This window comes from Phyllobates terribilis, unplaced genomic scaffold (genome assembly GCF_046119375.1).
Source record: "Phyllobates terribilis strain yellow unplaced genomic scaffold, ASM4611937v1 Scaffold_272__1_contigs__length_2551015, whole genome shotgun sequence".
Taxonomy (NCBI): Eukaryota; Metazoa; Chordata; class Amphibia; order Anura; family Dendrobatidae; genus Phyllobates; species Phyllobates terribilis.
This window is the reverse complement of record NW_027363032.1, coordinates 2,206,388-2,349,913: the sequence shown is the minus strand read 5'-3', so window position 1 is coordinate 2,349,913 and position 143,526 is coordinate 2,206,388. Positions and strand designations below refer to the sequence as shown.

At 50.7% G+C, this 143,526-nt stretch overlaps 1 protein-coding gene across 1 annotated transcript; it reads right to left on the bottom strand.

Annotated features, from left to right (window-relative positions):
* Positions 1–57,923: 57,923 nt before the first annotated feature.
* LOC141219424 (ragulator complex protein LAMTOR3-like) lies at positions 57,924–103,739 on the bottom strand. The gene is made up of 7 exons (XM_073666138.1): positions 103,727–103,739; positions 85,547–85,611; positions 65,776–65,810; positions 65,457–65,515; positions 64,047–64,180; positions 63,050–63,113; positions 57,924–58,129 (listed from the first exon to the last, which is right to left on the bottom strand). Exons 1-7 carry the CDS (start codon positions 103,737–103,739, stop codon positions 57,924–57,926), a joined length of 576 nt encoding a protein of 191 aa, XP_073522239.1.
* Positions 103,740–143,526: the final 39,787 nt, after the last annotated feature.

Genomic DNA, 143,526 nt, shown 5'->3' with positions numbered 1-143,526 from the left:
GCTGTATTGCCTTTAGATCTGTGCTTCTGTAGTTCTCCTGCTCTGGTCCATCATGCAGAGTGCAGGGTCTCTCAGCTGGTTTTCTTCCATCATAGCTCTGTGGTGCCTCCAGGCTGTATTGCCTTTAGATCTGTGCTTCTGTAGTTCTCCTGCTCTGGTCAATCATGCAGAGTGCAGGGTCTCTCAGCTGGTTTCTTCTATCATAGCTCTGCGGTGCCTCCAGGCTGTATTGCCTTTAGATCTGTGCTTCTGTAGTTCTCCTGCTGTGGTCAATCATGCAGAGTGCAGGGTCTCTCAGCTGGTTTTCTTCTATCATAGCTCTGCGGTGCCTGCAGGCTGTATTGCATTTAGATCTGTGCTTCTGTAGTTCTCCTGCTGTGGTGAATCATGCAGAGTGCAGGGTCTCTCAGCTGGTTTCTTCTATCATAGCTCTGCGGTGCCTGCAGGCTGTATTGCATTTAGATCTGTGCTTCTGTAGTTCTCCTGCTCTGGTCAATCATGCAGAGTGCAGGGTGTCTCAGCTGGTTTTCTTCTATCATCGCTCTGCGGTGCCTCCAGGCTGTATTGCATTTAGATCTGTGCTTCTGTAGTTCTCCTGCTGTGGTCCATCATGCAGAGTGCAGGGTCTCTCAGCTGGTTTCTTCTATCATAGCTCTGCGGTGCCTGCAGGCTGTATTGCCTTTAGATCTGTGCTTCTGTAGTTCTCCTGCTGTGGTCAATCATGCAGAGTGCAGGGTCTCTCAGCTGGTTTCTTCTATCATAGCTCTGCGGTGCCTGCAGGCTGTATTGCATTTAGATCTGTGCTTCTGTAGTTCTCCTGCTGTGGTCAATCATGCAGAGTGCAGGGTCTCTCAGCTGGTTTCTTCTATCATAGCTCTGCGGTGCCTCCAGGCTGTATTGCATTTAGATCTGTGCTTCTGTAGTTCTCCTGCTGTGGTCAATCATGCAGAGTGCAGGGTCTCTCAGCTGGTTTCTTCTATCATAGCTCTGCGGTGCCTCCAGGCTGTATTGCATTTAGATCTGTGCTTCTGTAGTTCTCCTGCTCTGGTCAATCATGCAGAGTGCAGGGTCCCTCAGCTGGTTTTCTTCTATCATAGCTCTGCGGTGCCTCCAGGCTGTATTGCCTTTAGATCTGTGCTTCTGTAGTTCTCCTGCTGTGGTCAATCATGCAGAGTGCAGGGTCTCTCAGCTGGTTTCTTCTATCATAGCTCTGCGGTGCCTCCAGGCTGTATTGCCTTTAGATCTGTGCTTCTGTAGTGCTCCTGCTGTGGTCAGTTATGCAGAGTGCAGGGTCTCTCAGCTGGTTTTCTTCTATCATAGCTCTGCGGTGCCTGCAGGCTGTATTGCCTTTAGATCTGAGCTTCTGTAGTTCTCCTGCTGTGGTCAATCATGCAGAGTGCAGGGTCTCTCAGCTGGTTTCTTCTATCATAGCTCTGCGGTGCCTCCAGGCTGTATTGCCTTTAGATCTGTGCTTCTGTAGTTCTCCTGCTCTGGTCAATCATGCAGAGTGCAGGGTCTCTCAGCTGGTTTTCTTCTATCATAGCTCTGCGGTGCCTGCAGGCTGTATTGCATTTAGATCTGTGCTTCTGTAGTTCTCCTGCTCTGGTCAATCATGCAGAGTGCATGGTCTCTCAGCTGGTTTTCTTCTATCATAGCTCTGCGGTGCCTCCAGGCTGTATTGCCTTTAGATCTGAGCTTCTGTAGTTCTCCTGCTGTGGTCAATCATGCAGAGTGCAGGGTCTCTCAGCTGGTTTCTTCTATCATAGCTCTGCGGTGCCTGCAGGCTGTATTGCATTTAGATCTGTGCTTCTGTAGTTCTCCTGCTCTGGTCAATCATGCAGAGTGCATGGTCTCTCAGCTGGTTTTCTTCTATCATAGCTCTGCGGTGCCTCCAGGCTGTATTGCCTTTAGATCTGAGCTTCTGTAGTTCTCCTGCTGTGGTCAATCATGCAGAGTGCAGGGTCTCTCAGCTGGTTTCTTCTATCATAGCTCTGCGGTGCCTGCAGGCTGTATTGCATTTAGATCTGTGCTTCTGTAGTTCTCCTGCTCTGGTCCATCATGCAGAGTGCAGGGTCTCTCAGCTGGTTTCTTCTATCATAGCTCTGCGGTGCCTCCAGGCTGTATTGCATTTAGATCTGTGCTTCTGTAGTTCTCCTGCTCTGGTCAATCATGCAGAGTGCAGGGTCTCTCAGCTGGTTTTCTTCTATCATAGCTCTGCGGAGCCTCCAGGCTGTATTGCATTTAGATCTGTGCTTCTGTAGTTCTCCTGCTGTGGTCAATCATGCAGAGTGCAGGGTCCCTCAGCTGGTTTCTTCTATCATAGCTCTGCGGTGCCTCCAGGCTGTATTGCCTTTAGATCTGTGCTTCTGTAGTTCTCCTGCTCTGGTCAGTCATGCAGAGTGCAGGGTCTCTCAGCTGGTTTCTTCTATCATAGCTCTGCGCTGCCTCCAGACTGTATTGCCTTTACATCTGTGCTTCTGTAGTTCTCCTGCTCTGGTCAATCATGCAGAGTGCAGGGTCTCTCAGCTGGTTTCTTCTATCATAGCTCTGCGGTGCCTGCAGGCTGTATTGCCTTTAGATCTGTCCTTCTGTAGTTCTCCTGCTCTGGTCCATCATGCAGAGTGCAGGGTCTCTCAGCTGGTTTTCTTCCATCATAGCTCTGTGGTGCCTGCAGGCTGTATTGCCTTTAGATCTGTACTTCTGTAGTTCTCCTGCTCTGGTCAATCATGCAGAGTGCAGGGTCTCTCAGCTGGTTTCTTCTATCAGCTCTGCGGTGCCTCCAGGCTGTATTGCCTTTAGATCTGTGCTTCTGTAGTTCTCCTGCTGTGGTCAATCATGCAGAGTGCAGGGTCTCTCAGCTGGTTTTCTTCTATCATAGCTCTGCGGTGCCTGCAGGCTGTATTGCCTTTAGATCTGTGCTTCTGTAGTTCTCCTGCTCTGGTCCATCATGCAGAGTGCAGGGTCTCTCAGCTGGTTTTCTTCTATCATAGCTCTGCGGTGCCTGCAGGCTGTATTGCATTTAGATCTGCGCTTCTGTAGTTCTCCTGCTGTGGTGAATCATGCAGAGTGCAGGGTCTCTCAGCTGGTTTCTTCTATCATAGCTCTGCGGTGCCTGCAGGCTGTATTGCATTTAGATCTGTGCTTCTGTAGTTCTCCTGCTCTGGTCAATCATGCAGAGTGCAGGGTGTCTCAGCTGGTTTTCTTCTATCATCGCTCTGCGGTGCCTCCAGGCTGTATTGCATTTAGATCTGTGCTTCTGTAGTTCTCCTGCTGTGGTCCATCATGCAGAGTGCAGGGTCTCTCAGCTGGTTTCTTCTATCATAGCTCTGCGGTGCCTGCAGGCTGTATTGCCTTTAGATCTGTGCTTCTGTAGTTCTCCTGCTGTGGTCAATCATGCAGAGTGCAGGGTCTCTCAGCTGGTTTCTTCTATCATAGCTCTGCGGTGCCTGCAGGCTGTATTGCATTTAGATCTGAGCTTCTGTAGTTCTCCTGCTGTGGTCAATCATGCAGAGTGCAGGGTCTCTCAGCTGGTTTCTTCTATCATAGCTCTGCGGTGCCTCCAGGCTGTATTGCATTTAGATCTGTGCTTCTGTAGTTCTCCTGCTGTGGTCAATCATGCAGAGTGCAGGGTCTCTCAGCTGGTTTCTTCTATCATAGCTCTGCGGTGCCTGCAGGCTGTATTGCATTTAGATCTGTGCTTCTGTAGTTCTCCTGCTGTGGTCAATCATGCAGAGTGCAGGGTCTCTCAGCTGGTTTCTTCTATCATAGCTCTGCGGTGCCTCCAGGCTGTATTGCATTTAGATCTGTGCTTCTGTAGTTCTCCTGCTGTGGTCAATCATGCAGAGTGCAGGGTCTCTCAGCTGGTTTCTTCTATCATAGCTCTGCGGTGCCTGCAGGCTGTATTGCATTTAGATCTGTGCTTCTGTAGTTCTCCTGCTGTGGTCAATCATGCAGAGTGCAGGGTCCCTCAGCTGGTTTCTTCTATCATAGCTCTGCGGTGCCTCCAGGCTGTATTGCCTTTAGATCTGTGCTTCTGTAGTTCTCCTGCTCTGGTCAGTCATGCAGAGTGCAGGGTCTCTCAGCTGGTTTCTTCTATCATAGCTCTGCGCTGCCTCCAGACTGTATTGCCTTTACATCTGTGCTTCTGTAGTTCTCCTGCTCTGGTCAATCATGCAGAGTGCAGGGTCTCTCAGCTGGTTTCTTCTATCATAGCTCTGCGGTGCCTGCAGGCTGTATTGCCTTTAGATCTGTCCTTCTGTAGTTCTCCTGCTCTGGTCCATCATGCAGAGTGCAGGGTCTCTCAGCTGGTTTTCTTCCATCATAGCTCTGTGGTGCCTGCAGGCTGTATTGCCTTTAGATCTGTGCTTCTGTAGTTCTCCTGCTCTGGTCAATCATGCAGAGTGCAGGGTCTCTCAGCTGGTTTCTTCTATCAGCTCTGCGGTGCCTCCAGGCTGTATTGCCTTTAGATCTGTGCTTCTGTAGTTCTCCTGCTGTGGTCAATCATGCAGAGTGCATGGTCTCTCAGCTGGTTTTCTTCTATCATAGCTCTGCGGTGCCTCCAGGCTGTATTGCCTTTAGATCTGTGCTTCTGTAGTTCTCCTGCTCTGGTCAATCATGCAGAGTGCAGGGTCTCTCAGCTGGTTTTCTTCTATCATAGCTCTGCGGTGCCTGCAGGCTGTATTGCATTTAGATCTGTGCTTCTGTAGTTCTCCTGCTCTGGTCAATCATGCAGAGTGCAGGGTCTCTCAGCTGGTTTTCTTCTATCATAGCTCTGCGGTGCCTCCAGGCTGTATTGCCTTTAGATCTGAGCTTCTGTAGTTCTCCTGCTGTGGTCAATCATGCAGAGTGCAGGGTCTCTCAGCTGGTTTCTTCTATCATAGCTCTGCGGTGCCTCCAGGCTGTATTGCCTTTAGTTCTGTGCTTCTGTAGTTCTCCTGCTGTGGTCAGTTATGCAGAGTGCAGGGTCTCTCAGCTGGTTTCTTCTATCATAGCTCTGCGGTGCCTCCAGGCTGTATTGCATTTAGATCTGTGCTTCTGTAGTTCTCCTGCTCTGGTCAATCATGCAGAGTGCAGGGTCTCTCAGCTGGTTTTCTTCTATCATAGCTCTGCGGTGCCTCCAGGCTGTATTGCCTTTAGATCTGAGCTTCTGTAGTTCTCCTGCTCTGGTCAATCATGCAGAGTGCAGGGTCTCTCAGCTGGTTTCTTCTATCATAGCCCTGCGGTGCCTCCAGGCTGTATTGCATTTAGATCTGTGCTTCTGTAGTTCTCCTGCTCTGGTCAATCATGCAGAGTGCAGGGTCTCTCAGCTGGTTTCTTCTATCATAGCTCTGCGGTGCCTCCAGGCTGTATTGCCTTTAGATCTGTGCTTCTGTAGTTCTCCTGCTCTGGTCAATCATGCAGAGTGCAGGGTCTCTCAGCTGGTTTCTTCTATCATAGCTCTGCGGTGCCTCCAGGCTGTATTGCCTTTAGATCTGTGCTTCTGTAGTTCTCCTGCTCTGGTCCATCATGCAGAGTGCAGGGTCTCTCAGCTGGTTTCTTCTATCATAGCTCTGCGGTGCCTGCAGGCTGTATTGCATTTAGATCTGTGCTTCTGTAGTTCTCCTGCTGTGGTCAATCATGCAGAGTGCAGGGTCTCTCAGCTGGTTTTCTTCTATCATAGCTCTGTGGTGCCTGCAGGCTGTATTGCCTTTAGATCTGTGCTTCTGTAGTTCTCCTGCTGTGGTCAGTTATGCAGAGTGCAGGGTCTCTCAGCTGGTTTCTTCTATCATAGCTCTGCGGTGCCTGCAGGCTGTATTGTCTTTAGATTTGTGCTTCTGTAGTTCTCCTGCTCTGGTCAATCATGCAGAGTGCAGGGTCTCTCAGCTGGTTTCTTCTATCATAGCTCTGCGGTGCCTGCAGGCTGTATTGCCTTTAGATCTGTGCTTCTGTAGTTCTCCTGCTGTGGTCAGTCATGCAGAGTGCAGGGTCTCTCAGCTGGTTTCTTCTATCATAGCTCTGCGGTGCCTCCAGGCTGTATTGCCTTTAGATCTGAGCTTCTGTAGTTCTCCTGCTCTGGTCCATCATGCAGAGTGCAGGGTCCCTCAGCTGGTTTCTTCTATCATAGCTCTGCGGTGCCTGCAGGCTGTATTGCCTTTAGATCTGTGCTTCTGTAGTTCTCCTGCTGTGGTCAATCATGCAGAGTGCAGGGTCTCTCAGCTGGTTTTCTTCTATCATAGCTCTGCGGTGCCTCCAGGCTGTATTGCCTTTAGATCTGTGCTTCTGTAGTTCTCCTGCTGTGGTCAGTCATGCAGAGTGCAGGGTCTCTCAGCTGGTTTCTTCTATCATAGCTCTGCGGTGCCTCCAGGCTGTATTGCCTTTAGATCTGTGCTTCTGTAGTTCTCCTGCTGTGGTCAGTCATGCAGAGTGCAGGGTCTCTCAGCTGGTTTCTTCTATCATAGCTCTGCGGTGCCTCCAGGCTGTATTGCCTTTAGATCTGTGCTTCTGTAGTTCTCCTGCTGTGGTCAGTCATGCAGAGTGCAGGGTCTCTCAGCTGGTTTCTTCTATCATAGCTCTGCGGTGCCTCCAGGCTGTATTGCCTTTAGATCTGAGCTTCTGTAGTTCTCCTGCTCTGGTCCATCATGCAGAGTGCAGGGTCTCTCAGCTGGTTTCTTCTATCATAGCTCTGCGGTGCCTGCAGGCTGTATTGCCTTTAGATCTGTGCTTCTGTAGTTCTCCTGCTCTGGTCCATCATGCAGAGTGCAGGGTCCCTCAGCTGGTTTCTTCTATCATAGCTCTGCGGTGCCTCTAGGCTGTATTGCATTTAGATCTGTGCTTCTGTAGTTCTCCTGCTCTGGTCCATCATGCAGAGTGCAGGGTCCCTCAGCTGGTTTTCTTCTATCATAGCTCTGCGGTGCCTGCAGGCTGTATTGCCTTTAGATCTGTGCTTCTGTAGTTCTCCTGCTCTGGTCCATCATGCAGAGTGCAGGGTCCCTCAGCTGGTTTTCTTCTATCATAGCTCTGCGGTGCCTCCAGGCTGTATTGCCTTTAGATCTGTGCTTCTGTAGTTCTCCTGCTCTGGTCCATCATGCAGAGTGCAGGGTCCCTCAGCTGGTTTCTTCTATCATAGCTCTGCGGTGCCTCCAGGCTGTATTGCCTTTAGATCTGAGCTTCTGTAGTTCTCCTGCTGTGGTCAATCATGCAGAGTGCAGGGTCTCTCAGCTGGTTTCTTCTATCATAGCTCTGCGGTGCCTCCAGGCTGTATTGCCTTTAGATCTGTGCTTCTGTAGTTCTCCTGCTGTGGTCCATCATGCAGAGTGCAGGGTCTCTCAGCTGGTTTCTTCTATCATAGCTCTGCGGTGCATGCAGTCTGTATTGTCTTTAGATCTGTGCTTCTGTAGTTCTCCTGCTCTGGTCCATCATGCAGAGTGCAGGGTCCCTCAGCTGGTTTCTTCTATCATAGCTCTGCGGTGCCTCCAGGCTGTATTGCATTTAGATCTCTGCTTCTGTAGTTCTCCTGCTGTGGTCAATCATGCAGAGTGCAGGGTCTCTCAGCTGGTTTCTTCTATCATAGCTCTGCGGTGCCTGCAGGCTGTATTGCCTTTAGATCTGTGCTTCTGTAGTTCTCCTGCTGTGGTCAATCATGCAGAGTGCAGGGTCTCTCAGCTGGTTTCTTCTATCATAGCTCTGCGGTGCCTCCAGGCTGTATTGCCTTTAGATCTGTGCTTCTGTAGTTCTCCTGCTCTGGTCAGTCATGCAGAGTGCAGGGTCCCTCAGCTGGTTTCTTCTATCATAGCTCTGCGGTGCCTGCAGGCTGTATTGCCTTTAGATCTGTGCTTCTGTAGTTCTCCTGCTGTGGTCAATCATGCAGAGTGCAGGGTCTCTCAGCTGGTTTCTTCTATCATAGCTCTGCGGTGCCTCCAGGCTGTATTGCCTTTAGATCTGTGCTTCTGTAGTTCTCCTGCTCTGGTCAGTCATGCAGAGTGCAGGGTCTCTCAGCTGGTTTCTTCTATCATAGCTCTGCGGTGCCTCCAGGCTGTATTGCATTTAGATTTGTGCTTCTGTAGTTCTCCTGCTGTGGTCAATCATGCAGAGTGCAGGGTCTCTCAGCTGGTTTCTTCTATCATAGATCTGCGGTGCCTGCAGGCTGTATTACATTTAGATCTGTGCATCTGTAGTTCTCCTGCTCTAGTCCATCATGCAGAGTGCAGGGTCTCTCAGCTGGTTTTCTTCTATCATAGCTCTGCTGTGCCTCCAGGCTGTATTGGATTTAGATCTGTGCTTCTGTAGTTCTCTTGGTCTGGTCAATCATGCAGAGTGCAGGGTCTCTCAGCTGGTTTTCTTCTATCATAGCTCTGCGGAGCCTCCAGGCTGTATTGCATTTAGATCTGTGCTTCTGTAGTTCTCCTGCTCTGGTCAATCATGCAGAGTGCAGGGTCCCTCAGCTGGTTTCTTCTATCATAGCTCTGCGGTGCCTCCAGGCTGTATTGCCTTTAGATCTGTGCTTCTGTAGTTCTCCTGCTCTGGTCCATCATGCAGAGTGCAGGGTCTCTCAGCTGGTTTTCTTCTATCATAGCTCTGCGGTGCCTGCAGGCTGTATTGCATTTAGATCTGTGCTTCTGTAGTTCTCCTGCTCTGGTCCATCATGCAGAGTGCAGGGTCTCTCAGCTGGTTTTCTTCTATCATAGCTCTGCGGTGCCTCCAGGCTGTATTGCCTTTAGATCTGTGCTTCTGTAGTTCTCCTGCTCTGGTCCATCATGCAGAGTGCAGGGTCTCTCAGCTGGTTTTCTTCTATCATAGCTCTGCGGTGCCTGCAGGCTGTATTGCATTTAGATCTGTGCTTCTGTAGTTCTCCTGCTCTGGTCCATCATGCAGAGTGCAGGGTCTCTCAGCTGGTTTCTTCTATCATAGCTCTGCGGTGCCTGCAGGCTGTATTGCATTTAGATCTGTGCTTCTGTAGTTCTCCTGCTCTGGTCCATCATGCAGAGTGCAGGGTCTCTCAGCTGGTTTTCTTCTATCATAGCTCTGATGCAGGCTGCAGGCTGTATTGCCTTTAGATCTGTGCTTCTGTAGTTCTCCTGCTCTGGTCCATCATGCAGAGTGCAGGGTCTCTCAGCTGGTTTCTTCTATCATAGCTCTGCGGAGCCTCCAGGCTGTATTGCATTTAGATCTGTGCTTCTGTAGTTCTCCTGCTCTGGTCAATCATGCAGAGTGCAGGGTCTCTCAGCTGGTTTCTTCTATCATAGCTCTGCGGTGCCTCCAGACTGTATTGCCTTTAGATCTGTGCTTCTGTAGTTCTCCTGCTCTGGTCCATCATGCAGAGTGCAGGGTCTCTCAGCTGGTTTTCTTCTATCATAGCTCTGCGGTGCCTGCAGGCTGTATTGCATTTAGATCTGTGCTTCTGTAGTTCTCCTGCTGTGGTCCATCATGCAGAGTGCAGGGTCTCTGAGCTGGTTTTCTTCTATCATAGCTCTGCGGAGCCTCCAGGCTGTATTGCATTTAGATCTGTGCTTCTGTAGTTCTCTTGCTCTGGTCAATCATGCAGAGTGCAGGGTCTCTCAGCTGGTTTCTTCTATCATAGCTCTGCGGTGCCTGCAGGCTGTATTGCATTTAGATCTGTGCTTCTGTAGTTCTCCTGCTCTGGTCCATCATGCAGAGTGCAGGGTCTCTCAGCTGGTTTTCTTCTATCATAGCTCTGCGGTGCCTGCAGGCTGTATTGCCTTTAGATCTGTGCTTCTGTAGTTCTCCTGCTGTGGTCAATCATGCAGAGTGCAGGGTCTCTCAGCTGGTTTTCTTCTATCATAGCTCTGCGGAGCCTCCAGGCTGTATTGCATTTAGATCTGTGCTTCTGTAGTTCTCCTGCTCTGGTCCATCATGCAGAGTGCAGGGTCTCTCAGCTGGTTTCTTCTATCATAGCTCTGCGGTACCTGCAGGCTGTATTGCATTTAGATCTGTGCTTCTGTAGTTCTCCTGCTGTGGTGAATCATGCAGAGTGCAGGGTCTCTCAGCTGGTTTCTTCTATCATAGCTCTGCGGTGCCTGCAGGCTGTATTGCATTTAGATCTGTGCTTCTGTAGTTCTCCTGCTGTGGTGAATCATGCAGAGTGCAGGGTCTCTCAGCTGGTTTCTTCTATCATAGCTCTGCGGTGCCTGCAGGCTGTATTGCATTTAGATCTGTGCTTCTGTAGTTCTCCTGCTCTGGTCAATCATGCAGAGTGCAGGGTGTCTCAGCTGGTTTTCTTCTATCATCGCTCTGCGGTGCCTCCAGGCTGTATTGCATTTAGATCTGTGCTTCTGTAGTTCTCCTGCTCTGGTCCATCATGCAGAGTGCAGGGTCTCTCAGCTGGTTTCTTCTATCATAGCTCTGCGGTGCCTGCAGGCTGTATTGCCTTTAGATCTGTGCTTCTGTAGTTCTCCTGCTGTGGTCAATCATGCAGAGTGCAGGGTCTCTCAGCTGGTTTCTTCTATCATAGCTCTGCGGTGTCTCCAGGCTGTATTGCATTTAGATCTGGGCTTCTGTAGTTCTCCTGCTCTGGTCAATCATGCAGAGTGCAGGGTCTCTCAGCTGGTTTCTTCTATCATAGCTCTGCGGTGTCTCCAGGCTGTATTGCATTTAGATCTGAGCTTCTGTAGTTCTCCTGCTCTGGTTAATCATGCAGAGTGCAGGGTCTCTCAGCTGGTTTCTTCTATCATAGCTCTGCGGTGCCTCCAGGCTGTATTGCCTTTAGATCTGTGCTTCTGTAGTTCTCCTGCTGTGGTCAATCATGCAGAGTGCAGGGTCTCTCAGCTGGTTTCTTCTATCATAGCTCTGCGGTGCCTCCAGGCTGTATTGCCTTTAGATCTGTGCTTCTGTAGTTCTCCTGCTCTGGTCAATCATGCAGAGTGCAGGGTCTCTCAGCTGGTTTCTTCTATCATAGCTCTGCGGTGCCTCCAGGCTGTATTGCATTTAGATCTGTGATTCTGTAGTTCTCCTGCTGTGGTCAATCATGCAGAGTGCAGGGTCTCTCAGCTGGTTTCTTCTATCATAGCTCTGCGGTGCCTCCAGGATGTATTGCCTTTAGATCTGTGCTTCTGTAGTTCTCCTGCTGTGGTCAGTTATGCAGAGTGCAGGGTCTCTCAGCTGGTTTTCTTCTATCATAGCTCTGCGGTGCCTGCAGGCTGTATTGCCTTTAGATCTGAGCTTCTGTAGTTCTCCTGCTGTGGTCAATCATGCAGAGTGCAGGGTCTCTCAGCTGGTTTCTTCTATCATAGCTCTGCGGTGCCTCCAGGCTGTATTGCCTTTAGATCTGTGCTTCTGTAGTTCTCCTGCTCTGGTCAATCATGCAGAGTGCATGGTCTCTCAGCTGGTTTTCTTCTATCATAGCTCTGCGGTGCCTCCAGGCTGTATTGCCTTTAGATCTGAGCTTCTGTAGTTCTCCTGCTGTGGTCAATCATGTAGAGTGCAGGGTCTCTCAGCTGGTTTCTTCTATCATAGCTCTGCGGTGCCTCCAGGCTGTATTGCCTTTAGTTCTGTGCTTCTGTAGTTCTCCTGCTGTGGTCAGTTATGCAGAGTGCAGGGTCTCTCAGCTGGTTTTCTTCTATCATAGCTCTGCGGTGCCTGCAGGCTGTATTGTCTTTAGATCTGTGCTTCTGTAGTTCTCCTGCTCTGGTCAATCATGCAGAGTGCAGGGTCTCTCAGCTGGTTTCTTCTATCATAGCTCTGCGGTGCCTCCAGGCTGTATTGCCTTTAGATCTGTGCTTCTGTAGTTCTCCTGCTGTGGTCAGTTATGCAGAGTGCAGGGTCTCTCAGCTGGTTTCTTCTATCATAGCTCTGCGGTGCCTGCAGGCTGTATTGTTTTTAGATCTGTGCTTCTGTAGTTCTCCTGCTGTGGTCAATCATGCAGAGTGCAGGGTCTCTCAGCTGGTTTCTTCTATCATAGCTCTGTGGTGCCTGCAGGCTGTATTGTCTTTAGATCTGTGCTTCTGTAGTTCTCCTGCTGTGGTCAATCATGCAGAGTGCAGGGTCTCTCAGCTGGTTTCTTCTATCATAGCTCTGCGGTGCCTCCAGGCTGTATTGCATTTAGATCTGTGCTTCTGTAGTTCTCCTGCTCTGGTCAATCATGCAGAGTGCAGGGTCTCTCAGCTGGTTTCTTCTATCATAGCTCTGCGGTGCCTCCAGGCTGTATTGCATTTAGATCTGTGCTTCTGTAGTTCTCCTGCTGTGGTCAGTCATGCAGAGTGCAGGGTCCCTCAGCTGGTTTTCTTCTATCATAGCTCTGCGGTGCCTGCAGGCTGTATTGCATTTAGATCTGGGCTTCTGTAGTTCTCCTGCTCTGGTCAATCATGCAGAGTGCAGGGTCTCTCAGCTGGTTTCTTCTATCATAGCTCTGCGGTGTCTCCAGGCTGTATTGCATTTAGATCTGAGCTTCTGTAGTTCTCCTGCTCTGGTTAATCATGCAGAGTGCAGGGTCTCTCAGCTGGTTTCTTCTATCATAGCTCTGCGGTGCCTCCAGGCTGTATTGCCTTTAGATCTGTGCTTCTGTAGTTCTCCTGCTGTGGTCAATCATGCAGAGTGCAGGGTCTCTCAGCTGGTTTCTTCTATCATAGCTCTGCGGTGCCTCCAGGCTGTATTGCATTTAGATCTGTGCTTCTGTAGTTCTCCTGCTCTGGTCCATCATGCAGAGTGCAGGGTCCCTCAGCTGGTTTTCTTCTATCATAGCTCTGCGGTGCCTGCAGGCTGTATTGCCTTTAGATCTGTGCTTCTGTAGTTCTCCTGCTGTGGTCCATCATGCAGAGTGCAGGGTCTCTCAGCTGGTTTCTTCTATCATAGCTCTGCGGTTCCTCCAGGCTGTATTGCATTTAGATCTGTGCTTCTGTAGTTCTCCTGCTGTGGTCAATCATGCAGAGTGCAGGGTCCCTCAGCTGGTTTCTTCTATCATAGCTCTGCGGTGCCTCCAGGCTGTATTGCATTTAGATCTGTGCTTCTGTAGTTCTCCTGCTGTGGTCAATCATGCAGAGTGCAGGGTCTCTCAGCTGGTTTCTTCTATCATAGCTCTGCGGTGCCTGCAGGCTGTATTGCATTTAGATCTGTGCTTCTGTAGTTCTCCTGCTCTGGTCAATCATGCAGAGTGCAGGGTGTCTCAGCTGGTTTTCTTCTATCATCGCTCTGCGGTGCCTCCAGGCTGTATTGCATTTAGATCTGTGCTTCTGTAGTTCTCCTGCTGTGGTGAATCATGCAGAGTGCAGGGTCTCTCAGCTGGTTTCTTCTATCATAGCTCTGCGGTGCCTGCAGGCTGTATTGCATTTAGATCTGTGCTTCTGTAGTTCTCCTGCTCTGGTCAATCATGCAGAGTGCAGGGTGTCTCAGCTGGTTTTCTTCTATCATCGCTCTGCGGTGCCTCCAGGCTGTATTGCATTTAGATCTGTGCTTCTGTAGTTCTCCTGCTCTGGTCCATCATGCAGAGTGCAGGGTCTCTCAGCTGGTTTCTTCTATCATAGCTCTGCGGTGCCTGCAGGCTGTATTGCCTTTAGATCTGTGCTTCTGTAGTTCTCCTGCTGTGGTCAATCATGCAGAGTGCAGGGTCTCTCAGCTGGTTTCTTCTATCATAGCTCTGCGGTGTCTCCAGGCTGTATTGCATTTAGATCTGGGCTTCTGTAGTTCTCCTGCTCTGGTCAATCATGCAGAGTGCAGGGTCTCTCAGCTGGTTTCTTCTATCATAGCTCTGCGGTGTCTCCAGGCTGTATTGCATTTAGATCTGAGCTTCTGTAGTTCTCCTGCTCTGGTTAATCATGCAGAGTGCAGGGTCTCTCAGCTGGTTTCTTCTATCATAGCTCTGCGGTGCCTCCAGGCTGTATTGCCTTTAGATCTGTGCTTCTGTAGTTCTCCTACTCTGGTCAATCATGCAGAGTGCAGGGTCTCTCAGCTGGTTTCTTCTATCATAGCTCTGCGGTGCCTCCAGGCTGTATTGCATTTAGATCTGTGATTCTGTAGTTCTCCTGCTGTGGTCAATCATGCAGAGTGCAGGGTCTCTCAGCTGGTTTTCTTCTATCATAGCTCTGCGGTGCCTGCAGGCTGTATTGCATTTAGATCTGTGCTTCTGTAGTTCTCCTGCTCTGGTCAATCATGCAGAGTGCAGGGTCTCTCAGCTGGTTTCTTCTATCATAGCTCTGCGGTGCCTCCAGGCTGTATTGCCTTTAGATCTGTGCTTCTGTAGTTCTCCTGCTGTGGTCAGTTATGCAGAGTGCAGGGTCTCTCAGCTGGTTTTCTTCTATCATAGCTCTGTGGTGCCTGCAGGCTGTATTGCCTTTAGATCTGAGCTTCTGTAGTTCTCCTGCTGTGGTCAATCATGCAGAGTGCAGGGTCTCTCAGCTGGTTTCTTCTATCATAGCTCTGCGGTGCCTCCAGGCTGTATTGCCTTTAGATCTGTGCTTCTGTAGTTCTCCTGCTCTGGTCAATCATGCAGAGTGCATGGTCTCTCAGCTGGTTTTCTTCTATCATAGCTCTGCGGTGCCTCCAGGCTGTATTGCCTTTAGATCTGAGCTTCTGTAGTTCTCCTGCTGTGGTCAATCATGTAGAGTGCAGGGTCTCTCAGCTGGTTTCTTCTATCATAGCTCTGCGGTGCCTCCAGGCTGTATTGCCTTTAGTTCTGTGCTTCTGTAGTTCTCCTGCTGTGGTCAGTTATGCAGAGTGCAGGGTCTCTCAGCTGGTTTTCTTCTATCATAGCTCTGCGGTGCCTGCAGGCTGTATTGTCTTTAGATCTGTGCTTCTGTAGTTCTCCTGCTCTGGTCAATCATGCAGAGTGCAGGGTCTCTCAGCTGGTTTCTTCTATCATAGCTCTGCGGTGCCTCCAGGCTGTATTGCCTTTAGATCTGTGCTTCTGTAGTTCTCCTGCTGTGGTCAGTTATGCAGAGTGCAGGGTCTCTCAGCTGGTTTCTTCTATCATAGCTCTGCGGTGCCTGCAGGCTGTATTGTTTTTAGATCTGTGCTTCTGTAGTTCTCCTGCTGTGGTCAATCATGCAGAGTGCAGGGTCTCTCAGCTGGTTTCTTCTATCATAGCTCTGTGGTGCCTGCAGGCTGTATTGTCTTTAGATCTGTGCTTCTGTAGTTCTCCTGCTGTGGTCAATCATGCAGAGTGCAGGGTCTCTCAGCTGGTTTCTTCTATCATAGCTCTGCGGTGCCTCCAGGCTGTATTGCATTTAGATCTGTGCTTCTGTAGTTCTCCTGCTCTGGTCAATCATGCAGAGTGCAGGGTCTCTCAGCTGGTTTCTTCTATCATAGCTCTGCGGTGCCTCCAGGCTGTATTGCCTTTAGATCTGTGCTTCTGTAGTTCTCCTGCTGTGGTCAGTCATGCAGAGTGCAGGGTCTCTCAGCTGGTTTCTTCTATCATAGCTCTGCGGTGCCTCCAGGCTGTATTGCATTTAGATCTGTGCTTCTGTAGTTCTCCTGCTCTGGTCAATCATGCAGAGTGCAGGGTCTCTCAGCTGGTTTCTTCTATCATAGCTCTGCGGTGCCTCCAGGCTGTATTGCATTTAGATCTGTGCTTCTGTAGTTCTCCTGCTGTGGTCAGTCATGCAGAGTGCAGGGTCCCTCAGCTGGTTTTCTTCTATCATAGCTCTGCGGTGCCTGCAGGCTGTATTGCATTTAGATCTGTGCTTCTGTAGTTCTCCTGCTCTGGTCCATCATGCAGAGTGCAGGGTCCCTCAGCTGGTTTTCTTCTATCATAGCTCTGCGGTGCCTGCAGGCTGTATTGCCTTTAGATCTGTGCTTCTGTAGTTCTCCTGCTGTGGTCCATCATGCAGAGTGCAGGGTCTCTCAGCTGGTTTCTTCTATCATAGCTCTGCGGTTCCTCCAGGCTGTATTGCATTTAGATCTGTGCTTCTGTAGTTCTCCTGCTGTGGTCAATCATGCAGAGTGCAGGGTCCCTCAGCTGGTTTCTTCTATCATAGCTCTGCGGTGCCTCCAGGCTGTATTGCCTTTAGATCTGAGCTTCTGTAGTTCTCCTGCTGTGGTCAATCATGCAGAGTGCAGGGTCTCTCAGCTGGTTTCTTCTATCATAGCTCTGCGGTGCCTGCAGGCTGTATTGCATTTAGATCTGTGCTTCTGTAGTTCTCCTGCTGTGGTCAGTTATGCAGAGTGCAGGGTCTCTTAGCTGGTTTCTTCTATCATAGCTCTGCGGTGCCTCCAGGCTGTATTGCCTTTAGATCTGTGCTTCTGTAGTTCTCCTGCTGTGGTCAATCATGCAGAGTGCAGGGTCTCTCAGCTGCTTTCTTCTATCATAGCTCTGCGTTGCCTCCAGGCTGTATTGCCTTTAGATCTGTGCTTCTGTAGTTCTCCTGCTGTGGTCCATCATGCAGAGTGCAGGGTCTCTCAGCTGGTTTCTTCTATCATAGCCCTGCGGTGCCTCCAGGCTGTATTGTCTTTAGATCTGTGCTTCTGTAGTTCTCCTGCTGTGGTCAATCATGCAGAGTGCAGGGTCTCTCAGCTGGTTTCTTCTATCATAGCTCTGCGGTGCCTCCAGGCTGTATTGCCTTTAGATCTGTGCTTCTGTAGTTCTCCTGCTGTGGTCAATCATGCAGAGTGCAGGGTCCCTCAGCTGGTTTTCTTCTATCATAGCTCTGCGTTGCCTCCAGGCTGTATTGCATTTAGATCTGTGCTTCTGTAGTTCTCCTGCTCTGGTCCATCATGCAGAGTGCAGGGTCTCTCAGCTGGTTTCTTCTATCATAGCTCTGCGGTGCCTCCAGGCTGTATTGCATTTAGATCTGTGCTTCTGTAGTTCTCCTGCTGTGGTGAATCATGCAGAGTGCAGGGTCTCTCAGCTGGTTTCTTCTATCATAGCTCTGCGGTGCCTGCAGGCTGTATTGCATTTAGATCTGTGCTTCTGTAGTTCTCCTGCTGTGGTCAATCATGCAGAGTGCAGGGTCTCTCAGCTGGTTTCTTCTATCATCGCTCTGCGGTGCCTCCAGGCTGTATTGCATTTAGATCTGTGCTTCTGTAGTTCTCCTGCTCTGGTCAATCATGCAGAGTGCAGGGTCTCTCAGCTGGTTTCTTCTATCATAGCTCTGCGGTGCCTGCAGGCTGTATTGTATTTAGATCTGTGCTTCTGTAGTTCTCCTGCTGTGGTCAATCATGCAGAGTGCAGGGTCTCTCAGCTGGTTTCTTCTATCATAGCTCTGCGGTGCCTGCAGGCTGTATTGCATTAGATCTGTGCTTCTGTAGTTCTCCTGCTCTGGTCAATCATGCAGAGTGCAGAGTCTCTCAGCTGGTTTTCTTCTATCATCGCTCTGCGGTGCCTGCAGGCTGTATTGCCTTTAGATCTGTGCTTCTGTAGTTCTCCTGCTCTGGTCCATCATGCAGAGTGCAGGGTCCCTCAGCTGGTTTTCTTCTATCATCGCTCTGCGGTGCCTGCAGGCTGTATTGCCTTTAGATCTGTGCTTCTGTAGTTCTCCTGCTCTGGTCAATCATGCAGAGTGCAGAGTCTCTCAGCTGGTTTTCTTCTATCATCGCTCTGCGGTGCCTGCAGGCTGTATTGCCTTTAGATCTGTGCTTCTGTAGTTCTCCTGCTGTGGTCAATCATGCAGAGTGCAGGGTCCCTCAGCTGGTTTTCTTCTATCATAGCTCTGCGGTGCCTCCAGGCCGTATTGCCTTTAGATCTGTGCTTCTGTAGTTCTCCTGCTGTGGTCCATCATGCAGAGTGCAGGGTCTCTCAGCTGGTTTCTTCTATCATAGCTCTGCGGTGCCTGCAGGCTGTATTGCCTTTAGATCTGTGCTTCTGTAGTTCTCCTGCTCTGGTCCATCATGCAGAGTGCAGGGTCTCTCAGCTGGTTTCTTCTATCATAGCTCTGCGGTGCCTGCAGGCTGTATTGCTTTAGATCTGTGCTTCTGTAGTTCTCCTGCTCTGGTCAATCATGCAGAGTGCAGGGTCTCTCAGCTGGTTTCTTCTATCATAGCTCTGCGGTGCCTGCAGGCTGTATTGCCTTTAGATCTGTCCTTCTGTAGTTCTCCTGCTCTGGTCCATCATGCAGAGTGCAGGGTCTCTCAGCTGGTTTTCTTCCATCATAGCTCTGTGGTGCCTGCAGGCTGTATTGCCTTTAGATCTGTGTTTCTGTAGTTCTCCTGCTGTGGTCAATCATGCAGAGTGCAGGGTCTCTCAGCTGGTTTCTTCTATCATAGCTCTGCGGTGCCTGCAGGCTGTATTGCATTTAGATCTGTGCTTCTGTAGTTCTCCTGCTGTGGTCCATCATGCAGAGTGCAGGGTCTCTCAGCTGGTTTCTTCTATCATAGCTCTGCGGTGCCTGCAGGCTGTATTGCATTTAGATCTGTGCTTCTGTAGTTCTCCTGCTGTGGTCCATCATGCAGAGTGCAGGGTCCCTCAGCTGGTTTCTTCTATCATAGCTCTGCGGTGCCTCCAGGCTGTATTGCCTTTAGATCTGTGCTTCTGTAGTTCTCCTGCTGTGGTCAATCATGCAGAGTGCAGGGTCTCTCAGCTGGTTTCTTCTATCATAGCTCTGCGGTGCCTCCAGGCTGTATTGCCTTTAGATCTGTGCTTCTGTAGTTCTCCTGCTGTGGTCAATCATGCAGAGTGCAGGGTCTCTCAGCTGGTTTCTTCTATCATAGCTCTGCGGTGCCTGCAGGCTGTATTGCATTTAGATCTGTGCTTCTGTAGTTCTCCTGCTGTGGTCCATCATGCAGAGTGCAGGGTCTCTCAGCTGGTTTCTTCTATCATAGCTCTGCGGTGCCTGCAGGCTGTATTGCCTTTAGATCTGTGCTTCTGTAGTTCTCCTGCTGTGGTCCATCATGCAGAGTGCAGGGTCTCTCAGCTGATTTCTTCTATCATAGCTCTGCGGTGCCTGCAGGCTGTATTGCCTTTAGATCTGTGCTTCTGTAGTTCTCCTGCTCTGGTCCATCATGCAGAGTGCAGGGTCTCTCAGCTGGTTTCTTCTATCATAGCTCTGCGGTGCCTCCAGGCTGTATTGCCTTTAGATCTGTGCTTCTGTAGTTCTCCTGCTCTGGTCAATCATGCAGAGTGCAGGGTCTCTCAGCTGGTTTTCTTCCATCATAGCTCTGCGGTGCCTGCAGGCTGTATTGCCTTTAGATCTGTGCTTCTGTAGTTCTCCTGCTCTGGTCCATCATGCTGAGTGCAGGGTCTCTCAGCTGGTTTCTTCTATCATAGCTCTGCGGTGCCTGCAGGATGTATTGCCTTTAGATCTGTGCATCTGTAGTTCTCCTGCTCTGGTCAATCATGCAGAGTGCAGGGTCCCTCAGCTGGTTTTCTTCTATCATAGCTCTGCGGTGCCTACAGGCTGTATTGCATTTAGATCTGTGCTTCTGTAGTTCTCCTGCTCTGGTCAATCATGCAGAGTGCAGGGTCCCTCAGCTGGTTTTCTTCTATCATAGCTCTGCGGTGCCTGCAGGCTGTATTGCCTTTAGATCTGTGCTTCTGTAGTTCTCCTGCTCTGGTCCATCATGCAGAGTGCAGGGTCTCTCAGCTGGTTTCTTCTATCATAGCTCTGCGGTGCCTCCAGGCTGTATTGCATTTAGATCTGTGCTTCTGTAGTTCTCGTGCTCTGGTCCATCATGCAGAGTGCAGGGTCTCTCAGCTGGTTTCTTCTATCATAGCTCTGCGGTGCCTGCAGGCTGTATTGCATTTAGATCTGTGCTTCTGTAGTTCTCCTGCTGTGGTCAATCATGCAGAGTGCAGAGTCTCTCGGCTGGTTTTCTTCTATCATAGCTCTGCGGTGCCTCCAGGCTGTATTGCCTTTAGATCTGTGCTTCTGTAGTTCTCCTGCTGTGGTCAATCATGCAGAGTGCAGGGTCCCTCAGCTGGTTTCTTCTATCATAGCTCTGCGGTGCCTCCAGGCTGTATTGCATTTAGATCTGTGCTTCTGTAGTTCTCGTGCTCTGGTCCATCATGCAGAGTGCAGGGTCTCTCAGCTGGTTTCTTCTATCATAGCTCTGCGGTGCCTCCAGGCTGTATTGCATTTAGATCTGTGCTTCTGTAGTTCTCCTGCTGTGGTCAATCATGCAGAGTGCAGGGTCTCTCAGCTGGTTTCTTCTATCATAGCTCTGCGGTGCCTCCAGGCTGTATTGCATTTAGATCTGTGCTTCTGTAGTTCTCCTGCTGTGGTCAATCATGCAGAGTGCAGGGTCTCTCAGCTGGTTTCTTCTATCATAGCTCTGCGGTGCCTCCAGGCTGTATTGCATTTAGATCTGTGCTTCTGTAGTTCTCGTGCTCTGGTCCATCATGCAGAGTGCAGGGTCTCTCAGCTGGTTTCTTCTATCATAGCTCTGCGGTGCCTCCAGGCTGTATTGCATTTAGATCTGTGCTTCTGTAGTTCTCCTGCTGTGGTCAATCATGCAGAGTGCAGGGTCTCTCAGCTGGTTTCTTCTATCATAGCTCTGCGGTGCCTCCAGGCTGTATTGCATTTAGATCTGTGCTTCTGTAGTTCTCCTGCTCTGGTCCATCATGCAGAGTGCAGGGTCTCTCAGCTGGTTTCTTCTATCATAGCTCTGCGGTGCCTCCAGGCTGTATTGCATTTAGATCTGTGCTTCTGTAGTTCTCGTGCTCTGGTCCATCATGCAGAGTGCAGGGTCTCTCAGCTGGTTTCTTCTATCATAGCTCTGCGGTGCCTCCAGGCTGTATTGCATTTAGATCTGTGCTTCTGTAGTTCTCCTGCTGTGGTCAATCATGCAGAGTGCAGGGTCTCTCAGCTGGTTTCTTCTATCATAGCTCTGCGGTGCCTCCAGGCTGTATTGCATTTAGATCTGTGCTTCTGTAGTTCTCGTGCTCTGGTCCATCATGCAGAGTGCAGGGTCTCTCAGCTGGTTTCTTCTATCATAGCTCTGCAGTGCCTCCAGGCTGTATTGCATTTAGATCTGTGATTCTGTAGTTCTCGTACTCTGGTCCATCATGCAGAGTGCAGGGTCTCTCAGCTGGTTTCTTCTATCATAGCTCTGCGGTGCCTCCAGGCTGTATTGAATTTAGATCTGTGCTTCTGTAGTTCTCCTGCTCTGGTCAATCATGCAGAGTGCAGGGTCTCTCAGCTGGTTTTCTTCTATCATAGCTCTGCGGTGCCTGCAGGCTGTATTGCATTTAGATCTGTGCTTCTGTAGTTCTCCTGCTGTGGTCCATCATGCAGAGTGCAGGGTCTCTCAGCTGGTTTCTTCTATCATAGCTCTGCGGTGCCTGCAGGCTGTATTGCCTTTAGATCTGTGCTTCTGTAGTTCTCCTGCTCTGGTCAATCATGCAGAGTGCAGGGTCTCTCAGCTGGTTTCTTATATCATAGCTCTGCGGTGCCTCCAGGCTGTATTGCCTTTAGATCTGTGCTTCTGTAGTTCTTTTGCTCTGGTCAATCATGCAGAGTGCAGGGTCTCTCAGCTGGTTTTCTTCCATCATGGCTCTGCGGTGCCTGCAGGCTGTATTGCCTTTAGATCTGTGCTTCTGTAGTTCTCCTGCTCTGGTCCATCATGCTGAGTGCAGGGTCTCTCAGCTGGTTTCTTCTATCATAGCTCTGCGGTGCCTCCAGGCTGTATTGCATTTAGATCTGTGCTTCTGTAGTTCTCCTGCTCTGGTCAATCATGCAGAGTGCAGGGTCCCTCAGCTGGTTTTCTTCTATCATAGCTCTGCGGTGCCTCCAGGCTGTATTGCATTTAGATCTGTGCTTCTGTAGTTCTCCTGCTCTGGTCAATCATGCAGAGTGCAGGGTCCCTCAGCTGGTTTTCTTCTATCATAGCTCTGCGGTGCCTGCAGGCTGTATTGCCTTTAGATCTGTGCTTCTGTAGTTCTCCTGCTCTGGTCCATCATGCAGAGTGCAGGGTCCCTCAGCTGGTTTTCTTCTATCATAGCTCTGCGGTGCCTCCAGGCTGTATTGCATTTAGATCTGTGCTTCTGTAGTTCTCCTGCTCTGGTCCATCATGCAGAGTGCAGGGTCTCTCAGCTGGTTTCTTCTATCATAGCTCTGCGGTGCCTGCAGGCTGTATTGCCTTTAGATCTGTGCTTCTGTAGTTCTCCTGCTGTGGTCAATCATGCAGAGTGCAGGGTCTCTCAGCTGGTTTCTTCTATCATAGCTCTGCGGTGCCTCCAGGCTGTATTGCATTTAGATCTGAGCTTCTGTAGTTCTCCTGCTCTGGTCCATCATGCAGAGTGCAGGGTCTCTCAGCTGGTTTCTTCTATCATAGCTCTGCGATGCCTGCAGGCTGTATTGCCTTTAGATCTGAGCTTCTGTAGTTCTCCTGCTGTGGTCAATCATGCAGAGTGCAGGGTCTCTCAGCTGGTTTTCTTCTATCATAGCTCTGCGATGCCTGCAGGCTGTATTGCCTTTAGATCTGAGCTTCTGTAGTTCTCCTGCTGTGGTCAATCATGCAGAGTGCAGGGTCTCTCAGCTGGTTTTCTTCTATCATAGCTCTGCGGTGCCTCCAGGCTGTATTGCATTTAGATCTGTGCTTCTGTAGTTCTCCTGCTGTGGTCAATCATGCAGAGTGCAGGGTCTCTCAGCTGGTTTCTTCTATCATAGCTCTGCGGTGCCTCCAGGCTGTATTGCCTTTAGATCTGTGCTTCTGTAGTTCTCCTGCTGTGGTCAATCATGCAGAGTGCAGGGTCTCTCAGCTGGTTTCTTCTATCATAGCTCTGCGGTGCCTCCAGGCTGTATTGCATTTAGATCTGAGCTTCTGTAGTTCTCCTGCTCTGGTCAGTCATGCAGAGTGCAGGGTCTCTCAGCTGGTTTCTTCTATCATAGCTCTGCGGTGCCTCCAGGCTGTATTGCCTTTAGATCTGTGCTTCTGTAGTTCTCCTGCTCTGGTCAATCATGCAGAGTGCAGGGTCCCTCAGCTGGTTTCTTCTATCATAGCTCTGCGGTGCCTCCAGGCTGTATTGCCTTTAGATCTGTGCTTCTGTAGTTCTCCTGCTCTGGTCAATCATGCAGAGTGCAGGGTCTCTCAGCTGGTTTCTTCTATCATAGCTCTGCGGTGCCTCCAGGCTGTATTGCCTTTAGATCTGAGCTTCTGTAGTTCTCCTGCTGTGGTCAATCATGCAGAGTGCAGGGTCTCTCAGCTGGTTTCTTCTATCATAGCTCTGCGGTGCCTGCAGGCTGTATTGCCTTTAGATCTGTGCTTCTGTAGTTCTCCTGCTGTGGTCAATCATGCAGAGTGCAGGGTCTCTCAGCTGGTTTCTTCTATCATAGCTCTGCGGTGCCTGCAGGCTGTATTGCCTTTAGATCTGAGCTTCTGTAGTTCTCCTGCTGTGGTCAATCATGCAGAGTGCAGAGTCTCTCGGCTGGTTTTCTTCTATCATAGCTCTGTGGTGCCTCCAGGCTGTATTGCATTTAGATCTGTGCTTCTGTAGTTCTCCTGCTCTGGTCCATCATGCAGAGTGCAGGGTCTCTCAGCTGGTTTTCTTCCATCATAGCTCTGCGGTGCCTGCAGGCTGTATTGCCTTTAGATCTGTGCTTCTGTAGTTCTCCTGCTCTGGTCAATCATGCAGAGTGCAGGGTCCCTCAGCTGGTTTCTTCTATCATAGCTCTGCGGTGCCTCCAGGCTGTATTGCCTTTAGATCTGTGCTTCTGTAGTTCTCCTGCTGTGGTCAATCATGCAGAGTGCAGGGTCTCTCAGCTGGTTTCTTCTATCATAGCTCTGCGGTGCCTGCAGGCTGTATTGCCTTTAGATCTGTGCTTCTGTAGTTCTCCTGCTCTGGTCAATCATGCAGAGTGCAGGGTCTCTCAGCTGGTTTCTTCTATCATAGCTCTGCGGTGCCTGCAGGCTGTATTGCCTTTAGATCTGTGCTTCTGTAGTTCTCCTGCTGTGGTCAATCATGCAGAGTGCAGGGTCTCTCAGCTGGTTTCTTCTATCATAGCTCTGCGGTGCCTGCAGGCTGTATTGCCTTTAGATCTGTGCTTCTGTAGTTCTCCTGCTGTGGTCAATCATGCAGAGTGCAGGGTCTCTCAGCTGGTTTCTTCTATCATAGCTCTGCGGTGCCTGCAGGCTGTATTGCCTTTAGATCTGTGCTTCTGTAGTTCTCCTGCTGTGGTCAATCATGCAGAGTGCAGGGTCTCTCAGCTGGTTTCTTCTATCATAGCTCTGCGGTGTCTCCAGGCTGTATTGCCTTTAGATCTGAGCTTCTGTAGTTCTCCTGCTGTGGTCAATCATGCAGAGTGCAGGGTCTCTCAGCTGGTTTCTTCTATCATAGCTCTGCGGTGCCTCCAGGCTGTATTGCCTTTAGATCTGTGCTTCTGTAGTTCTCCTGCTCTGGTCAATCATGCAGAGTGCATGGTCTCTCAGCTGGTTTTCTTCTATCATAGCTCTGCGGTGCCTCCAGGCTGTATTGCCTTTAGATCTGAGCTTCTGTAGTTCTCCTGCTGTGGTCAATCATGTAGAGTGCAGGGTCTCTCAGCTGGTTTCTTCTATCATAGCTCTGCGGTGCCTCCAGGCTGTATTGCCTTTAGTTCTGTGCTTCTGTAGTTCTCCTGCTGTGGTCAGTTATGCAGAGTGCAGGGTCTCTCAGCTGGTTTTCTTCTATCATAGCTCTGCGGTGCCTGCAGGCTGTATTGTCTTTAGATCTGTGCTTCTGTAGTTCTCCTGCTCTGGTCAATCATGCAGAGTGCAGGGTCTCTCAGCTGGTTTCTTCTATCATAGCTCTGCGGTGCCTCCAGGCTGTATTGCCTTTAGATCTGTGCTTCTGTAGTTCTCCTGCTGTGGTCAGTTATGCAGAGTGCAGGGTCTCTCAGCTGGTTTCTTCTATCATAGCTCTGCGGTGCCTGCAGGCTGTATTGTTTTTAGATCTGTGCTTCTGTAGTTCTCCTGCTGTGGTCAATCATGCAGAGTGCAGGGTCTCTCAGCTGGTTTCTTCTATCATAGCTCTGTGGTGCCTGCAGGCTGTATTGTCTTTAGATCTGTGCTTCTGTAGTTCTCCTGCTGTGGTCAATCATGCAGAGTGCAGGGTCTCTCAGCTGGTTTCTTCTATCATAGCTCTGCGGTGCCTCCAGGCTGTATTGCATTTAGATCTGTGCTTCTGTAGTTCTCCTGCTCTGGTCAATCATGCAGAGTGCAGGGTCTCTCAGCTGGTTTCTTCTATCATAGCTCTGCGGTGCCTCCAGGCTGTATTGCATTTAGATCTGTGCTTCTGTAGTTCTCCTGCTGTGGTCAGTCATGCAGAGTGCAGGGTCCCTCAGCTGGTTTTCTTCTATCATAGCTCTGCGGTGCCTGCAGGCTGTATTGCATTTAGATCTGTGCTTCTGTAGTTCTCCTGCTCTGGTCCATCATGCAGAGTGCAGGGTCCCTCAGCTGGTTTTCTTCTATCATAGCTCTGCGGTGCCTGCAGGCTGTATTGCCTTTAGATCTGTGCTTCTGTAGTTCTCCTGCTGTGGTCCATCATGCAGAGTGCAGGGTCTCTCAGCTGGTTTCTTCTATCATAGCTCTGCGGTTCCTCCAGGCTGTATTGCATTTAGATCTGTGCTTCTGTAGTTCTCCTGCTGTGGTCAATCATGCAGAGTGCAGGGTCCCTCAGCTGGTTTCTTCTATCATAGCTCTGCGGTGCCTCCAGGCTGTATTGCCTTTAGATCTGAGCTTCTGTAGTTCTCCTGCTGTGGTCAATCATGCAGAGTGCAGGGTCTCTCAGCTGGTTTCTTCTATCATAGCTCTGCGGTGCCTGCAGGCTGTATTGCATTTAGATCTGTGCTTCTGTAGTTCTCCTGCTCTGGTCAATCATGCAGAGTGCAGGGTGTCTCAGCTGGTTTTCTTCTATCATCGCTCTGCGGTGCCTCCAGGCTGTATTGCATTTAGATCTGTGCTTCTGTAGTTCTCCTGCTGTGGTGAATCATGCAGAGTGCAGGGTCTCTCAGCTGGTTTCTTCTATCATAGCTCTGCGGTGCCTGCAGGCTGTATTGCATTTAGATCTGTGCTTCTGTAGTTCTCCTGCTCTGGTCAATCATGCAGAGTGCAGGGTGTCTCAGCTGGTTTTCTTCTATCATCGCTCTGCGGTGCCTCCAGGCTGTATTGCATTTAGATCTGTGCTTCTGTAGTTCTCCTGCTCTGGTCCATCATGCAGAGTGCAGGGTCTCTCAGCTGGTTTCTTCTATCATAGCTCTGCGGTGCCTGCAGGCTGTATTGCCTTTAGATCTGTGCTTCTGTAGTTCTCCTGCTGTGGTCAATCATGCAGAGTGCAGGGTCTCTCAGCTGGTTTCTTCTATCATAGCTCTGCGGTGTCTCCAGGCTGTATTGCATTTAGATCTGGGCTTCTGTAGTTCTCCTGCTCTGGTCAATCATGCAGAGTGCAGGGTCTCTCAGCTGGTTTCTTCTATCATAGCTCTGCGGTGTCTCCAGGCTGTATTGCATTTAGATCTGAGCTTCTGTAGTTCTCCTGCTCTGGTTAATCATGCAGAGTGCAGGGTCTCTCAGCTGGTTTCTTCTATCATAGCTCTGCGGTGCCTCCAGGCTGTATTGCCTTTAGATCTGTGCTTCTGTAGTTCTCCTACTCTGGTCAATCATGCAGAGTGCAGGGTCTCTCAGCTGGTTTCTTCTATCATAGCTCTGCGGTGCCTCCAGGCTGTATTGCATTTAGATCTGTGATTCTGTAGTTCTCCTGCTGTGGTCAATCATGCAGAGTGCAGGGTCTCTCAGCTGGTTTTCTTCTATCATAGCTCTGCGGTGCCTGCAGGCTGTATTGCATTTAGATCTGTGCTTCTGTAGTTCTCCTGCTCTGGTCAATCATGCAGAGTGCAGGGTCTCTCAGCTGGTTTCTTCTATCATAGCTCTGCGGTGCCTCCAGGCTGTATTGCCTTTAGATCTGTGCTTCTGTAGTTCTCCTGCTGTGGTCAGTTATGCAGAGTGCAGGGTCTCTCAGCTGGTTTTCTTCTATCATAGCTCTGCGGTGCCTGCAGGCTGTATTGCCTTTAGATCTGAGCTTCTGTAGTTCTCCTGCTGTGGTCAATCATGCAGAGTGCAGGGTCTCTCAGCTGGTTTCTTCTATCATAGCTCTGCGGTGCCTCCAGGCTGTATTGCCTTTAGATCTGTGCTTCTGTAGTTCTCCTGCTCTGGTCAATCATGCAGAGTGCATGGTCTCTCAGCTGGTTTTCTTCTATCATAGCTCTGCGGTGCCTCCAGGCTGTATTGCCTTTAGATCTGAGCTTCTGTAGTTCTCCTGCTGTGGTCAATCATGTAGAGTGCAGGGTCTCTCAGCTGGTTTCTTCTATCATAGCTCTGCGGTGCCTCCAGGCTGTATTGCCTTTAGTTCTGTGCTTCTGTAGTTCTCCTGCTGTGGTCAGTTATGCAGAGTGCAGGGTCTCTCAGCTGGTTTTCTTCTATCATAGCTCTGCGGTGCCTGCAGGCTGTATTGTCTTTAGATCTGTGCTTCTGTAGTTCTCCTGCTCTGGTCAATCATGCAGAGTGCAGGGTCTCTCAGCTGGTTTCTTCTATCATAGCTCTGCGGTGCCTCCAGGCTGTATTGCCTTTAGATCTGTGCTTCTGTAGTTCTCCTGCTGTGGTCAGTTATGCAGAGTGCAGGGTCTCTCAGCTGGTTTCTTCTATCATAGCTCTGCGGTGCCTGCAGGCTGTATTGTTTTTAGATCTGTGCTTCTGTAGTTCTCCTGCTGTGGTCAATCATGCAGAGTGCAGGGTCTCTCAGCTGGTTTCTTCTATCATAGCTCTGTGGTGCCTGCAGGCTGTATTGTCTTTAGATCTGTGCTTCTGTAGTTCTCCTGCTGTGGTCAATCATGCAGAGTGCAGGGTCTCTCAGCTGGTTTCTTCTATCATAGCTCTGCGGTGCCTCCAGGCTGTATTGCATTTAGATCTGTGCTTCTGTAGTTCTCCTGCTCTGGTCAATCATGCAGAGTGCAGGGTCTCTCAGCTGGTTTCTTCTATCATAGCTCTGCGGTGCCTCCAGGCTGTATTGCCTTTAGATCTGTGCTTCTGTAGTTCTCCTGCTGTGGTCAGTCATGCAGAGTGCAGGGTCTCTCAGCTGGTTTCTTCTATCATAGCTCTGCGGTGCCTCCAGGCTGTATTGCATTTAGATCTGTGCTTCTGTAGTTCTCCTGCTCTGGTCAATCATGCAGAGTGCAGGGTCTCTCAGCTGGTTTCTTCTATCATAGCTCTGCGGTGCCTCCAGGCTGTATTGCATTTAGATCTGTGCTTCTGTAGTTCTCCTGCTGTGGTCAGTCATGCAGAGTGCAGGGTCCCTCAGCTGGTTTTCTTCTATCATAGCTCTGCGGTGCCTGCAGGCTGTATTGCATTTAGATCTGTGCTTCTGTAGTTCTCCTGCTCTGGTCCATCATGCAGAGTGCAGGGTCCCTCAGCTGGTTTTCTTCTATCATAGCTCTGCGGTGCCTGCAGGCTGTATTGCCTTTAGATCTGTGCTTCTGTAGTTCTCCTGCTGTGGTCCATCATGCAGAGTGCAGGGTCTCTCAGCTGGTTTCTTCTATCATAGCTCTGCGGTTCCTCCAGGCTGTATTGCATTTAGATCTGTGCTTCTGTAGTTCTCCTGCTGTGGTCAATCATGCAGAGTGCAGGGTCCCTCAGCTGGTTTCTTCTATCATAGCTCTGCGGTGCCTCCAGGCTGTATTGCCTTTAGATCTGAGCTTCTGTAGTTCTCCTGCTGTGGTCAATCATGCAGAGTGCAGGGTCTCTCAGCTGGTTTCTTCTATCATAGCTCTGCGGTGCCTGCAGGCTGTATTGCATTTAGATCTGTGCTTCTGTAGTTCTCCTGCTGTGGTCAGTTATGCAGAGTGCAGGGTCTCTTAGCTGGTTTCTTCTATCATAGCTCTGCGGTGCCTCCAGGCTGTATTGCCTTTAGATCTGTGCTTCTGTAGTTCTCCTGCTGTGGTCAATCATGCAGAGTGCAGGGTCTCTCAGCTGCTTTCTTCTATCATAGCTCTGCGTTGCCTCCAGGCTGTATTGCCTTTAGATCTGTGCTTCTGTAGTTCTCCTGCTGTGGTCCATCATGCAGAGTGCAGGGTCTCTCAGCTGGTTTCTTCTATCATACCCTGCGGTGCCTCCAGGCTGTATTGTCTTTAGATCTGTGCTTCTGTAGTTCTCCTGCTGTGGTCAATCATGCAGAGTGCAGGGTCTCTCAGCTGGTTTCTTCTATCATAGCTCTGCGGTGCCTCCAGGCTGTATTGCCTTTAGATCTGTGCTTCTGTAGTTCTCCTGCTGTGGTCAATCATGCAGAGTGCAGGGTCCCTCAGCTGGTTTTCTTCTATCATAGCTCTGCGTTGCCTCCAGGCTGTATTGCATTTAGATCTGTGCTTCTGTAGTTCTCCTGCTCTGGTCCATCATGCAGAGTGCAGGGTCTCTCAGCTGGTTTCTTCTATCATAGCTCTGCGGTGCCTCCAGGCTGTATTGCATTTAGATCTGTGCTTCTGTAGTTCTCCTGCTGTGGTGAATCATGCAGAGTGCAGGGTCTCTCAGCTGGTTTCTTCTATCATAGCTCTGCGGTGCCTGCAGGCTGTATTGCATTTAGATCTGTGCTTCTGTAGTTCTCCTGCTGTGGTCAATCATGCAGAGTGCAGGGTCTCTCAGCTGGTTTCTTCTATCATCGCTCTGCGGTGCCTCCAGGCTGTATTGCATTTAGATCTGTGCTTCTGTAGTTCTCCTGCTCTGGTCAATCATGCAGAGTGCAGGGTCTCTCAGCTGGTTTCTTCTATCATAGCTCTGCGGTGCCTGCAGGCTGTATTGCATTTAGATCTGTGCTTCTGTAGTTCTCCTGCTGTGGTCAATCATGCAGAGTGCAGGGTCTCTCAGCTGGTTTCTTCTATCATAGCTCTGCGGTGCCTGCAGGCTGTATTGCATTAGATCTGTGCTTCTGTAGTTCTCCTGCTCTGGTCAATCATGCAGAGTGCAGAGTCTCTCAGCTGGTTTTCTTCTATCATCGCTCTGCGGTGCCTGCAGGCTGTATTGCCTTTAGATCTGTGCTTCTGTAGTTCTCCTGCTCTGGTCCATCATGCAGAGTGCAGGGTCCCTCAGCTGGTTTTCTTCTATCATCGCTCTGCGGTGCCTGCAGGCTGTATTGCCTTTAGATCTGTGCTTCTGTAGTTCTCCTGCTCTGGTCAATCATGCAGAGTGCAGAGTCTCTCAGCTGGTTTTCTTCTATCATCGCTCTGCGGTGCCTGCAGGCTGTATTGCCTTTAGATCTGTGCTTCTGTAGTTCTCCTGCTGTGGTCAATCATGCAGAGTGCAGGGTCCCTCAGCTGGTTTTCTTCTATCATAGCTCTGCGGTGCCTCCAGGCCGTATTGCCTTTAGATCTGTGCTTCTGTAGTTCTCCTGCTGTGGTCCATCATGCAGAGTGCAGGGTCTCTCAGCTGGTTTCTTCTATCATAGCTCTGCGGTGCCTGCAGGCTGTATTGCCTTTAGATCTGTGCTTCTGTAGTTCTCCTGCTCTGGTCCATCATGCAGAGTGCAGGGTCTCTCAGCTGGTTTCTTCTATCATAGCTCTGCGGTGCCTGCAGGCTGTATTGCTTTAGATCTGTGCTTCTGTAGTTCTCCTGCTCTGGTCAATCATGCAGAGTGCAGGGTCTCTCAGCTGGTTTCTTCTATCATAGCTCTGCGGTGCCTGCAGGCTGTATTGCCTTTAGATCTGTCCTTCTGTAGTTCTCCTGCTCTGGTCCATCATGCAGAGTGCAGGGTCTCTCAGCTGGTTTTCTTCCATCATAGCTCTGTGGTGCCTGCAGGCTGTATTGCCTTTAGATCTGTGTTTCTGTAGTTCTCCTGCTGTGGTCAATCATGCAGAGTGCAGGGTCTCTCAGCTGGTTTCTTCTATCATAGCTCTGCGGTGCCTGCAGGCTGTATTGCATTTAGATCTGTGCTTCTGTAGTTCTCCTGCTGTGGTCCATCATGCAGAGTGCAGGGTCTCTCAGCTGGTTTCTTCTATCATAGCTCTGCGGTGCCTGCAGGCTGTATTGCATTTAGATCTGTGCTTCTGTAGTTCTCCTGCTGTGGTCCATCATGCAGAGTGCAGGGTCCCTCAGCTGGTTTCTTCTATCATAGCTCTGCGGTGCCTCCAGGCTGTATTGCCTTTAGATCTGTGCTTCTGTAGTTCTCCTGCTGTGGTCAATCATGCAGAGTGCAGGGTCTCTCAGCTGGTTTCTTCTATCATAGCTCTGCGGTGCCTCCAGGCTGTATTGCCTTTAGATCTGTGCTTCTGTAGTTCTCCTGCTGTGGTCAATCATGCAGAGTGCAGGGTCTCTCAGCTGGTTTCTTCTATCATAGCTCTGCGGTGCCTGCAGGCTGTATTGCATTTAGATCTGTGCTTCTGTAGTTCTCCTGCTGTGGTCCATCATGCAGAGTGCAGGGTCTCTCAGCTGGTTTCTTCTATCATAGCTCTGCGGTGCCTGCAGGCTGTATTGCCTTTAGATCTGTGCTTCTGTAGTTCTCCTGCTGTGGTCCATCATGCAGAGTGCAGGGTCTCTCAGCTGATTTCTTCTATCATAGCTCTGCGGTGCCTGCAGGCTGTATTGCCTTTAGATCTGTGCTTCTGTAGTTCTCCTGCTCTGGTCCATCATGCAGAGTGCAGGGTCTCTCAGCTGGTTTCTTCTATCATAGCTCTGCGGTGCCTCCAGGCTGTATTGCCTTTAGATCTGTGCTTCTGTAGTTCTCCTGCTCTGGTCAATCATGCAGAGTGCAGGGTCTCTCAGCTGGTTTTCTTCCATCATAGCTCTGCGGTGCCTGCAGGCTGTATTGCCTTTAGATCTGTGCTTCTGTAGTTCTCCTGCTCTGGTCCATCATGCTGAGTGCAGGGTCTCTCAGCTGGTTTCTTCTATCATAGCTCTGCGGTGCCTGCAGGATGTATTGCCTTTAGATCTGTGCATCTGTAGTTCTCCTGCTCTGGTCAATCATGCAGAGTGCAGGGTCCCTCAGCTGGTTTTCTTCTATCATAGCTCTGCGGTGCCTACAGGCTGTATTGCATTTAGATCTGTGCTTCTGTAGTTCTCCTGCTCTGGTCAATCATGCAGAGTGCAGGGTCCCTCAGCTGGTTTTCTTCTATCATAGCTCTGCGGTGCCTGCAGGCTGTATTGCCTTTAGATCTGTGCTTCTGTAGTTCTCCTGCTCTGGTCCATCATGCAGAGTGCAGGGTCTCTCAGCTGGTTTCTTCTATCATAGCTCTGCGGTGCCTCCAGGCTGTATTGCATTTAGATCTGTGCTTCTGTAGTTCTCGTGCTCTGGTCCATCATGCAGAGTGCAGGGTCTCTCAGCTGGTTTCTTCTATCATAGCTCTGCGGTGCCTGCAGGCTGTATTGCATTTAGATCTGTGCTTCTGTAGTTCTCCTGCTGTGGTCAATCATGCAGAGTGCAGAGTCTCTCGGCTGGTTTTCTTCTATCATAGCTCTGCGGTGCCTCCAGGCTGTATTGCCTTTAGATCTGTGCTTCTGTAGTTCTCCTGCTGTGGTCAATCATGCAGAGTGCAGGGTCCCTCAGCTGGTTTCTTCTATCATAGCTCTGCGGTGCCTCCAGGCTGTATTGCATTTAGATCTGTGCTTCTGTAGTTCTCGTGCTCTGGTCCATCATGCAGAGTGCAGGGTCTCTCAGCTGGTTTCTTCTATCATAGCTCTGCGGTGCCTCCAGGCTGTATTGCATTTAGATCTGTGCTTCTGTAGTTCTCCTGCTGTGGTCAATCATGCAGAGTGCAGGGTCTCTCAGCTGGTTTCTTCTATCATAGCTCTGCGGTGCCTCCAGGCTGTATTGCATTTAGATCTGTGCTTCTGTAGTTCTCCTGCTGTGGTCAATCATGCAGAGTGCAGGGTCTCTCAGCTGGTTTCTTCTATCATAGCTCTGCGGTGCCTCCAGGCTGTATTGCATTTAGATCTGTGCTTCTGTAGTTCTCGTGCTCTGGTCCATCATGCAGAGTGCAGGGTCTCTCAGCTGGTTTCTTCTATCATAGCTCTGCGGTGCCTCCAGGCTGTATTGCATTTAGATCTGTGCTTCTGTAGTTCTCCTGCTGTGGTCAATCATGCAGAGTGCAGGGTCTCTCAGCTGGTTTCTTCTATCATAGCTCTGCGGTGCCTCCAGGCTGTATTGCATTTAGATCTGTGCTTCTGTAGTTCTCCTGCTCTGGTCCATCATGCAGAGTGCAGGGTCTCTCAGCTGGTTTCTTCTATCATAGCTCTGCGGTGCCTCCAGGCTGTATTGCATTTAGATCTGTGCTTCTGTAGTTCTCGTGCTCTGGTCCATCATGCAGAGTGCAGGGTCTCTCAGCTGGTTTCTTCTATCATAGCTCTGCGGTGCCTCCAGGCTGTATTGCATTTAGATCTGTGCTTCTGTAGTTCTCCTGCTGTGGTCAATCATGCAGAGTGCAGGGTCTCTCAGCTGGTTTCTTCTATCATAGCTCTGCGGTGCCTCCAGGCTGTATTGCATTTAGATCTGTGCTTCTGTAGTTCTCGTGCTCTGGTCCATCATGCAGAGTGCAGGGTCTCTCAGCTGGTTTCTTCTATCATAGCTCTGCAGTGCCTCCAGGCTGTATTGCATTTAGATCTGTGATTCTGTAGTTCTCGTGCTCTGGTCCATCATGCAGAGTGCAGGGTCTCTCAGCTGGTTTCTTCTATCATAGCTCTGCGGTGCCTCCAGGCTGTATTGAATTTAGATCTGTGCTTCTGTAGTTCTCCTGCTCTGGTCAATCATGCAGAGTGCAGGGTCTCTCAGCTGGTTTTCTTCTATCATAGCTCTGCGGTGCCTGCAGGCTGTATTGCATTTAGATCTGTGCTTCTGTAGTTCTCCTGCTGTGGTCCATCATGCAGAGTGCAGGGTCTCTCAGCTGGTTTCTTCTATCATAGCTCTGCGGTGCCTGCAGGCTGTATTGCCTTTAGATCTGTGCTTCTGTAGTTCTCCTGCTCTGGTCAATCATGCAGAGTGCAGGGTCTCTCAGCTGGTTTCTTATATCATAGCTCTGCGGTGCCTCCAGGCTGTATTGCCTTTAGATCTGTGCTTCTGTAGTTCTTTTGCTCTGGTCAATCATGCAGAGTGCAGGGTCTCTCAGCTGGTTTTCTTCCATCATGGCTCTGCGGTGCCTGCAGGCTGTATTGCCTTTAGATCTGTGCTTCTGTAGTTCTCCTGCTCTGGTCCATCATGCTGAGTGCAGGGTCTCTCAGCTGGTTTCTTCTATCATAGCTCTGCGGTGCCTCCAGGCTGTATTGCATTTAGATCTGTGCTTCTGTAGTTCTCCTGCTCTGGTCAATCATGCAGAGTGCAGGGTCCCTCAGCTGGTTTTCTTCTATCATAGCTCTGCGGTGCCTCCAGGCTGTATTGCATTTAGATCTGTGCTTCTGTAGTTCTCCTGCTCTGGTCAATCATGCAGAGTGCAGGGTCCCTCAGCTGGTTTTCTTCTATCATAGCTCTGCGGTGCCTGCAGGCTGTATTGCCTTTAGATCTGTGCTTCTGTAGTTCTCCTGCTCTGGTCCATCATGCAGAGTGCAGGGTCCCTCAGCTGGTTTTCTTCTATCATAGCTCTGCGGTGCCTCCAGGCTGTATTGCATTTAGATCTGTGCTTCTGTAGTTCTCCTGCTCTGGTCCATCATGCAGAGTGCAGGGTCTCTCAGCTGGTTTCTTCTATCATAGCTCTGCGGTGCCTGCAGGCTGTATTGCCTTTAGATCTGTGCTTCTGTAGTTCTCCTGCTGTGGTCAATCATGCAGAGTGCAGGGTCTCTCAGCTGGTTTCTTCTATCATAGCTCTGCGGTGCCTCCAGGCTGTATTGCATTTAGATCTGAGCTTCTGTAGTTCTCCTGCTCTGGTCCATCATGCAGAGTGCAGGGTCTCTCAGCTGGTTTCTTCTATCATAGCTCTGCGATGCCTGCAGGCTGTATTGCCTTTAGATCTGAGCTTCTGTAGTTCTCCTGCTGTGGTCAATCATGCAGAGTGCAGGGTCTCTCAGCTGGTTTTCTTCTATCATAGCTCTGCGATGCCTGCAGGCTGTATTGCCTTTAGATCTGAGCTTCTGTAGTTCTCCTGCTGTGGTCAATCATGCAGAGTGCAGGGTCTCTCAGCTGGTTTTCTTCTATCATAGCTCTGCGGTGCCTCCAGGCTGTATTGCATTTAGATCTGTGCTTCTGTAGTTCTCCTGCTGTGGTCAATCATGCAGAGTGCAGGGACTCTCAGCTGGTTTCTTCTATCATAGCTCTGCGGTGCCTCCAGGCTGTATTGCCTTTAGATCTGTGCTTCTGTAGTTCTCCTGCTGTGGTCAATCATGCAGAGTGCAGGGTCTCTCAGCTGGTTTCTTCTATCATAGCTCTGCGGTGCCTCCAGGCTGTATTGCATTTAGATCTGAGCTTCTGTAGTTCTCCTGCTCTGGTCAGTCATGCAGAGTGCAGGGTCTCTCAGCTGGTTTCTTCTATCATAGCTCTGCGGTGCCTCCAGGCTGTATTGCCTTTAGATCTGTGCTTCTGTAGTTCTCCTGCTCTGGTCAATCATGCAGAGTGCAGGGTCCCTCAGCTGGTTTCTTCTATCATAGCTCTGCGGTGCCTCCAGGCTGTATTGCCTTTAGATCTGTGCTTCTGTAGTTCTCCTGCTCTGGTCAATCATGCAGAGTGCAGGGTCTCTCAGCTGGTTTCTTCTATCATAGCTCTGCGGTGCCTCCAGGCTGTATTGCCTTTAGATCTGAGCTTCTGTAGTTCTCCTGCTGTGGTCAATCATGCAGAGTGCAGGGTCTCTCAGCTGGTTTCTTCTATCATAGCTCTGCGGTGCCTGCAGGCTGTATTGCCTTTAGATCTGTGCTTCTGTAGTTCTCCTGCTGTGGTCAATCATGCAGAGTGCAGGGTCTCTCAGCTGGTTTCTTCTATCATAGCTCTGCGGTGCCTGCAGGCTGTATTGCCTTTAGATCTGAGCTTCTGTAGTTCTCCTGCTGTGGTCAATCATGCAGAGTGCAGAGTCTCTCGGCTGGTTTTCTTCTATCATAGCTCTGTGGTGCCTCCAGGCTGTATTGCATTTAGATCTGTGCTTCTGTAGTTCTCCTGCTCTGGTCCATCATGCAGAGTGCAGGGTCTCTCAGCTGGTTTTCTTCCATCATAGCTCTGCGGTGCCTGCAGGCTGTATTGCCTTTAGATCTGTGCTTCTGTAGTTCTCCTGCTCTGGTCAATCATGCAGAGTGCAGGGTCCCTCAGCTGGTTTCTTCTATCATAGCTCTGCGGTGCCTCCAGGCTGTATTGCCTTTAGATCTGTGCTTCTGTAGTTCTCCTGCTGTGGTCAATCATGCAGAGTGCAGGGTCTCTCAGCTGGTTTCTTCTATCATAGCTCTGCGGTGCCTGCAGGCTGTATTGCCTTTAGATCTGTGCTTCTGTAGTTCTCCTGCTCTGGTCAATCATGCAGAGTGCAGGGTCTCTCAGCTGGTTTCTTCTATCATAGCTCTGCGGTGCCTGCAGGCTGTATTGCCTTTAGATCTGTGCTTCTGTAGTTCTCCTGCTGTGGTCAATCATGCAGAGTGCAGGGTCTCTCAGCTGGTTTCTTCTATCATAGCTCTGCGGTGCCTGCAGGCTGTATTGCCTTTAGATCTGTGCTTCTGTAGTTCTCCTGCTGTGGTCAATCATGCAGAGTGCAGGGTCTCTCAGCTGGTTTCTTCTATCATAGCTCTGCGGTGTCTCCAGGCTGTATTGCCTTTAGATCTGAGCTTCTGTAGTTCTCCTGCTGTGGTCAATCATGCAGAGTGCAGAGTCTCTCGGCTGGTTTTCTTCTATCATAGCTCTGTGGTGCCTCCAGGCTGTATTGCATTTAGATCTGTGCTTCTGTAGTTCTCCTGCTGTGGTCAATCATGCAGAGTGCAGGGTCTCTCAGCTGGTTTCTTCTATCCTAGCTCTGCGGTGCCTGCAGGCTGTATTGCCTTTAGATCTGTGCTTCTGTAGTTCTCCTGCTGTGGTCAGTCATGCAGAGTGCAGGGTCTCTCAGCTGGTTTCTTCTATCATAGCTCTGCGGTGCCTGCAGGCTGTATTGCCTTTAGATCTGTGCTTCTGTAGTTCTCCTGCTCTGGTCAATCATGCAGAGTGCAGGGTCCATCAGCTGGTTTCTTCTATCATAGCTCTGCGGTGCCTCCAGGCTGTACTGCATTTAGATCTGTGCTTCTGTAGTTTTCCTGCTGTGGTCAATCATGCAGAGTGCAGGGTCTCTCAGCTGGTTTCTTCTATCATAGCTCTGCGGTGCCTCCAGGCTGTATTGCATTTAGATCTGTGCTTCTGTAGTTCTCCTGCTGTGGTCAGTCATGCAGAGTGCAGGGTCTCTCAGCTGGTTTCTTCTATCATAGCTCTGCGGTGCCTGCAGGCTGTATTGCCTTTAGATCTGTGCTTCTGTAGTTCTCCTGCTGTGGTCAGTCATGCAGAGTGCAGGGTCTCTCAGCTGGTTTCTTCTATCCTAGCTCTGCGGTGCCTGCAGGCTGTATTGCCTTTAGATCTGTGCTTCTGTAGTTCTCCTGCTGTGGTCAGTCATGCAGAGTGCAGGGTCTCTCAGCTGGTTTCTTCTATCATAGCTCTGCGGTGCCTCCAGGCTGTATTGCCTTTAGATCTGTGCTTCTGTAGTTCTCCTGCTGTGGTCAATCATGCAGAGTGCAGGGTCTCTCAGCTGGTTTCTTGTATCATAGCTCTGCGGTGACTCCAGGCTGTATTGCATTTCGATCTGTGCTTCTGTAGTTCTCCTGCTCTGGTCATTCATGTAGAGTGCAGGGTCTCTCAGCTGGTTTTCTTCTATCATAGCTCTGCGGTGCCTGCAGGCTGTATTGCCTTTAGATCTGTGCTTCTGTAGTTCTCCTGCTCTGGTCCATCATGCAGAGTGCAGGGTCCCTCAGCTGGTTTCTTCTATCATAGCTCTGCGGTGCCTCCAGGCTGTATTGCATTTAGATCTGTGCTTCTGTAGTTCTCCTGCTCTGGTCCATCATGCAGAGTGCAGGGTCTCTCAGCTGGTTTTCTTCTATCATAGCTCTGCGGTGCCTGCAGGCTATATTGCCTTTAGATCTGTGCTTCTGTAGTTCTCCTGCTCTGGTCAATCATGCAGAGTGCAGGGTCTCTCAGCTGGTTTCTTCTATCATAGCTCTGCGGTGCCTGCAGGCTGTATTGCATTTAGATCTGTGCTTCTGTAGTTCTCCTGCTGTGGTCAATCATGCAGAGTGCAGGGTCTCTCAGCTGGTTTCTTCTATCATAGCTCTGCGGTGCCTCCAGGCTGTATTGCCTTTAGATCTGTGCTTCTGTAGTTCTCCTGCTCTGGTCCATCATGCAGAGTGCAGGGTCTCTCAGCTGGTTTCTTCTATCATAGCTCTGCGGTGCCTCCAGGCTGTATTGCCTTTAGATCTGTGCTTCTGTAGTTCTCCTGCTCTGGTCAATCATGCAGAGTGCAGGGTCTCTCAGCTGGTTTCTTCTATCATAGCCGGCGGTGCCTCCAGGCTGTATTGCATTTAGATCTGTGCTTCTGTAGTTCTCCTGCTGTGGTCAATCATGCAGAGTGCAGCGTCTCTCAGCTGGTTTCTTCTATCATAGCTCTGCGATGCCTCCAGGCTGTATTGCCTTTAGATCTGTGCTTCTGTAGTTCTCCTGCTCTGGTCCATCATGCAGAGTGCAGGGTCTCTCAGCTGGTTTCTTCTATCATAGCTCTGCGGTGCCTGCAGGCTGTATTGCATTTAGATCTGTGCTTCTGTAGTTCTCGTGCTCTGGTCCATCATGCAGAGTGAAGGGTCTGTCAGCTGGTTTTCTTCTATCATAGCTCTGCGGTGCCTGCAGGCTGTATTGCATTTAGATCTGTGCTTCTGTAGTTCTCCTGCTGTGGTCAATCATGCAGAGTGCAGGGTCTCTCAGCTGGTTTCTTCTATCATAGCTCTGCGGTGCCTCCAGGCTGTATTGCATTTAGATCTGTGCTTCTGTAGTTCTCGTGCTCTGGTCCATCATGCAGAGTGCAGGGTCTCTCAGCTGGTTTCTTCTATCATAGCTCTGCGGTGCCTCCAGGCTGTATTGCATTTAGATCTGTGCTTCTGTAGTTCTCCTGCTCTGGTCCATCATGCAGAGTCCAGGGTCTCTCAGCTGGTTTCTTCTATCATAGCTCTGCGGTGCCTCCAGGCTGTATTGCATTTAGATCTGTGCTTCTGTAGTTCTCGTGCTCTGGTCCATCATGCAGAGTGCAGGGTCTCTCAGCTGGTTTCTTCTATCATAGCTCTGCGGTGCCTCCAGGCTGTATTGCATTTAGATCTGTGCTTCTGTAGTTCTCCTGCTGTGGTCAATCATGCAGAGTGCAGGGTCTCTCAGCTGGTTTCTTCTATCATAGCTCTGCGGTGCCTCCAGGCTGTATTGCATTTAGATCTGTGCTTCTGTAGTTCTCGTGCTCTGGTCCATCATGCAGAGTGCAGGGTCTCTCAGCTGGTTTCTTCTATCATAGCTCTGCGGTGCCTGCAGGCTGTATTGCATTTAGATCTGTGCTTCTGTAGTTCTCCTGCTCTGGTCCATCATACAGAGTGCAGGGTCTCTCAGCTGGTTTCTTCTATCATAGCTCTGCGGTGCCTCCAGGCTGTATTGCATTTAGATCTGTGCTTCTGTAGTTCTCCTGCTCTGGTCAATCATGCAGAGTGCAGGGTCTCTCAGCTGGTTTCTTCTGTCATAGCTCTGCGGTGCCTCCAGGCTGTATTGCCTTTAGATCTGTGCTTCTGTAGTTCTCCTGCTCTGGTCCATCATGCAGAGTGCAGGGTCTCTCAGCTGGTTTCTTCTATCATAGCTCTGCGGTGCCTCCAGGCTGTATTGCATTTAGATCTGTGCTTCTGTAGTTCTCCTGCTCTGGTCCATCATGCAGAGTGCAGGGTCTCTCAGCTGGTTTCTTCTATCATAGCTCTGCGGTGCCTGCAGGCTGTATTGCCTTTAGATCTGTGCTTCTGTAGTTCTCCTGCTGTGGTCAATCATGCAGAGTGCAGGGTCTCTCAGTTGGTTTCTTCTATCATAGCTCTGCGGTGCCTCCAGGCTGTATTGCATTTAGATCTGTGCTTCTGTAGTTCTCCTGCTGTGGTCAGTCATGTAGAGTGCAGGGTCTCTCAGCTGGTTTCTTCTATCATAGCTCTGCGGTGCCTCCAGGCTGTATTGCCTTTAGATCTGTGCTTCTGTAGTTCTCCTGCTGTGGTCAATCATGCAGAGTGCAGGGTCTCTCAGCTGGTTTCTTCTATCATAGCTCTGCGGTGCCTCCAGGCTGTATTGCATTTAGATCTGTGCTTCTGTAGTTCTCCTGCTGTGGTCCATCATGCAGAGTGCAGGGTCTCTCAGCTGGTTTCTTCTATCATAGCTCTGCGGTGCCTGCAGGCTGTATTGCATTTAGATCTGTGCTTCTGTAGTTCTCCTGCTGTGGTCCGTCATGCAGAGTGCAGGGTCTCTCAGCTGGTTTCTTCTATCATAGCTCTGCGATGCCTCCAGGCTGTATTGCATTTAGATCTGTGCTTCTGTAGTTCTCCTGCTCTGGTCAATCATGCAGAGTGCAGGGTCTCTCAGCTGGTTTCTTCTGTCATAGCTCTGCGGTGCCTCCAGGCTGTATTGCCTTTAGATCTGTGCTTCTGTAGTTCTCCTGCTCTGGTCCATCATGCAGAGTGCAGGGTCTCTCAGCTGGTTTCTTCTATCATAGCTCTGCGGTGCCTCCAGGCTGTATTGCATTTAGATCTGTGCTTCTGTAGTTCTCCTGCTCTGGTCCATCATGCAGAGTGCAGGGTCTCTCAGCTGGTTTCTTCTATCATAGCTCTGCGGTGCCTGCAGGCTGTATTGCCTTTAGATCTGTGCTTCTGTAGTTCTCCTGCTGTGGTCAATCATGCAGAGTGCAGGGTCTCTCAGTTGGTTTCTTCTATCATAGCTCTGCGGTGCCTCCAGGCTGTATTGCATTTAGATCTGTGCTTCTGTAGTTCTCCTGCTGTGGTCAGTCATGTAGAGTGCAGGGTCTCTCAGCTGGTTTCTTCTATCATAGCTCTGCGGTGCCTCCAGGCTGTATTGCATTTAGATCTGTGCTTCTGTAGTTCTCCTGCTGTGGTCCATCATGCAGAGTGCAGGGTCTCTCAGCTGGTTTCTTCTATCATAGCTCTGCGGTGCCTGCAGGCTGTATTGCATTTAGATCTGTGCTTCTGTAGTTCTCCTGCTGTGGTCCGTCATGCAGAGTGCAGGGTCTCTCAGCTGGTTTCTTCTATCATAGCTCTGCGATGCCTCCAGGCTGTATTGCATTTAGATCTGTGCTTCTGTAGTTCTCGTGCTCTGGTCCATCATGCAGAGTGCAGGGTCTCTCAGCTGGTTTCTTCTATCATACATAGCTCTGCGGTGCCTCCAGGCTGTATTGCATTTAGATCTGTGCTTCTGTAGTTCTCCTGCTGTGGTCAATCATGCAGAGTGCAGGGTCTCTCAGCTGGTTTCTTCTATCATAGCTCTGCGGTGCCTCCAGGCTGTATTGCATTTAGATCTGTGCTTCTGTAGTTCTCCTGCTCTGGTCAATCATGCAGAGTGCAGGGTCTCTCAGCTGGTTTCTTCTATCATAGCTCTGCAGTGCCTCCAGGCTGTATTGCATTTAGATCTGTGCTTCTGTAGTTCTCCTGCTCTGGTCAATCATGCAGAGTGCAGGGTCTCTCAGCTGGTTTCTTCTGTCATAGCTCTGCGGTGCCTCCAGGCTGTATTGCCTTTAGATCTGTGCTTCTGTAGTTCTCCTGCTCTGGTCAATCATGCAGAGTCCAGAGTGTCTCGGCTGGTTTTCTTCTATCATAGCTCTGCGGTGCCTCCAGGATGTATTGCATTTAGATCTGTGCTTCTGTAGTTCTCCTGCTCTGGTCCATCATGCAGAGTGCAGGGTCTCTCAGCTGGTTTCTTCTATCATAGCTCTGCGGTGCCTCCAGGCTGTATTGCATTTAGATCTGTGCTTCTGTAGTTCTCGTGCTCTGGTCCATCATGCAGAGTGCAGGGTCTCTCAGCTGGTTTCTTCTATCATAGCTCTGCGGTGCCTCCAGGCTGTATTGCATTTAGATCTGTGCTTCTGTAGTTCTCCTGCTGTGGTCCATCATGCAGAGTGCAGGGTCTCTCAGCTGGTTTCTTCTATCATAGCTCTGCGGTGCCTGCAGGCTGTATTGCATTTAGATCTGTGCTTCTGTAGTTCTCCTGCTCTGGTCAATCATGCAGAGTGCAGGGTCTCTCAGCTGGTTTCTTCTATCATAGCTCTGCGGTGCCTCCAGGCTGTATTGCATTTAGATCTGTGCTTCTGTAGTTCTCCTGCTCTGGTCAATCATGCAGAGTGCAGGGTCTCTCAGCTGGTTTCTTCTGTCATAGCTCTGCGGTGCCTCCAGGCTGTATTGCCTTTAGATCTGTGCTTCTGTAGTTCTCCTGCTCTGGTCAATCATGCAGAGTGCAGGGTCTCTCAGCTGGTTTCTTCTGTCATAGCTCTGCGGTGCCTCCAGGCTGTATTGCCTTTAGATCTGTGCTTCTGTAGTTCTCCTGCTCTGGTCCATCATGCAGAGTGCAGGGTCTCTCAGCTGGTTTCTTCTATCATAGCTCTGCGGTGCCTGCAGGCTGTATTGCCTTTAGATCTGTGCTTCTGTAGTTCTCCTGCTCTGGTCAATCATGCAGAGTCCAGAGTGTCTCGGCTGGTTTTCTTCTATCATAGCTCTGCGGTGCCTCCAGGCTGTATTGCATTTAGATCTGTGCTTCTGTAGTTCTCCTGCTCTGGTCAATCATGCAGAGTGCAGGGTCTCTCAGCTGGTTTCTTCTATCATAGCTCTGCGGTGCCTCCAGGCTGTATTGCATTTAGATCTGTGCTTCTGTAGTTCTCGTGCTCTGGTCCATCATGCAGAGTGCAGGGTCTCTCAGCTGGTTTTCTTCTATCATAGCTCTGCAGTGCCTGCAGGCTGTATTGCATTTAGATCTGTGCTTCTGTAGTTCTCCTGCTGTGGTCCATCATGCAGAGTGCAGGGTCTCTCAGCTGGTTTCTTCTATCATAGCTCTGCGGTGCCTGCAGGCTGTATTGCCTTTAGATCTGTGCTTCTGTAGTTCTCCTGCTCTGGTCAATCATGCAGAGTGCAGGGTCTCTCAGCTGGTTTCTTCTATCATAGCTCTGCGGTGCCTCCAGGCTGTATTGCCTTTAGATCTGTGCTTCTGTAGTTCTCCTGCTCTGGTCAATCATGCAGAGTGCAGGGTCTCTCAGCTGGTTTTCTTCTATCATAGCTCTGCGGTGCCTCCAGGCTGTATTGCATTTAGATCTGTGCTTCTGTAGTTCTCCTGCTGTGGTCCATCATGCAGAGTGCAGGGTCTCTCAGCTGGTTTCTTCTATCATAGCTCTGCGGTGCCTGCAGGCTGTATTGCCTTTAGATCTGTGCTTCTGTAGTTCTCCTGCTCTGGTCAATCATACAGAGTGCAGGGTCTCTCAGCTAGTTTCTTCTATCATAGCTCTGCGGTGCCTCCAGGCTGTATTGCCTTTAGATCTGTGCTTCTGTAGTTCTTCTGCTCTGGTCAATCATGCAGAGTGCAGGGTCTCTCAGCTGGTTTTCTTCCATCATGGCTCTGCGGTGCCTGCAGGCTGTATTGCCTTTAGATCTGTGCTTCTGTAGTTCTCCTGCTCTGGTCCATCATGCTGAGTGCAGGGTCTCTCAGCTGGTTTCTTCTATCATAGCTCTGCGGTGCCTCCAGGCTGTATTGCATTTAGATCTGTGCTTCTGTAGTTCTCCTGCTCTGGTCAATCATGCAGAGTGCAGGGTCCCTCAGCTGGTTTTCTTCTATCATAGCTCTGCGGTGCCTGCAGGCTGTATTGCCTTTAGATCTGTGCTTCTGTAGTTCTCCTGCTCTGGTCCATCATGCAGAGTGCAGGGTCTCTCAGCTGGTTTCTTCTATCATAGCTCTGCGGTGCCTCCAGGCTGTATTGCATTTAGATCTGAGCTTCTGTAGTTCTCCTGCTCTGGTCAGTCATGCAGAGTGCAGGGTCTCTCAGCTGGTTTTCTTCTATCATAGCTCTGCGGTGCCTGCAGGGTGTATTGCATTTAGATCTGTGCTTCTGTAGTTCTCCTGCTGTGGTCAATCATGCAGAGTGCAGGGTCTCTCAGCTGGTTTCTTCTATCATAGCTCTGCGGTGCCTCCAGGCTGTATTGCCTTTAGATCTGTGCTTCTGCAGTTCTCCTGCTCTGGTCAATCATGCAGAGTGCAGGGTCTCTCAGCTGGTTTTCTTCTATCATAGCTCTGCGGTGCCTCCAGGCTGTATTGCATTTAGATCTGTGCTTCTGTGGTTCTCCTGCTCTGGTCAATCATGCAGAGTGCAGGGTCTCTCAGCTGGTTTTCTTCTATCATAGCTCTGCGGTGCCTGCAGGCTGTATTGCCTTTAGATCTGTGCTTCTGTAGTTCTCCTGCTCTGGTCAATCATGCAGAGTGCAGGGTCTCTCAGCTGGTTTCTGCTATCATAGCTCTGCGGTGCCTCCAGGCTGTATTGCCTTTAGATCTGTGCTTCTGTAGTTCTCCTGCTCTGGTCAATCATGCAGAGTGCAGGGTCTCTCAGCTGGTTTCTGCTATCATAGCTTTGCGGTGCCTGCAGGCTGTATTGCCTTTAGATCTGTGCTTCTGTAGTTCTCCTGCTGTGGTCAATCATGCAGAGTGCAGGGTCTCTCAGCTGGTTTCTTCTATCATAGCTCTGCGGTGCCTGCAGGCTGTATTGCCTTTAGATCTGAGCTTCTGTAGTTCTCCTGCTGTGGTCAATCATGCAGAGTGCAGGGTCTCTCAGCTGGTTTCTTCTATCATAGCTCTGCTGTGCCTGCAGGCTGTATTGCCTTTAGATCTGTGCTTCTGTAGTTCTCCTGCTGTGGTCAATCATGCAGAGTGCAGGGTCTCTCAGCTGGTTTCTTCTATCATAGCTCTGTGGTGCCTGCAGGCTGTATTGCCTTTAGATCTGAGCTTCTGTAGTTCTCCTGCTGTGGTCAATCATGCAGAGTGCAGAGTCTCTTGGCTGGTTTTCTTCTATCATAGCTCTGCGGTGCCTGCAGGCTGTATTGCATTTAGATCTGTGCTTCTGTAGTTCTCCTGCTCTGGTCCATCATGCAGAGTGCAGGGTCTCTCAGCTGGTTTTCTTCCATCATAGCTCTGCGGTGCCTCCAGGCTGTATTGCATTTAGATCTGTGCTTCTGTAGTTCTCCTGCTGTGGTCCATCATGCAGAGTGCAGGGTCTCTCAGCTGGTTTCTTCTATCATAGCTCTGCGGTGCCTGCAGGCTGTATTGCCTTTAGATCTGTGCTTCTGTAGTTCTCCTGCTCTGGTCAATCATGCAGAGTGCAGGGTCTCTCAGCTGGTTTTCTTCTATCATAGCTCTGCGGTGCCTGCAGGCTGTATTGCATTTAGATCTGTGCTTCTGTAGTTCTCCTGCTGTGGTCAATCATGCAGAGTGCAGGGTCTCTCAGCTGGTTTCTTCTATCATAGCTCTGCGGTGCCTCCAGGCTGTATTGCATTTAGATCTGTGCTTCTGTAGTTCTCCTGCTGTGGTCAATCATGCAGAGTGCAGGGTCTCTCAGCTGGTTTCTTCTATCCTAGCTCTGCGGTGCCTGCAGGCTGTATTGCCTTTAGATCTGTGCGTCTGTAGTTCTCCTGCTGTGGTCAGTCATGCAGAGTGCAGGGTCTCTCAGCTGGTTTTCTTCTATCATAGCTCTGCGGTGCCTCCAGGCTGTATTGCCTTTAGATCTGTGCGTCTGTAGTTCTCCTGCTGTGGTCAGTCATGCAGAGTGCAGGGTCCCTCAGCTGGTTTCTTCTATCATAGCTCTGCGGTGCCTCCAGGCTGTATTGCATTTCGATCTGTGCTTCTGTAGTTCTCCTGCTGTGGTCAATCATGCAGAGTGCAGGGTCTCTCAGCTTGTTTCTTCTATCATAGCTCTGCGGTGCCTCCAGGCTGTATTGCATTTAGATCTGTGCTTCTGTAGTTCTCCTGCTCTGGTCAATCATGCAGAGTGCAGGGTCTCTCAGCTGGTTCCTTCTATCATAGCTCTGCGGTGCCTCCAGGCTGTATTGCCTTTAGATCTGTGCTTCTGTAGTTCTCCTGCTGTGGTCAATCATGCAGAGTGCAGGGTCTCTCAGCTGGTTTCTTCTATCATAGCTCTGCGGTGTCTCCAGGCTGTATTGCCTTTAGATCTGTGCTTCTGTAGTTCTCCTGCTGTGGTCAATCATGCAGAGTGCAGGGTCTCTCAGCTGGTTTCTTCTATCATAGCTCTGCGGTGCCTCCAGGCTGTATTGCCTTTAGATCTGTGCTTCTGTAGTTCTCTTGCTCTGGTCAATCATGCAGAGTGCAGGGTCTCTCAGCTGGTTTCTTCTATCATAGCTCTGCGGTGCCTCCAGGCTGTATTGCCTTTAGATCTGTGCTTCTGTAGTTCTCCTGCTGTGGTCAATCATGCAGAGTGCAGGGTCTCTCTGCTGGTTTCTTCTATCCTAGCTCTGCGGTGCCTCCAGGCTGTATTGCCTTTAGATCTGTGCTTCTGTAGTTCTCCTGCTCTGGTCAATCATGCAGAGTGCAGGGTCTCTCGGCTGGTTTCTTCTATCATAGCTCTGCGGTGCCTGCAGGCTGTATTGCATTTAGATCTGTGCTTCTGTAGTTCTCCTGCTCTGGTCAATCATGCAGAGTGCAGGGTCTCTCAGCTGGTTTCTTCTATCATAGCTCTGCGGTGCCTCCAGGCTGTATTGCATTTCGATCTGTGCTTCTGTAGTTCTCCTGCTGTGGTCAATCATGCAGAGTGCAGGGTCTCTCAGCTGGTTTTCTTCTATCATAGCTCTGCGGTGCCTCCAGGCTGTATTGCCTTTAGATCTGTGCGTCTGTAGTTCTCCTGCTGTGGTCAGTCATGCAGAGTGCAGGGTCCCTCAGCTGGTTTCTTCTATCATAGCTCTGCGGTGCCTCCAGGCTGTATTGCATTTCGATCTGTGCTTCTGTAGTTCTCCTGCTGTGGTCAATCATGCAGAGTGCAGGGTCTCTCAGCTTGTTTCTTCTATCATAGCTCTGCGGTGCCTCCAGGCTGTATTGCATTTAGATCTGTGCTTCTGTAGTTCTCCTGCTCTGGTCAATCATGCAGAGTGCAGGGTCTCTCAGCTGGTTCCTTCTATCATAGCTCTGCGGTGCCTCCAGGCTGTATTGCCTTTAGATCTGTGCTTCTGTAGTTCTCCTGCTGTGGTCAATCATGCAGAGTGCAGGGTCTCTCAGCTGGTTTCTTCTATCATAGCTCTGCGGTGTCTCCAGGCTGTATTGCCTTTAGATCTGTGCTTCTGTAGTTCTCCTGCTGTGGTCAATCATGCAGAGTGCAGGGTCTCTCAGCTGGTTTCTTCTATCATAGCTCTGCGGTGCCTCCAGGCTGTATTGCCTTTAGATCTGTGCTTCTGTAGTTCTCTTGCTCTGGTCAATCATGCAGAGTGCAGGGTCTCTCAGCTGGTTTCTTCTATCATAGCTCTGCGGTGCCTCCAGGCTGTATTGCATTTAGATCTGTGCTTCTGTACTTCTCCTGCTGTGGTCAATCATGCAGAGTGCAGGGTCTCTCAGCTGGTTTCTTCTATCATAGCTCTGCGGTGCCTCCAGGCTGTATTGCATTTAGATCTGTGCTTCTGTACTTCTCCTGCTGTGGTCAATCATGCAGAGTGCAGGGTCTCTCAGCTGGTTTCTTCTATCATAGCTCTGCGGTGTCTCCAGGCTGTATTGCCTTTAGATCTGTGCTTCTGTAGTTCTCCTGCTGTGGTCAATCATGCAGAGTGCAGGGTCTCTCAGCTGGTTTCTTCTATCATAGCTCTGCGGTGCCTCCAGGCTGTATTGCCTTTAGATCTGTGCTTCTGTAGTTCTCTTGCTCTGGTCAATCATGCAGAGTGCAGGGTCTCTCAGCTGGTTTCTTCTATCATAGCTCTGCGGTGCCTCCAGGCTGTATTGCCTTTAGATCTGTGCTTCTGTAGTTCTCCTGCTGTGGTCAATCATGCAGAGTGCAGGGTCTCTCAGCTGGTTTCTTCTATCCTAGCTCTGCGGTGCCTCCAGGCTGTATTGCATTTAGATCTGTGCTTCTGTAGTTCTCCTGCTCTGGTCAATCATGCAGAGTGCAGGGTCTCTCGGCTGGTTTCTTCTATCATAGCTCTGCGGTGCCTGCAGGCTGTATTGCATTTAGATCTGTGCTTCTGTAGTTCTCCTGCTCTGGTCAATCATGCAGAGTGCAGGGTCTCTCGGCTGGTTTCTTCTATCATAGCTCTGCGGTGCCTCCAGGCTGTATTGCCTTTAGATCTGTGCTTCTGTAGTTCTCCTGCTCTGGTCAATCATGCAGAGTGCAGGGTCTCTCGGCTGGTTTCTTCTATCATAGCTCTGCGGTGCCTGCAGGCTGTATTGCATTTAGATCTGTGCTTCTGTAGTTCTCCTGCTCTGGTCAATCATGCAGAGTGCAGGGTCTCTCAGCTGGTTTCTTCTATCATAGCTCTGCGGTGCCTCCAGGCTGTATTGCATTTCGATCTGTGCTTCTGTAGTTCTCCTGCTGTGGTCAGTCATGCAGAGTGCAGGGTCTCTCAGCTGGTTTTCTTCTATCATAGCTCTGCGGTGCCTCCAGGCTGTATTGCCTTTAGATCTGTGCTTCTGTAGTTCTCCTGCTCTGGTCAATCATGCAGAGTGCAGGGTCTCTCGGCTGGTTTCTTCTATCATAGCTCTGCGGTGCCTGCAGGCTGTATTGCATTTAGATCTGTGCTTCTGTAGTTCTCCTGCTCTGGTCCATCATGCAGAGTGCAGGGTCTCTCAGCTGGTTTTCTTCTATCATAGCTCTGCGGTGCCTGCAGGCTGTATTGCCTTTAGATCTGTGCTTCTGTAGTTCTCCTGCTGTGGTCAATCATGTAGAGTGCAGGGTCTCTCAGCTGGTTTTCTTCTATCATAGCTCTGCGGTGCCTGCAGCTCTGACAGAAGATAATCCTCTGCCATGTGCATCAACAAAGTGGCATTTGCAGTTTCACTGATTTGTCCGCGTCAGAGAAAGGAGTTGGCAGCAGTGTTGCTGGGAATTGTAGTTCTAGTAGTGTACGAATAGGAAAGAAACATTATATTGAGCTTCGTCTGTATATTAACAATAAGTATGCACTACGATTTGTGAAAAATAATGTGATTGTGAGAATAACCTTGTAATTCCGGCATGAGTTTTGCCCCTTTTACAGTGCCTCCAACATTTTTCTAAGGTAAAGGGGCATGGCCACCTGCCACATTACAAATATACTTTAATGACTAGAAAACTGGCATACTTTGTAGCTAAAATGTAAAACAGCCCACAGCTGGAAAATATTTTATTTCTGGTGCACAAACAGCCCCCAAAATGTGCCAAATGTGCCAAGAGGCATGAGCCTTTTGATAGATTGGGCTTACTTTACTCCAGCAAGCTTATAGCCGGTCTTGATAAAATCCCCAAACAAGTACCAAATAGAAGTCCTGTTTTATACTATAAATTGCTGGTCAAACCTATGTGACCAAGACCTTTAGGATCATCCTCAATCCTAAAAGTGAAGGTTCCCTAATGCTGATGTAATGCATCCGCTTCTAAGGCAGCCCAGTTCATATGAATGGGGTCCCGCTGCACCCCCTGCTCAGTGTGTGCCAGGTAGATGTAATGTATTGGAGATAATGATTATCAAACGACTCCATGAGAATGCCAGAACTGATAGACATGTTGGCAAGGTTATATCTCCCACTCTTATATTCAGAATGATTTTATTCATTTGTTATCAGTGATTAAAAAAATGTGATGAAATGAGACTGGGGGTAACAGCAAATGATGAGGACTGGAGAGCAAGTAATGATGAGTTGAGGGTAAGGGACAGCAAATGATGATGAATTAAGGGTGGGAGAGTAAAGAATTATGTGTTGAAGGTGGGGAGAGCAAATGATAATGAATTAAGGGTGGGAGAGTAAAGAATTATGTGTTGAAGGTGGGGGAGAGCAAATGATGATGAATTGAGAGTGGAGGGTAGGGGACAACAAATGATGAATTGGGGTCGGGAGCAGCAGATATCGATACATTGAACATGGGGAGAGTAAATGATGTATTGAATGTGGGGGAGAGCAAAAGATGCTGTATTGAGGGTGGGGGAGAGCATATGATGCATGGAGGGTGGGGGACAGCAGCTGATAATGAATAGAGGGTGGGGGTGGGAGAGGACATGACATAATGAATTGGGGCGAAAGGGGGCATGTAAATATAATGAATTGGGGGAGCGGGAGGTACAGAGTGGGGGGTGTTGAGGATGCAGGAGTGTGACTGGTATTGAATTTGGGAATAGAGTACATGTGCTAATTAATTTATATATTTATTGGGTGGGGGAAAGTGGCTATTAATAGTTAGTGAGGGTACAGTGATAGATTGAAATTTATATTTCGAATGGTGGGTTGCATAATACCTAATTATATATTAATGGTGGGTTCACGTGTGTATTCAGCTGCGTAGTGTAGAAGTTGGGGAAAAACTGGGGAATGTGCTCTGGAAGCGGTGCTCTAGATAACTCTGTTATTATATGCAGAGATGAGTCGTGGCTGGAAGAAGTGATGGTAGTCTGCGCTGGAAGGAAAAAAGCGAAGATGAAGGACTAGTGTGTTACCTGTACACTGACACTACACACTATGTACAAAGCTCCTGTGTATAATGTCACCGGTGATCACTGTATTACCTGTATACTGACACTATATACAGAGCTCCTGTGTATAATGTTACCGGTGATCACTGTATTACCTGTACACTGACACTATATACAGAGCTCCTGTGTATAATGTTACCGGTGATCACTGTATTACCTGTATACTGACACTATATACAGAGCTCCTGTGTATAATGGCACTAGTGATCACTGTATTACCTGTACAATGACACTATATACAGAGCTCCTGTGTATAATGTCACCGGTGATCACTGTATTACCTGTATACTGACACTATATACAGAGCTCCTGTGTATAATGTTACCGGTGATCACTGTATTACCTGTATACTGACACTATATACAGAGCTCCTGTGTATAATGTCACCGGTGATCACTGTATTACCTGTATACTGACACTATATACAGAGCTCCTGTGTATAATATCACTGGTGATCACTGTATTACCTGTACACTATATAGAAAGCTCCTGTGTATAATGTCACTGGTGATCACTGTATTACCTGTATACTGACACTATATACAGAGCTCCTGTGTATAATGGCACTGGTGATCCCTGTATTACCTGTATACTGACACTATATACAGAGCTCCTGTGTATAATGTCACTGGTGATCACTATATTACCTGTACACTGACACTATATACAGAGCTCCTGTGTATAATGTCACTGGTGATCACTGTATTACCTATACAATGACACTATATACAGAGCTCCTGTGTATAATGGCACTGGTGATCCCTGTATTACCTGTACACTGACACTATATACAGAGCTCCTGTGTATAATGTCACTGGTGATCCCTGTATTACCTGGACACTGACACTATATACAGAGCTCCTGTGTATAATGTCACTGGTGATCCCAGTATTACCTGTACACTGACACTATATACAGAGCTCCTGTGTATAATGTCACTGGTGATCACTGTATTACCTGTATACTGACACTATATACAGAGCTCCTGTGTATAATGTCACTGGTGATCCCTGTATTACCTGTACACTATACAATATATACAGAGCTCCTGTGTGTAATGTCACTGGTGATCACTGTATTACCTGTACACTGACACTATATACAGAGCTCCTGTGTATAATGTCACTGGTGAGCACTGTATTACCTGTACACTGACACTATATACAGAGCTCCTGTGTATAATGTCACTGGTGATCACTGTATTACCTGTACACTATACACTATATACAGAGCTCCGGTGTATAATGTCACTGGTGATCAATGTATTACCTGTACACTGACACTATATACAGAGCTCCTGTGTATAATGTCACTGGTGATCCCTGTATTACCTGTACACTGACACTATATACAGAGCTCATATGTATAATGTCACTGGTGATCACTGTATTACCTGTACACTATACACTATATACAGAGCTCCTGTGTATAATGGCACTGGTGATCACTGTATTACCTGTATACTAACACTATATACAGAGCTCCTGTGTATAATGTCACTGGTGATCACTGTATTACCTGTATACTATACACTATATACAGAGCTCCTGTGTATAATGTCACTGGTGATCACTGTATTACCTGTACAATGACACTATATACAGAGCTCCTGTGTATAATGTCACTGGTGATCACTGTATTACCTGTACACTGACACTATATACAGAGCTCCTGTGTATAATGGCACTGGTGATCACTGTATTACCTGTACAATGACACTATATACAGAGCTCCTGTGTATAATGTCACTGGTAATCACTGTATTACCTGTATACTGACACTATATACAGAGCTCCTGTGTATAATGTCACTGGTGATCCCTGTATTACCTGTACACTGACACTACATACAGAGCTCCTGTGTATAATGTCACCGGTGATCACTATATTACCTGTACACTGACACTACAGTGGGGAAAATACGTATTTGATACACTGCCAATTTTGCAAGTTTTTCCACCTACAAAGAATGGAGAGGTCTGTAATTTTTATTGATTATTACATAATTAATTAGCATTTTATTGCATGGAATAAGTATTTGATACAATAGAAAAACAGAAACCTTTGTTTGCAATTGCAGAGGTCAGACGTTTCCTGTAGTTCTTCACCACATTTGTACACACTGCAGCTGGGATTTTGGCCCACTTCTCCATACAGATCTTCTCCAGATCTTTCAGGTTTCGGGGCTGTCACTTGACAATGTTGAATTTCAGCTCCCTCCAAAGATTTTCTATTGGGTTCAGGTTTGGAGACTGGCTAGGAAACTCCCGAACCTTGAAATGCTTCTTATGGAGCCACTCCTTAGTTGCGCTGGCTGTGTGTTTCGGGTCATTGTCATGATGGAAGACCCAGCCACGACCTATCTTCAGTGCTATTACTGAGGGAAGGAGGTTGTTGGCCAAAATTTTGCGATACATGACCCCATCCATCCTCTCTTCAATACAGAGCAGTCGTCCTGTCCCCTTTGCAGAAAAGCACCCCCAAAGTATGATGTTTCCCCCACCATGCTTCACGGTTAGGGCGGTGTTCTTCCTCCAAACACGGCAAGTGGAGTTGATACCAAAAAGTTCTATTTTGGTCTCCTTTGACCACATGACCTTCTCCCATACTTCCTCTGGATCATCGGCAAACTTCAAATGGGCATTGACCTGCTGGCGTGAGCAGGGGGACCTTGCGTGGCCTGCAGGATTTTAATCCATGACGGCATAAAGTGTTACTAATGGTAATGTTTGAGACTGTGGTTCCAGCTCTCTTCACATCATTGATCAGGTCCTCCCATGTTGTTCTGGGCTGATGCCTGACTTTTCTCTGAATCATCTGTAACCCACAAGGCAAGATCTTGCATGTAGCCCCAGACCGAGGAAGATAGACAGTCATCTTATGTTTCTTCCATTTTCAAATAAAATGCAGCACAGTGGGTCAGTGGTTAGGATTGTAGCCTTGCAGCACTGGGGTCCTGGGTTCAAATCCCACCAAGGACAACATCTGCAAGGGGTTGGTATGTTCTCCCTGTGTTTGTGTGGGTTTCCTCCCACACGCCAAAGACATACTGATAGGGAATTTAGATTGTGAGCCCCGATAGGGACAGTGCTGATAATGTGTCTGAATTGTAAAGTACTGCGGAATATGTTGACGCTATATAAATAAAAAAAATATTATTAATTGTGCCAGCAGTTGTTGCCTTCTTAACAAGTTGCTTGCCTATTGGCCTTTAGCCCATCCCAGCATTGTGCAGGTCTACAATTTTGTCCCTGGTGTCCTTAGACAGTTCTTTGATCTTGGCCATGGTGGAGAGGTTGGAGTGTGATTGTGTGGACAGGTGTCTTTTATACAGGTAATGAGTGCAAACAGGTGCAATTAAAACAGGTAATGAGTGCAGAGTAGGAAGGCTTCTTAAAGAAAAACTAACAGGCCTGTGAGAGCCAGAATTCTTGCTGGTTCGTAGGTGATCAAAAACTTATTTCATGCAATTTATTTAAAAATCATACAATATGAGTTTCTGGTTCTTATCTTTAGATTCTGTCTCTCAGAGTTGAAGTGTACCTACGATAAAAATTACAGACCTCTCCATTCTTTGTAGGTGGGAAAACTTGCAAAATTGGTAGTGTATAAAATATTTATTTTCCCCACTGTATGTACAGAGCTCCTGTGTATGTTGTCAGCGGTGAGTTACTGTATTACCTGTACACTGACACTATATACAGAGCTCCTGAGTATAATGTCATCAGTGATCCCTGTATTACCTGTACACTGACACTATATACAGAGCTCCTGTGTATAATGTCACTAGTGCCAATATGTAGTCTGGTCATGGTGTGGCGGTATTTGTCCCTTGTATGTGGTATTGTTCGGTCACTATGTGGTGGTAATATGTGGTCGGGCCATGGTGTGCTGGTATTTTTCCCTTATATATGGTACTATTGGTCATTTTAAAAAATGTACCATATATACTAGAGTATAAACCGAGGTACCTAATTTTACCACAAAAAACTGGGAAAATGTATTGACTCGAGTATAAGCCTAGGGTGGGAAATGCAGCAGCTACTGGTAAATTTCCGCATCCTGGTACGCATTGCTCCCTCATCCCCAATCCTGGTATGCATGTCCCCCTCATCCCCAATCGTGGTATGCATGGCCCCCTCATCCCCAATCATGGTATGCATGTCCCCCCCTCATCCCCCAATTCTGGTATGTATGGTACAACTCATCCCCCAATCCTGGTATGCATGGCCTCCTAACCCCCAATCCTGGTATGCATGGCCTCCTCATCCCCCAATTCTGGTATGCATGGCCTGTTCATCCCCCAATCCTGGTATGTACGGCCACATGACTGCACACACAAAAAAATAAACACATATACTCACCTTCCTTCCTCACCTAATGTCCAGCGCTGCATCCTGTTCTGCTGCAGCTCATGTCAGCATCTGAGCAGCGCACGGCATCACTGCCATGTGCTCTCAGACACTGATGTGTGCTGCCGGCATATTCACTCCTCTCCACGTCGGGATTATGTGCATGGAAAGGAGCGAATATGCATTCTCTTTAGTAGCAAGCACCATCAGCAGGAGCAGCGGCACAAAAAATGTGCTGAAAAACTTGGGTTATACTCAAGTATATACGGTATGTGACGAATTCCCTTAAAGAAAAACAAATAAAAATGCCTAAAAAGAGTATTGGATATTTTAACAAATTTTTAATAAGTTAAGGAAGAGTAGGTTACTGCCAAAGGAGTCTACCCTTGTTGTGGTGGCAGACTTAAAACAATCTTTTGGTCAAAACAAAAGCTGATGGCTATGTGTGTGATATGGTGTTCAATGGGAACTGTTAATGTGCGATTGGTGAAGATGTGGCGCAGAAGTGGAGTTTTTCCAAGAGTGGGAGGTGTTGAGGCTAGGCTGGGGGTGGAGCCTGGGCAGTGGGAGGTGTTGAGGCTAGGCTGGGGGTGGAGCCTGGGCAGTGGGAGGAGTTGAGGCTAGGCTGGGGGTGGAGCCTGGGCAGTGGGAGGTGTTGAGGCTAGGCTGGGGGTGGAGCCTGGGCAGTGGGAGGTGTTGAGGCTAGGCTGGGGGTGGAGCCTGGGCAGTGGGCAGTGTTGAGGCTAGGCTGGGGGTGGAGCCTGGGCAGTGGGCGGTGTTGAGGCTTGGCTGGGGGTGGAGCATGGGCACAGTCTCAAGGAGGCCTGAAAAATTTGCCAGTATGGGGCCCTGAACTTGCCGGTGGCAGCCCTGCAAATCTAAAAAGAGATGTCTAATCAAAGCTTATCTTGCTGAGAAAGCAGTAAACAATATATTTTTTTTGTATTAGAAATCAGCAATTCAGATGAATGACTGTCCAAGTGTCCATATAATACAAGGAGTGCTATGGTCGGCCAGAGAAGCTCAGTAACAAAAAACAGTTACAAACTCCCCTCAGAACAAGATCATTGAAGAATGAAATGAAGAATTTATCAATCAGCAAGGAAACAAGCCGCCATAGAAGCCACAGAGTCCTTTACAGTCCCAGGTATTTTAATGTTTTTAATGTTTACCAACTATTCAGGAAGAAGGCCATTTAGTCCCTTATTCACATTGACGTCACTGACACATGGTAAGGTTTTAATACTAGAGGTTAGGACCATCCCGCTTTGGGTACACCTTAACGCTGGTGGGATAGCTTTTACGCTTTTTTACCAAGTACTCCATGTTATTTCTATGCATTATTGCTTTTACTCACAGCAGGGTATATGTGCATTTTGTTTCTGTCTCAGGTTTTGGACATTCTTTAGGAAGTATACTGTTAGGATTTGCCAATTTATTCGTATACAAAATATTAACCAAAGTTGTACAGAAAATGAAATAATCATATACGACTCTGGTTTAATGTAATACTATATGGTGTGCATTAAGATGAATTATAAATTCAATGGTCATTCTCAACCTATTAAAGATAAAGGCCCTGATTCATTAAGACTGGCCTTTTGTACATCAATGTTAATAATGAGCGCCCTGGAGTAAGTTGCTATTCTTAATGAATTAGGAGCCGTACGCCACCCCAAGACATATCCAGTAGCCCTGAGCTGGTGTAGATGGCTGTAGTAATTGACACTACTTTGTGGCTCCTTTCATGGTGAATTTGTCGGGTTTGCACGCTCACGACCAGTCCAAGTTCCACCCACTTTTGGAAAAGCTGGTGAAGCCGGCCAGTAATGGTCTAAGAATGACAAAAGTTGCCAAATTTTTTCACAACTTCAAGTAGCACAAAAACTGCAATCAAGGCATTAGTTTTATTATTTTTTTAAAGTTAAATTGTATTGCAAGATGTAAAAACAGTTAATGTGTCAAATGCCGTCATTTCTATTCCAATGCTTCAGCATCGCTTATTATAACCTTCCATACGAGTCTCAAACTCACTAAGTCCCACAAATGATATGGCGATATGTCAGAAGAAAGTTACACAGTAGGGTCACTTTAATTATACATTGACCGCAAAAGACCCCAGTTTAACGTGGCACTAACAAATCTGTGATTCTCCTCCCATGAACAGTTAGAAAATCTTGATGCCGCTGACAAAAGAGCAGCTTTCCTCCAAAAGCAGCGGCCGCACATCACTTTATATTGGAAGGAGCTTACTCCTTTCCACAATCAGGAGCGTCCTCAGACCAGTGTCAGACCTAGTAATGGGAGCTGAAAAACTGCATCATAAGCAGAATGAGTTCCACACACAATTACATCTGGAATATTTTTTCCGTTAATCTTGTAGGTAAAAATCTTAAGGCTACAAGCCTCGGTTCCTCAAGAGACAGTGGTAAGTGCATTATATTCTATAGGCAAGCTTAATAGTTGCAGAAAATAACTTTTTACAATGGTCCTATGCTGCCATCTAGTGGCGAGAGGTTTATTATTACAGGTATCTGACTTTCCCCATTGCCACTGCTCTGCTCCGTTCTAGGTTGAAAGTTCACTGAAGATAGCTAGCTATTATAGTCCTAATGTGTTGGTAAGAATTTGTGGTTTGGAAGGTGGATGGCAGCTTCATTCTGATCAGTCGTCCTCCATAGTGACCATGAGGAGGACTAACAATAGGGGGAGCTAGAGAGCAAACCATTCTAGCAATATTCTGCTTCTGGATTTTACCCGTCAGTGCAGACCAATGTCATTTTAAGCCGCTATGAAACCAGCTACAAAGATCTGCAGATGTCACTGAGACACTCACACGTCATCATTGGCTCTGTGCACACAATGTCCTAGGTTTAATATCAGCAAGTTACAATTTAATGTGGTTCCAGATAGAAAAGCAACAGAGAATACGACCGATACAAATCTACGCCTCTTACTGTGTTAATACAATGGTTATCTGCAGGGAATTTGTTGGTTAATTGCCCAGTGTAACCACAACTGGATCCATCTCTGCAGTGGATAAGCTCCTTCACTTAGAGGGAATGTGAAATGTTAGGGCTGATGCCCCCTAGAAATCCAGCAGTTCTCCTTCATTTCTCTAGCAGAGAGGAATATTACTCAGTGCACTGGCAGAACTACAAGTACAAAGTGTTTCATTGATTTGGAAATGGCAACCTTTTTTTTTTTCCCCACACCAAAAGTTCATGACTTCTTTTGAGGACCACGCAGATGAAGAATTCTCCACCACTTGCCGAAGCTCTTCAAACAAGGGGCCAAGTTCTTTTTCCAAACTAAGGATTAGACCTAAAAAAAAAAAAAAAAATATGAATAAATAGTGAAAATTGACTGCAGAAGTCCATATTTCTATGTATATTCCAGCTGTTGGCAGACTACAAGCTGCTGTAGACAATATGTGTACTCCGATTTCAGGGCAGAAAGTGGGAACCTGAAACTTTCCATCATCCGGCATAAAACTGCATCAAACGGTAGAAATGAGAGGAACCTGTTCTGGGAACTGCTCTTTGTCCAACTGCTTAAAGGGGATATTGAGTGAAGACAAGTTCTGTAACTTACTGATCGTGGAGGTCGTGTCGCACTGTTTGGAAGCAGAAGGAACTTTAATCCTCATTACAAAATGAAACTAATATTATGCAGATAGAACTAACACTTGACTATGTTGAGCCAGTTGTGACATTTGTTAGTGGCTGATAACTGGTCAGTGATGACTAGCCCACTGTGTAATCTTAGTTCAGGTGGACAATATGGTAGACATAGTGCTGGATGCGTCTGAGACTGGTTATTGATGGCATTTGTTGTGCAGTGTAATTACTATTGTAGTGGCTTCCATTCAGAGCACACATGAAGCCAATACATTTTGGCTAAAGGGATTCTCCAAAGACGAGTTATCACTTATTGATTAGTGGGGGCAAATCAAGAAATTTTTATCCCCAGCAGGGTACTTTTATCCTCATTAAAGTTCATCAGCAGTGCACATGCCTGATTGCAGGACCATTCGTTCTCTATGGGGCGGCCAGAAAAAGCCGAATGCAGCATTCCACAGCCCACAGGGAATGAGTAGAGCAGCGGTCAACCATCTTTCTAATGGGCATGAAAGTGCCCCCTTTTACCAATCGGTGCAGGTTGCAGTGGTCATACCTCCACCGATCAATCAGTTATCAGCTACCTTGTGCATAGGCGGTTACTTGTTTTCACCAGACAGATTTTAAGCAAATGTTTGATGTGAGAGTCAATTTAGATCCATTGCTTCCACTCAGCTGAATGATGGGCGTGCTATCCTCTGAAGAATAGGACACCCGTATTATAGTCCAGGAAAGCGGGCACAAGTTGGAAGTGGATCTGTCAGGACTAGTGTTGAGAATTGGAGACCAGAGCACTTTTTTGACGTTAAGTATAAGTTATATATTTTTCTAAACACATCTAAAAATATTTTAAGGACACTTTACTAGTATTTTTTGTTGTTGTTATTGCACTGACTGCACATTTTAAATTATCTTTGTGTAAGGACCACATCACACCATTACTGGATACAGAACATCTACAGTATCATTAAGGGATCAGTAGTTGTATCTCATCAACTCTGACAAGAACCAAGAACCATTTCATGTAAATTGGGACAGGGTAGATTGGATTTTCTCCTCGGCTTCCAGTTGAGAAATTCTTCTTTCACAACAGACATACAGTACAGACCAAAAGTTTGGACACACCTTCTCATATAAAGATTTTTCTGTATTTTCATGACTATGAAAATTGTACATTCACACTGAAGGCATCAAAACTATGAATTAACACATGTGGAATTATATACTTAACAAAAAAGTGTGAAACAACTGAAAATATGTCTTATATTCTAGGTTCTTCAAAGTAGCCACCTTTTGCTTTGATGACTGCTTTGCACACTCTTGGCATTCTCTTGATGAGCTTCAAGAGGTATTCACCGGAAATGGTCTTCCAACAATCTTGAAGGAGTTCCCAGAGATGCTTAGCGGTCCAGCTCACCCCAAAGCATCTCGATTGGGTTCAGGTCTGGTGACTGTGGAGGCCAGGTCATCTGGCGTTGCACCCCATCACTCTCCTTCTTGGTCAAATAGCCCTTACACAGCCTTGGAGGTGTGTTTGGGATCATTGTCCTGTTGAAAAATAAACGATGGTCCAACTAAACACAAACCGGATGGAATAGCATGCCGCTGCAAGATGCTGTGGTAGCCATGCTGGTTCAGTATGCCTTCAATTTTGAATAAATCCCCAACAGTGTCACCAGCAAAGCACCCCCACACCATCACACCTCCTCCTCCATGCTTCACGGTGGGAACCAGGCATGTAGAGTCCATCCGTTCACCTTTTCTGCATCACACAAAGACACGGCGGTTGGAACCAAAGATCTCAAATTTGGACTCATCAGACCAAAGCACAGATTTCAACTGGTCTAATGTCCATTCCTTGTGGTGTTTAGCCCAAACAAGTCTTTTCTGCTTGTTGCCTGTCCTTAGCAATGGTTTCCTAGCAGCTATTTTACCATGAAGGCCTGCTGCACAAAGTCTCCTCTTAACAGTTGTTGTAGAGATGTGTCTGCTGCTAGAACTCTGTGTGGCATTGACCTGGTCTCTAATCTGAGCTGCTGTTAACCTGTGATTTCTGAGGCTGGTGACTCGGATAAACTTATCCTCAGAAGCAGAGGTGACTCTTGGTCTTCCTTTCCTGGGGCGGTCCTCATGTGAGACAGTTTCTTTGTAGCGCTTGATGGTTTTTGCAACTGCACTTGGGGACTCTTTCAAAGTTTGCCCAATTTTTCAGACTGACTGACCTTCATTTCTTAAAGTAATGATGGCCACTCGTTTTTCTTTAGTTAGCTGCTTTTTTCTTGCCATAATACAAATTCTGAGAGTCTATTCAGTAGGACTATCAGCTGTGTATCCACCAGACTTCTGCACAACACAACTGAAGGTCCCAACCCCATTTATAAGGCAAGAAATCCCACTTATTAAACCTGACAGGGCACACCTGTGAAGTGAAAACCATTTCCGGTGACTACCTCTTGAAGCTCATCAAGAGAATGCCAAGAGTGTGCAAAGCAGTTGTAATGCACACGCCCGGGCTGAGCGGCGTGTGCGTGTGATTCCACTGGACCGTGCCGGAGAGTGAATGCCTGGAGGGGCGTAACTAGGTATTCACCCGATCCGACCAGGGTCGCACGACGGCATACGACGCCAGTGCACCAAGGAGGAACCGAGCAGAGGGACCAGGTGCTACTCCAGGACAGACCCCGGACACGGCTGTTGACCCACACAGGGGAATACAGGAACAGACTGGTTAGGCTGGCCACAGACTGGTGGGTATAGGCAGGCACGACTGGTATGCAGGCAGGCGGGTATGCAGGCAGGGGGGTACAGGCAAGCACGGCTAGAGTGCAGACAGGGAGGCGCTAGCAGGTAGGAACACAGGCGGGATAGGACCCAGTACACACTGGGACTCAGGAACAGAACCACAGATGTGGCGGACAAACACAGCAGAGTGAGGCCGCCTAGAGAGGTGAGCGAGAGCAGGGCAGGACGAGACCGCCTAGACCGGTGAGTGAGAGTAGAGCAGGACGAGGCCGCCTGGAGCGGTGAGCAAGAGTAGAGCAGGACGAGGCCGCCTGGAGCGGTGAGCAAGAGTAGAGCAGGACGAGGCCGCCTGGAGCGGTGAGCAAGAGTAGAGCAGGACGAGGCCGCCTGGAGCGGTGAGCAAGAGTGGAACAGGACGAGGCCGCCTGGAGCGGTGAGCAAGAGTAGAGCAGGACAAGGCCGCCTGGAGCGGTGAGCAAGAGTAGAGCAGGACAAGGCCGCCTGGAGCGGTGAGCAAGAGTAGAGCAGGACAAGGCCGCCTGGAGCGGTGAGCAAGAGTAGAGCAGGACAAGGCCACCTGGAGCGGTGAGCAAGAGTAGAGCAGGACAAGGTCACCTGGAGCGGTGAGCAAAGGGAGAGCAGGCTAGAACCGCCGGAGCGGTGAGCAAAGGCAGAGCAGGCTAGAACCGCCGGAGCGGTGAGCAAAGGCAAAGCAGGCTAGAACCGCCGGAGCGGTGAGCAAAGGCAGAGCAGGCTAGAACCGCCGGAGCGGTGAGCAAGGCAGAGCAGGGGGGACAGGGCTCTGTTCACACGGAACAGACAAGAAGGGAAAGGCAGAACCAGATACCCACAGGGTACTTGCAGTGAAGTAGCGAGTGGACCACAAACTCACAAACGGGAGTACAGTGACAACGAGCAGGAGTAAGGTACGAGTTCAGACTGCAGAAAACGGAAAGGTACGGACATAGAGAAACACGGGAAAACAGGCTAGAAGATTATACAGACAAGAACAGACACAGTAGCAAGATACAGGAGCGGGTCTAGGAATGCAGCCCCTAGAAGGTGGGAACAGGCCAGGAGCGTGTTCAGACAGGACAGACTAGATACAGGAGCGGGTCTAGGAATGCAGCCCCTAGAAGGCGGGAGGAACAGGCTAGGAGCGTGTTCAGACAGGACAGACAAGATACAGGAGCAGGTCTAGGTATGCGGCCCCTAGAAGGCGAGACGAACAGGCAAGGAGCGTGTTCAGACAGGCCTGGAAATACAGCCTCCAGGATAGGCAGACAAGAGAACACAGAAGGGGACCTGGCACATTCAGAGTGAAAGACCACACTGAATGAAACACAATGCTCAGGCAGGGATTCATTGGAGCAGCTGGGTTAAATACCAAATGACAGACAGCAATAGGCTGGGGACGCACAAGGGGTGTGCCTGCAGCAGGTACAAAAAGCAGGAAGTGATCGGGCGCCGCCCTTAAGCAGCAGACACAGAGGCAAACAGACAGCACGGAGGGAAGCCAGGCTAGCAGACTGGACTGGAGATCAAGTGCGCGCTCTTGCACAGTGGGAGATGGACCACTATGCAAGGACGCCGCCAGGTATGTTACAGCAGTCATCAAAGCAAAAGGTGGCTACTTTGAAGAACCTAGAATATAAGACATATTTTCAGTTGTTTCACACTTTTTTGTATAAGTATATAATTCCACGTGTTAATTCATAGTTTTGATGCCTTCAGTGTGAATGTACAATTTTCAAAGTCATGAAAATACAGAAAAATCATTAAATGAGAAGGTGTGTCCAAACTTTTGGTCTGTACTGTACACTGCACCTTTTATCGGGCTAGACATGTAAATACAATGTAAATAATACAGAAGAACGCCTACCTGTATTGGCATTGCTGCTAGCTATGAAGCTCACAACCAACGGCAATCTGTTAAACTGGACAACCTGAAACACAAATCAATGACTTACAGACAATAGAAATGAAGTGATACTTATAACCTCCATATTTCCATGCTGCTTAAAGGCGTTTTCTATTGTGTAAATGATGCTTTACTGTACAATGAACATGGAAAACACTTCCAATGGATCCCTATGAACCGTAATGTGAGGTATGCATGGAGAAAGTGACTTGTGGACCACAAAGAAAACACAGTGAGATCGGTTAATGTCAGTGCAATGAGGACTGAAACAGCAATTCTAAAAGGAGGATGGGCCTATTAATATGTCTATTAACACCGGCACTTTACACACAATCCTCATAACAAATGGAATTAAAACAAAATGTTTCATCAGGGTTTAGCTTGTTCTTGGACCCCACGCTTTACTCCCCCTCCCCAGGTGCAGGGCTGAGTCTCCACCATAGCTCTCGGTAACGGATATGGGCTGCAGCGCTGACGTCATGTCGACAGCACACCAGCAAATCAGAGAGCTCAGTGGCTTGGCGGTGTAGACAAAACACCCCACTCAAAACACCTGAGCTCACTGACTGGTTGCCAAGCTGCTGATGTGACATCGGCCCCGCAGGTAATACTGGACACATGGAGCAGCCGGAGAGGCTCAGCACCGGACCGGAAGAGGGTGGCTTACACCAGACAATTTTACAATCGTTTTATAACAAACTGCACCCAGGGATCACGATTTTCTGATTTGGGACAATCTCTTTGAGAACTTTGGAAAATATTTACAATCTACATATCTAAAGCCAACTGTATAGCAGGTCAGACAGACCTGCCCGAAAATACCTGCCCCCAAAAAACTCTAAACCAGAAGATGATACCACTTGAATCTGGTTGGGATGAGCATGTCCATCACCACCACCGATTGTGATAATCACACCCGATGCTCACAAAGCCGTCCTGGGTCTACAGCCTTACCTACCTGATACGTGGTGTAGTAACATATGATGCTTTTGTTTTCGGAGAGTCCCAGCTTGCTTCCCTGGTCAGTGGCCAGTGCAAATGTGGATAGGAAACATGGCCTCAGAGCATGTTCAGGGGAATTCTCATTTGCAACTGATAAAGAAAACAGCAATAAGTGTTTGAATGTGAACATTTCTATAATCCAGTCTCCTACTTTTGGTTGATGAGGTACAAGCAGCCCAAAATGGCTGTACACAAATAGAGGGTCCTGGTTTGGCTTTATAGCCCAAGTCATGTGGCATGGCTCTTTACAACTCTGGAGCAAATGCATGTACCTGTATGTTCGTACTGGGGTCTGCATGTGTGGAGGGGGCTCAGCTTGCGCCATATACCGGCTGCTATACAGCCACCATCAGTCTTCAGCAGCAGCGCTTGTTCCAGTCGCTGATGTTTAACTACCTAGGCGCTGCTGTCAATCACTGGCAGTGGCAGTTAAATAGCGCAATCATAGTTTTGCAGTATATAGAAAAAGCAAAGGATCACAGGTTTTCAAGTCCTCTAAGCGGACTAAAAAATAAAGTAAACTAATTGTATTAAGATTCATATCACCCTCTTTTTCCTTTTAAAAATAATGAAAGTGGTTTCCAACTTCAGATTTTGATGCAGTTTTTGAAGCCAAAACCAAGAGTGGATTAAAAAAAGAGACATCTACCATTTATTATTCATTTCTGGCTTTAGCTACAAAAACCGCTTAAAAAAAAAAAAAAAATCTCAACATGGAAACAAACCCATCCACTACTTTTACATTGATGCCCCATGCGTAGGATAGAGCATCAATGTCTGATCAACTGGGGTCCCACAACCAGCACCCCTGATGATCAGCTGTAATCGGTGCTGCCGGACGGAAGTGCTTACTTGCAGATCTTGGCCGCCTAGTTGTAGTGGCCGCCGTGGAGTACTACACATCCGCCTCTTATTAAATTGAACTGAATAGGAGGCGAATGTGAAGTACCCTGCGGTGGCCACTACAACTTGATGGCCAAGCTCCGCAAGTAAGCACTTACAGCCGGCGGCACCGATAACAGCGGATCGGCGGGAGTGCCGGGTGTGGGACCCCAACCGACCAGACATTGATGTCCTATCCTATGGATAGGGCATCAATGTACAAGTAGTGGACAACTTCTTTAATCTCAATTATCATTATGGCTGAAATTATTAGATTGAGTTCCAATATTGGCAGGAACAAATCTGCTGGTCAGATAGTTGCTTGTGGGCTCACCAGTGGTTCATCATATCCGCATCATTAATTTGGAAGTTTGAGATAACAGTTGAGGTGTGTAACCTAGCTGTAAGAGTGGGTATAAGGGCAGAGAACCACATTACAGCAGAACTGCATGCCGAGACATGCATGTCCATTCTAGTTCCTTACCTTTAATTACAGGTACCCCATCTCTGTCTGACACTACAATGGCATGAAGTCCTTCAACACTAATAAAACAACAATCAAAAGGTTATGTTAGTAATAGACATAATTTACTACACACCTCACATCAGAATGACCATTGTTAACGAGCCAACGCATGGGCATTGGTATCAGAAATAAAGGCCCCAGAGACCAGGCTGTATCGTCAGAGAGAGGAGGGCAGGAGTTTTGTTATTCAGACCTTGGGAGTTGAGGTCTTAAATTATTAAATATAATTACATAATAGCAATCATTAATCATACGAAAAACTATGGAAAGAAAGTACCTTGGAAGTTTTTTGTAAAGGAACCTTCTCAAGTCCTTGGAAAAGAAAAGAAAAAGCAGATGAGTATGGGTACCTATAACTAACCAAGAACAGGATGGCGGGCTTCAGAATGTTAGCCAATGCAAAGTGGAACTCCTGTACTCCTGACAGGCAGAGGCCCGGGAGGTAACACCATCACCTATCCAGCTATTATGGCATATCCTGTGCATGTACCATGAATGCTGGAGATTAAAAAACCCTTTGATACGAGAGATCAAACCTAAGCTTTCATAATATTGGATGTTAAGATAAAAAAAATGTAGTAGATAAACCACTTCCCGTCAAAGCACTTCCTAATGGAACATGCCCATTGACATTAGGACTTGCATCTTCATCCTGGAATCATGATCCCAGGGCTCCATCCAACAGTGCTCACTACCCACATCAAGCAGGGACCCAGCAGTGAAAGGGTGCACTGTCAGCACTCTGCCGCTGCTCCGTTAACTCCTTACATGCCATGGTCACTGGAGATATTAGATCCGACTGGAGACCCCATCTAATAGGCGGCCTGCCAATATAACACACACAGGCTGGACATTGAACTGCACTAATGGATTATTTATGCAACTAACGCATTGCGTGTTCCCGTTGTGAAACTAATCATTTACAAAAATGTTGAAAAACAGGTTTTGTTTTCCCAATAATTTTTTTTTATCAAATAAAAAACAAATTCCAACAAAAAAAACACACACATTTGTCATTTTATCACAAAAATAAGGATGACCAAAAAGACTTACATATCCCAAAATAGTACCAATAAAACACGTTATGATCCTAAGAATATGAAAACAATAAAACAGAAAAAAAAGATTTATTTTTACAGAGGGGTGTACTCATTTGTGGGATCCCGATCCATCAGCCAAGTCAGTAGTCTCTGGCCTCTGGATAGGAGGCTCGCAAATCTCTTACTTTGGAGGGGTCCCTAACGTGGCTTTTGATTAGTCTGGCTGGTGCAACGTCATTAATGTGTCATCAGTAGTGTTGAGCATCCGATGCTGAAATATCGGGTATCGGCCGATATTCGCGGTATCGGAATTCCGATACTTTTGCAATATCGTATACCGGAATCGGAAGTTTCCATAATGCAATGAGCCAGTTTCATTTTATTCAGCCAATGAGGATCCTAAGAAGTGTGGGCACATCCTGTTAGGCATGTAGGCTTCTTAACTAATTGCATGGCTGTGATTGGCTGCTGAAATGATGTCATGATGCACTATAAAAGCCGCCGCCACCATTTTGAGCTCACTCTGCTGTGAATTCAGTTAGGGATAGGACGCTGTTGTTCTCAGGGACAGTTTTAGCTACCTATTAGCTCTATTCTGCTTTACCCAAGCTACTTTATAAATCGCTGTGCCTTGCAGCGCTAGTGCACAGTTCTCTGTGCTGTTCACGGCTGTCTGCAAGGTCTCTGTGTGTGAGTGCAGCTCACGCTGTAGTGTGTGCTTCAGCCACGTCTGGTTGTAGTGCACTCAGTGTGTGTCACTGCCTCATACATTGTCCTTTTTTGCTAATTGATCATTTTTCCTGATTTCTCCTATTAGTGTGGTGGTTCCATCCGTATTCAGCTAAACTGGTTCCAAACACACTATATAGGAGTAGATAGAGGAGCCTTTCTGCAGCATTGGGCCCTGCAGCCCCAGCCAGATTAGTATTAGCCTATTTTTTGTAGCCTCATCTATTGCATTGTAGGTTACCTTCCTGCATTGTAATAGCTACAAAAAGTTTGTGATACTATCGGTATTACATCTTTGGGCACATCCGGTGTCTTTTTGTGACAAAAAAGACCTAAATAAAGCTCACCAAACACTCCACTTTACAGTTATGTAGGCCACATTAGCTCATGTTAAAGTCTACACTTTATAAAATTAGTTTCTTATACCTGTTAGCAGCTGTTCAGGAATAAGCACACTAAGCCCTTAGTACTTTTCTGCCTATCTTTATCAGTCTACCAAGATGAAGAAGGCAGGGAGTAAGGCATGTGGTCGTGGGCGTGCAGTTTCTGCAGGGAGAGGACGTGAGGATTCTGTGCCTGTAGGGAGAGGACGTGGGGATTCTGTGCCTGCTGCGGGCACCAGTGACTCAGCATCCCCCAGTTTTACCAGGGAACAGTCCTTTATGCGCAGCTTTGTAGGAGCTAGCCGTACCCCACTGCTGCGGGAGGACCAAATTGAAGCCGTTGTCGGATGGATGGCAGCGAACGCATCGACTTCAATTAGTTCCAGATCCTCTCAGGTCCTGAGCACTGAAGAGCACCCATCTGTCTCTTCACCACCTGCCAAATTGCCCAGGCAGTCAGAGAGCCCTGTACAGGAGCCATCTCTACTTCTGTTCTCTGAATCTCTTTGCTTGGAAAGAGGGGGCCAGGCAAGCAGAATTCTAGAATTTGAAGAAGAGGTAGTATGCAGTGATGCGCAACCGTTTTGTCTCTCGGAATCTGAAGAGGCGGGTGGGCCAGTGCCTATGGTCAGCAGCACACCTCAGTACGCATCTGATGATGAGACTCAGGTGCCACTTTCTGGTGCGTACTGTGCTGTTGAGACTACCCAGGAGAAGCAGTTGTTTGAAGAGGGTGGTGTAGATGATGAGGTCCTTGACCCATCATGGCGTGAGGGACAGGAAGGTGGTGGGAGCAGCTCTGAGGAAGAGATTCCCCGAACGGCCCAAAAAGGAGGGAGAGGGAGGGGGCAGACTTGGTTGCCTGTAGCCTCCACTTCGGCACCCATTAGGAGCATGGCTCTTCCAAAATCCAAAGCGGGCGCTCCCAAGACTTGCAGTGCCTGGTCCTTTTTTGACACAGTTGCAGATGACATTTGCTTTGTCAAATGCAAGCTGTGTAATCAGAAGGTGAAAAGAGGGAAAAGTGTCAGCAACCTCAATACCACAAATATGTGGAAACATGTGCGGACCAAGCACGTGGTGGAGTTACAAAAACACACTGAAGACCTAGGCCAACCTACAGCGCCACCTACCACCGCTTCAGCTCGTGTTGTAGCCTCTTCCTCCAGCTCACACACAGCTGGTTCAGCTTCCTCACAGGATCGCCATGGAAGAATCTCTGGCACTGTTGTACAGAGACACAGTGTAATTCCACCCACAGCACCACTTTCCTTGTCATCCTCACACTCCCAGGCCAGTCTACAGCCATCGTTAGCACAGGCATGGGAGAAAAGGCGCCCATGCTCGGCAAACCACCCCCGAGCACAGGCACTGAATGCTGGCATTGCTAAACTACTGGCCCTTGAAATGCTATCATTCAGGCTGGTGGAGACTGACACCTTCCATAACTTTATGGTATTGGCAGTCCCACAATACAACGTGCCCAGCCGCTTTTATTTCAGCAGGCAAGCCGTCCCTGCCCTGCAACAGAATGTGGAGGGAAAAATTAAACATGCGCTACAAAATGCCGTCAATAGCAAGGTCCACTTGACCACCGATGCGTGGACCAGTAAGCATGGACAGGGACGATACCTTTCCCTCACTGCCCATTGGGTAAATGTTGTGGAGCCAGGTACAGATCTTGAGAGTGGCGCTGTACGTGTTCTGCCAACTCCAAGGATTGCAGGAATCCAGTCTGTACACATTGACTCCTCCTCATACTCCAGTTCCTCTGAATCAGCGCTGCTGGAGCCGTCACGGTCTACCTCCACATTGACCCGTGAACGGTTACCTGTTATGATGACCGATATGAGCACAGCCATGGCCAAACGTCAACAGGCCGTATTAAAATTAATTTCTTTGGGGAATCGAAGCCACACAGCGCAGGAGCTCTGGAATGCCATCAAGCAGCAGAGCGACGTGTGGTTTGTGCCAGCGAATCTCCAGCCAGGCATGGTAGTGTGCGACAATGGCCGAAATCTGGTGGCAGCTCTGGGCCTAGGCAACCTCACTCACATCCCATGTCTGGCACATGTGCTCAACTTGGTCGTGCAGAGTTTTTTGAGGGACTATCCAGATCTTGATGCACTGCTTCACAAGGTCCGCATAGAGTGCGCTCACTTGCGGCGTTCCAGCAACGCAAGATCGCGCATTGCAACTCTGCAGCGCCGATTATGTCTTCCGCCGATTATGTCTTCCGGAACATCGCATTATATGTGACCTACCCACGAGGTGGAATTCAACGTTACATATGTTGGAGAGGTTGTGTGAGCAGCAGGCAGCAGTAATGGAGTACCAGCAGCAGCAGGCGCAAACAAGTCGCAGTGCGCGCCGTTCACACTTCACCACCACTGAGTGGGCCTCTATGAAGGACATTTGCCACGTTTTTTGTGCCTTCGATTATTCCACGCGGATGGCGAGTGCAGATGATGCACACTAGTCAGCATGACTATCCCCCTTATCAGCCAGCTTGAAAAAACACTGCAAGCACTAAGGGACGAGGTTTTGGAAGAGGTGGAGGATGAGGAGTCACAAATGCCACCTGCTTCTCTACAGTCTGCGCAACGTGGTTCCTCACAAAGGCCTAGGCAGGGGATACTTTGTGAGGAGGATGAGGAGAAGTCAATGGAGGAGGAAGACATCTGTCCAGAGGAGGGAGGTACACAATGCTCTAGTAGTTAGTATCTAGAGCGAGGGTGGGGTGATGCAGAGCAGGCAGAGATCACGCCTCAAGCAGGGGACAGCGTTTCTTGGCCAGTTGGCAGTCTGCAGCACATGGTTGATTTCATGCTGCAGTGCCTGAGAAACGAACGCCGCATCGCCCACATTCTCAACACGGCTGATTATTGTGTGTCCACCCTCCTAGATCCTCGCTACCGGGACAACTTACAAAGCCTCATAACACCGTTGAACCAGGAGCGTAAAATGCGGGAGTACTAAGACGCACTGGTGCATTCCATCATGTTCTCCATTCCAACCGAGAGCAGTGCTGCTAGTGCTTTACAAAGCAGCTCAATGCGTCGAGGCAGTGGAGGAAGCTCTGCACAAAGAGGGAGCAGAAGCAGCGCCTCAGCACAAGGCAAGACCAGTATGACCCAAATATGGCAAAGTTTTGTGTCCCCGCCGCCACAAATGTCTACACCATCACAGACGGCTCCAGTCAGCAGGAGGCAACGTTTCCGTCAGATGGTGACAGACTACATGTCTTGCCCTCTCAGTGTACTCCCAGACGGCTCTTCCCCCTTCAAGTTTTGGGTCTGTAAGCTGGATACATAGCTAGAGCTTAGCCAGTATGCATTGGAGGTGCTAGCTTGCCCTGCTGCTAGTGTAGTATCGGAACACGTCTTTAGTGCCTCAGGTGGTGTACTAATGACTCGCCCCCTGGGTCGTGGGGCACTCGGATCCGAGCAATAGGGAAACGATGGGGGTAGTGGTGGCACCCCGGTTCCGTGGCTCAGGGTGGTCAGACCGGTGGTAGTCTGCTATGCGCTGTTGGTATGTCCGACTACGCCACCCGTGGATTGCAGTCAGTGCGAACCGCCACTGCCAGGCAGAGCACTGGGGCTGATGATGTATGCAGCTGGGGTAGTGTGACTCCCCACGGGAAGAGTGCGGCCCCAGGGCAGTATAATGGAGGATGGGGGTGATGGTGTAGGGCGTCCCAGTACCGTTAGTGCTGGAGGAGCAAGGAGCACACAGACAACAGGTTGCAGTCCAGGGTCTTTACTAGAACAGGTGAACTGACCCACAAACAGTCCCGGCTAAGAGGGGACCTGGATGTCTGAGAGCAAATGGGAAGTTGGCCCTGGTCAGGGTGAGGGTGTAGGCCTACCGTGCTCTCTGCGCTCCTTCTGGCTATCTCCTCCTTATAGGGTAACAGCCCACGTTCCCGAGCTCACCGTGTCCTCTCGCCCGTATGGTTTGCAACGTGGGTCCCTTTCTACTCTCGGCCTGGTACGGCTTTGCTAGTCCCTTCTGCTGTGGCGGAGCCTCCAGGCTTCTTAGGCCAAGGAACATACAGTCCCCCGCGGACTGGTTATCTGCTGCAGGACGTGGAATCCTCACAGCCTCAGGCACCAAAGTCTGGTAAATTTGGTTCTTTGTCTGCCAGGACAGGCGTACTTCACCTCTTGTCCCTGACTTGTGGCTCTCCTACTGCCACACGTCCTCTTGGGGTGCAACACAACTGTTTCTCTCTGCTCTGGGACACCTCTCAGTCCTGAGACAGGTCGTCCAGTTCTCCCTAACCCTGCCCCCAGTTCCAGCTTTTATAAGGCCTGCCCCCTACTGGCCTGAGACAGGAGGTATTGCATGCTAATGTTCCCCTGACTAGAGAACCTCCCCCTTGCTCTCAGACCCAGCTTTATTATATTTGTGGCATCCAGGCCAGGGTGACACACTAACAGACCGTCGCATGCGACTATCCTCCGATAACGTTGACCGGCATACTTTTCTGAAAATGAACAAGGCCTGGATCTCGCATGAATTTGCCAGTCCTCTTCCAGAATAAATAATTGGTTGGCAACAGTATCCAGGTCTCCTGTTGTGTTCATGTTTCTACAACCTGAACTGTAATCCCTGAGCTCCAACACCGCCAGTTGCTGCTCAGAAGTGCCGTCTGCACAGTCAATGCTTGCTCCAGTGTTATTGGGGTTCAGTAACGTCAGCTGTTCCCCTGCTGTGTGTCCGGCAAATTCTCCTGCTCTGTCCACATCCACTGTACTACAGATTTAAAACTTGCTCCAATTACACCTCTGGCTCCTCTGTTTTTAGTATTTACCCTGGGCTCCAATACCGCTAGTTGCTGCTCAGAAGTGCCGTCTGCACAGTCAACACTTGCTCCAGTGTTATTGGGGTTCAGTAACGTCAGCTGATCCCCAGCTGTGTGTCCGGCAAATTCTCCTGCTCTGTCCACATCCACTGTACTACTGATTTAAAACTTGCTCCAATTACACCTCTGGCTCCTCTGTTTTTAGTATTTACCCTGGGCTCCAATACCGCTAGTTGCTGCTCAGAAGTGCCGTCTGCACAGTCAACGCTTGCTCCAGTGTTATTGGGGTTCAGTAACGTCAGCTGATCCCCAGCTGTGTGTCCGGCAAATTATCCTGCTCTGTCCACATCCACTGTACTACTAATTTAAAACTTGCTCCAATTACACCTCTGGCTCCTCTGTTTTTAGTATTTACCCTGGGCTCCAATACCGCTAGTTGATTGACAGCTCTGGCTTCATAGAACCAGAGACAGAGGTAAAACAAGCAGGTGGGAAGGTGTATATAAAGGATTGGCCCACGCCGTGATCCACGGAGCGCTTGTACTTGGTTTCAACAGTCATTCTGTGCTGACAGTCCCTTTAAAATCAGTGTTTCCCAAACTCCAGTCCTCACGGCCCCCCACAGGTCATGTCTTCAGGATTTCCATAGCATTGCACAGGTGAGAGAATTCCTGATTCCTTGATGATACTTTCATCACATGTGTAACACTGAGGAAATCCTGAAAACCTGACCTGTTGGGTGCCATGAGGACTGGAGTTTGGGAAACACTGCTTTAAATGGAGCGGTGCTGCAGTTTTATTATTCAGCAATTAGCAGGATCCCCCAACAATTTCTTAAGCAATGAGAAAATGCATTCCCTAATGATGTCCTCTGACAATAAGCGGATCACGGACAGCAGATCCATTGGGTTCTGCATTTCTTTGAGAATGGGATGGGGCAGCTTCTGTCTTCTCAGTGATACAATCAGGAAGGAGATGCAGCGTGAGACATGACCTGTTACGGCCAATGTGGTTTCCCTGTTGTCTTCCCACTTCCCACAAACCCCGGGATCCCATGATCCGTCCCTGAAATAAAGACTCCACAGCGGCAGTTTATTAACAAACAACAAATAACAAACCAAATAACAATTAAATAAATATATATATATATATATATATATATATATATATATATATATATATATATATATATATATATATATATATATATGGAGTGAGGGTTCTTGGAGCTAATAGATCTGGCTTTAAATTAACTATAAAAATCAACCGCCATGTTACCCTCAGCCGTTCAGCACCAGCTCGAGGGCACCAAAACTTCCACATTCCGTGAAAGACCAACAAAACTAAATGCTCCTGAGGTAAAACCCCGTCCAGAGCCCAGAACTGACTGCCAGATCACCCCCCACTCAATTTAAATGACCTGGAATTTTTCCCAATTCCTTCCACCGACAATTCGGTACCAACTCCAAGAACCCCACCCCCCGCCAACCACGAACAGCCCTAAAAACCTTAGGCTCGTGAGTGCCCCAAAGCCACCAACGCCCTTTCAATCCCTTCCTGTATTGCAAGGGCCCAAAGATCCATACCGATATCATTGAGATGAACACCGTCCTTCGACCAAAAATTACCAACCCCCGATTCCAACTCAAAGTGCCTAACACTTATCCCACCATTCCGTGACACAAAACTGGACACGGCCCTATTTAATTTCACTCTCGCTCTATTTATACCTTTTTCGAATCTGACCGCCCGCCATTTTTTCCTGGGCACTATATCCGACCAAACGGTCAAAACCCCCGGGAACGACGTCCACAATCTCAAAAAATCAAAACGGATATCCCGAATCAACTCTCTCACGGGCCTTGCCCCCAAATCGTTCCCCCCCAAATGCACAACCAGAATATCCGGTGTTCTGTCCAATCTTGACGCTTTATGAAATTCCGACAAAAACCGGCTCCATACCATTCCTCTAAAACCTAGCCACCTTATAACCACTTGTACCCTCGGAAAGCCCAATTGCCTACCGTCACGCCTTACATCCGCACGCAGCGCCCCCCAATGCACATACGAATGTCCGAAAATCCAAGCTAACGAGGGAACACCACCTAAAAGAATAATAAACAAGCATATTCAACAACTATCCAAACAACTCACAAATGAAACAAGGTCCTGGGTATTTAACGACGAACATACATCAAATAATGGTCCGAACTCCATCTTCCAATCCGCTTTATCACCTCCGCCCCCAAACCGCGCCTATCAGCCTCAGACGCTGCGCCAATCCTAAAGGAATGCGAACCATAAACCCCTGGGCTAAGGCCCAACTCCTGCACCCCCTTTTTTAGGACCGCTATAAATTGGAAACGGGAAAGAAATGACCCGTCGCAATGACGTAACAGTGGGCCGGATCTACCCGACCACACTTGCCAATAAACCTCCAAGCACCTTCTTGGACACATCAGTGCCCCGTCCACTCTACCCAAAACGACGCGCTTACCTCTACCCAATTGTTCAGTTTTTGAGCGTCTAATCCAAAAATAGATACCCCAGGCCCAGCAACTCATGTCTTCGGCTAATAAACCTCCCTCCCTATTCCTGCTGGGGGCGACCAACTCGCCTACTCTCATTGCCCCGAAAAAAGCTAAAGAAAAAGCTAACTTAAACAGAGCCGCCTCAAAAGCAGAACAACAAATCCTTTCCAAAACCAGACCTAACCTTTTCAACATACTAAACGTGACTGGCCTACGCTTATCCACACTCTTGCTACCCTTTTGAATACCTCTAAGTGCCTGCTTGACCAAAAAGGATTTAGTAACATCAGTCAAACCCTGTAACTTGAAACCAAATGCGAGGCCAGCAACAAATTTACTAATTCTAGATGGCGACCACCCTAAGTCCGCAGCCTTACCAATCAAAAACAAGACCGCCAACGTCCTATCCTCGTCACTCTCTATTGCCCCCCAATGCGACACCCAGCTTTGCCATACTCGCCACGATGCCTCGTAAGCAGACCAGGTTGAACTCGCCACTGACTCCTGGATCAATCTTCCGGCTCGTCCGTAATCAGCTGCCACAACTGCGAAGGGCATTCCACTCCTGCGACCTCTGCCTCCGGTGCCAGAGCACGGAAACGCTCCCACTGGAAACGAGACAAAGCATCCGCTATAGAATTTTGGACACCTGGCACATGCACAGCCGAAATCAACGCATTCAACTCCAAACACCATAGTACCAGTTCCCTGACCAGCTTAATAACCGGAGGAGATAAAGCCGACAAGCTGTTAATCACCGTCACCACTCCCATGTTATCGCAGTAAAACCTGACTCTCCGATTCAAAAAGAACTCACCCCAAATCGAGACGGCAACTACAATTGGGAATAATTCCAACAGAGCGAGATTCTTTGTAAGACCCTTATCTTTCCATGAATCGGGCCATTTTCCCACGCTCCACTTTCCCTTACAAAAAGCTCCATAGCCAGCACCGCCTGCCGCGTCCGTGTAAATCTCGCAATCAAAGCTGTTCAAAAACTCCTGCTGAATCAACGACCTGCTGTTGTAATTGTCCAAAAAACGCTTCCACACCAACAAATCCTCTCTGTGCTCTCTATTCAAATGAATAAAGTGATGCGATGCCCGCACTTCCGCAGTTGCCCTTGACAACCTGCGACAAAATATTCTGCCCATAGGCATGATCCTACAAGCAAAGTTCAATCTCCCTAGCAGCGAATGGGGCTCCTTCAATGTCACCTTACGCAGTTTACCAATTCGAACGACCTCCTGCCTGAGTAACAACAATTTATGCTCGGGCAGTCGACACTCCATGCGATCAATATTCCTAAAAAACTCAATACAGTACAAGGACCTTCAGTTTTTTCTTTGGCCAAAGGGACCCCAAAACGTTCAGCAACCCGCACCATGGCTGCTAACAAATAACCACAGACAAACGAATCTGGGGGATTTATGAACAAAAAGTCATCCAGGTAGTGGATAACGGACTGCACGCCTGCAACGTTCCTGACCACCCATTCCAGAAAAGTACTGAAAGTTTCAAACAAGGAACATGAAACAGAACAACCCATAGGCAAACACCTATCCAGGTAATAACCTTTGTTCCAAAAACAACCCAACAGTGGAATGCTAGCCGGGTGAACCGGGAGTAACCTAAAAGCTGATTCAATGTCAGTTTTTGCTAACAATGACCCAGGCCCATACCTACGAACCCATGACACAGCCGCATCAAATGATGTGTATTCAACCGAACATAATTCCGGCGCTATACCGTCATTGACCGAACAACCTTTCGGGTACGACAAATGTTGGATCAGGCGAAATTTATTCGGCTCCTTCTTAGGCACTACCCCAAAAGGCCCCGCCATACGACCTAACTCCACCTCCTTCGCCAACTTAACACCGACAACCTCTGGATGCAACAAAGCAGACCTCAAATTATTAACAGAGAAAGGAACCGTGTGGCCAGGAGGCGAGATCCTGAAACCTTCCAAAAAACCATCATTAATAATCCTGGCCTTCGATATCTACTTAGAAAGGGGGCCATCCCTAGCAGATTCACTGGAGTCACCCCCTTGACCGGTACCCACAGACATCCTTCCTTTTCCTTTTTTGAAGCATTTTGCTGCCCCATGGGAGCTCCCGTTACAATGAGAACAAACGTGCTTGAACTTACAGTCGTTCCCATATTTGCACTGGCCATCATTAAATTGCCAGCACGTTCCCAACTTCTCTTTTCCTCCCTGTGCTCCCTGACTACCTCCACCCGTTCCCGACGATTGACTCCCGCTTCCTCCGCTCCCGTGAAAGGACTGCCTGTATCTAGCAGGGGCCATCACTTTTAACCAAAGGCCAATATCCTTCTGGTCCCACTTAATCTCAGGCCGCACCGCCTTCCTCTGCCTCGTCGTACCTCAGCCATGTTTGTCCCCCGTAAGTACGATGCGCTTCCCCAATCGCGTCTAAGTAACAGAATAAACCCGAGCAATTTTCTGGAAACTTTTCCCCAATGACACCAGCCAATATAGCAAATGGTTGAAGCCAATTTGCAAAAGTCTGAGGGAATCAAGCGCCACCTGCGCTTCTCCTCCTCCTCCTTTTTGCTATCATCCTTCCTCCCCTTGTCTAAATTAAATTTCTCCAATTTCTCCAAGGGAAGGAGGGAGAAAATTTTGACGTATTCATCACGCCAAATTTTCTCCTTCACCTCTTTTTTTAAATGTGCCCCCAGTGGCCCCTCGAAGCACACATACACCTCACCCTTTGCCCTATCATCCAGCTTTACCGTATCGCCCTTGTCGTTTTCCGTTTGAACCGATACCGAAACGCCCGTAGACGCTACCTCAGTGCCCGCCGCAGACCCTACCGTAACGCAACTGGGTTGCAGCAACACCTCCTGGCCTGGTAACCAGGCTCCTACGGGGGATGCCCTTTACCCACCCGCTGCCCCGCTCTCCATTCTAAGCAAAATCTGAGACATGCTATGTAAGATATCCCTAATCCCCGATACCTCTGCACCCCCGGGACCGCCTAAGCTCCTCCCCTCTGGACCTGCAAACTGACCACTACACCCCTTGCAAAACAGCCCCTGCGGGCGCCAAACGAGACATAGAACTATACTCACACAGCTGCGCAGGTGCTGTGTCCCCGCCAGACAGAATTCCTGAGTCCTGACGATCACCACTTCCGTCACGATCACCGCTGGAATAGGATCCTTCAGTGTCCGTTCGTCGCTCAAGGCCCGCGCCCCTGGCCTCCACGTCACCAGGGGGGACCTTAACGGTCACAGATGCTGCAGACTGTCTTCTCCTCGACGCTCGCCTCCCGCCGGACCGTCTTATGCTCCTGGACGCAGCTCTGGGCCTCCTCCGGCTACCAGACCCAGACACACGGGCCTGGTCCGTGCTGCCAGAATGGACGCTGCCAGGCAGCACGGTGTCGCCGCCCGCCGCTCCTTCCCTTCCACATCTTCCATGTGAGCCAGGCAGCAGTGGATCCCTGGACTGCTGCCTGCCCGCAGATGCTTGCCTTCCTGGTGTCGTCGTGGTCCTCCCAGCAGGCGCCCCGATAGGAGCATCGCCAGTGGCGCCTGCCGTTTTTTGCTCTGTTCCCCCGATCCTCCTGGGCCCTCTCTTCTCGTTCTGTCCCCCACCGCTGGTAGCAGCTGGCCTGTGCGGCCCAGCTGCAGTGCGCGATCGCCGCTCGGCCGGGGCCCTGAACCCCGGCTCCAGCGACGCTGTTCCCGGGGAGTGCACATTCGGTGCGGACGTCACTTCCGGTGCGGACGTCATTTCTGGTGCGGCCCTGACTTCCGGTGCGGGCCGCGCTCCTCGTCGTGCAGCGCCAAAAGGCCGGCTAGATGGATTCCTGCCAGGACGAGCGCGGCGGGCAGGGACCGCACCGTCTTGCTCTCCTCCCGCAGGGTACCCGGAGGGGCTCCGGAGCCTGCGCCTGTTGCGCGTTGATCCCTCCGGTGACAGTCTCTCCAGGGGCGGGGTCCTCCTGCTCCTTCGCACAGCTCCGGACGGCACCTCCATATTTTCAGCTGCTCCCAGCAAGGCAGAAAGCTGGGCCTCCAGCCATCCTCCTCTCCGTGACCTGGCGAGATCTCTGAGTTGGCCCACCAGGGATTCGATGGACGCCATCTCTGGTAATCAGTCTGCTGCTCTTCAGGTAATGGCGGTTTTCCCGCACTTTTCCCTATATATGTGTGGCACCCCAGGGGTCTGGTTTTCCACAGTAACAGCAATGTTATGTCTGAGAGCAGGTGGGAGGTCTCTTGGTCAGGGATCCTATGCATGCCACACCTCCTGCCCAGTCCTGGGAGGGGAAGAACTTCCCCTATATAAACCTAGGGCTGAGGCAGGGTGAGTGAGTAGAGAAGAAGCAGAGAAAAGAAGCAAATATAGGAAGAAACAACAGGAGCTCTGTGGGAGCAGTGTTACAAGGAGTCAGGGGCTGGCAGCTGCAGAGCTCGCCCTGACTGAGAAGTTATCACCGGACCCGGAGTCCGAGGCTGTGGGGACTAACTCCTATCCAGCAGCAGAAACCGACCGGCAGGGGATTGCAGGTCCTCTGGCCCAGAAACCCGAAGGCCCCGAGTCACCGGCCATACGGGTGAGCACCACACGGTACACTCAGGGACGTGGGCTACTTATACCCGCCTCTAGCAAGGTAGCCAGAAGAGTATCGTTAGTTTGGGAGGCCTACAACTCCGCCTGGCCAGGGGAGATCCCATCTGCTCAAGGACTGACCAGGCCCCAATCGCTAGCCAGTACTCCGGGAGGGTCTATCTTTGTCACCAGTAAAGACCCTGAACTACACAGTACCGTCTCCGAGTGGTTCCTGCTACCCCCATCATCCACGTCGGCTGCCCTGAGGCCATACCCCTCCCGTTGGGGGTTATACTATCACGCTGCACAATCCTACCACCGGCCTCAGCGGTCTGCCCTGCAGCAGCAGCTCCTTAGCTGTACTCAACGGGTGGCGTAGTCATCCAACATCTACTGCTAATACAGCGCCACTTAGTCTGACTCCCTGGGCACGGACCGGATCACCGCCACGAGACTACAACCCTCAACAGATCCGGCTCCGGGTAAGCTCCCGCGTGCGCAACGCAGCGCGACACAGGCCCAGGGGTGCGTCATATGCACCTCTCCCACTACCCGCCCCCAACTTCCCCTTATCCAATCCCCAAGAAAGCCTTATTCAAAACGGGGGGGGTGAAACCTCCAGGCCAACCCCGGTCATGGGTGGCTTCCCCCTAGCTGTGCTGTCTCCAGCCCCCTCCTATCCCTGTCTAGGTCTTTGATCTGATCATTAATTCAGAGGGCTGATTGGTGAAGACAGAGGGAAAGGCTAATAAAATTATTAAAAAAAAAATTAGTTTTTCGGCTGGCACTTCCTCTGGGGTCAGTATGCCAAGCCAACCTCATTGACTTCATAGCACTTGCCAGAGTGAGCAGACACTATTTTATTGCCTTTACACACGTCACCTCCACACAGTGCGATGTTGGCTACGATGCCTCTGTAGTGATCAAACGTTGAGTCAAACAGCAGGGCTTTAAGAGGGCTGCCCTTTTCAATCTTGGGACTAAAACACAAAAATAAGACATCCTGTTAACCACTTCGCACCAGAGCCTGTTTTTGCCTTCGTGACCGGGTCAATTTTTTCAATTCTGACCACTGTCACTTTATGAAGTAATTACTCTGGAACGCTTCAACGTATTCCCCTGATTCTGAGAGAGTTTTTTCATGACATATTGTACTTCATGATAGTGGTAAAATTTCTTCGATATAACTTGCGTTTATTTGTGAAAAAATCGGAAATTTGGCGAAAATTTTGAAAATTTTGCAATTTTCAAACTTTGAATTTTCATGCCCTTAAATCAGAGAGATATGTCACACAAAATAGTTAATAAATAACATTTCCCACATGTCTACTTTACATCAGCACAATTCTGGAACCAAAATTTTTTTTTATTAGGGAGCTATAAGGGTTAAAAGTTGACCAGCGATTTCTCATTTTTCCAACAAAATTTACAAAAACATTTTTTAGGGACCACATCATATTTGAAGTCACTTTGAGGGGTCTTTATGACAGAAAATACCCAAAAGTGACACCATTCTAAAAGCTGCACCCCTCAAGGTGCTCAAAACCACATTCAAGAACTTTATTAACCCTTCAGGTGCTTCACAGGAATTTTTGGAATGTGGAAGAAAAAAATTAACATTTAACTTTTTTCACAAAAATGTTACTTTAGACCCAATTTTTTTTATTTTCACAGGAGTAACAGGAAAAATGGACCCCAAATTTTTTTGTGCAATTTCTCTTGAGCGTGCTGATACCCCATATGTGGAGGCAAACCACTGTTTGGGCGCACGGTAGGGTTTGAAAGGGAAGGAGCGCCATTTGACTTTTTGAATGTAAAATTTGTCTGAATAATTAGCAGACGCCATGTTGCATTTGGAGAGCCCCTGATGTGCCTAAACAGTGGAAACCCCCCACAAGTGACACCATTTTGGAAACTAGACCCCGTAGGGCACTTATCTAGATGTGTGGTGAGCACCTTGAACCCCAAGGTGCTTCACAGAAGTTTATAATATTGAGCTGTAAAAATAAAATTTTCACATTTTTCCCACAAAACCGTTTTTCATCCCTTAATTTTGCATTATCATAAGGGTAATAGGATAAATTGCACCATGAAATTTGTTGTGCAATTTCTCCTGAACACGCCGATACCCCATATGTGGAGGCAAACCACTGTTTGGGCGCATGGCAGGGTTTGAAAGGGAAGGAGCGCCATTTGACTTTTTGAATGTAAAATTTGTTTGAATAATTAGCAGACGCCATGTCGCATTTGGGGAGCCCCTAATGTGCCTAAACAGTGGAAACCCCCCACAAGTGCCACCATTTCGGAAACTAGACCCCTTAGGGAACTTATCTAGATGTGTGGTGAGCATCTTGCACCCCCAGCTGCTTCACAGAAGTTTATAATATTGAGCCGTAAAAATAAAATTTTCACATTTTTCCCACAAAAAATGTTTTTCATTCCCTAATTTTGTATTATCATAAGGGTAACAGGATAAATTGCACCATGAAATTTGTTGTACAATTTCTCCTGAGTACGCTGATACCCCATAAGTGGGGGAAAACCACTGCTTTGGTGTACGGCAGGGTTCGGAAGAGAAAGGAGCGCTATGTTGGCTGGGATAGGCAGCAGACACCATGTCACATTTGAAGAATCGCTGACATGCCAAAACAGCAGAAACCCCCACAAGTGACCCCATTTTGTAAACTACACCTCTTAAGGAATTCATCTAGGGAAGTAGTGAGTATTTTTTAATTTTTAAATTTATACCATTGGGCAGTGAAAAAAGCATAATTATATTTTTACCACAAAAAAATGTTTTACCCTCAGATTTTACATTTTCACACAGGGCAATGGGTAAAAATGGTGCCGAAATGTGTCACACAATTTCTTCTAAAAGTGGCAATACCCCATATGTGGCTGTATCGTACCGCTCAGCCATACGGCGAGATCTGGGGGGGACGGAGTGCTATTTGACAATTGGAGAACAAATTATTGTAGAATAGGCATTTAGATTTGGGAGCACAAAGTTTTCTGAATTTCTTTTGGGGGGCAAGAGCCATTTTGCTTTTCCAGAGCCTTTCTGCTACCAGTAACTTGGAAGTCCCTTATATTTTTAACAGATGAAGGACCTGAGTGGGGACTAGCTTTTTTTGAGGACTGAGTTGAAGCTTTTATTGGGAACATTTTACGTAACATTTATCCGGCGCTCTAGGCTGAGCACTTACATTGGGGTTTCCATCTAAATTTCCAAGTGATGTAATTCAGATGAAACCCCTGCGGGATCCATTCACTGTAATGAGGCAGCAGAGTTACTCTGGACTCCGTCTGGCCTCTGTTTAGCGGTGTCCTTTTTCTCAGAAGTGCACAAAACTGTGGCCAACCGCACTTTTATGCACGCCTAAAACAAATGACACCGTGGGATCACAGGCCAGATGGCATCCACAGTGGCCTATATCTGCCTCATTACAGGGAATCTTCCATCATGGGTTCCGGCTGAATCACATATTTCAGAGATTTACACAGAAACTCTGGTGTAAGTGCTCAGCGCAGAGCGCAGGATAAATGTGAGCAGAGTCTTACTGCGATCTTTGGGAGACATAATAAACAAATCAGTAGCAGGTGAAGAATTGGTTTTATTTATTTTTTACGCCGTTCCTAGTGTGATATAACTGATTAGATTACTTTATTCTTCGGGTCGGTGCGATTACAGAGATACCAGATTTATATCGGGTTTTTATGAGTGACAGCTGTCACATACTAAAAGACGCTTTTTTTTGTAAAATCTACTTTTTGCATCGGCATATTTTGAGAGCTATAATTTTTCCATATTTCGGCCGACAGAGTCATGTGATGGCTTCTTTTTTGCGGGACAAGTTGACATTTTTATTGGCACCATTTTTGGGTACGTGACATTCCGTTTTTTGGGAGGTAAAATTAACAAAAACAAACAATTCAGGAATTGTTTTTTGAGGGTTTTTTTTATGCCGTTCAGCGTGTGGTAAAAGTGATCAGGCAGCGTTATTCTTCGGGTCAGTATGTTTACAGCGATACTACACTTACTGTATTTTTTTTTATGTTTTGGCGCTTTTACACAATAAAACAATTTTATAGAAAAAAATATTTTTTTGCATTGCTTTATTCTGAGCACTATAACTTTTTTATTTTTCGGCTGATGGAGCTGTATGGCGGCTTTTTTTTTGCGAAACAAGATGACGTTTTCAACGGTACCATTTTTATTTCTATTTTGTTTTTGATCGCATTTTTTTCCACTTTTTGTTTGGCGATATGATGAAAAAGCATATTTTTTTGCTCCGTTTTTTATTTATTTTTATTACGGTGTGCACAGAAGGAGTTAATTAGTGTGACAGTTTTATAGCTCGGGTTGTTTCGGACGTGGCGATACCAAATATGTGTACTTTTTTTGGTTTTGTAAAAATATACGGATTTATTGGTTTAATATTTTATTTATTTATTTTTATTTATTTTGTGATTTTTTTTTAACAGTTTAAAAACTTTTTTTAAACTTTTTTTTAGATTTTTACTTAGTCCCTGTATGGGACATTAATTTTTATTTTTCTGATCACTGATCTCATGTAATGTAATAGACATGTATTACATTACATGAGATTTTCGCTGACTGTTTCACAATCAGTCTCCTGCCTGGCTTCAGCTGCAGGCTGAGTCAGGCAGGACACCATATATGGCAGATCTGGAGGCGGTCATGTGACCTCCAGCTGCCATAGCAACCCCAGGTCCTGGAAGGTATCAGGGGTCTTCAGAAAGGTAAGTAAGACGACCCTCTCTCCTCCTTCTATCTTCTATATGCCGCGATCACTATAGATCGCGGCATATAGAACATAGCAAAGGGTTAACATCACTGGGACCTGATCCAATCAGGTCCCGATGATGTCCCCTGTCAGAGCTAACGCTCTGCACCGGAATCGCAGCGCTTGCAGGACCCTGGGGGTCCTGAGCGCTGCGAGACCACCCACCGTTTTTAAACGTCGGCGCTGCACAGAGCCCAGCAAGCGCCGACGTTTATCTACAGTGGGCGGTCGGGAACCGGTTAAGGGGGATAAAAGGTAAGTAAACAGCGTTCAGTCCAGAGTGATGAATTCCAAAAGACAAAGTTTATTCCGCCATCACATAACGTTTCGACCTGTTATAGGTCTTTATCAAGTATATACAAAGACATACAGGGATACTGATCCCCTTTAAGGAAAATCAATGGCCAGAACCCTTTAAATTCCCCTTAAATGGTCCAAAACTGAAACTGTGGGAACAATATAATCCACTTAGGGTTCAGCAAATTTACAGTCAAGGGTTTGATAAAATTATCTACACCCTTGTGTCTCCAGAAAGCATAGCGTACGTTCACGTGCTGAAAATGCCGACCAGTGCTGGAGTGAGCAGAGGTCCGCAGCTTGTGACACTCCTGCTGTAGTGAAACTACAGGTCCCAGCAGACTGACGGTCTCTCATCAAGTTATGCTGGGAGCCGCAGTTTCACAAATAGTGCTAGAGGATCCATGTCAGAAATATGAGGCTGCCACTAGGGTTTCTCCCACAAATATGTAATCGGACGTGGAGCAGATCTGCACGTGGATGAGCCATATTCTCTATCTGTGAACATACTACTCCTTCACTCAGATTCTAAGTGGTTCTGCAGCGCATCTGTGCAGAGCAAGCTGTCCATCAAAATCTGGGCCGGGTTTACAGCCGTCGCCCCTGATATAGCGAGCGGTGCTGTGATCCAAGACTGTAGCCGCTCCGTGCACAACGATCAGTGAAGGCCGGCGGCTGCAGGGAGGAAAGAAGTTAATTTTCTCCTGGTACCTACACTATCAATAAGGCGGCCGGGCAGCATTGTAACAATATTTATCTGCAGATTAACCCTATACCTGCAGGTACATAGCATTTTCCAAGGTGACAGGTTCCCTTTAATAAAGAGAAAATGGATAGAGCCGCATTAGTCCGTACTCACGGTGGAAGCCTCCTGACAACTTCTTGAAGAACACTTTCCACATTTGTTCCAAGCTTCCCCGACATCTAATAGAAATAAACAGAGAAATGAATTTCTTAATACAGTTTAGAACTCGGCTACAACGAATCAGAAGAAATGAAACCTGTTTGAAGCTGACAAGCAATCAAGCCCCTCCGTAAGCCACACAGAACATGGCTACTTATGTCATCTGCAGGTGATTAAAGGAACCTGTCATGCTGAAATGGTATAAGATCTGTAGGGGGGTGTTGTAGAGCAGAGAAGTTGATCAGACTGATAGACATATCTGTGGGAAGAGAGTCAGCAAAACTGGCATTTTATGCAGTGAAAAGTCCTGCCGTTTGTACACTAGTCCAGTGGGCGGTCCTACTAAGTGATTGACAGTTCCTTGTATGACCATGCAGGCAAAGATAGCTGTCAATCACTAGTAGGACCGCCCACTGGACTCATCTGTACAAACAGCAGGATTCCACTGAATAAATTGATACAGGAAAAACATCTATCTTTGTACCGTATTAGCCAGTAGATAGAAGAGTATTTAGATTTGAGAGTCCTCAGTGGTTGATACCATCTTTTCCGTTAGCCATTAAAAGGTAACAAATTGCAAGCTTTCCAGACTACTCAGGTCTCAGGTCTGCCTGATGAAGAAGCCTGAGTAGTCTGGAAAGCTTGCAATTTGTTACCATCTTTTCAGTTAGCCATTAAAGGTATCAACCACTGAGGACTCTCAAATCTAATGAATAAATTACAATTTATACTGAATCTTCTCCCACAAACCTATATATCGTTCTGCTCAGTTTCTCAGGGATAAAACCTGTACATCTGAATGGGGCTTTAATGTTGTTATTACAATCATGTAACCGCAGATCACAAAATCTTTCATATGATCATTTTTTTAACACCTAAAACCCCAATGGATATTTATGTTTACTAAAGGATTCCTTTCCCATTCTTTTGGCAGCTCTTCTTTAGGTATGGACACAGACCGGCATCCGGCATAAAGACATCTGGAGACTTTTCCTTTTTCTGTGATATTGGATAATCTTCTTCATTTCTAACGCTTTAAATCTTTCAAATTCTTTCTGAAAAATGTATCATAAAGGGACTTTCTCAGGTCAGTTTTGCTTGTGGTTGTGTTACCATTATTTGTGCCAAATGTATCAAAGTGTTGCACAATGTTTGATAAATGTTTATGTAGCACTTCCATCTATCTTTATTTATTTTACTCACTTATAAAGCGCCATTAATTTCACAGCACTTTACAGACATTATCATCACTGCCCCCATCGGGGCTCACAATCTACATTCCCTATCAGTATGTCTTTGGAGTGTGGGAGAAAACCGGAGAACCCGGAGGAAACCCACGCAAACGCAGGGAGAACATACAAACTTCTTGCAGATGTCGTCCTTGGTGGGATTTGAACCCAGGATCCCAGTGCTGCAAAACAACAATGCTAACCACTGAGCCACTGTGTATCTTTATCCACTTTTAACGTCACCCGTCGTTCTTAGACCTGTGTGGCTTACCAAGCCCAATTTCTAAAAGTTGCAAGAGTGCTGTAAAATAGGAAGCTGCACATTTTTGCGCAAAAATTATGCGTCACAAAAGTTTTTTGCTTTTTTTTAACACCAAAAATTGATGTCAATTCCTCGCTACATTGCCCCTTTTCCAGCCACATTTTGTAGAAAAAAATAAAAAGACAAGGTACAGACAGCGGAGTTAAATTTGCCTACAGGAATGATTTTGATCTGGAGCGCATCGTACCCGGATACAGTCACTAGCGGGAACGTCAAACATCTTCTCAATTTGTTTCTCCACCCTTTCCAGATCTGCTTTCTTCAAGTCTATCTAAAAGCAAAAGTATAAATACTAATTATTTATCAAAGCTGGACAACATCTAGAAACCATATAAGAAAACTGGCTTAAAATATAGTGTGAACAAGAGTTTAGGGAGAGATGTACAACTGGCACTGGCCTATAAAAGGGATTGTGTAATCGTACAAAACTAGCAAAAATGTAAAGCGCCTGGAAAACAAGGAACGTGCAATTTACCTCTTAGTAAAAATCCTATGCTTTCTCAAGAACAGAGGAATTTTAATTTCATAATTTTTTAATCAAATAATTTTTATTGAAAAACTCAAACTACAAATATTCCATGTTTCAAATAACATACATGACATAGTAATTCCATAGTAAAAATATGAACAAAGTATCTGAACTTCAATTCCCATAACCCACCCTAAACCCAAATCCCAACACTCCAGAGAGAACCATTTTCAGAGCAGTTCTAGAATAACGGACTATAGCATTCGTAGAAGGGGAAGAAGATAAAAAAGTGACTAACAAAGGGGTAGCAGCGTTTTAATGTTATCATTTACTGCTTGATGCCTGAGCCGGGGAGTGCACACTTGAAAACTGTTGCAGGCTGCTGTAATCACAGGACACAAGCAAACAGCATGGCATTTCCTATCAGCAGGGAGGAAGTAAAGGGAACAGTAATGAAAGTCTCCTCCTGCTCCGCTCCATATTGAAATGAATAGTGTGCATCCTACAAATGAGATGCATACAGCAAACAATTGATTTTCCATACATAGGTTTTGAGTTGACCACTGGATATACACATGTGTATAACTAATTACCAGAACTGGAAATCGAAAAAAAAGACGAGCAAGTTTGGGGTGAATCCAGCCTTCATTACTGCACAGCCGCTCAGAGGGATCGGTACTAGGAACAGCAGGAGTGCCGGCGATGTTCACAGATTTACCTGCTGCGGGACTGAAGGAGTCTGATCGTGCTCAGCTCGAAGCTTTTTACCTTGTTTACGACAGGAATAATTGAAAGCTGTGCTTCAAAGGCGAGGAAGAAGTTTGCCACCGTCTATTAGAAAATAGACAAACTTAGGATAGAAACAATATGAACATATACCCTGCTATAAGTAAGTAAAAAGCAATAGGAAATATATATAATATAGGGTACTTAGTAAACATGTTGTTTGATTAAAAAAAAGGCATCCCACCAGCACCAAGGTGTACCCAGTCAGTTATGTGAAGTATATAATAAAATACACTTTAGTACAATATTAGTATCTTGTCCCTTTAAATCTGCAGCTACTTCTGTCACCATGGTAACTGCATTCATACTCGGCCAATAGGATTGCTCGGTTTGAATTTGAAGAAAAAAAAAAAAAGTTCTATATGGTCAGTTTGTTCCATCTCATCTGAGTGTGAAGACAGACACCTGCGATCAGCGAGATTATAGGTATAAGACGTGATATAATATAACGGACGGAGCCACATCCCATCACACGCACTCAGCGACCACAACTGACAGGAATCAGCACATTTATCAGAGGAGAAGTCATTATTCCCCAACACATGATAAGTGACAACTTCTAGATCTGCTGGGAACCCAACTAATCCCTGCTAGTACCTCCCCGGACCACCGCTCCATTCATTCTCTATGCAGGAGAAAGCGGAGTACAGCGCCCCCCATAGAGAATGAACGGACCGGCGGTTGAACATTTGCACTTCGCTCACTTCTATCTATAAGTGCTGTTCTGCTGATTGGGTCATAGCGGCCAAACCCACCGATCTAAGAGTCATCACCTATCCAGAGATCAGTGAGAACTTGTTCCAACTAGACATCCCCTTTAATTGAAGAGATCACATATCTAACAGCCAATCCTATTCATTCCCAATCTTCCCTGTGCCCAGTAATGCCCCTGGGTATATCGCCAATATGAGCCAATCACCAAACCCTCTGCTGACTGTTCCCCATGTTTTATAGATTTTGGATACGTTTCTACAAGAGAAGATCTCAGCGGCCACCATGGGGATGGGTTACTCTGCCAGCGATGGAGCAGGTAGTATCCACCAGCCTGTGATATCTCACCTTCCTCCATATTCTGCTGTTACATGCGTTTCTTCAGCTTTACCTCTTCCCAACAGAACCAATTGATGTTTTTTTTCTGTTTTTTCCTTGGCTTTTTCCAAGGGCTATAACTTTTTCATGTCTGTCCACATAGTGTGAGGTCTTGTTATTTTGCAGGACGAGCGGTACTTATAAATCCCACCATTCATTTACCACATAGTACTAGAAAACGGAGAAAAAAGTCCAAGTGCAGTAAAAGTGCGAGGAAAAAAAAAGCCTGACACTGTTTTTCTGGGAAGGGTTTTAACAGCGTACATAGTGTGGTGAAAATGACCTGGTAATAGGATCCTACTCCTCAGTGTGATTACAGCAAGACCAAACTTCTCCAATAGTTTTGGCAAAAGAAAAAAACTTATTTTTGATGGTGTCACCATTTTTTCTGAGACCCGTAACATTTTCGTTTTTCGGGTTGATGGAGCTGTGTGGGGGCTTATTTTTTGAAGGGCAAGAGGACTTTATTGATAACATTTTGGGACACATATGACATGGTCATCGCTTCTTACAGGATTTTCTGTAGTATTGTGGCGAACGAAAAAAATGTAATTTTGTCTTTTTGAATTTTTTTCTGTGTTCACTGATCGTTTGTTTTTTATATTTGGATAGATTGTATTTCTCTGAAAGAGACCATACCACAAATGTGTATATTTTTATTATCTTTATTTTTAGTGGGAGGTGAGCTGAACGTGTGGGGTTTTAATATTTTAAACTTTTTTTATTTTTTTTAATTTTCACTGCATTTGTATACATTATCTGATTGCTTGTGCTATATACAGCGATACCACAGTAATGCTCCATATAGCAAAATCACGGTCTTCTTTACAGCCCAAATGAAGCTTTATGATGACAGGCACGGAGGCTTCAGCAGACCCCCGGATGTCATAGCAGTCCATCTGCACCCTGTGATCGCGTCACAGGAGCGCCGGTGGGCGCATGGAACGATGCGACCCAATGCCGGTGCACTGTTAATGCTGCTGTTAGTGATTGACAGCAGCACTGAACAGGTTAACAGTGGTGGGCAGATCTTCGCTCCACTCGCAGCTCTTAGAGGCAGGTCCTGGTTGTTTGTCACAGCCATTATCTGCCATGTACGGGGAGAGCTGACTCTGCTCCATACACCCGCTACTGACTTATACCATACACGTACGGCAGATGTTGGTAAGGAGTTAAAGCGGTTGTCCAGATTTGGGGTCATTTGTTTTTTTTACTTTAATGCAAGTATTTGGGGCTAAAATTGATTTCTGTAATTGAGTTTCATTAAAAATGTTGCCTTCTGTAGCATCTGTGCTGCACTGTCTATTCCTGGCTGCAAAATTAGCTAACTGAGAATCTATCAGTGAGCTCCTTCTGACAGTCTTAAGGAGGATCATTTGTGGCCTGCTGGAGGTCATTTTGCAGGGCTCTGGCAGTGCTCCTCCTGTTCCTCCTTGCACAAAGGCGGAGGTAGCGGTCCTGCTGCTGGGTTGTTGCCCTCCTACGGCCCCCCTCCATGTCTCCTGGTGTACTGGCCTGTCTCCTGGTAGCGTCTCCAGCCTCTGAACACTACGCTGACAGACACAGCAAACCTCGTTGCCACAGCTCTCACTGATGAGCCATCTTGGATGAGCTGCACTACCTGAGCATCTTCTGTGGATTGTAGAGTCCGTCTCATGCTACCACGAGTGTGAAAGCACAACCAACATTCAAAAGTGACCAAAGCATCAGCCAGAAAGCATTGGTACTGAGATGTGGCCTGTGGTCCCCACCTGCAGAACCACTCCTTTATTGAGGGTGTCTTGATAATTGCCAATAATTTCCATCTATTGTCTATTCCATTTGGACAACAGCATGTGAAATTGATCGTCAATCAGTGTTGTTTCCTAAGTGGACAGTTTGATTTCAGAGAAGTTTGATTTACTTGGAGTTATATTCTGTTGTTTAAGTGTTCCCTTTATGTTTTGAGCAGTGTACATAAAAAAATTACTGCAGCTTTAATGCTATTTATTACGTCTCAGGTAACTGTGACTAACTATACAGCATCAAAAATACCAAAAAGCTTAAATCTCCAATGGAAGCCAATAGCACCAGTGAGAACACGGCATAAGCGTAATCCAAAGGAAGAGGGGGACATTATTCACTCCAGTTTGCTGCGGCCCCTCGGGAGTATAGGTTGCTGCACGGTAGTCTGCATTCTGTGTAAAACAGGAAAAACACTTTTACTTAGCGGGATGAGGTCAGTAATGGCGCTCTGTCAGTTGAGGGTTGCGTTTCCTGAGAAGAGGACAGAAGAGGACAGAAGAGGACAGAAGAGGACAGAAGAGGACAGAAGAGGACAGAAGAGGACAGAAGAGGACAGAAGAGGACAGAAGAGGACAGAAGAGGACAGAAGAGGACAGAAGAGGACAGAAGAGGACAGAAGAGGACAGAAGAGGACAGAAGAGGACAGAAGAGGACAGAAGAGGACAGAAGAGGACAGAAGAGGACAGAAGAGGACAGAAGAGGACAGAAGAGGACAGAAGAGGACAGAAGAGGACAGAAGAGGACAGAAGAGGACAGAAGAGGACAGAAGAGGACAGAAGAGGACAGAAGAGGACAGAAGAGGACAGAAGAGGACAGAAGAGGACAGAAGAGGACAGAAGAGGACAGAAGAGGACAGAAGAGGACAGAAGAGGACAGAAGAGGACAGAAGAGGACAGAAGAGGACAGAAGAGGACAGAAGAGGACAGAAGAGGACAGAAGAGGACAGAAGAGGACAGAAGAGGACAGAAGAGGACAGAAGAGGACAGAAGAGGACAGAAGAGGACAGAAGAGGACAGAAGAGGACAGAAGAGGACAGAAGAGGACAGAAGAGGACAGAAGAGGACAGAAGAGGACAGAAGAGGACAGAAGAGGACAGAAGAGGACAGAAGAGGACAGAAGAGGACAGAAGAGGACAGAAGAGGACAGAAGAGGACAGAAGAGGACAGAAGAGGACAGAAGAGGACAGAAGAGGACAGAAGAGGACAGAAGAGGACAGAAGAGGACAGAAGAGGACAGAAGAGGACAGAAGAGGACAGAAGAGGACAGAAGAGGACAGAAGAGGACAGAAGAGGACAGAAGAGGACAGAAGAGGACAGAAGAGGACAGAAGAGGACAGAAGAGGACAGAAGAGGACAGAAGAGGACAGAAGAGGACAGAAGAGGACAGAAGAGGACAGAAGAGGACAGAAGAGGACAGAAGAGGACAGAAGAGGACAGAAGAGGACAGAAGAGGACAGAAGAGGACAGAAGAGGACAGAAGAGGACAGAAGAGGACAGAAGAGGACAGAAGAGGACAGAAGAGGACAGAAGAGGACAGAAGAGGACAGAAGAGGACAGAAGAGGACAGAAGAGGACAGAAGAGGACAGAAGAGGACAGAAGAGGACAGAAGAGGACAGAAGAGGACAGAAGAGGACAGAAGAGGACAGAAGAGGACAGAAGAGGACAGAAGAGGACAGAAGAGGACAGAAGAGGACAGAAGAGGACAGAAGAGGACAGAAGAGGACAGAAGAGGACAGAAGAGGACAGAAGAGGACAGAAGAGGACAGAAGAGGACAGAAGAGGACAGAAGAGGACAGAAGAGGACAGAAGAGGACAGAAGAGGACAGAAGAGGACAGAAGAGGACAGAAGAGGACAGAAGAGGACAGAAGAGGACAGAAGAGGACAGAAGAGGACAGAAGAGGACAGAAGAGGACAGAAGAGGACAGAAGAGGACAGAAGAGGACAGAAGAGGACAGAAGAGGACAGAAGAGGACAGAAGAGGACAGAAGAGGACAGAAGAGGACAGAAGAGGACAGAAGAGGACAGAAGAGGACAGAAGAGGACAGAAGAGGACAGAAGAGGACAGAAGAGGACAGAAGAGGACAGAAGAGGACAGAAGAGGACAGAAGAGGACAGAAGAGGACAGAAGAGGACAGAAGAGGACAGAAGAGGACAGAAGAGGACAGAAGAGGACAGAAGAGGACAGAAGAGGACAGAAGAGGACAGAAGAGGACAGAAGAGGACAGAAGAGGACAGAAGAGGACAGAAGAGGACAGAAGAGGACAGAAGAGGACAGAAGAGGACAGAAGAGGACAGAAGAGGACAGAAGAGGACAGAAGAGGACAGAAGAGGACAGAAGAGGACAGAAGAGGACAGAAGAGGACAGAAGAGGACAGAAGAGGACAGAAGAGGACAGAAGAGGACAGAAGAGGACAGAAGAGGACAGAAGAGGACAGAAGAGGACAGAAGAGGACAGAAGAGGACAGAAGAGGACAGAAGAGGACAGAAGAGGACAGAAGAGGACAGAAGAGGACAGAAGAGGACAGAAGAGGACAGAAGAGGACAGAAGAGGACAGAAGAGGACAGAAGAGGACAGAAGAGGACAGAAGAGGACAGAAGAGGACAGAAGAGGACAGAAGAGGACAGAAGAGGACAGAAGAGGACAGAAGAGGACAGAAGAGGACAGAAGAGGACAGAAGAGGACAGAAGAGGACAGAAGAGGACAGAAGAGGACAGAAGAGGACAGAAGAGGACAGAAGAGGACAGAAGAGGACAGAAGAGGACAGAAGAGGACAGAAGAGGACAGAAGAGGACAGAAGAGGACAGAAGAGGACAGAAGAGGACAGAAGAGGACAGAAGAGGACAGAAGAGGACAGAAGAGGACAGAAGAGGACAGAAGAGGACAGAAGAGGACAGAAGAGGACAGAAGAGGACAGAAGAGGACAGAAGAGGACAGAAGAGGACAGAAGAGGACAGAAGAGGACAGAAGAGGACAGAAGAGGACAGAAGAGGACAGAAGAGGACAGAAGAGGACAGAAGAGGACAGAAGAGGACAGAAGAGGACAGAAGAGGACAGAAGAGGACAGAAGAGGACAGAAGAGGACAGAAGAGGACAGAAGAGGACAGAAGAGGACAGAAGAGGACAGAAGAGGACAGAAGAGGACAGAAGAGGACAGAAGAGGACAGAAGAGGACAGAAGAGGACAGAAGAGGACAGAAGAGGACAGAAGAGGACAGAAGAGGACAGAAGAGGACAGAAGAGGACAGAAGAGGACAGAAGAGGACAGAAGAGGACAGAAGAGGACAGAAGAGGACAGAAGAGGACAGAAGAGGACAGAAGAGGACAGAAGAGGACAGAAGAGGACAGAAGAGGACAGAAGAGGACAGAAGAGGACAGAAGAGGACAGAAGAGGACAGAAGAGGACAGAAGAGGACAGAAGAGGACAGAAGAGGACAGAAGAGGACAGAAGAGGACAGAAGAGGACAGAAGAGGACAGAAGAGGACAGAAGAGGACAGAAGAGGACAGAAGAGGACAGAAGAGGACAGAAGAGGACAGAAGAGGACAGAAGAGGACAGAAGAGGACAGAAGAGGACAGAAGAGGACAGAAGAGGACAGAAGAGGACAGAAGAGGACAGAAGAGGACAGAAGAGGACAGAAGAGGACACAACAATCGATCCTACAACATAAAGGAAGAAGCAGAACAACATCTGCCATTACATCAAAAGGTATTTGAGAGGAAAGAGGAACACCATGTGGACCATCCTGCTGGGACCTCTCTGCCGATATCATCATACGGCAATACCGGCTGGTAAGTAGAAATCCACCAAAGTAATAATAGCAGGATAGTAGTAATCTAGAGGTAGTATATCAGTATTAGTGTAATTTGAGTAATACTACTAGTGATAATAGTAAGAAAGTAATAAAATAACAGTAGTAATAGTAGTAGGTAGAATAACAGTGTGATCCAGGGTTCTAGGACTGATCGCCTTTTCTCGGGGTCAAGAAGGAATTTTTCCGCTGTGACACAAATTGACTGAAGGTGTCCTGAGGTTTTTGCCTTCTTTTGGATCAACACTGTAGGTATAGGGTAGTATTAGTAGTAATAGGAAAGAAGAATAATACCGTAATAAGATAGCAGGTTATTATTATTAATAATAAATATAAACTAGTTATATCTATAGAAAGAACAAAGAGTAAATAAAAATAATTATAGACGTAGTTCAATCAATACTGTAATATTAAATAGTTATAGAAAAATTAGAGTAGTACTTTAATAAGAAAGCAGGACATAAGACAAAATATATAAAAAAAATTATATTAAAAACTGTAGAAGTACATTTAGTACAGCAATAGTAATTACATAACTAGTAACATAATTAGGTTTGATCCAGGGTTCTAGGACTGATCGTCTTTTCTCGGGGTCAAGAAGGACTTTTTCCCCTGTAACACAAATTGGCTGAAGGTGTCCTGGGTTTTTTGCCTTCTTCTGGATCAACACTGTAGGTATAGGGCAGTATTAGTAGTGATAGGAAAGAAGAATAATACTGTAATAACATAGCACAATGTTAATAATAACCATCTCAAATATTTAGATTTATAAAAACAAATTAAAATAACTCCAGTAGTACAATAATTAGCGTAATATTATATAACTTGTAATAATATTATTAGGTTTGATCCAGGGTCCTAGGACTGATCGCCTTTTCCATAGGTCAAGAAGGATTTTTTTCCCCTAGGAAACATATTGGCGTTAGGTGTCCTGGGGTTTTTGCCTACTTCTGGATCAACAGCTTTAGGCAAAGGGATTTTAGTAATACCATTATTAGAATCACAAGTATAATAAAAAAAAATTAATTAAATTTTTTTAATTAGTGTTATAACAGTTACAATTAATTGCATTATTGAAATAATAATAAGTAGTAAAAATGGTGGTAATAATAATACAAAAAACTAGTCCCAGTTACTAAGTTAGTGTAGTGTTAGTGTAGGGACCCATCTGAAGAGGTCGCCTTGACGTTGGCAGATGGGCTCGCACAATTTGCTCAAAATGTGCGCTAAGAACCTCATATTTCTATGTATAGGAGATCTAGCAGTAATTCCATTCAGGAGATAGATATCTGTGTACACACACACTTTGTTATATAATTTTGTGCAGCACACAGTGCAGGGATACAGGTACAGGGCGAGAGTGTTACAGTGATATTATAACTCGGCCTAAAGGATAAAATGCTGATAACTACAGATCCTGGAAACACATCCGAAACTAGACCTTGTAAGTAACTGGTTCCCAGCTAGTGGTGAATATGTACAGGGCAGTCTGGTACCAAGACCCGCTCTATAGGACACATTATCATCAGGCAGGTCCTGTCAGGGTTCTTACAAGATCGGCGGCAGAAGTGTGGCTGTATAACACAGTCCTGCTCCAGCCACCGACAGTGGAGCCAACCCGGATCCTGGCAGCTTAATCCACTGTATGACACAGTAGGGGGCTTCCACAGCATTTAGGCACTTTAGACAGGAGAGGGAGGCGCGATCATGGTGCTGATGAGTTTCTATGGCAGCCGAGATCTAACAATGGACCCCATGACGGCCATCTTACTGCTCCTATTAGACCCCGGCTGAGGAAAGGTCTATGAGGACACCGGTCAGACTTATGTCGCCTGCTCTGCACATATTAGAAATGCCTAGGGCTGATTAGTTTGCCATTTGTAAATCTGATCCAGCAGTGCTGGGCTACCACTGACGTGATCAGGGCTATTGAGCTCCTAGATTGGGCAGAGGAGCTCAGTCTTCAGCAGGAGCTGGCCGAGGAGAGCGGAGCAACTTGCATGGGGCTGCTGCACAAGAAGTAACTCAAAAGGTGGAGATTTACCCGGAGACGTGGTGCCCGGGCTGTGATCTGCTGTGCAGGCTGCATAGACGATGCCTCCTAGGACCCGAACTTCACCCCTAACAGGCACAGTAGAGCTCGGACCGACAAGTTCTTTTGCATTGGAGGAGAGACCCTTTTCGATATCTGACCAGGTCCCCTGGGCTCCCCACCCTCTGGGACTCGCATCTGTGGTAATTGTGCTAGCGACCCCAAGTACCCAGGGAACCCCTCGAGATTGGTGGCAGGATGAGCCCAACCTCTATAAAGATTTTACTGACCGGGGTGATAAGGACATCGTCCCTTCCAAGTGCCCTTAAGAGAAACTTCATTATGTATCAGATCCCACTGTAAAACCCTGGAATGGTATTGTGCTCACAGAACCCACGATATCAGGGTACCCAACAGGTACATTGCACCTCCAAGGGACATGACCGAATTTGCTATGGCTTTCTTCACCTGGCCCCTCATTTATTGTATTTTAGCTTCCGGGAGGTAGCACTCTTGAGATTCGCAATCCCCAAAAACTGCTGAACTGTCGAGTAATCTGGATCGTGTGCTCGCGATTCCAGACGAAATCCATGACAGTGATGGCAGGGTGAGATATTGCGTGATCTCCCCGGTGTCGTCTCTGAGGAATCCCTGACGCTGCGCATTAAAAAGAATATTGCACAGTGACAAGATCCTGCTGAGCAACTGAGTTAGAATTGACACATGCGCAGAGTAGCAGGGACTAGCCCATCCCCTGAAACAGGCATCACTGATGACGCTTCATTCAGGGTGGGGAAAGAGGCAGCAGCAGGGACCGCAGCCTCTGCTCCCTGATCACGTCCGTCTTCATATCCCAGGATGCACTGGGGATTTTCAAACTAAATGTTATCAAACAGGAAGTTGGTAAAAAAAAACAAATGAATACACACATACAAACACACCCCAGTTAGATAAATTTAGATTAACTTTTAATTAAAGTATATTAGAAAAGCAATTACCGTATTTTTCGGACTATAAGACGCACCGGACCATAAGACGCACCTAGGTTTTAGAGGAGGGAAAAAAAAAATAAAAATTAAGCAAAAAATTGTTCATGATGCACTTTTAAGGGGGAGGGGGTCTTCTGGTATAGGGGTAATACCCAATTCTGACAATATCCCCTATCCTGGTATATATGCCCAACCCCCTTCCTTTTATACGTGGCCATCATCCCCGTCCAGGTACGCACGGCGGCCATCATCCCCGTCCAGGTACGCACGGCACCCCTCATCCCCATCCTGGTATGTATGGCCCCCTCATCTTTATCCTGTTTTGTATGGCCCCCTCATCCATACCCTAATATGCATGGTCCCCCTAATCCCCATCAGGCTGCACATAAAAAAAAAAAAAATAAACACTTATACTCACCTTTCTTCTCTCTCCATGTGAGCCGCACGTCACTGCCATGCGCGGCTCACATGGAGAGATCAGCTGCCGGAAGTCACTGCTCCCCACGCCGGGTCTGTGTGCGCGGGGAGCAGTGACTTCTCTCCTTCATAGCCGGCACACAGCTTGGCCGCGCTGCGGCTCCTGCCGGGCTATAGCGTGTGCCCGCTTATTAAAAGGCATGAATATTCACCCCCTCCCCACGCCCATGAGCGTGGAGAGAGGTTGAATATTCATGCCCTTTAACAGCGGGCACAGGCGATTCCGGCAGCAGCAGGAGCCGCAGCGCGGCTACACTGTGTGCTGCTATTAAGGAGCAGTGAATATTCATTTTCTTTAGCAGCAGGGACAGTGTAGGCTGCACCGCTGCCTCCTGTGCCCCGCTCCTCCACAGCTACCACTCCCCTCACACCCCACAATCTATAATATAACCGGGGATGCGGGTCTCTGTCCAAAGCCTCGATAGACTGCGCATGCATGACGCGCAGTCTGGCTCCAGACAGAAGACCGCATCCAGCAGTTACAGGTAAGAGGTGTATGGCGTCAGAGATCGCGGTTGTGTGTAGGCACTGAACGCACACTGCGATCTCCGGCGCCATACTTACCTGACCGGGAAGAGCGTTGCCGTGGCGCCTCTCTTCAGCGGAGACCGGGGGCAGAGTGAGACGTTGGATCGGCGCGTGCGCATAGCGCTATCCGGCGCCATTTTTATGAAGACACATTTACAGTGTGTCTTCAGCAAATTGGCGCCGGTCGGCGCTGTGCTCTGTCGCCGCACTCCTCCCCCGGCCTCCGGCAGAACAGGACGCTGCAGAGCTGGAGTACAGAGAAGAAAGGTGAGTATAACTGTTTATTTTTTTGGGGATGTGTGTATAGTGGGGGGGGATTAGGGAAGCCACGCATTCCGGGATTGGGGATGAGGGGAGCCACGCATACCGGGATTGGGGATGAGGGGAGCCACGCATACCGGGATTGGGGATGAGGGGAGCCACGCATACCGGGATTGGGGATGAGGGGAGCCACGCATACCGGGATAGGATGGCGGGGGCAGCACAAATACCAGGAGGGGGATACATACATATACACACACACACACACACACACACACACACACACACACACACACACACTAAAAAACGCACCCCCCATTTTCCTCCAAAATTTTGGAGGAAAAAAAGTGCGTCTTATAGTCCGAAAAATACGGTAGATTATTAAATTAAATAGAGATTTAGGATTAAATCAGTGTAGGGTACGGACAACCCCTTTAATGTTAATTGAAATCAAAACAGTTCCCCGTTGTATTAATAAGGCAGTGATTCCAACTGTATTACCACTGGGAGATCCCCAACTCACACTCCTATTTCCCGAGTGTCTTCCACGCCAAGCTTGGTTATGGAGGCTTTGGATTACCATCCATACTGTTCAGCACAGATCATACTTCTTAGGTCTTCATCGATCCCCCAGAACACAGCCCTGCATTACCGCGTCCTTCAGGCTTTGTCCAATTATTTTCTCCAAATTTGTTTGCCGATCAGTGGCAAGAGGCTGTTGAGCTACTCAATCTCCTTGTTCCTTTGGAAAATTGGCACACTCTTGCATATAACAGTAGAGAATGGCCAAATCTTACGGAGACACTGGTAGATCGCAACGAAACATGGAGAGAGCAGATGTTCAGCAGTGAACTTGGAGTCTCCCTCCTCTATGAAGCTTTGCCGTACACATCTGACTTACTCGTGAGGATTTCTTGTAATTCACATGTGCAAAAATAGTTCAATCCACAACTAAAATGCTTGAACCAACTCGTGGAAAACTGGATAAAGATAGATAAAAGGCACATTACCTGTGGGTAGCCCAAGTGTGAAGTAATTGTCAGGTCCAGGATTGAACTGGGCGATGCGATTACTTATGTATTTTGCTGCCTGTTCGCTGGCCAGGGCATAGTCATCAAGAATCACCAGCCGCATGATTGTGCCCACAAGCTCTCGCCTGGCAGCATGTGGCTAACAAACTGAAAAGAGAAGCGACACACAAGATAAGAGGTGACAATAATATACAAAAGAGGTAACACAATAATACACAGTCGTCAAGTTTGGAGACTGAAACACATTCTGGCTTTCATAAAGTTTGCTGCTTCAGTTTTTATAGTGTCAATTTGCATTAACTGTAGATTGTTATGAAGAATGATCAGATGAATTGTTAAAAAAAAAAAAAAAAAAAAAAAAATGCATATTAATTTTTTCCCAAGGAAATTACTTAACCACAAAACCCCCATTTCCACAGTCATGCTTACTGAATTACAAGAGCAGGCTGGTGCTTCAAATCATGGTCTTCTGATTACCTTCAAGGAAACATGTGCAGTCATCATTGCTTTGCAGGCAAGGACATTGCTGCTTGTAAGATTGCCCCTAGATCAACCATTTATCGGGTCATTAAGAATTTAGTCTGCGGTGCATCATATACGTGCTGTGACGGATCAGCTCTTGGGTAGGCGCAGGTTCACACAGGAATGCAGTCCGCAGGTTTCAAAACAAACTGGTGGTTTATTAAATGTCCATAAACCAACCAGGAAAACAAAACATAACAGCTCTTTCAGCTGCTCGTAAAACTCGGCCCTTCAATCCGGGCCCACTAACTCCATCACCAAAGCTTGGCACTTCGGGGACACATACCTCCCGTCCACGACCTGTCCGGCAGCAACCTTACACCCCCCCCCCCTCTGCCCAAAGCAGGGGGGGCTTGGCACCTTCTGCCACCATACAATAGATACACAAAAGGTATAACGCAGTGTTTCCCAAACCCCATCCTCACAGACCCCACAGGTCATATTTTCAGGATCTCCTTAGTATTACACAGGTGATTGAAGTGTCATCAAGGCATCAGGAATTCTCTCACCTGTGTAATACTAAAGAGATTCTGAAAACATGACCTATGGGGGTCCGTAAGGATGAGGTTTGGGAAACACTGCTATAACAGAACAAAACTAAAAATAACCAGTCCATAAAGCACGGCATCAGCCGTTTAAATGTAGTGCTTTTCTCTGCCTCCAGCAGACTGAGCAGCACATGCAAGGTTTGCTCACCTTGCACAACACACAGCACCACTGAGACAGGCGCAGCTGTCTTAAATCAGGCCTTCCAAGACCTGGACTGGCCTTCCAAGACCTGGACTGGAGGTAAGTGAGCAGCTGTTTCCCCCCAACTCTTTCAGCTGCTCTTGAAACCCGGCCCTTTAATCCGGGCCCATTAACTCCCTCCCAGCACTATGTGTTCTGGAGCCTGCTTCTCCATGTCCTACATCACCGAAGTTTGGTACTTCGGGGACACATACCTCCCGTCCACGACCTGTCTGGCAGCCACCTTACATTGTGTTGCACTGAGTTAGACCAGAATTGAACCAGAAGATAACTGAAGGTAACTGCACAGCCAGAGTAAAAAATGTTTCTCTTTGTTTTCACTCTCACCCCTATAGTCCTACACGTTCTACTAACCCTTCTCATCCCTACACCTAGTAATGAACTGGTCATCTCTCCCTCCATCTCACCTCCTCCTCAGATCTGTTCCTCAACATACAATCCTCTGTCTCCAAACACAGACAGCCACCTCACGCTCTCTCCTGCTGCTCCTCACTGCTGGCGATATCTCTCCAAATCATGGCCCTCCTCACCACATCCCCACAGTCACTTCTACCTCTCATCCACAATCTATCAAATTTCCACAACCTTTCTAACCCTATACCCATTGCCCATCCCCCGCTTCCCCAATCCCACTAACAGGAGCTCTATGGAACGCTCTCCATCTGCAACAAACTTTCCTACATCCATGACCTTTTCATTACTAACAAACTTTCCTTCCTTGGCATCAATGGTACCTGACTCACCCCCTCTGACATGGCGTCTCCAGCTGCACTTTCATACGTTGGATTCCACCTTTCCCACACCCCATCAGCAAGCATGGCAAAGGAGTTTGTTTTCTCCTGTCAGATAACTGTACTCTGCTGCCCGACTAATCCACCTGTCACCCCCGCTATTCCCTGGCCTCTCCCCTCTGTCAATCCCTTCGCTGGCTCCCCATTATCCAGAGACTCCAGTTGAAAACCCTAACCATGACATACCAAGCCATCCACAACCTGTCTCCTCCATATAACCGTGACTTAGTGTCCCGGTACTTACCTGCACGCAACCTCCAATCATCACAAGATCTCCTTCTCTACTCCTCTCTTATCTCCTCTTCCCACAATCGCACGCAAGATTTCTCCCATGCATCCCCCTACTCTAGAACTCGCTACCCCAATATATCAGACTGTTGCCAACCGTGGAAACCTTCAAAAGGAAGCTGAAGACCCACCTCTTCTAACAAGCCTACAATCTGCAGTAACCACCGCTCCATCATACCACTGCACGACCAGCTCTACCCTCACCTACTGTATCCTCACCCATTCATTGTAGACTGTAAGCCCTCGCGGGCAGGGTCCTCGCTCCTGCTGTACCAGTCGGTGATTCGTTTTTGTTCAAGATTATTGTACTTGTTTTTTGCTATGTATATCCCTTTTCACATGTAAAGCTCCATGTAATAAATGGCACTATAATAAATAATAACTTAATAGGGGGAGGTTAATTTGCTGTGAAGAATTCAGGACTCCGAAGAAAGTCCAGCAAGTACCTGTATCACCTCCTACATAGGATTCAGCTATGGAATTGGTTCAACATCTGTGCAGAGCTTGCTCAAGAATGGCAGCAGGCAGGAGTCAGTGCATCTGTACACACCGTGAGGAGAAGGATTTTGGAGGCTGTGCTGGTGTCAAGTAGGGCAGCAAAGAAACCACTTTTCTCCATGAAAAAGATTAAGAACAGGATTATAAAATGCAGTAAACTACAGTGATTGGATTACAGAGGACTGGGGTAAAGTTATTTCCCTGATGAAGGCCCCCTTCAAACTGTTAGGGACATATGGAAGAATGAATGTCCGGAGAAGAAAAGCTGAGCGCTACTTTGAGTCCTGTGTTATGCCAACAGTAAAGCACCCCGAGACGAGTCATGTGTGGAGTTATCCATCATCAAAAGGGAGTGGGCTCACTCACAATTATACCTAAGAACACAGAAGGAGCATTTTGGTGATTAACAATGCATATACCAGCATGACGGAGAATATGTCACAAGGCAAAAGTGACAACCAAGTGTCTGGGTAACTGACATTTTGGGTTCATGGCCAGTAAACTCTCCAGATCTCAATTCGATTGTGGTCACTCCTCAAAAAGCGGGTGGACAAACAGAAATGTATGTAGTGAGCTCCTAGCACTGATTAGACAAAAATTGTCCGTCGTCAGTCAGGATTTGGCCCAGCAGCCGATATCCAGCTGCCAAGGCGAAGGGAACGAGTCTTGAAAAATAAGGGTCAACACTGAATATTGAATCTTTCCATAAACTTGATGTATTTGTCAATAAAAGTGTAAAACTTATAAAATGCTGATAATTGTACTACAGTAACCACAGAAACATCTGACTAAAAGATCTAAAAACACTGAAGTGAACACCAAAATTTCTATCAGTCACAAGACTTTTGGCCAGAACTGTACATAAAGTGACACAAAACAAGATACAAGACATAGGTCAAAAAAAATTCTCCATCTTCTTCGTTACGTCAATCTGTGAAAAATGGGACTGCACTCAGATGTCATCTGAGTGCAGTGCGATCTTTTCCAAGAACTCATTAACTTGTATGGCCGAGCGTGATCCGAATATTAGATGAAACTCAAGCATAGTGATTTTTGTCCTCGGACAGACTGTCTATCGGGCCGTGCACATGTCCGATTTTTCTTCTTGGACAAACACTAGTCACAGTGCGATTCAATGTTTTGTCAGATCGCACTCCGACCGAAAACACTGCTATCTGGACCTGCCTTAACATTGCAACGCTAACAATAGTGATCTCAGCAAGGACTGCTGGGAGATTTCAGCTCAGAAGCCTGCAGATCTCTGAACGCAGCTCTAGACTATCACTGGCTGTAACTCAGGATTAGTAATCGATACGTTTTTCGAAAGTTACACAATAAACTATAATAAATTACTCTCATGTGAACACAAATTCTAAAGGAGAACTCTAACACTAAGATATTAACTTAAGGAGGAATTCACACCTCCGTGGTGGGATCCGAGGACCCGGCCCGGCTCTCCGGACCTGATCAGTGCCTCATCCATTCCTAGGAGGTAATCACAGATCAGCACTGGTGACCCAGCGGTTGTCAGGTCTGAGCTCGCTCCGTGGAGCACAGATGTGTGAATTCAGCCTTACAGAAGTTGTCCCAGAGTAGAAAGCCAGAGCTGTTGGATTACAGCGCCACCCCTGGGCACAGGCTGTGTGTGGCATTACAGCTCAGCACCTGTCACGTCACTAGACCGGAGCTGTAGTACCAGACACAACCTGGGGCCAGGACTGGCGCTCTGTGTTCCTTTTTCTCATGGACAAACCCTGTGCAGAAAAATACAGAATCCAGGAACCTCCAAACATGGCAGACATCGCCAAGTTCTAACAGTGCATAATGGGCGCAGCTCCAGCCATACTGTCAGTGACTGGAAACCTGGTTCATAGTCCAACTGCTGACAGGTGAGAGGCTGCGGCTCCCTGTAATCACCGGCTCTGACCCGTCACCGACCATTGCTGCTCTACAGCAGTCTATGAGCCGCTCTCTATAGTGCAGGGGACTAACCACATCCACAGGAAGCCCCCCCCCCCCGGACTGAGACTGCCCCCCAGGAGCTCAGTGTGGGGTGCGCAGTCATCCGCCATGTCTCCCCAATACTCAGCAGCCTCACCACCCACCACTCGCTCTGCAGCCTCCTCCCTGGTAAACGCTAGAATGTATGGGCTCCTTCCAGGTATGACGTCGTTTCCGTGGGCGTGTCCTGACTGCATTATGGGCGTGTTCTAGTTTAGCACCAGACGCCATAGTTTCATGCAGAAAGTGATACGGTGAAGCTTCAGGAGGAGGTCAGTGCTGGGCTCTGGGGGGGTGCTGTGGGCTTTGGGTGGTCTGGGATGATGATGATTGATGATGATGCACGCGTGTGGGGGCTCTGGGAGCTCTGTGGGGATGCTGCCGGCTCTGGTGGGGACTCTGTGGGCATGCTACGAGCTGGTGGTGGCTCTGGAGGGATGCTGCTTGCTTGTGGGGGCTCTGTGGGGATGCTGGGGGCATGCTGCTGGCTGGTGGGGGCTCTGGAGGGATGCTGCGGGCTCATGGTGGCTCTGGAGGGATGCTGCGGGCTCATGGTGGCTCTGGAGGGATGCAGCGGGCTGTGGTGGCATGTCTATTGCTCTGGTGGGGGCTGTGTGGGCATGCTGCGGGCTGGTGGTGGCTCTGGAGGGATGCAGCGGGCTGTGGTGGCATGTCTATTGCTCTGGTGGGGGCTGTGTGGGCATGCTGCGGGCTGGTGGTGGCTCTGGAGGGATGCTGCGGGCTTGTGGGGGCTCTGGAGGGATGCTGGAGGCATGCTGGCTGGTGGGGGCTCTGGAGGGATGCTGCGGGCTCATGGTGGCTCTGGAGGGATGCTGCGGGCTCATGGTGGCTCTGGAGGGATGCAGCGGGCTGTGGTGGCATGTCTATTGCTCTGGTGGGGGCTGTGTGGGCATGCTGCGGGCTGGTGGTGGCTCTGGAGGGATGCTGCGGGCTTGTGGGGGCTCTGGAGGGATGCTGGAGGCATGCTGGCTGGTGGGGGCTCTGGAGGGATGCTGCGGGTCTGCGGGGGATGGTGGGGGCATGCTGTGGGCTGGTGGGGGCTGATGATGCACGCGTGTGGGGGCTCTGGGAGCTCTGTGGGGATGCTACGGGCTGTGGTGGCATGTCTATGGCTCTGGTGGGGGCTCTGTGGGCATGCTGCGGGCTGGTGGTGGCTCTGGAGGGATGCTGCGGGCTTGTGGGGGCTTTGGAGGGATGCTGGGGGCATGCTGCTGGCTGGTGGGGGCTCTGGAGGGATTCTGCGGGCTCATGGTGGCTCTGGGGGGATGCTGCGGGTCTGTGGGGGATGGTGGGGGCATGCTGTGGGCTTGTGGCTCTGGGGGCATGCTGCGGGCTCGTGGGTGCTCTATGGGGCTGGTGCGGGTTCTGTGGGAGCATGTTGCGGGCTCTGGAGGTAATCTGCGGGGGGGGGGATGATGCACCCGTGTGGGGGCTCTGGGGGGGGGGGGGGGGTCGGATGATGCACGCGTGTGGGGGCTCTGTGGGGATGCTGCGGGCTGTGGTGGCATGTCTATGGCTCTGGTGGGGGCATGCTGCGGGCTGGTGGTTGCTCTGGAGGGATGCTGCAGGCTTGTGGGGGCCCTGGGTGCATGCTGCGGGCTCTGTGGGGATGCTGCGGGCTCTGGAGGTATTCTGGGGGGGGGATGCTGCGGGCTTGGTGATGCACGCTTGTGGGGGGGGCGGATGATGCACGCTTGTGGGGGGGGGGCGGATGATGCACGCTTGTGGGGGGGGGGCGGATGATGCACGCTTGTGGGGGCTCTGGGGGGGATGATGCACGCGTGTGGGGGCTCTGGGGGGATGCTGCGGGCTGTGGTGGCATGTCTATGGCTCTGGTGGGGGCATGCTGCGGGCTGGTGGTTGCTCTGGAGGGAAGCTGCAGGCTTGTGGGGGCTCTGGGTGCATGCTGCGGGCTCTGAGTGCTCTGTGGGGATGCTGAGGGCATGCTGCGGGCTCTGGAGGTATTCTGGGGGGGATGCTGCGGGCTTGGTGATGCACGCTTGTGGGGGGGCGGATGATGCACGCTTGTGGGGGGGCGGATGATGCACGCTTGTGGGGGGGGCGGATGATGCACGCTTGTGGGGGGGGCGGATGATGCACGCTTGTGGGGGGGGGCGGATGATGCACGCTTGTGGGGGGGGCGGATGATGCACGCTTGTGGGGGGGGGCGGATGATGCACGCTTGTGGGGGGGGCGGATGATGCACGCTTGGGGGCGGGGCGGATGATGCACGCTTGGGGGCGGGGCGGATGATGCACGCTTGGGGGGGGCGGATGATGCATGCTTGTGGGGGCTCTGGGGGGGGGGATGATGCACGCGTGTGGGGGCTCTGGGAGCTCCGTGGGCATGCTACGGGCTGGTGGTGGCTCTGGAGGAATGCTGCGGGCTTGTGGGGGCATGCTGCGGGCTGGTGGGGGCTCTGGGGGGATGCTGCGGGCTGGTGGTGGCTCTGGGGGGGATGCTGCGGGCTGGTGGGGATGCTGGGGGCATGCTGCGGGCTGTGGTGGCATGTCTATTGCTCTAGTGGGGGCTGTCTAGGCATGCTGCGGGCTGGTGGGGGCTCTGGAGGGATGCTGCGGGCTGGTGGTGGCTCTGGGGGGATGCTGCGGGCTGGTGGTGGCTCTGGGGGGATGCTGCGGGCTGGTGGGGATGCTGAGGGCATGGTGGGGGCTCTATGGGCATGCTACGGGCTGGTGGTGGCTCTGGAGGGATGCTGCGGGCTGGTGGGGATGCTGGGGGCATGCTGCGGGCTGTGGTGGCATGTCTATTGCTCTGTTGGGGGCTGTGTGGGCTGGTGGTGGCTCTGGAGGAATGCTGCGGGTTTGTGGGGACGCTGGGGGGGGCTGATGATGCACGCATGTGGGGGCTCTGTGGGGATGCTGCAGGCTGTGGTGGCATGTCTATGGCTCTGGTGGGGGCATGCTGCGGGCTGGTGGTTGCTCTGGAGGGATGCTGCAGGCTTGTGGGGGCTCTGGGTGCATGCTGCGGGCTCTGGGTGCTCTGTGGGGATACTGAGGGCATGCTGCGGGCTCTGGAGGTATTCTGGGGGGGATGCTGCGGGCTTGATGATGCACGCTTGTGGGGGGGCGGATGATGCACGCTTGTGGGGAGGCAAATGATGCACGCTTGTGGGGAGGCAAATGATGCACGCTTGTGGGGAGGCAAATGATGCACGCTTGTGGGGAGGCAGATGATGCACGCTTGTGGGGAGGCAGATGATGCACGCTTGTGGGGAGGCAGATGATGCACGCTTGTGGGGAGGCAGATGATGCACGCTTGTGGGGAGGCAGATGATGCACGCTTGTGGGGAGGCAGATGATGCACGCTTGTGGGGAGGCAGATGATGCACGCTTGTGGGGAGGCAGATGATGCACGCTTGTGGGGAGGCAGATGATGCACGCTTGTGGGGAGGCAGATGATGCACGCTTGTGGGGAGGCAGATGATGCACGCTTGTGGGGGAGGCAGATGATGCACGCTTGTGGGGGGGGCAGACGATGCACGCTTGTGGGGGGGGCAGACGATGCACGCTTGTGGGGGGGGCAGACGATGCACGCTTGTGGGGGGGGGCAGACGATGCACGCTTGTGGGGGGGGCAGACGATGCACGCTTGTGGGGGGGCGGACGATGCACGCTTGTGGGGGGGCGGACGATGCACGCTTGTGGGGGGGCGGACGATGCACGCTTGTGGGGGGGCGGACGATGCACGCTTGTGGGGGGGCGGACGATGCACGCTTGTGGGGGGGCGGACGATGCACGCTTGTGGGGGGGCGGACGATGCACGCTTGGGGGGGGGCGGACGATGCACGCTTGGGGGGGGCGGACGATGCACGCTTGTGGGGGGGGGCGGACGATGCACGCTTGTGGGGGGGGGGCGGACGATGCACGCTTGTGGGGGGGGGCGGACGATGCACGCTTGTGGGGGGGGGCGGACGATGCACGCTTGTGGGGGGGGGCGGACGATGCACGCTTGTGGGGGGGGGCGGACGATGCACGCTTGTGGGGGGGGGACGGACGATGCACGCTTGTGGGGGGGGGACGGATGATGCACGCTTGTGGGGGGGGGGACGGATGATGCACGCTTGTGGGGGGGGGGGGATGATGCACGCTTGTGGGGGGGGGGGCGTCCCAGCAAATGGCCCCCTGCAAACATTATATCCCCCCAGAGACCCCATAAGGAGAGTGTGCCCGCCCCCCTGCAGCCCCCTATTCAGCCCTGGCAGCCGGCAACATCACCATCCCCATGGCCTCATAGCTGAAATCATGGAACTTGTATTCAGCTTCCAAAAAGTCCACCAGCCTCACCTTCCAGGGCTCCTGCCTTTTCGAATAGCTAGATAAGATGATCTCTAATGCCATGGGGGGTAAGAGTATTTTGTTTCTGCAACAGAGGGCCAAATGCCCTCCTCCCAAGAGACGCACAGTCCAGTTATGGTCCTTTCGGAAATTTTCAGTGTAGAAAAGCAACCAAAAGGACAACACTCCGGCCCACCAGGAAAAGAAGAGACCTTCCTTTAGGCTAGCCCCCTCCTGGCATCAACGAACCCACCAGCGCTGGTCTGCCAGGCCCAGATCTAGAAGATTCCCACCTGGGATGTTTCTCGGGGTGGGCGGCCGTCTCCTTTGGTTCCGGGATGAGTGGCTCTCGGTAGTCAACAACGCTTGGGTCTGAGATGTTGTTGACTACAGCCACAAAATAGATTTTTCCACGCTGCCTTGTTTTCGAGACCAATTTCCCTAAAGACCCCCTTCCCTTATTCCTGGGTTTTTCAAGGCTATTGATTTGCTATCCAAAGCAGCATCATGATCTCAGTTCCAGGACGCTGAGACATCAGACACAGGAGGCAGGATGAGGGGTCGGGGCAAAGCCAAAGACCTTACCCACAATCCTCCCATAAATGCACTTTTATTAAATTAGAATTATTTCTATACATAATGGTAAAATGTTATTTCTACATGAGATTTCTGTGGTAATGGTTATTTTGTTTCTTTTAAACCTGTTCTGAATGTAAATAAAACATTTCTCTGATTAAGTTTCCACATTGTATTTTAGCCTTTCATTTTACTCATAGGGCAGGAAAAGCCCATGATGCACCTGTGTAAACCATATAAAAGGTACTATAATAACATGGCTTAGACAGGTAACCCACTTTTCAAACAATGAAGTTCACTTGTACAAGCTGCATAGATGAAAACCTGCTTTAGGCTGTGTGCCCACGATGCAGAAATGCTCAGGATTTTATCCTGTGAGTTTCTGCATCTCCCTGGCAGAAAAAACGCATGCGGATTGTCCATGCGGATTGTGCATGCGGATTGTGCATGCTGTAAGGCAGCGCTAGTCATCATCCTGGGGAATACTTGCTGCAGCGCGTCAATTAATGCACACCAGCAATGTCTTTCCGGTTTTCACACTTCAGCAGTTTATTATACTTCATAAACCGCAGTTCACACATATAATGTCCACGAGCTCAAGTGGCAGACAGGCCCACTTGGCTTCAGATACAGCCTTCAGCAAGGTAATACTATAGCAATGTCCATATAACAAAGTGTATTACCTTTGTCAGGTTTTAGCTGCTTCAGTCCATTTGGTTCCGTCACCGCTGTGGCTCTAGAGTTTACCACACGTGGTCTCCAGCCCTTATCCCGTCCAAGGCCACTGGCATCTCTCACACACACAGATCCAGGCTCTGCCCTCCAGGACACTTATCCTCCAAAACCTCTGGCTCTCCAAGGCTTACTGGCATCACTTACACACACAAGGATCCAGGCTTCACCCTCCAGGAGTCCACCAAGCTTCATCAGGCCTCACACGGTGCCACACACACAGGTAACAGGCCTCAAGCCTCACGCCTATCACACCCCTTGCACCCCTGCATACTTCTGTCTCAAATTACCAGGGTTTTTATATCCTATAGAAACAGCCACAGGACCTGCGCTTATCTCACAGTCACATGTCCAGACCTTCTGTTGTGCAAAAGGACCTGTGTGATGTCACAGTCATGTGACCAGTCAGCTGAGGGAGGTACGTGGTCCGTCAAAACACACACTGAACCATTAAAGGGATGCCTGCTGCATCACAATGCGGATTGTGCATGCGGATTGTACATGCGGATTATGCATGCGGATTGTACATGCGTTTTGCTGCCAGGGACAAGCGGAAGTGAAGCGTTCTTCACTTGCATTTCCGCATGCGGGTTGTCAAGCGCTTTCCAAGCGATTTTAGCATCACTTGGAAAGTGTTTGACAACTTGGTCACACTATATAAATCCATGCAACCGGCAAGGATTTATATAGTGTGACCGAAAGAATGTTAAAAAAATAAATATATACTTACCCTCTGATGGCCCCCGGTGTCCTGCTTTCCCTCCGTTCTCCCTTGCCAGCAGCGATACACTGAAGGACCTGCCGACGTCAGCGTCGCATGACTATAATGTCAGCACAGGTCCTTCAGTACATCGCGAACTGCCGGCATGAGAGGAGGAGTGCAGCGGGGGGCCGCCAGAAGGTAAGTATATATTTATTTTTTATTTTATTCTTTTTTTTTTCTTTGCAGTTTTCTATGGTACCCTGGTCCGGAGGAGTCTTCTCTCCTCTATACCTGGGTACCATCCGCACACTAGAACGCATGGAATGCGCATCTACATATACAGTGATGCGTAATCCATGCGATCTAATGCAAGTCAATGGCGGCGAAAATGCAGCACTTCCGCAAAATAATTGGTAGTGCTGTGTTTTTTTCCGCAATGATGATCCGCAGAGGAAATTTCCGCAGCATGTGCACAGCACATGCGGATTATCATTGGGGAACATGGCAGGCCTTCTACCATGCGTTTTTTAAGCGTTTCTGCAGCGTTTTTGCTTAAAAAATGCATCGTGGGCACACAGCCTTAAGGGAACCTGTCACCTGTTTTTCCCCATATAAAGTACGACCACCACCTGTATGCCCTAGAGTGCTGTAAAGAAGTCGGACGGTACTAGATTGTGCCTGCCGTTCTTCAGACCACACGAGAGGACGGTACTAGATAGTGCCTGCCGTTCTTCAGACCACACGGGAGGACGGTACTAGATTGTGCCTGCCGTTCTTCAGACCACACGGGAGGACTGTACTAGATTGTGCCTGCCGTGCCCCAGACCACACGAGAGGACGGTACTAGATTGTGCCTGCCGTTCTTCAGACCGCACGGTAGGACGGTACTAGATTGTGCCTGCCGTGCCTCAGACCGCACGGGAGGACGGTACTAGATAGTGCCTGCCGTGCCTCAGACCACACGAGAGGACGGTACTAGATAGTGCCTGCCGTGCCTCAGACCACACGGGAGGATGGTACTAGATTGTGCCTGCCGTGCCTCAGACCACACGGGAGGACGGTACTAGATTGTGCCTGCCGTGCCTCAGACCACATGAGAGGACGGTACTAGATAGTGCCTGCCGTGCCTCAGACCGCACGGGAGGACGGTACTAGATAGTGCCTGCCGCTCTTCAGACCGCACTGGAGGACTGTACTAGATTGTGCCTGCCGTGCTTCAGACCACACGGGAGGACTACTAGATTGTGCCTGCCGTGCTTCAGACCGCACGGGAGGACGGTACTAGATTGTGCCTGCCGTGCCTCAGAGCACACGGGAGGACGGTACTAGATAGTGCCTGCCGCTCTTCAGACCGCACGGGAGGACGGTACTAGATAGTGCCTGCCGCTCTTCAGACCGCACAGGAGGACTGTACTAGATTGTGCCTGCCGTGCCTCAGACCACACGGGAGGACGGTACTAGATTGTGCCTGCCGTGCCTCAGACCACATGAGAGGACTGTGTAACATACCTGGCGGCGTCCTTGCATAGTGGTCCATCTCCCACTGTGCAAGAGCGCGCACTTGATCTCCTGTCCAGAATGTCTCTCTGGCTTCCCTCCATGCTGTCTGTTTGTGTCTGTTTCTGCTGCTTAAGGGCGGCGCCCGATCACTTCCTGCTTTTTGTACCTGCTGTGGGTCACACCTCTTGTGCGTCCTCAGCCTATTGCTGTCTGTCACCTGGTATATAGCTCAGCTGCGCCATCTATCCCTGCCTGAGCATAGTGTTTCTTTCAGTGTGTGCTTGCACTCTGAAGGTGCCAGGTCCCGTTCTGTGTTCTCTTGTCTGCCTATCCTGGAGGCTGTATTTCCAGGCCTGTCTGAACACGCTCCTAGCCTGTTCCTCCTGCCTTCTAGGGGCCGATTACCTAGACCTGTTCCTGTATCTTGTCTGACCTGTCTGAACACGCTCCTAGCCTGTTCCTCTCGCCTTCTAGGGGCTGATTTCCTAGACCCGCTTCTGTATCTTGTCTGTCCTGTCTGAACACGCTCCTTGCCTGTTCGTCCTGCCTCTCTGGGGGCCGTACTCCCAGACCCGCTCCTGTATCCCGCTGCAGTGTCGGTCTCCTCCGTACACTCAGTTCCAGTCTGAACTCTCTCCTATCCTTTACCTGTTTTGCCTCTATGTCCGTTCCCTTCCTTTTTCTGCAGAGTCTGAACTCGTACCTAACTCCTGCTTGTTGTCTCTGTACTCCCGTTTGTGAGTTTGTGGTCCACTCGCTACTTCACTGCAAGTACCCTGTGGGTGTCTGGCTCTGCCTTTCCCTTCCTGTCTGTTCTGTGTGAACAGAGCCCTGTCCCCCCTACTCAGTCTAGTCTGCTCTGACTCCTTTGCTTACCGCTCCGGCGGTTCTAGCCTGCTCTGACTCCTTGCTCACTGCTCCGGCAGTCCTGTCCTGCCCTGCTTCTGCCCGCTGCTCCGGCAGTCCTGTCCTGCCCTGCTTCTGCCCGCTGCTCCGGCAGTCCTGTCCTGTCCTGCCCTGCTTCTGCCTGCTGCTCTGGCAGTCCTGTCCTGCCCTGCTTCTGCCTGCTGCTCTGGCAGTCCTGTCCTGCCCTGCTTCTGCCTGCTGCTCTGGCAGTCCTGTCCTGCCCTGCTTCTGCCCGCTGCTCTGGCAGTCCTGTCCTGCCCTGCTTCTGCCCGCTGCTCCGGCAGTCCTGTCCTGTCCTGCCCTGCTTCTGCCCGCTGCTCCGGCAGTCCTGTCCTGCCCTGCTTCTGCCCGCTGCTCCGGCAGTCCTGTCCTGCCCTGCTTCTGCCCGCTGCTCCGGCAGTCCTGTCCTGCCCTGCTTCTGCCCGCTGCTCCGGCAGTCCTGTCCTGCCCTGCTTGTGCTCGCTGCTCCTGCAGCCCTGTCCTGCTCTGTTCTTGCCCACCGCTTCGGGCGTTCCCTCTCTGCTGTGGTTGTCTACCGCATCTGCGGTTCTGTGACCCAGTCTGTACTGGGTCTTAACCTTTCTGTGCTCCAGCCCGTCCTTTCGGCCAGTACCTCCCTGCCTGCATACTCGCCTGTATCCACCCATCTGCATACCTGCTGTGTTTGCTTATATCCACCAGTCTGTGCCAGCCTAACCTGCCTGTTCCTGAGTCCCAGTGTGTACTGGGTCCTATCCCGCCTGTGTTCCTACCTGCTAGTGCCTCCCTGTCTGCACTCTAGCTGCGCTTGCCTTTACCCGCCTGCCTGCATACCAGTCGTGCCTGCCTATACCCTCCAGTCTGTGCGCCAGCCTAACCAGCCTGATCCAGTAATCCCTGTGTGGGTCAACCCCCGTGTCCGGAGTTTGACCTGGAGTAGCACCTGGTCCCTCTGCCCGGTTTCTCCCTGGTGCACTGGCGTCGTATGCCGTCGTGCCATCTTGGTCGGATCGGCCAGATACTTAGTCACGCCCCTCCAGGCACTCTCCGGTTCATGGTCCAGTGGAATCACTACAATCACACGCACACGCCGCTCAGCCCGGGCGTGTGCATAACAGCATGCTCAGGCCATGGTTCCCGTTGAGCCCCACGGCCTTCGCTCTCTGAGAAGTTTTCCAGCGAATACATGCATTAAAATAAATAAATAAATATTTTTTTTTTCCCCTTTAGCTGAGTTCCAGGCGAATTACGCACCCGTCCAGATGGATCTATCTGCTCTCGTTCCCGCGGATCCGCTACGTTATTATGGGGATCCTAGACAAAGTCGTGCATTTGTGGAGCAATGCATGCTACACTTCAAGTTCTACCCTCTATGTTTTCCCACCGATCGGGTTAAGGTGGCATTCATTATGTCTTACCTGGCGGGTGATGCCTTGGAATGGATCAACCCCCTATATGAAACACAGGATCCGATCCTCCTGGACCTAATGGACTTCCTGGTGGCCTTTCTAATGGTCTTCGATGATCCTAACCCGGAGGCTCCTGCTGAAGCTTCACTTCCCAATATCCCGGAGCAGCCCCAATGGGTAATGTGTGTGGGTAGCGCAATAGTCCTCCAGCCCAATGAGACTACTGCCCACCCAGAATCCTCACAGGGTGACTACGCTTTCCGGAATACTTCTCCCAACCTCAAGAGGCAGTCCAGACGTGCTAGACGTAGAGGCAAGCCGTCACGCCAGGGTCTGTCCTCCCTGAGACCTCCTGACCCCAACCTTGAAGTCCCTACTGAAGCTTCATCTCCCTGTATCCCGGAGAAGCCCCAACGGGTAATGTGCGTGGGTAGTGCACCAGTTCTCCTGCCCGAAGAGACTTCTGCCCATCCAGACTCCACACAGGAGAACTTCCTGCACCCGGCATCAGATGCTTCACCCACTTTAACCGGTGTGCATGTCCAAGGATGCTCCAAAGCTGTGGTTACCTCAGAGTCTGTGCACCTCTACTACCTGGCGGAGGACCCCCTGTTGCCTCCTGAATCCTCCGGGATACCACTCGATGACAAATGGAGAGAGAATTCTCTACACCCGGTACTCGATACTTTGTCCGCTTCGTCCTGTGAGCCTGACAATGGGTACCCCAAAGTGGTAGTTACCCCCGAGTCTCTACACCCCTCCGACCAGGCGGAGGACCTCCAGTTGTCTCCTGAACCCTTCGGGGTGCTACCTGGTAGCGAAAGGACAGAGACTCTCCTAAACTCTGTACCTGATACCTCGCTCGCTTCGTCCAGTGAGTCCAACCTAGTGTACTCCGAAGCAGAGGTTACTCCCGAGTCTCTACACCCCTCCGACCAGGCGGAGGACCTCCAGTTGTCTCCTGAACCCTTCGGGGTGCTACCTGGTAGCGAAAGGACAGAGACTCTCCTATACTCTGTACCTGATACCTCGCTCGCTTCGTCCAGTGAGTCCAACCTAGTGTACTCTGAAGCAGTGGTTACTCCCGAGTCTCTACACTCCTCTGACCAGGCGGAGGACCTCCAGTTGTCTCCAGAACCCTTCGGGGTGCCACCTGGTGGTAAATGGACAGAGACTTTCCTATATCCTGGATCTGATACCTCGCTTGCTTCGTCCAGTGAGTCCGACCTAGTGTACTCTGAAGCAGAGGTTACCCGTGAGTCTCTACACCCCTCTGACCAGGCGGAGGACCGCCAGTTGTCTCCAGAACCCTTCGGGGTGCCACCTGGTGGAGAATGGACAGAGACTTTCCTATACTCGGTACCCGATACCTCGCCTGCTTCGTCCAGTGAGTCCGACCTAGTGTACTCTGAAGCAGATGTTTTCTCTCAGCCTCTGCACTCTTCTGACCCGGCGGAGGACCTCCAGTTGTTTCCTGAATCCTCCGGGGTACCACCAGAAAACAAAGAGACAGTGACTTTTCCTCATTATGTACCTGATAACCCGTCTATTTCTTCCTGTGAGCTTGACAAGATGTACCTCGAAGCAGAGATTACCCCCAAGTCTCTGTCCCCCTCCAACCCGGTGGAGGACTTCCAGTTGTCTCCTGTACCCTCTGGGGTGCCACCTGAAAATATGTGGAGAGAGACTTCCTTGTGTGCTGTTCCTGGTACTCCACCCGTTTCGTCTGTTGCTAAGGGTGGCTGGATGGGAGGTAGCATCCTAGCTACCCAGAGGAGACCAGTTTTTCCGGTGGACAGTGGAAGTGATCTCTTCGAAGTGAAGAATTGGCCCTCAAATTCCCTGCGGAAGATTCTGGCAGGCCTGAAGAAGAGGGGGCGTAAGGGGGGGGGTACTGTAACATACCTGGCGGCGTCCTTGCATAGTGGTCCATCTCCCACTGTGCAAGAGCGCGCACTTGATCTCCTGTCCAGAATGTCTCTCTGGCTTCCCTCCATGCTGTCTGTTTGTGTCTGTTTCTGCTGCTTAAGGGCGGCGCCCGATCACTTCCTGCTTTTTGTACCTGCTGTGGGTCACACCTCTTGTGCGTCCTCAGCCTATTGCTGTCTGTCACCTGGTATATAGCTCAGCTGCGCCATCTATCCCTGCCTGAGCATAGTGTTTCTTTCAGTGTGTGCTTGCACTCTGAAGGTGCCAGGTCCCGTTCTGTGTTCTCTTGTCTGCCTATCCTGGAGGCTGTATTTCCAGGCCTGTCTGAACACGCTCCTAGCCTGTTCCTCCTGCCTTCTAGGGGCCGATTACCTAGACCTGTTCCTGTATCTTGTCTGACCTGTCTGAACACGCTCCTAGCCTGTTCCTCTCGCCTTCTAGGGGCTGATTTCCTAGACCCGCTTCTGTATCTTGTCTGTCCTGTCTGAACACGCTCCTTGCCTGTTCGTCCTGCCTCTCTGGGGGCCGTACTCCCAGACCCGCTCCTGTATCCCGCTGCAGTGTCGGTCTCCTCCGTACACTCAGTTCCAGTCTGAACTCTCTCCTATCCTTTACCTGTTTTGCCTCTATGTCCGTTCCCTTCCTTTTTCTGCAGAGTCTGAACTCGTACCTAACTCCTGCTTGTTGTCTCTGTACTCCCGTTTGTGAGTTTGTGGTCCACTCGCTACTTCACTGCAAGTACCCTGTGGGTGTCTGGCTCTGCCTTTCCCTTCCTGTCTGTTCTGTGTGAACAGAGCCCTGTCCCCCCTACTCAGTCTAGTCTGCTCTGACTCCTTTGCTTACCGCTCCGGCGGTTCTAGCCTGCTCTGACTCCTTGCTCACTGCTCCGGCAGTCCTGTCCTGCCCTGCTTCTGCCCGCTGCTCCGGCAGTCCTGTCCTGCCCTGCTTCTGCCCGCTGCTCCGGCAGTCCTGTCCTGCCCTGCTTCTGCCCGCTGCTCCGGCAGTCCTGTCCTGCCCTGCTTCTGCCTGCTGCTCTGGCAGTCCTGTCCTGCCCTGCTTCTGCCTGCTGCTCTGGCAGTCCTGTCCTGCCCTGCTTCTGCCCGCTGCTCTGGCAGTCCTGTCCTGCCCTGCTTCTGCCCGCTGCTCCGGCAGTCCTGTCCTGTCCTGCCCTGCTTCTGCCCGCTGCTCCGGCAGTCCTGTCCTGCCCTGCTTCTGCCCGCTGCTCCGGCAGTCCTGTCCTGCCCTGCTTCTGCCCGCTGCTCCGGCAGTCCTGTCCTGCCCTGCTTGTGCTCGCTGCTCCTGCAGCCCTGTCCTGCTCTGTTCTTGCCCACCGCTTCGGGCGTTCCCTCTCTGCTGTGGTTGTCTACCGCATCTGCGGTTCTGTGACCCAGTCTGTACTGGGTCTTAACCTTTCTGTGCTCCAGCCCGTCCTTTCGGCCAGTACCTCCCTGCCTGCATACTCGCCTGTATCCACCCATCTGCATACCTGCTGTGTTTGCTTATATCCACCAGTCTGTGCCAGCCTAACCTGCCTGTTCCTGAGTCCCAGTGTGTACTGGGTCCTATCCCGCCTGTGTTCCTACCTGCTAGTGCCTCCCTGTCTGCACTCTAGCTGCGCTTGCCTTTACCCGCCTGCCTGCATACCAGTCGTGCCTGCCTATACCCTCCAGTCTGTGCGCCAGCCTAACCAGCCTGATCCAGTAATCCCTGTGTGGGTCAACCCCCGTGTCCGGAGTTTGACCTGGAGTAGCACCTGGTCCCTCTGCCCGGTTTCTCCCTGGTGCACTGGCGTCGTATGCCGTCGTGCCATCTTGGTCGGATCGGCCAGATACTTAGTCACGCCCCTCCAGGCACTCTCCGGTTCATGGTCCAGTGGAATCACTACAATCACACGCACACGCCGCTCAGCCCGGGCGTGTGCATAACAGACTGTACTAGATTGTGCCTGCCGTGCTTCAGACCACACGGGAGGACTACTAGATTGTGCCTGCCGTGCCTCAGACCACATGAGAGGACGGTACTAGATAGTGCCTGCCGTGCCTCAGACCGCACGGGAGGACGGTACTAGATAGTGCCTGCCGCTCTTCAGACCGCACTGGAGGACTGTACTAGATTGTGCCTGCCGTGCTTCAGACCACACGGGAGGACTACTAGATTGTGCCTGCCGTGCTTCAGACCGCACGGGAGGACGGTACTAGATTGTGCCTGCCGTGCCTCAGAGCACACGGGAGGACGGTACTAGATAGTGCCTGCCGCTCTTCAGACCGCACGGGAGGACGGTACTAGATAGTGCCTGCCGCTCTTCAGACCACACAGGAGGACTGTACTAGATTGTGCCTGCCGTGCCTCAGACCACACGGGAGGACGGTACTAGATTGTGCCTGCCGTGCCTCAGACCACATGAGAGGACTGTACTAGATTGTGCCTGCCGTGCTTCAGACCACACGGGAGGACTACTAGATTGTGCCTGCCGTGCTTCAGACCGCACGGGAGGACGGTACTAGATTGTGCCTGCCGTGCCTCAGACCACACGGGAGGACGGTACTAGATTGTGCCTGCCGTGCCTCAGACCACACGGGAGGACGGTACTAGATAGTGCCTGCCGCTCTTCAGACCACACGGGAGGACGGTACTAGATAGAGCCTGCCGCTCTTCAGACCACACGGGAGGACGGTACTAGATAGTGCCTGCCGTGCCTCAGAGCACACGGGAGGACGGTACTAGATAGTGCCTGCCGCTCTTCAGACCACACGGGAGGACGGTATTAGATAGTGCCTGCCGCTCTTCAGACCACATGCTGCAGATAAAAAAATAAATCAAAATATGACTGAAAGAGCACCACAGCAACAAAATATAGTACATTGATAAACAGTGTTATAATTATATCTATAATATAATCGGCTAAGCGTCCCTCTGTCTGAAGCCTCGATAGACTGCGCATGTGCGACGCGCAGTCTGGCTCTAGACAGAAGAACGCATGGAGCCGTTACAGGTAAGAGCAGTGTATGGCGCCGGAGATCGCGGTATGCTTAGACACTGAATGCATACTTATATATTTACCTGACCGGGAGGAGCGTTGTCGCGGCGCCTCTCTCTTCGCCGGAGACCGGGGCAGGAGTGAGGCGTCGGATCGGCGCATGCGCATAGCGCTATCCAGCGCCATTTTACTGAAGACACATTTGCAGTGTCTCTTCAGCAAAGTGGTGCCGGACAGCGCGGTATGGGCACGCACGTACTCCGGCGCCGCACTCCTCCCCCGGCAGAGCAGGACACAGCAGCGCTGGAGCACAGGGAAGAAAGGTGAGTATAAGTGTTTATTTTTTTGTATGTGTGTGCAGCGTGAAAGAGATGAGGGGGCCACACATACCAGGATTGGGGGGTGAGGGACGCCATGCATACCAGGATTGGGGGGTGAGGGACGCCATGCATACCAGGATTGGGGGATGAGGGACGCCATGCATACCAGGATTGGGGGATGAGGGACGCCATGCATACCAGGATTGGGGGATGAGGGACGCCATGCATACCAGGATTGGGGGATGAGGGATGCCATACATACCAGGATTGGGGGGTAAGGGGCCCATACATACCAGGATTGGGGGGTGAGGGGCCCCATCCATACCAGGATTGGGGGATGAGGGGCCCTATGCATACCAGGATTAGAGGATAAGGGATGCCATACATACCAGGATTGGGGGATGAGGGGTGCCATGCATACCAGGATTGGGGGATGAGGGGTGCCATGCATACCAGGATTGGGGATGAGGGGTGCCACGCATACCAGCATTGGGCAATGAGGGGGGCCACGCATACCAGGATTGGGGGATGAGGGGTACCATGCATACCAGGATTGGGGGATGAGGGGGCCACACATACCAGCATTGGGGGATGAGGGGGGCCACGCATACCAGGATTGGGGGGTGAGAGGTGCCATGCATCCCAGTATAGGATGATGGGGGCAGCACAAATACCAGGAGGGGGGCAGCACATACCAGCATGGGAGACCATATACCAATAAAGATGCTCGCCACCCGGGTGTAGAACGGATTCAGTAGTGTGAGAGAAAAGAATCAATCTTGTTTGTCTGTGGTATCCATTTTGTTTTCACTCTTATGTAATGGTCATCAGGTAACACTGATGGGTAGTGAGGTTTCACATTACTATTCACTCCCTTAAGGTTACTATTGGTTCATAGGTCAGAGGGAAACATTCCTTTGTCTCTGACCCTATTTAAAGTGCCACATGTGCTAATAAAGCAGAAGTCTTTTCTAGTACACCATACAAGGCTGTGCTGTATTGATTTCCCGAGCGCTCGTAAAACAAATCTTATTAATTTGGAGTTCGGAAGGCATAGAAGAGAGCGTATTTCGCTCACAGTAGCTAGTTTATTTATACGGGGCTGTTCACCGTATCCGGGACAGTTGGAACTAGAGCTGAGAGGATCAATTCTTGGGACGCTGGATAGGAGGCCACGAATCTCTTACCTATAGTGTTGCACGAGCATGCTCGGTTTACCCTTTCACCGTGCACGCTCGGTTGCTGCCCGAGTATTTTCGGCGTGCTCGGTATCTATGCCCGGGCCGCTGGGGCTGTTAGACAGCTGTGACACATGCAGGGATTGCCTAACAAACATGCAATCCCTGCATGTGTCACAGCTGTCTAACAGCCGCGACACATGCAGCCGCGGCGGCTCGAGCATAGATGCCAAAAATACTCAGGCAGCACCTGAGCATGCTCTGTGAGAGGGTTAAGAGAACACGCTCATGCGTCACTACTAACCTTACCTCATCCGGCGTGACTTTTGATGAAGCTGGCATGATGTCATCTGTGCGTCGTGCTTCTTTCACTTAGGATCTATGGATTTATTTTCTGTCCATTCCACTTTCTCATATTTATGTAGCTTCACTATTTGACATTGGCTTTTTTGTGTCTGCAAGGCCGTGTTCACATGTTGAATAAATACTGTATTTTTTTTTGTTTTCTGCAGATGTCCACACCAAACTACACAATAACAATCTTCTCTGATTATTGCGTATTTGCTGCATTTTTTTATGCCTTTTCCACCTTATTTGATGTTTTTTGGTGCAGATGTGAAGCCGCATTGTTCATTTTTTGTTATAATACAGAATAGCTTTGATTCTGCTCTTAAGGTACCTGCAGTCTTTTTACCTGCGTTTTCTCTCTTTTTAGGCTCCACATAGAAGCCTCTAGACGTAAAATAAACCATAACCGTACAGATCAGCAGCGTCTTTAGACCACAGAGCCGTTTTCATGAAATCACATCCACTTTTCTTGGCCATTTAAATGCTGCAAAATGACTGTTCCAAAAAAGCAGCTGAAAAAACACAGCACTTATGCTACATCTGAACACGGCCTAAATGTGCAAGTGCAGTGGATGTGATTTAATGAAATCTACGCCTGCAGTGAGTCTAAAGACGCTGCTGAACTGTGCGGATTTCATGCATTTTATTATATATATATATATAAGCCTCTGTGGAGCCTGTAAAAAAAAAAAAACATTTTTAAGCTCAAAAATCTAAGTTTTTCTGTAGTATTAAAAATGTAGATTCACAGCTTCACCAAAACACATTTTAAGGGGGAAAACTCAAAAGAAACTCAGCAAACACACAATAATAAGATTGTTATTTTGTTGTATGGTGCGGACATAAAAAAATGCAGTCTTCATGTTGTGTGAACTTGGCTTTAGTGTTACATTTTATTCAACTTTTTATTTAATTTTTATGGCTTTAATAAAGACTAGCACACCTTTTCATTTTGTGGGATTGAAATTCAGCTGTTATACAGAGCTGAGTGCAGAACACAAAAATATATTTTTATAATTTGCCAGTGTGATAGCGCAAGCTATAGTAGCCCACCTTATCAGTTTTTGGGGGTGAAATTGATTTGTATGCACAGTAAAAAAAATATAATTTTTTTTCTGTTGCTAGCCAGAGTCCACCTAGTCCTTTTGTGGTGGTAAAATTCAGCTGTATGCAGAGACACCTCGTAAACGTGCGGCTCCGCTCGGTACACCTCGTACACAGGCGTCTCCGCTCCACACACTCATACACGCGCGGCTCTGCTTCGTACACCTCGTACACGTGCAGCTCTGCTTTGTACACGCGTGACTCTGCTCCGTACACCTCGTACACTCGCGGCTCCGCTCCGCAAACTCGTACACGCGCGGCTCTGCTCTTACATCTCGTACACACGCGACTCCGCTCCGCACACTCGTACACGCGCGGCTCCGCTCTGTACACCTCGAACACGCGCGGCTCTGCTCCGTACACCTCGTACATGCGCGGCTCCACTCCACTCTGAACACTCGTACATGCGCTGCTCTGCTCTGCACACCTTGTACACGCACGTCTACGCTCCGTACACCTCGTACTTGCGCAGTTTTACTCCGTACACCTCGTACTTGGCGGCGTCTCTCCGTACACCTTGTACACGTGCGGCTCCACTCCGCTCCGCACACATCGTAGACGTGCGGTTCCGCTCCGTACACCTCGTACACGCGCTGCTCTGCTCACCTTGTAAATGCGCGACTCTGCTCCGCACACCTCATACACGCACGGTTTCGCTCCATCTCGTACACGCGTGGCTCCGCTCCTTACACGTCGTACATGCGCTGCTCTGCTCTGTACACCTCGTACACGTATGGCTCTGCTCTGCACACCTCGTACATGCGCGGCTCCGCTCTGCACACCTCATACACGTGCGGCTCCGCTCCATACACCTCGTACACGCGTGGCTCCGCTCCTTACACGTCGTACACTCGCTGCTCTGCTCTGTACACCGCGTACACGTGCGGCTCTGCTCTGCACACCTCGTACATGCGCGGCTCCGCTCTGCACACCTCATACACGGGCGGCTCCGCTCCATACACCTCGTACACGCGTGGGTCCGCTCCTTACACGTCGTACACTCGCTGCTCTGCTCTGTACACCTCGTACACGTGCAGCTCTGCTCTGTACACCTCGTACACGCGTGGCTCCGCTCCGCACACTCGTACATGGGCGGCTCCGCTTCGCACACTCGTACACGCGCGGCTCTGCTCCGTACACCTCGTACACGCGCGGCTCTGCACCGTACACCTCATACACACGTGACTGCTCCGAACACCTCGTACACTCGCGGCTCCGCTCCGCACACTCATACACGCGCAGCTCTGCACCTTACATCTCGTACACACGCGGCTCCGCTCCGCACACTCGTACACGCGCGGCTCCGCACACTCGTACACGCGCGGCTCCGCTCCGCACACTCGTATACGCGCGGCTCTGCTCCGTACACCTCGTACACGCGCGTCTCTGCTCCGTACACCTCGTACACTCGCGGCTCCGCTCCGCACACTCGTACACGCGTGGCTCCGCTCCGCACACTCGTACATGCGCGGCTCTGCTCCGTACACCTCGTACATGCGCAGCTCTGCTCCGTACCCCTCATACACGTGCGACTCTGCTCTGTACACCTCGTACACTCGCGGCTCCGCTCCGCACACTCGTACATGCGCGGCTCTGCTCCTTACATCTCATACACACGCGGCTCCGCCCCGCACACTCGTACACTGGAGACTCTGCTCCATACACCTCCTACACGCGTGGCTCCGCTTTGTACACCTCGAACACGCGCGGCTCCGCTCCGTAAACCTCGTACAAGCGTGGCTCCGCTCCGTACACCTCGTACACGCACGGTTCCGCTCCGTACACCTCGTACACACACGGCTCCGCTCCGTACAGCTCGTACACGTATGGCTCTGCTCCTTACACCTTGCACACGCGCGGCTCCGCTCCGTACACCTTGTACACGTGCGAATCCGCTCCGCGCACCTCATACACGCGTGTCTTCAGCTCCACACACCTCGTGCATGCGCTGCTTTGCTCTGCACATTTCGTACACACGCGGCTGCTCTGCGCACACTCGGACACGCGCGGATCCGCTCCGCACACTCGTACACGCAGTGCTCTGCTCTGTGCACCTCGAACACGCACGGCTCCGCTCCACACACCTCGTACACGCGCGGCTCTGCTCCGCACACCTTGTACACTCGCGGCTCTGCACGCCTTGTACACGTGCGGCTCTGCTCCGTACACCTCATACACGCTCGGCTCCGCTCCGTACACCTCGTACACGCGCGGCTCAGCTCCACACACCTCATACACGCGTGTCTCCGCTCCACACACATCGTACACGCTTGACTCCGCTCCACACACCTCGTACACGTGCAGCTCTGCTCCACACACCTCGTACATGCGTGTCTCTGCTCCACACACCTCGTACACGTGCGGCTCCACTCTGCACACCTCGTACACGCACGGTTCCGCTCCGTACAGCTTGTACACGCGCGGCTCCTCTCCGTACAGCTCGTACACGCGCGGCTCCGCTCCATACACCTTGTACACGTGCGGATCCGCTCCGCTCCGCGCACCTCATACATGCGCGGCTGTGCTCCACACACCTCGTACACGCGCGGCTCAGCTCCACACACCTCGTACACGCGCTGTTCTGCTCTGCACATTTCGTACACGTGCGGCTCCGCTGCGCACACTCGTACACGCGCGGATCCATTCCGCACACTCGTACACGCAGTGCTCTGCTCTGTACACCTCGAACACGCACGGCTCCGCTCCACACACCTCGTACACGCGCGGCTCCACTCCGCACACCTTGTACACGCACGGCTCCGCTCCACACACCTCGTACACGCGTGTCTTCGCTCCACACACCACGTACACTCGCGGCTCCGCTCCACACACCTCATACACGTGCGGCTCTGCTTTGCACACCTTGTACACGTGCGGCACCGCACACTCGTACACGCGCAGCTCTGCTCCGCACACCTCGTACACGCACGGTTCCGCTCCATACACTTTGTACACGCGCAGCTCCGCTCTGCACACGTCGTATACGCACGGCTCCGCTCCGTACAGTTCGTACACGCGCGGCTCCGCTCCTTACAGCTCCTACACGCGCGGCTCCACTTCGTACACCTTGTACACGCATGGATCCGCTCCGCACACCTCATACACGCGTGTCTCCGCTCCATACACCTCGTACATGCGCGGCTCCGCTCCGTACACCTCGTACACGAGCGGCTAAGCTCCACACACTTGTACACATGCGGCTCTGCTCCGCACACCTCGTACACGCGTGGCTCCGCTCAGCACACCTCGTACACGCGCGGCTCCGCTCTGCACACCTCGTACATGCACGGCTCCGCTCTGTACAGCTTGTACACGTGCGGCTCTGGTCCGTACAGCTCGTACACGCGCGGCTCCGCTCCGTACAGCTCGTACACGCGCAGCTCCGCTCCGTACACTTTGTAGACGCGCGGATCCGCTCCACTCTGCACACCTCGTACACGCGCGGCTCCGCTCCGTACACCTCGTACACGATTGTCTCCTCTGCGTACACCTCATACACGATTGGCTCTGCTCCACAGACCTCGTACACGCGTGTCTCCGCTCCACACACCTCGTACAAGCGTGTCTCCACTCCACACACCTCGTACACGCGCGGCTCCACTCCGCACACCTCGTACACGCGCAGCTCCACTCCGCACACTCGTACACGCGCGGCTCCGCTCTGCACACCTCATACACGCTGGCCTCCACACACTCGTACATGTGCGGCTCCGCACACCTCGTACACGCACAGCTCCGCTCCATACACTTCATACACGCGCGCCTCCGCTATGCACACCTCGTACACGCACGGCTCTGCTCCGTACAGCTCATACACTCGCTGCTCCGCTCCATACTCCTTGTACACGCGTGGATCCACTCCACACACCTCATACACGCGTGTCTCCGCTCCAAACATCTCGTACACACGAGGTTCCGCTCCAGCTCCGCACACTCGTACACGCGCTGCTCTGCTCTGTACACTTCGTACACGCGCGGCTCCGCTCTGCACATCTCGTACACGCGCGGCTCCGCTCTGCACATCTCGTACACGGGCGGCTCCGCTCCGCATACTCGTACACGCGCGTCTCTGCTCCGCACACATCGTACACACACGACGCTGCTCCGTACGTCTTGTACACGCGCGGCTCAGCTTCGTACAAATCGTACATGCGCGGCACCACTCTGTACACCTAGTACACACGCGGCTCCGCTCCGTACACCTCCTACACGCGTGGCTCCGCTCCGTACACCTCGTACACGTCCGACTCTGCTCTGCACACTCGGACACGCGCTGCTCTGCTCTGTATACCTCGTACACGCGTGGCTCCGCTCCGCACACCTCGTACACGCGCGGCTCCGCTCAGCAGACTCGTAATTGCGCAGCTCTGCTCCATACACCTCGTACACGCGTGGCTCCGCTCCGCACACATCATACAAGCACGACTCCGCTCCGTACACCTTGTACACACTCGGCTCCACTCTGTACACTCGTACACGCGCAACTCAGCTCCGTACACGCTCGGCTCCGCTCCGTGCAGGTCGTACACGCGCGGCTCCGCTCTGTACACCTCGTACACGCGTGGCTCCTCTCCGTACACCTCGTAAACGCGTGGCTTGGCTCCGTACATCTCGTACACGTGCGGCTCCGCTCCAGCTCTGCACACTCGTACACGCGCTGCTCTGTACACCTCGCACACGCGCGGCTATGCTCTGCACAAATCATACAAGCGCGACTCAGCTCCGTACACCTCGTACACACTCGGCTCCACTCTGTACACCTCGTACACACGCAGCTCCGTTTCGCACACTCGTACACGCGCGACTCTGCTCCATACACTTCGTACACGCGCGACTCTGCTCCGCACACTCGTACAAGCGCAACTCAGCTCCGTACACCTCGTACACACTCGGCTCCACTGTGTACACCTCTTACACACGCAGCTCCGCTTCAAACACTCGTACATGCGCGACTCCGCTCCGTACAACTCGTACACGCTCGGCTCCGCTCCGTGCAGCTCGTACACGCGCGGATCTGCTCTGTACACCTCGTACATGCATGTCTCTGCTCCACACACCTCGTACACGTGCGGCTCCGCTCTGCACACCTCGTACACGCACGGTTCCGCTCCGTACAGCTCGTACACGCGCGGCTCTGCTCCGTACACCTTGTACACGTGCGGATCCGCTCCGCTCCGCGCACCTCATACATGCGCGGCTGTGCTCCACACAACTCGTACACGCGCGGCTCAGCTCCACACACCTCGTACACTCGTGTCTCCGCTCCACACACCTCGTACAAGCGCTGCTCTGCTCTGCACATTTCGTACACGTGCGGCTCCGCTGCGCACACTCGTACACGCAGTGCTCTGCTCTGTACACCTCGAACACGCACGGCTCCGCTCCACACACCTCGTACACGCGCGGCTCCGCTCCGCACACCTTGTACATGCACGGCTCCGCTCCACACACCTCATACACGTGCGGCTCTGCTTTGCACACCTTGTACACTTGCGGCATCGCACACTCGTACACGCGCAGCTCTGCTCCGCACACCTCGTACACGCACGGTTCCGCTCCATACACTTTGTACACGCGCAGCTCCGCTCTGCACACGTCGTATACGCACGGCTCCGCTCCGTACAGTTCGTACACGCGCGGCTCCGCTCCTTACAGCTCCTACACGCGCGGCTCCACTCCGTACACCTTGTACACGCATGGATCCGCTCCGCACACCTCATACACGCGTGTCTCCGCTCCATACACCTCGTACATGCGCGGCTCCGCTCCGTACACCTCGTACACGAGCGGCTAAGCTCCACACACTCGTACACGTGCGGCTCTGCTCCGCACACCTCGTACACGCGTGGCTCTGCTCAGCACACCTCGTACACGCGCGGCTCCGCTCTGCACACCTCGTACATGCACGGCTACGCTCTGTACAGCTTGTACACGTGCGGCTCTGGTCCGTACAGCTCGTACACGCGCGGCTCCGCTCCGTACAGCTCGTACACGCGCAGCTCCGCTCCGTACACTTTGTAGACGCGCGGATCCGCTCCACTCTGCACACCTCGTACACGCGCGGCTCCGCTCCGTACACCTCGTACACGATTGGCTCTGCTCCACAGACCTCGTACACGCGTGTCTCCGCTCCACACACCTCGTACAAGCGTGTCTCCGCTCCACACACCTCGTACACGTGCGGCTCCACTCCGCACACCTCGTAGACGCGCAGCTCCACTCCGCACACTCGTACACGCGCGGCTCCGCTCTGCACACCTCATACACGCTGGCCTCCACACACTCGTACATGTGCGGCTCCGCACACCTTGTACACGCACAGCTCCGCTCCATACACCTCATACACGCGCGCCTCCGCTCTGCACACCTCGTACACGCACGGCTCTGCTCCGTACAGCTCATACACTCGCTGCTCCGCTCCATACTCCTTATACACGCGTGGATCCACTCCGCACACCTCATACACGCGTGTCTCCGCTCCATACATCTCGTACACGCGAGGTTCCGCTCCAGCTCCGCACACTCGTACACGCGCTGCTCTGCTCTGTACACTTCGTACACGCGCGGCTCCGCTCTGCACATCTCGTACACGCGCGGCTCCGCTCTGCACATCTCGTACATGGGCGGCTCCGCTCCGCATACTCGTACACGCGCGTCTCTGCTCCGCACACATCGTACACACACGACGCTGCTCCGTACGTCTTGTACACACGCGGCTCAGCTTCGTACAAATCGTACATGCGCGGCACCACTCTGTACACCTAGTACACACGCGGCTCCGCTCCGTACACCTCCTACACACGTGGCTCCGCTCCGTACACCTCGTACACGTCCAACTCTGCTCTGCACACTCGGACACGCGCTGCTCTGCTCTGTATACCTCGTACACTCGTGGCTCCGCTCCGCACACCTCGTACACGCGCGGCTCCGCTCCGCAGACTCGTAATTGCGCAGCTCTGCTCCATACACCTCGTACATGCGCGTCTCTGCTCCGCACACATCGTACACACACGACGCTGCTCCGTACGTCTTGTACACGTGCGGCTCAGCTTCGTACAAATCGTACATGCGCGGCACCACTCTGTACACCTAGTACACACGCGGCTCCGCTCCATACACCTCCTACACGCGTGGCTCCGCTCCGTACACCTCGTACACGTCCGACTCTGCTCCGCACACTCGGACACGCGCTGCTCTGCTCTGTACACCTCGTACACGCGTGGCTCCACTCCGCACACCTCGTACAATCGCGGCTCTGCTCCGCAGACTCGTAATTGCGCAGCTCTGCTCCATACACCTCGTACACGCGTGGCTCCGCTCCGCACACATCATACAAGCACGACTCCGCTCCGTACACCTTGTACACACTCGGCTCCACTCTGTACACTCGTACACGCGCAACTCAGCTCCGTACACGCTCGGCTCCGCTCCGTGCAGGTCATACACGCGCGGCTCCGCTCTGTACACCTCGTACACGCGTGGCTCCTCTCCGTACACCTCGTAAACGCGTGGCTTCGCTCCGTACATCTCGTACACGTGCGGCTCCGCTCCAGCTCTGCACACTCGTACACGCGCTGCTCTGTACACCTCGCACACGCGCGGCTATGCTCTGCACACATCATACAAGCGCGACTCAGCTCCGTACACCTCGTACACACTCGGCTCCACTCTGTACACCTCGTACACACGCAGCTCCGTTTCGCACACTCGTACACGCGCGACTCTGCTCCATACACTTCGTACACGTGCGACTCTGCTCCGCACACTCGTACAAGCGCGACTCAGCTCCGTACACCTCGTACACACTCGGCTGCACTGTGTACACCTCTTACACACGCAGCTCCGCTTCAAACACTCGTACATGTGCGACTCCGCTCCGTACAACTCGTACACGCTCGGCTCCGCTCCGTGCAGCTCGTACACGCGCGGATCTGCTCTGTACACCTCGTACATGCGCGGCTCCGCTCTGCACACGCGCGACTATGCTCCTTACACGTAGTACACGTGCGGCTCCGCTACGTACACCTCATACACTCGTGGCTCCGCTCCGTACACCTCGCACACGCACGGCTCCGCTCCGCACACCTCGTCCACGCGCGGCTCCGCTCCGCACACCTCGTACACGTGTGTTTCTGCTCCACAACCTCATACACGCTGAGCTCCGCTCTGCACACCTCGTACACGCACGGCTCCTCTCCCTACAGCTCGTACACGCACGGCTCCACTCCTTAAATATCGTACACGTGCGGCTCCGCACACCTCGTACACACGCAGCTCCGCTCTGTAAACCTCGTAAATGCGTGGCTCCGCTCCATACACCTCGTAAACTCGCGGCTCCGCTCCGTACACCTCATACACGTGCGGCTCCGCTCCGCACACTCGTACACGCGCAGCTCTGATCCGTACACCTCGTACACGCACTGCTCTGATCCGTACATCTCATACACGCGGGGCTCCGCTCCGTACAGCTCGTACACGTGCGGCTCCGCTCCGTACAGCTTGCACATGCGCGGCTCCGCTCCGTACACCTCATACACGCGGGGCTCCGCTCCGTACAGCTCGTACACGTGCGGCTCCGCTCCGTACAGCTTGCACATGCGCGGCTCCGCTCCGTGCACCTTGTACACGTGCAGATCCGCTCCGCAAACTCGTACACACGCTGCTCTGTTCTGTACACCTCGTACACGCGCGGCTCCGCTCTGCACACTCGTACACGTGCGGCTCTGCTCCGTACACCTCGTACATGCACAGCTATGCTCCGTACATCTAGTACACGTGCGGCTCCGCGCCGTACACCTAGTACAAGCGCGGATCTGCTCCGCACACTCGTACACTCACTGCTCTGCTCTGTACACCTCGTACACATGCGGCTCCGCTCCGCACACCTTGTACATGCGCGGCTCTGCTCCGTACACCTAGTACACATGTGGCTCCGCTCCGTACACCTCGTACACGCGTTGCTTCGCTCCGTACATCTCGTACACACGCGGCTCCTCTCCAGCTCTGCACACTCGTACACATGCTGCTCTGCTCTGTACACCTCGTACATGGGTGGCTCTGCTCCGCACACATCGTACACACGCGACGCTGCTCTGTACGCCTTGTACATGTGCGGCTCAACTCCGTACAACTCGTAGAAGCGCGGTTCCGCTCTATACACCTCGTACACGCGCGGCTCTGCTCCGTACACCTCATAGACGCGCAATACCCCTCCGTACACCGCGTACACGCGTGGCTCTGCTCTGTACACCTCGTACACGCGTGGCTCCGCTCCGCACACCTCGTACAAGCGCAGCTCTGCTCCGCACACCTCGTACATGCAAGGTTCCGCTCCGTACAGCTCGTACACGCGTGGCTCCGCTCCGTACACTTTGTACACGCGCAGCTCCGTTCTGCACATCGTACATGCACGGCTCCGCTCCGTACAGCTCGTACACGCGCGGCTCCGCTCCGTACAGCTCAACACGCGTGGCTCGCTCCGTACAGCTCGTACATGCGCGGCTCCGCTCCGTACACCTTGTACACGTGCGGATCTGCTCCACACACCTCATACACGCTTGTCTCCACTCTGCACACCTCGTACACGCACGGCTGTGCTCCACAACTCGTACACGCGCGGCTCCGCTCCACAACTCGTACACGCGCGGCTCCGCTCCGCACACCTCGTACACGTGCGGCTCAGCTCCACACACCTCGTACATGCGTGTCTCCGCTCCACACACCTCGTACATGCGCGGCTCCGCTCTGCACATTTCGTACACGCGCAGCTCCGCTGCGCACACTCGTACATGCGCGGATCCGCTCCACACACTCGTACACGCGCTGCTCTGCTATGTACACCTCATACACACACGGCTCCGCTCCACACACCTCGTACATTCGCGGCTCCGCTCCGCACACCTTGTACATGCGCGGCTCCGCTCCGCACACCTTGTACACGCGCAACTCCGCTTTGCACACCTCGTACACGCGTGACTCCGCACACTCGTACATGCGCAGCTCTGCTCCGCACATCTCGTACACGCACGGTTCCGCTCCATACACTTTGTACACGCGCAGCTCCGTTCTGCACATCATACATGCACGGCTCCGCTCCGTACAGCTCGTACACGCGCGGCTCCGCTCCGTACAGCTCAACACGCGCGGCTCCGCTCCGTACAGCTCCTACACGCGCGGCTCCACTCCGTACACCTTGTACACGAGCGGCTAAGCTCCGCACACTCGTACACTTGCGGCTCTGCTCCGCAAACCTCGTACACGCGTGTTTCCGCTCCGCACACCTCGTACACGCATGTCTGCGCTCTGCACACCTTGTACATGCACGGCTCCGCTCTGTACAGCTCGTACACATGCGGCTCCGCTCCGTACAGCTCGTCCACGCGCGGCTCCGCTCCGTACAGCTCGCACACGCGCGGCTCCGCTCCGTACACTTTGTACACTCGCGGATCCGCTCCGCACACCTCGTACACGCGCGGCTCCGCTCCATACACTTTGTACACGCGCAGCTCTGCTCTGCACACCTCGTACATGCACGGCTCGGCTCCGTACAGCTCATACACGCGCGGTTCCGCTCCATACACTTTGTACACGCGCGGATCCGCTCCGCACACCTCGTACACGCGCGGCTCCGCTCCATACACTTTGTACACGCGCAGCTCTGCTCTGCACACCTCGTACATGCACGGCTCCGCTCCGTACAGCTTATACACGCGCGGTTCCGCTCCATACACTTTGTACACGCGCGGATCCGCTCCGCACACCTCGTACACGATTGGCTCCGCTCCGCACACTCGTACATGTGCGGCTCTGCTCTGCACACCTCGTACACGCGCGACTCCGCTCCGCACACTTCGTACACGCGCGGCTGTACTCCACACACCTCGTACACGCGTGTCTCCTCTCCCCACCTTGTACTTGCGCGGCTCTGCTCCACATACCCCGTACACGCACGGCTCCGCTCTGCACACCTCGTACACGCTAAGCTCCGCTCCGTACACCCTGTACACGCATGGATCCGCTCCGCACACTCGTACATGCGCTGCTCTGCTCCGTACACCTCGTACACGTGCGGCCCGCTCCGTACAGCTCGTACACGCGCGGCTTTTCTCTGTACACTTTGTACACGCGCGGATCCGCTCCGCACACCTCGTACACATGCGGCTCCGCTCCATACAACTCATACACGATTGGCTCTGCTCCGTACACTTTGTACACGCATGGTTCCGCTCCATACACTTTGTACACGTGCAGCTCCGCTCTGCACACCTCGTACATGCACGGCTCCGCTCTGTACAGCTCATACACGCGCGGCTCCGCTCCGTACACTTTGTACACGTGTGGATCCGCTCCACTTCGCACACTTTGTACACCATTGGCTCCCCTCCGCACACTCGTACATGTGCGGCTCTGCTCCGCACACCTTGTACACGCGCGGCTCCGCTCCGCACACCTCTTACACGCGCGGCTCTGCTCCACACACCTCGTACACGCGCGGCTCTGCTCCACACACCTTGTACACGCGTGTCTCCGCTCCATACACCTCGTACACGCGCGGCTCCGCTCCGCACACCTCGTACACGCGCAGCTCCACTCTGCACACCTTGTACACGCGTGTCTCCGCTCCACACACCTAGTACACGCGCGGCTCCGCTCTGCACACCTCATACATGCTCGGCTCCGCACACTCTTACACGCGCGGCTCTGCTCCGCACACTTGTACACGCGCTGCTCTGCTCCGTACACCTCGTACACGTTCGGCCCGCTCCGTACAGCTCGTACACCCCCGGCTTTTCTCTGTACACTTTGTACACGCGCGGCTCTGCTCCGCACAACTCGTACACGCACAGTTCCGCTCTATACACCTCATACACGCGCGCCTCCGCTCTGCACACCTCGTACACGCACAGCTCCGCTCAGTATACCTTGTACAAGCGCGGATCCGCACACTCGTAAATGCGCAGCTCTGCTCCATACACCTCGTACATGCGCGGCTCCGTTTCGCACACATCATACACGCTCGGCTCCGCTCCGTACAAATCGTACATGCGCGTCTCCATTCTGTAAAACTCGTACACGCGCGGCCCCTCTCCGCACACCTCGTGCACGCGCGGCTCTGCTCCGTACACGTCGTACACACGCGGCTCCGCGCCGTACACCTCGTACTTGCGCAGTTTCGCTCCGTACACCTCGTACTTGCGCGGCCTCGCTCCGTACACATTGTACACGTGCGGCTCCACTCCGCTCCGCACACCTCGGACACGTGCGGCTCCGCTCCGTACACCTCGTAAACGCACGACTCTGCTCCGCACACCTCGTACACGCGCGTCTCCGCTCCTTACACGTCGTACATGCGCTGCTCTGCTCTGCACACCTCGTACACGCGCGCCTCCGTTCCGCACACCTCGTACACGTGTGGCTCTGCTCCGCACACCTCGTATATGCGTGGTTCCGCACACCTCGTACACGCTCGACTCCGCTCCGCATACCTCATACATGCGCGGCTCTGCTCTGTACACCTCGTACACCCGCGGCTCCGCTCCGCACACCTAGTACACGAGCGGCTCCGCTCCATACACCTCATACACGCGGGGCTCTGCTCCGCACACCTAGTACACGTGCGGCTCCGCTCCGTACACCTCGTAGACGCGCAGCTCCACTCCGCACACTCGTACACGCGCGGCTCCGCTCTGCACACCTCATACACGCTGGCCTCCACACACTCGTACATGTGCGGCTCCGCACACCTCGTACACGCACAGCTCCGCTCCATACACCTCATACACGCGCGCCTCCGCTCTGCACACCTCGTACACGCACGGCTCTGCTTCGTACAGCTCATACACTCGCTGCTCCGCTCCATACTCCTTGTACACTCGTGGATCCACTCCGCACACCTCATACACGCGTGTCTCCGCTCCATACATCTCGTACACGCGAGGTTCCGCTCCAGCTCCACACACTCGTACACGCGCTGCTCTGCTCTGTACACTTCGTACACGCGCGGCTCCGCTCTGCACATCTCGTACACGCGCGGCTCCGCTCTGCACCTCTCGTACATGGGTGGCTCCGCTCCGCATACTCGTACACGCGCGTCTCTGCTCCGCACACATCGTACACACACGACGCTGCTCCGTACGTCTTGTACACACGCGGCTCAGCTTCGTACAAATCGTACATGCGCGGCACCACTCTGTACACCTAGTACACACGCGGCTCCGCTCCGTACACCTCCTACACGCGTGGCTCCGCTCCGTACACCTCGTACATGTCCGACTCTGCTCCGCACACTCGGACACGCGCTGCTCTGCTCTGTACACCTCGTACACGCGTGGCTCCACTCCGCACACCTCGTACACGCGCGGCTCCGCTCCGCAGACTCGTAATTGCGCAGCTCTGCTCCATACACCTCGTACACGCGTGGCTCCGCTCCGCACACATCATACAAGCACGACTCCGCTCCGTACACCTTGTACACACTCGGCTCCACTCTGTACACTCGTACACGCGCAACTCAGCTCCGTACACGCTCGGCTCCGCTCCGTGCAGGTCATACACGCGCGGCTCCGCTCTGTACACCTCGTACACGCGTGGCTCCTCTCCGTACACCTCGTAAACGCGTGGCTTCGCTCCGTACATCTCGTACACGTGCGGCTCCGCTCCAGCTCTGCACACTCGTACACGCGCTGCTCTGTACACCTCGCACACGCGCGGCTATGCTCTGCACACATCATACAAGCGCGACTCAGCTCTGTACACCTCGTACACACTCGGCTCCACTCTGTACACCTCGTACACACGCAGCTCCGTTTCGCACACTCGTACACGCGCGACTCTGCTCCATACACTTCGTACACGCGCGACTCTGCTCCGCACACTCGTACAAGCGCGACTCAGCTCCGTACACCTCGTACACACTCGGCTCCACTGTGTACACCTCTTACACACGCAGCTTCGCTTCAAACACTCGTACATGTGCGACTCCGCTCCGTACAACTCGTACACGCTCGGCTCCGCTCCGTGCAGCTCGTACACGCGCGGATCTGCTCTGTACACCTCGTACATGCGCGGCTCCGCTCTGCACACTTCGTACACGCGCGACTATGCTCCTTACACGTAGTACACGTGCGGCTCCGCTACGTACACCTCATACACTCGTGGCTCCGCTCCGTACACCTCGCACACGCACGGCTCCGCTCCGCACACCTCGTCCACGCGCGGCTCCGCTCCGCACACCTCGTACACGTGTGTTTCTGCTCCACAACCTCATACACGCTGAGCTCCGCTCTGCACACCTCGTACACGCACGGCTCCTCTCCCTACAGCTCGTACACGCATGGCTCCACTCCTTAAATGTCGTACACGTGCGGCTCCGCACACCTCGTACACACGCAGCTCCGCTCTGTAAACCTCGTAAATGCGTGGCTCCGCTCTGTACACCTCGTAAACTCGCGGCTCCGCTCCGTACACCTGATACACGTGCGGCTCCGCTCCGCACACTCGTACACGCGCAGCTCTGATCCGTACACCTCGTACACGCACTGCTCTGATCCGTACAGCTCGTACACGTGCGGCTCCGCTCCGTACAGCTTGTACATGCGCGGCTCCGCTCAGTACACCTTGTACACGTGCGGATCCGCTCCGCAAACTCGTACACACGCTGCTCTGCTCTGTACACCTCGTACACGCGCGGCTCCGCTCTGCACACTCGTACACGTGCGGCTCTGCTCCGTACACCTCGTACATGCACAGCTATGCTCCGTACAGCTAGTACACGTGCGGCTCCGCGCCGTACACCTAGTACAAGCGCGGATCTGCTCCGCACACTCGTACACTCACTGCTCTGCTCTGTACACCTCGTACACATGCGGCTCCGCTCCGCACACCTTGTACATGCGCGTCTCTGCTCCGTACACCTAGTACACATGTGGCTCCGCTTCGTACACCTCGTACACACGTTGCTTCGCTCCGTACATCTCGTACACGCGCGGCTCCTCTCCAGCTCTGCACACTCGTACACATGCTGCTCTGCTCTGTACACCTCGTACATGGGTGGCTCTGCTCCGCACACATCGTACACACGCGACGCTGCTCTGTACGCCTTGTACATGTGCGGCTCAACTCCGTACAACTCGTAGAAGCGCGGCTCCGCTCTATACACCTCGTACACGCGCGGCTCTGCTCCGTACACCTCATAGACGCGCAATACCCCTCCGTACACCGCGTACACGCGTGGCTCTGCTCCGTACACCTCATACACGCGCGACTCCGCTCCGCACACTCGTACACGCGCTGCTCTGCTCTGCTCTGTACACCTCGTACAAGCGTGGCTCCGCTCCGCACACCTCGTACAAGCGCAGCTCTGCTCCGCACACCTCGTACATGCAAGGTTCCGCTCCGTACAGCTCGTACACGCGTGGCTCCGCTCCGTACACTTTGTACACGCGCAGCTCCGTTCTGCACATCGTACATGCACGGCTCCGCTCCGTACAGCTCGTACACGCGCGGCTCCGCTCCGTACAGCTCAACACGCGTGGCTCGCTCCGTACAGCTCGTACATGCGCGGCTCCGCTCCGTACACCTTGTACACGTGCGGATCTGCTCCACACACCTCATACACGCTTGTCTCCACTCTGCACACCTCGTACACGCACGGCTGTGCTCCACAACTCGTACACGCGCGGCTCCGCTCCACAACTCGTACACGCGCGGCTCCGCTCCGCACACCTCGTACACGTGCGGCTCAGCTCCACACACCTCGTACATGCGTGTCTCCGCTCCACACACCTCGTACATGCGCGGCTCCGCTCTGCACATTTCGTACACGCGCAGCTCCGCTCGTACATTCGCGGATCCGCTCCACACACTCGTACACGCGCTGCTCTGCTGTGTACACCTCATACACACACGGCTCCGCTCCACACACCTCGTACATTCGCGGCTCCGCTCCGCACACCTTGTACATGCGCGGCTCCGCTCCGCACACCTTGTACACGCGCAACTCCGCTTTGCACACCTCGTACACGCGTGACTCCGCACACTCGTACATGTGCAGCTCTGCTCCGCACATCTCGTACACGCACGGTTCCGCTCCATACACTTTGTACACGCGCAGCTCCGTTCTGCACATCGTACATGCACGGCTCCGCTCCGTACAGCTCGTACACGCGCGGCTCCGCTCCGTACAGCTCAACACGCGCGGCTCTGCTCCGTACAGCTCAACACGCGCGGCTCCGCTCCGTACAGCTCCTACACGCGCGGCTCCACTCCGTACACCTTGTACACACACGGATCCGCTCCACACACCACATACACGCGCGGCTCTGCTCCGTACACCTTGTACACGAGCGGCTAAGCTCCGCACACTCGTACACTTGCGGCTCTGCTCCGCAAACCTCGTACACGCGTGGGTCCGCTCCGCACACCTCGTACACGCATGTCTGCGCTCTGCACACCTTGTACATGCACGGCTCCGCTCTGTACAGCTCGTACACGTGCGGCTCCGCTCCGTACAGCTCGTCCACGCGCGGCTCCGCTCCGTACACTTTGTACACTCGCGGATCCGCTCCGCACACCTCGTACACGCGCGGCTCCGCTCCATACACTTTGTACACGCGCAGCTCTGCTCTGCACAACTCGTACATGCACGGCTCCGCTCCGTACAGCTCATACACGCGCGGCTCCCTCCATACACTTTGTACACGCGCGGATCCGCTCCGCACACCTCGTACACGATTGGCTCCGCTCCGCACACTCGTACATGTGCGGCTCTGCTCTGCACACCTCGTACACGCGCGACTCCGCTCCGCACACTTCGTACACGCGCGGCTGTACTCCACACACCTCGTACACGCGTGTCTCCTCTCCACACCTTGTACTTGCGCGGCTCTGCTCCACATACCCCGTACACGCACGGCTCCGCTCTGCACACCTCGTACACGTTAAGCTCCGCTCCGTACACCCTGTACACGCGTGGATCCGCTCCGCACACTCGTACATGCGCTGCTCTGCTCCGTACACCTCGTACACGTGCGGCCCGCTCCGTACAGCTCGTACACGCGCGGCTTTTCTCTGTACACTTTGTACACGCGCGGATCCGCTCCACACACCTCGTACACATGCGGCTCCGCTCCGTACAACTCATACACGATTGGCTCTGCTCCGTACACCTTGTACACGCATGGTTCCGCTCCATACACTTTGTACACGTGCAGCTCCGCTCTGCACACCTCGTACATGCACGGCTCCGCTCTGTACAGCTCATACACGCGCGGCTCCGCTCCGTACACTTTGTACACGTGTGGATCCGCTCCACTCCGCACACTTTGTACACCATTGGCTCCCCTCCGCACACTCGTACATGTGCGGCTCTGCTCCGCACACCTTGTACACGCACGGCTCCGCTCCGCACACCTCTTACACGCGCGGCTCTGCTCCACACACCTCGTACACGCGCGGCTCTGCTCCACACACCTCGTACACGTACGGCTCTGCTCTGCACACCTTGTACACGCGTGTCTCCGCTCCATACACCTCGTACACGCGCGGCTCCGCTCCGCACACCTCGTACACGCGCAGCTCCACTCTGCACACCTTGTACACGCGTGTCTCCGCTCCACACACCTAGTACACGCGCGGCTCCGCTCTGCACACCTCATACATGCTCGGCTCCGCACACTCTTACACGCGCGGCTCCGCTCCGCACACTTGTACACGCGCTGCTCTGCTCCGTACACCTCGTACACGTTCGGCCCGCTCTGTACAGCTCGTACACGCGCGGCTTTTCTCTGTACACTTTGTACACGCGCGGCTCCGCTCCGCACAACTCGTACACGCACAGTTCCGCTCTATACACCTCATACACGCGCGCCTCCGCTCTGCACACCTCGTACACGCACAGCTCCGCTCAGTATACCTTGTACAAGCGCGGATCCGCTCCGCACACTCGTAAATGCGCCGCTCTGCTCCATACACCTCGTACACGCGCGGCTCCGTTTCGCACACATCATACACGCTCGGCTCCGCTCCGTACAACTCGTACATGCGCGTCTCCATTCCGTAAAACTCGTACACGTGCGGCCCCTCTCCACACACCTCGTGCACGCGCGGCTCTGCTCCGTACACGTCGTACACACGCGGCTCCGCTCCGTACACCTCGTACTTGCGCAGTTTCGCTCCGTACACCTCGTACTTGCGCGGCCTCGCTCCGTACACATTGTACACGTGCAGCTCCACTCCGCTCCGCACACCTCGGACACGTGCGGCTTCGCTCCGTACACCTCGTACATTCACGGCTCTGCTCTGCACACCTCGTACACGCGTGTCTCCGCTCCTTACACGTCGTACATGCGCTGCTTTGCACACCTCGTAAACGCGCGTCTCCGCTCCTTACACGTCGTACATGCGCTGCTCTGCTCTGCACACCTCGTACACGCGCGGCTCCGCTCCGCACACCTCGTACACGTGTGGCTCTGCTCCGCACACCTCATATACGCGTGGTTCCGCACACCTCGTACACGCTCGACTCCGCTCCGCATACCTCATACATGCGCGGCTCTGCTCTGTACACCTCGTACACCCGCGGCTCCGCTCCGCACATCTAGTACACGAGCGGCTCCGCTCCATACACCTCGTACACGCGCGGCTCCGCTCCGTACACCTAGTACACGCGCGGCTCCGCTCCGCACACCTCGTACATGCGCAGCTCCGCTCCACACACCTCGTACACGCGCAGCTCCACTCCACACACCTCGTACACGCGCGGCTCCGCTTCATACACCTCGTACATTATTGAGTTGATCAAAAATGTTGTGACGTTTGGTGTTTTCATGTCAGTTTTGCCCAGCTTCACCAAAATGGGCAGAGTTGGGGCAGGATGGAAGTGTGGCACCACAGCTTGTCTAATTCATAGCGAACTGTGGCTTCCCTTACACCAGAAATCTTACTCCAGTCCGTGACTGGAGTAAGATTTGTGGCAAGGTGCACACACCACTTGTCAGAAGTGCATAATTCATGCGCCACTTAATGAATCTGGACCGTCTGACTCCAGCACGCTCCCTCATCAAGAGCAGCTTGAATATGGCCAGTCTTAATGAATCCCTGTCCTAAGTGCTTTACTAGTTAAAGAATAACCGTTGTTTTAATTTTTGTTTTGTAAATTAATATTACACATGAAAATAAGTAATTTTATAATCTTATCAGAGAAGTCTTCTTTTTCCTGCTGGATTGATCTTTCAGTCTCAATTCGCGGTAACATCTGTAAAATCTGTATTCAGTGAAGACAAACTTTCCTATTAGTGAGATAGATGACAGTTAGTGCTATTAATACTCTTTACAGAAGGAAGGGGAGGAGCTAGCGGAAGGGGGAGGAGCTAGCGGAAGGCACAGACCTTCTGCTGCAAGTTCTCCTGAAACCACAGTTACTTCTCCATGGAAGATTGCAGCTGGTGTTTATACATAGAATCCTAGAACATTAGAATTGGAGGAACCTCCAGGGTCCTAGTGTCCAACCCCTGCTCAATGCAGGATTCACTAAACCATCTCAGACAAATGTCTGTCCAGCCTCTGTTTGAAGACTTCCATTGAAGGAGAATTCACCACCTCTCGTGGCAGCCTGTTCCATTGAAAAACGCACCAAATCTGCAGCGTGTGCACACAGCCTTGTTGTTCTTTTGGTCACAGGCAGGTCTTTGCACAGTCCTGAATGATAAGTACAGCACATACACGCTAAGGCTATGTGCCCACGTAGCAGATTTACATGCATTTTTTCTGCCAGAGAGAAGTGTTTTTTCAGCATTTTTTCAGCGTTTTTTCAAGCACTTTTCCAAGTGATTTTGAGCATCACCTGGAAAGTGCTTGACAAGTTGGTCACACAATATAAATCCATGCAACCGGCATGGATTTATATTGTGTGACCAACTTAGATGCTTTAAATGCTGCATCTATAGTAAAAAAAAGAATTAAAAAGTTAAAAATAAAATAAACCCTGTATACTCACCTCTCCAGTCTCCTCCCGGCGGCGTTCTCTCTCTTCAGCGTCCAGCGGTATACTGGCAGGACCTGCGGTGACGTCATCTAGTCAGCTGATGGTCACGCGACCATCACCTGACCTCTGACATCAGCGGTCGCGTGACCATCAGCTGACTAGATGACGTCACCGCAGGTCCTGCCAGTACACCGCTGGATGCGGAGGAGAGAGGATCGCCGCCGGGAGCAGACCGGAGAGGGGAGTATACAGGTTTTTTTTATTTTTAACTTATTTATTTCTTTTTTTCACCGCTTGGTAGCCGGGATGAAGAGGAGTTGT

Excerpts from the sequence above, each read along its gene's own strand:
- LOC141219424 (XM_073666138.1), bottom strand. Across the intron at positions 64,181-65,456 it reads TGGGGTACCTGTAATTAAAG|TTGCAAATGAGAATTCCCCT; the intron begins GTAAGGAACTAG and ends TTTCTTTATCAG. Across the intron at positions 58,130-63,049 it reads TAGCAGCAATGCCAATACAG|GTCTAATCCTTAGTTTGGAA; the intron begins GTAGGCGTTCTT and ends TTTTTTTTTTAG.